General features: G+C 48.6%; 7 protein-coding genes across 11 annotated transcripts; 5 read left to right on the forward strand and 2 right to left on the reverse strand.

Moving 5' to 3' along the window:
• The first annotated feature begins 4,900 nt into the window (after positions 1-4,900).
• SLC22A7 (solute carrier family 22 member 7) lies at positions 4,901-24,831 on the forward strand. Of its 3 annotated transcripts, none has more exons than XM_071805796.1 (10): positions 4,901-5,400; positions 7,624-7,727; positions 11,640-11,794; positions 13,296-13,464; positions 17,951-18,068; positions 18,863-18,939; positions 20,373-20,482; positions 21,249-21,357; positions 22,839-23,045; positions 23,955-24,831. In XM_071805796.1, the coding sequence occupies exons 1-10, from the start codon at positions 5,023-5,025 to the stop codon at positions 24,016-24,018; spliced, it is 1,491 nt and encodes a 496-aa protein (XP_071661897.1). In that variant the 5' UTR covers positions 4,901-5,022; the 3' UTR covers positions 24,019-24,831. The 3 variants fall into 3 exon arrangements, with proteins under 3 accessions (XP_071661897.1, XP_071661896.1, XP_065691522.1); XM_071805795.1 differs by lacking the exon at positions 18,863-18,939 and adding an exon at positions 20,570-20,784 and having other exon boundaries at positions 4,907-5,400; positions 11,724-11,794; XM_065835450.2 differs by lacking the exon at positions 18,863-18,939 and adding an exon at positions 20,570-20,784 and having other exon boundaries at positions 4,908-5,400.
• A 10,608-nt stretch (positions 24,832-35,439) lies between these two features.
• On the forward strand, positions 35,440-61,501 carry TTL (tubulin tyrosine ligase). The gene is made up of 7 exons (XM_065833492.2): positions 35,440-35,803; positions 41,517-41,595; positions 45,947-46,179; positions 50,224-50,359; positions 50,455-50,724; positions 51,708-51,851; positions 57,516-61,501. Exons 1-7 carry the CDS (start codon positions 35,620-35,622, stop codon positions 57,631-57,633), a joined length of 1,164 nt encoding a protein of 387 aa, XP_065689564.1. The 5' UTR covers positions 35,440-35,619; the 3' UTR covers positions 57,634-61,501.
• Positions 61,502-62,147: 646 nt separating this feature from the next.
• POLR1B (RNA polymerase I subunit B) lies at positions 62,148-83,836 on the forward strand. The gene is made up of 15 exons (XM_065833490.2): positions 62,148-62,302; positions 62,388-62,555; positions 66,136-66,282; positions 67,267-67,399; positions 68,417-68,553; positions 70,281-70,504; positions 72,815-72,986; positions 74,597-74,768; positions 75,214-75,495; positions 76,378-76,511; positions 76,945-77,115; positions 77,711-77,867; positions 79,391-79,587; positions 79,994-80,247; positions 82,103-83,836. The coding sequence occupies exons 1-15, from the start codon at positions 62,171-62,173 to the stop codon at positions 82,983-82,985; spliced, it is 3,363 nt and encodes a 1,120-aa protein (XP_065689562.1). The 5' UTR covers positions 62,148-62,170; the 3' UTR covers positions 82,986-83,836.
• Positions 83,745-90,323, forward strand: CNPY3 (canopy FGF signaling regulator 3). Of its 3 annotated transcripts, XM_065833493.2 has the most exons (8): positions 83,745-84,356; positions 84,505-84,816; positions 85,036-85,077; positions 88,439-88,562; positions 88,741-88,837; positions 89,294-89,416; positions 89,598-89,715; positions 89,832-90,323. In XM_065833493.2, exons 1-8 carry the CDS (start codon positions 83,747-83,749, stop codon positions 90,038-90,040), a joined length of 1,635 nt encoding a protein of 544 aa, XP_065689565.2. In that variant the 5' UTR covers positions 83,745-83,746; the 3' UTR covers positions 90,041-90,323. The 3 variants fall into 3 exon arrangements, with proteins under 3 accessions (XP_065689565.2, XP_071661899.1, XP_071661898.1); XM_071805798.1 differs by lacking the exon at positions 84,505-84,816; XM_071805797.1 differs by lacking the exon at positions 89,598-89,715 and having other exon boundaries at positions 89,832-90,028.
• Positions 90,324-90,598: 275 nt separating this feature from the next.
• GNMT (glycine N-methyltransferase) lies at positions 90,599-92,902 on the forward strand. Its single transcript, XM_065833495.2, has 6 exons — positions 90,599-90,846; positions 91,008-91,135; positions 91,497-91,610; positions 92,089-92,231; positions 92,377-92,498; positions 92,595-92,902. The coding sequence occupies exons 1-6, from the start codon at positions 90,641-90,643 to the stop codon at positions 92,764-92,766; spliced, it is 885 nt and encodes a 294-aa protein (XP_065689567.1). The 5' UTR covers positions 90,599-90,640; the 3' UTR covers positions 92,767-92,902.
• Positions 92,903-94,141: 1,239 nt separating this feature from the next.
• On the reverse strand, positions 94,142-110,883 carry PEX6 (peroxisomal biogenesis factor 6). Its single transcript, XM_065834873.2, has 17 exons — positions 109,946-110,883; positions 109,688-109,848; positions 108,828-108,911; positions 107,467-107,569; positions 107,136-107,272; positions 106,940-107,051; positions 103,820-104,028; positions 103,103-103,295; positions 102,649-102,725; positions 102,422-102,554; positions 99,748-99,953; positions 99,594-99,655; positions 99,039-99,147; positions 97,562-97,678; positions 96,741-96,818; positions 95,495-95,634; positions 94,142-94,794 (listed from the first exon to the last, which is right to left on the reverse strand). The coding sequence occupies exons 1-17, from the start codon at positions 110,819-110,821 to the stop codon at positions 94,658-94,660; spliced, it is 2,934 nt and encodes a 977-aa protein (XP_065690945.1). The 5' UTR covers positions 110,822-110,883; the 3' UTR covers positions 94,142-94,657.
• Positions 110,884-116,031: 5,148 nt separating this feature from the next.
• Positions 116,032-120,163, reverse strand: VSX1 (visual system homeobox 1). Its single transcript, XM_065835070.2, has 5 exons — positions 119,797-120,163; positions 119,316-119,394; positions 118,945-119,068; positions 117,865-118,045; positions 116,032-117,265 (listed from the first exon to the last, which is right to left on the reverse strand). Exons 1-5 carry the CDS (start codon positions 120,155-120,157, stop codon positions 116,982-116,984), a joined length of 1,029 nt encoding a protein of 342 aa, XP_065691142.1. The 5' UTR covers positions 120,158-120,163; the 3' UTR covers positions 116,032-116,981.
• Between the last annotated feature and the right edge of the window lie 9,566 nt (positions 120,164-129,729).

Raw genomic sequence — 129,729 nt, forward strand, 5'->3', positions numbered from 1 at the left:
CAGGGCCTGTCAGAGCCCAACAAAACCCAACAGTGCCTGAGCAGGCCCCGCAGAGTCAGACAGAAGCAGACAAATCTCAATAGAGCCCATCACAGCCTGAAAATGCCCTAGAGAGCCTAACATAGATAGACAGAGCCTGTCACGGCCTGAAAGACCTGGACAGAGCTTGACAAGGCCCAACAGAACCCAACAGGGCATGACAAAGATTGATAGTGCCCTGCATGTCTGAAAAAAGCCTGACAAAGCCTGATATATCCCCACGGAACATGACAGAGCCTGACAAAGCCTGAAAAACCCTAACAGATCTCAACAGTTCATGACAGAACCTGACAGGGCCTGACAGAGCACAACATGGCCCAACAGGGCCTGACAGATCCTGACAGAACCCAACACAGCCCGCCAGGGGCTGACAGAGCCCACAAGAGTGTGACAGATCCCGACAAAACCCGACAGAGCCTAACAGAGCTCGACAAAGCTTGACAGAGCCCACCAGGACCTGACTGAGCATGACAGGGCCTGCCAGAGCCCAACAGAGCTTGACAGGTTTCGACAAATAATGACAGTACCTGATAGTGAACGATAGAGCCCGACAAGACCTGACAGAGGTTGACAAAGTGCGACAGAGACTGAAAGAGCTTAATAAAGCATTACAGAGCCTGACAGGGCCAGACAGAGCTTGAAAGAGCCCAACAGAACCTGACAGGAATTGACAGAGCCCAACTAAGCCTAACAATGCCGGACAAAGTCCCACGAGGCCCAACAGAGCCAGATAAAGTGCAACAGAGCCTGAAAGAGCATGACAGGGCCTGAAAGGACCCAATAGGGCATGACAGAGCACGATGGGGCCTAACAGAGCCTATCAGAAACTGAGAGAGCCCACCAGATTTCATGTGTGGAATGAACGTGTATGAAACTTTATAGATATACAGGAATAAGTATAGTACGCACAGGAGCGGGCGCCATGATGTGTAACCAGCAATGTGCATGTGCAATGATGTCAGTACATAGACATCCACACATGAGTTTTTGAGTGTGTACATCTTTCCTTTTTCTCCTCATCTCTAAACATGGTTTCCCAGCTAGTTCTTTTCCTCTTGCAGACCTGCTGCAGGAAGTAGTTTGCAACAGATTCAGAGTGGATATTCATTTCTCTGGAGACCAGGAATCCTGGAGTTTTCAGGGGAACAGGAAGTGGAGATGTTGTTGCTGAAGTGGGAGCCCATTCCCAGTGTGCAAAGAATCAGTTTTAGAAACAGTGATGAGATATTCATTTCAGAGTCACACAGATCTAGGTGCTAGAATGCCAGCATGCCAGTCATTATATACCAAATCTTATCGCTACGTTGACACTCTTGGGGCAGTCCTAAAGAGCCATTTTCTTATTAGTTCCACAATAATTTTAGTACTATGCATGTTCACTGGGGAGGGGTCTCATGTCTCATGTCACATGTCTCATGCTGGCTTGGTATCTTCAGACCTGTGGGTGTAATTTTTAGTATTACAATAAGCAAAGTTCATCTAAAGGACACCATCTTACAATATCGAGATATACCTTAAACAACTCATCGTTCATGCTTCAAGATGTCGCAGGTGAAAAGAGCACACTGACCTGAAACTGGTCAATTGCAAAGACATGCAGGTGGTAGTTTTTGTACATATCTGTATGTTTGTAGAAATGCTTCTGCTCATGTTTTGGTGTGGGACCCTATGTGTGCATGCGGACAAAGAAAAGGTAAAGCAGTAGGCTCCAACACTGATGAAGGAAGACTGTGAGTTTTCCTACACAATCTATTTCTCTCAGCATACCTTGTCCTACAAAGAAAACTGAGGATGGAAGTCTTTCGTTGCTGGCAGGAAGTAGCCAAAGTTCCTTCAGATATGGTTTTTGCCTGATAATAGGCTCTGCTCTTCTTTCGATTCCCCAGAGCATGAACCAGAGGCAAAACACCCCAGCTTGGATGGTTAGCAGTTCTCATGCTTACCATAGGAGTTGTGTTGGAGTGCCACACATCTCTGTGTGGCATGGATCAGGGTCTGGAGATTTCCTGCTTACACGCCTGCCCTTGAGTAACACAAGCATGGTTTGTTTGCTAGTGAAGTACTTCCCATCAAAGCAAGTCATGTTGGGGGTAAGAAAATCTTTTATATTTCTCATCCTTTCTAGCACAGAGGTGTTTGCTCAGTGGAGATCCTCTAGTGAGAAGATGGTTAAGTATCTATTGATAGCCTGAGCAGCACCAGTAATAGCTCTATGGTCCCTCAGCACACTTCTCTCTACTCTGTATAGTTTACTGACTTGTGACATGGTCCCACCACTATTCCATCTGCACAGACACTTACGCCCACATAAGGCCTTGAAGCGCACTTCAATCAACTTCAATTAAATTAATCTTGTGAATACAGCAAAAGTCCCTTTGTGGACACCATGAGTTTAGTTTCAAGTGAGCTTCTCCTGGCTTAACTGAAATGCGCCCATGCTCTAGCAGCTCTAGGCTAGTTTCACAAAGCATCTGGGAGTTTGCAACCACCTTTGATTCCGTCTGTTTACCAGCTGCTCACTTGCACGCAAAGGAGTGAGCTGGGCTCCTGTACAGGTCCTTTTCCCTTTCTATTGGTCACAGGTGGATGCCCATGGCCTCTCTGTGTGCTGACTCCCAAGGTTCCCTGCAGAACCCTGAATGGTGGTTTTGCCCTTCCTCAGCCTGTCGCTGTGTTCGAAGGGGCTGGGACCATGCTGATTGTAACAGCAGAGCCAGTTGGCCTTAGGACAGGTTGGCAGCATCTCCATGTGCATTGGGGTTGGTATCTTTGTGAGGCCAGAGAATAGCCCTGGTTGCAAGGCTGTGGTGAAATGTGACTCCAAGCACAGCCAGGACCCCATGAAATAACAGTGGTTTGTACACCATGTGACTCTCCTCTCTCCTGGTTCCTAATTTTACCTCCTCGAGCAAATATTGTTTTCAAAGTCACTGTGTACTCCCTGAAGGTCAGTCCCTTTCTGGCTGGGGCTTGAAGCCCTCCTGGATTTCTACAAAGGTTGAGGCAGACTTGTTCACCAACCTATGCGGCAGACCCTTTATCATGTAGGCTGGTGCTCTAGGTTATAAGGAAGAACATTATCCCTTCTATTTTTGGAGCTGCAAATGTCTGGAAAGCAGGTTTGAAGTATGTATTGATGATGTCCTCTGTCCTAAAAGGAGGAAGGGAGCTGCCACAACAAGTCCAGGGGTGGAGTTCCTGTTAGGTACCAAGGTGAGAACTCGTCTTAGCTGTTAAACTAGAGGAGGCTGCAGGGATGAGGTCTGACATGGGGTCGCTGCAAGGAGAGAGGGGTTGATGTTCACTCAGCACTTGGCTAAATGGCTGCAGGGCTGCAAGGCAGAGACTCTTGAAGTGTCACCTGCAGTTGGTAAGAGAACTTTTGCAGAACCACAGGGGTTTAGGCAAGGAGTCCTGTATGTGTGAAGCCCAGTGTCAGCGACACTGGCCTCTTCTCTGATCCAGGTTGGTTGTGTGAACCAAACTGTGTCAGCTCTGATGCAACATCTCCTTAGTTCCTGCATTTTCCAGGTATTGTTTTTATAAATTTTACAAAAATTAAGCATTTTCTCTGCTCCTTGCCACCCCGTGGTCAAAGCTTTTGCCCAGCATCTGACATACAACTGTGTGTTATACGACTTTGATGACCTTTCAGACTCTCAGATGCACGACCCATTATTCTTCTACAGTGGCTCCAGCTGGATAAAGAGCTCATTTTCTTGGTTAAGAGCATACGAAGAGTGCAAATTCACATTAAAGACCCACCTCTTCCCAGAAACCATTCTTTGAAGCAGGAAGAGGAAGAACCATGTTGCAAGGCCTGTTCAGTGGTGGCAGCAATAGCTGGAGGCCTTGTCAGGGACTGCACACTCAGTCCTTTGGCTGTCACATCAGTTCCCAGAGCACACCAGCACAGGACTGTCACCTTACAGGAGTATGACATGGCCACTCGTATAGCAGGTGCAGCCTTTCTCATCACCTTCTTGCATGTGTTCTGGGAAAGCACTTTCTCAGGTGGAGACAGGGACTACTTTGGGGGGAAATGTCACATTTTCCAGCCACTGTTGAACACTGGTAAAGCAGGTGGCTCTTGCCCACAGCCTACCCTTTCTCCCCAGAGTGCTGACCTTTCTAATTATATCCATACACAGACTCATTCCACTTCCCTTCCCTTCCCTTCCCTTCCCTTCCCTTCCCTTCCCTTCCCTTCCCTTCCCTTCCCTTCCCTTCCCTTCCCTTCCCTTCCCTTCCCTTCCCTTCCCTTCCCTTCCCTCCCCTCCCCTCCCCACCCCTCCTCTCCTCTCCTCTCCTCTCCTCTCCTCTCCTCTCCTCTCCTCTCCTCTCCTCTCCTCTCCTCTCCTCTCCTCTCCTCTCCTCTCCTCTCCTCTCCTTGGCACCCTCTTACCCTCTCCATACTCCCTGCTCCCAGGTCATGACTTGACATAAACCTTATTAAAAACAACTGAACTGATGCACAGCAACCAGGCTTTGGTATCCCTTGGAATCCCTGCACTGGGTCACAGCCACACTCCTGGGGGCCTGTTTTAGGATCCAACTGGGCTGGTTGGTGATCAGCTCACACTAGACGGAGTTTGTTGCAGCACCTGAGATGCTATATGGGACTACAAAGCTAGAAAAAACAGTGCTTTCACACAGCACTCTTCGCACAGCCTCCTTTCCTCATATGGATCTCTACCAAAACTAAAACAGGAGGAAAAGACTTTCAAAAGAGAAGGTACCTTGTACTGGGTCCACTTGAAATGGATATGTTGTGTGTGCACCAGAAAACTTCTTTGGCTTTACCCCAAATTGAGAGTTTCACTGTGACTTTTGACAATCTTTCAGCAGAGTCTCAAAGTCCAATAAAGTGGTTGTATGAAAAGTCATGGGAAGTTGAGCTTCAAGGACAAAGACCACTTTTCAAGCTCATGTTGCTGATCCTTTGTGCATAGCTGCTCTGAATGTTCAAACTCTACAGAAAAGATGAAATTTGAAGATCTCTTGTTGGAAACGGGTGGATTTGGCAGATTCCAGATTTTAATTTTGTCTATCCTCTGCCTCCCAAGAATCAACCTTCCCATGCATTTCTTGCTTCACAATTTTCTTGCAGCTACCCCCTCTCATCACTGTGCAATTCCACACCAAGAAGCATTTGTGAACCTCACCATGGAGGAAGTTCTGCTCATCAGCATCCCCCGGGAGCCTGACGGCACTTTCAGGTCCTGTGAGATGTTCTTACAGCCTCAGTTCCACTTGTTGCTCAATTCTTCTCTGCAACCAGAAAACAACTCCATTATCCAGCACTGCAAGCACGGATGGGTCTATGACAACTCGCAGTTCACCTCCACCATCTCCACACAGGTAATAGCTACTACATCTCAGTGTTTTGAGGAGCAGATGAAGAGGTGTTTGTTGGGTGCACAGAATCAGAGAGGAATCTCTACGTTTTAATTAGTGGAAATTACTTAAAGAAGATTTCCAGGATGGGGAAGTTCTCTGAAGCTCAGACTCAGCAACTAGCATTTCATTATTATTTGTAGTCATTATTACCTCGCTTTGATTGTTAAAAGCTAGCACTTCTCATTATAAGCATCTTCATTTTTCCAGGTGATTGAGAGACTGGCGGGAGCCAGAGGGAAGATACATACAGGATTTTCTCTGCTGGGGCCACATGGCATTTGCACAGGATTAAACTCTGCTAGGATTTCATAAGAGCCTGTTATTTTCTTTCTTGATTTTTCCAAACACTTTGAAACTTCTGTTTCTTTGGCCACCTCTCCTCACTGATCTCCAGCTTCCCCCTCTTCCCCTCAAGATCATAGTGCCTCTCTTCTCTTACCACCAGTGTCTCTTGCTGTCAAGGCAAATACGTTCTCCCATGGCCTCCTGCTGAGATGCAGCATGGTGGCCAGCCATAACCTTGAGACTGCCCAAGGTCCATGCCCATCAAATATTAACCACCCTCCTTCTGAAATGCTTTGCTGGGGCTGACAGTGATATCTCTGGGTGTTAATGCTTTACTTTCTGTGAGCAGTCCAAATCACAGGAGGTTATAGGGAAGGGGAAAATCTGGTCAGACGAGAGGGGCATGGTTGGGTTGGAAATGATAGTGGTGGCTGTCTCAGTGAGAGCAGGGCCAAGTTTTAACTTAGAGCTGCTGCCTGTGGGCACAGAGGTGAGGGTTAGATGTACACCAGGTATGTACCTGATTTCTGCACTGTTTCAGGGAGAAAGGTGTAAAGCACCCTAGGGGAAAAGAGAGCGGAGGTGCATGAATGCTGAGCATGAATGCTGAGCATGGAATCTCATGCATCCATGGCACTGTGGTCTCAGGACATGGTATCACAGAATCATAGAATCATTTTGGTTGGAAAAGACCCTCAAAATCATCGAATCCAACCCTTAACTCAATACTATCAATAAACTACATCCCTTAAAACCTTTTCTATGTGTCTTTTAAACACCTCCACGGGTGGTGACTCAACTACTTCAGTGGACAGCCTGTTCCAATGCCTGACAACATTTTCTGTGACTGTTTCCTAATATCCAATCTAAATCTCCCCTGGCGCAAATTAAGGCCACTTCCTCTCATCCTATTGCTGCTTGTGAGAAGAAACCAACACCCTCCATGCTACAACCTCCTTTCAGGTAGTTGTGGACAGCGATAAGGTCTCCCCTCAGCCTCCTTTTCTGCAGGCTAAACAGCCCCAGTTCCCTCAGCTGTTCTTCATAAGCCTTGTACTCCACGCCCCTCACCAGCTTCATTGCGCTTCTCTGAACTCTCTCCAGCACCTCAACGTCTTTCTTGTAGTGAAGGGGGAAAAACTGTTCAAGGGACCAGGGTTTTCTCTGGAGTCTTTTGCTCTTGCAGCAACAAAGGTTGCTCAAAGTCTGGCTGGCCTCACCACAGAGGCTGCAAGGCTGGGTTGAAGATTAAATCAAGTTTTGCCAGGTTTGCACATACAGAAAACTTACTCTGCAGCTCAGCCACAGCATTCTGTAATGATTAGCGACATTTGCACCTCCAATAAAGTAAAATGATGCCATCAGGAACAAGCATTTGGTCTGACTTCTCCTCTGCCCTCCTTCCTCCACGTGGACAACTTCAAAGGAAACTGGTCAGGGAAACGGTAACTGAATGTCAACACCGCATTCTCTAAAAAAGGTTGAGGCACATCTTACAGCTCATGGCACTGCTGCACGCTCCAAATTCCCCTGGGCAGTCCCAGGAGCATGGCAGAGTGACACAGGGGAGATGAGAACCCAGACAGGTTGAGAGCAGAACAGCAAAAAGAGGATCTGTCCATCATGAGCGGTACCCAGGAAAGCTTTCTGATGCCCAAGAAGTGTTCACAGAAAGCGGATAGATAACTGGGAGGCCTCTGAATTTTGCAAGATGCAACTTCACAATTTTCAGGACTCTGGCACTGTCCTATGGCCAGTTTAGTGCAGGATTCTACCCCTCAACCAGATTTAGTCTCTATAAATTGTAAGACACAGTGGCCAACCACCAGAGAGAGGCATTGTGAAAAGGTAGCAGAGACTGATCTGGGAACTAAGTGTGATTTTGGTCTTGTGTTTCAGTGGGACCTTGTGTGCGAGCGGCGTGGACTTAACCAGGCGACGGCAACTTTCTTCTTCATTGGCGTCACGATAGGGGCTGTGATATTCGGATACCTCTCAGACAGGTTTGATCCCTTTCAGGCTGTTCCTCCAGGGCTTCATTTTCATGATGAGACCTATACAACCCTGTGACCTGAAAAAGGCAATCAGAGGGGCAGAGAAAAAAGAAAACGCAATCAAAAAGGGAGAATCCAGCCTCCCACATGATAATTGGAATGAAGTTATATTGGGAAGCAACGCGTTGACTAAATGTTTCAACCAGTTAGCAGCCCACCAGGGGAGCAACTCTGACATTGGTTAGGAGTAAGATGCATTGCAACAGTGACCACAACAAGGAAAACTGGAAAAATCCAGCCTGTGAGACCAATTTCAGAAGAGACAACTGCCTAAAAATAGAGAAAGCTGGTTAAAACAAAGCCAAAACAAGAGGCTAAAATAGTTAACTCCTTGTAACTTATATGGAAAATGGTTAAGGATATCCAAGCGAGGGGCTCAGAGCAAATGCATGCCAGATCTGGGAAAAAAAAAAAAAAAAAAAAGGCTCCAGAAAGAAAAACTGACTCTGTCATTGCTAGAGAAGCAAGGTAAAGGAGGTTATAAGAAGCAGAGAGGGACTCCTCAAGGAGGAGCTGAGGCAATGAGGAAAACAAGAAAAAACTGCTCTCTCTGGTTACATGTCAGAATGTGATAATTTAAACCTGAAAAAAGTCTGAGTAATAACCTAGAAAGGGCATCAATTAAGAATATTTTTGCAAACAGTAGAACCAGGAAGGCCACCAGAGAATACACAGTGCAGGCATAGACCCAGGACGTGCTCTTCACTGTACACTATTCAGTATTTAATGTCTGAGTTTCTGGTGCAGCAAACTGCTTCCTGAATTCCTTTCTCTTGGAGCAAAACAAGCATTACTGTACAACAGACTACAAATTCACTGCACAGCAGAGGGGAACAAGCTTCACAGTATGAAGCACTGAAGATGGGAAATTTTATCTTTGCATATAACAGTATACTTTTACAAGGACCCAAAACACCTGGTTGATCTTCAAACTGTGTGTCTTGGTTTTGTATATAAAATTGCTTTATAGCACAGTTGAAGGCAAAGAAATTCAGAGACATGAAATGGAGCAGGACAAAATAAGGCAGAAGAGAAGATCTTTGCTAGAGCAATATGAAAAAATAACTTGTTTTTCAAATGGATTGTGAGGGCGAAGAGCCAGATCAATGTGTAAAAGGAGCATCTGGAAATAAAAAGTCTGCAGACATAAGTGAGTTTTTCTGTGCAGTGCAAGAATACGTAGGGGCAGGTGTTGGAGCTGAAGCTTTGAAATAAGATGATAGAAGAAGGCATGGAGAAATAGACCTGGGGAATGCCAGTAAACTGCCAGGAGCAGAGAAACGTCATCCTAGAGCTCTACAGGACCTTTGGGATGAAAAAAATGGAACACTATTGACATTGTGTGACCTCCACAACAGAGAACTGGGAACAAATTATGTATCATGTATTAAACCAGTTTTAAACTGGTCTGCAAAAAAGATCTTGGGAACTACATGCTAGACAGCTTGACATCCACCTGTACCAGGTGAAATAGTAAGAAGCTACTCTGACAGATTGAATCAGTGGCTGGATGGGTAGATATGGTATACTGGTGTAGAATCAGCAAGATTTTGGAAGAGATTCATGTCTTACAAACATATTGGATTTCTTTGTGCTAACAGGCATGTGAACAGAAAATATACCATGCACATTGATTTCAAGAAATTTCCTTACCAAAGGCTCCTAAAGAAACTGAGCTGCCTTAGGATAAGAAGGAAGGTCTCTGCGTAACTAGATAATAGATTAAAAGGTGTCATGCCTCCCTATCTTTCCTAAGACCTCTTAAAAGCTAACAGAGAAGAGGTCCCACTTCTTTGTGCTAACAGTAATGCAGAGATTTTACCTCTAGTGCTCCAGGGTGAAAACTATATGGTCCTGGCATTTTCCTACAGTTCGAGTTCATTTTGTTCTAAGTCTCTACAGACATTTGGCTTTTAAAACAAATTTGACAAATTTTACTCTAGTAAACCCTCCAACAACTTTCACTCTGAACATATGGATCAAATTTGAAGGAGAAGAGCTTTGACATTGGGTCCATCTATTTGAAACACCCTGTATATGCAAATATGTATTGTTTCTTTATTGTCTGCTTTTTTCCAAACACTTGTTTTATACCTTGTCCTTGTACTGAATTGGCTATATGATGCTTTGGCAGACTTCCAGACTGGAATATTTATGAAAATGGCTTTTTATTAATTTTTACACTTGGGCAGTTTGCTCCTTTTATTTTATTTTATACATTTAATCTTTCTGATGTTGTGCTTTCCAAACTTTCCCTTTGAAGATAATTTTAACAGCATTATTTCTAGCACTATTCCTGTAGCCTGCAGTTCAATCCTGACAGCTCACCTCTTGTTTCCCTAGCAGGTGGTATGAATCTGCTGAGAGAGTCTAGTAATGGGTCCATAAATACCTGCCTTGCACCCTGCAGGGAATCTTATCTCTTTTTCTTACTGTATTTTCAAGAAATATCTTAATTTTAAAAAATGTTTTTCTTTCTTAGGCAGTTACCCTATAGGAATCCAGATCCAGCTCTTGTGCATTTCTGAGTGTCTGCTGTTCTGACCCAGAGGCATTATAATGACTTTTGCAAACTGGCTCTGCTCAGATTTCAAAGCAAATCCAGCAAACTGCCTGAGCCCAAGACACAGATTGTTTTTTCTCCAGAAGATTCATTAACTAGCTGCTGCATTAAGTCATTTATGATTATTTTCAGGAATGTAATTGTGGCATTATATTTCAGTACAACACTTTTTTCCCCTGGAGCAATCATTCTTGCCACCATCCTTCTCAGGTGGCCACTAAGAGAGCCCTAATGCCAGAATCAGACCAGGATCTCAGTCCCTATAGACTGGATATTACCTGTTTACAGGGTTAATTTGCTACTCCAGTTTAAACCTAAGTTTTACTCACATGCAGGGCTGATATCAGAAGACTAACACGTTGTGCTCAATTTTGATATTTAGATTCTCATAGGTTGTGTAGAAATACATACACACATATTTCTCTCTGTACGTGTGTGTACATGTGCATTTGTGTGTAGTATATTTTCTGCATTTCTCCACACTCTCCACCTAGGACTCTACACCAGGGGTAAGATGATCCTATAACTTCCAAAACCCCTGGGGAATGACCCCCTAGCAGATTCCTCATAGACCCCTTAGGACATCAGGGCTATTTGCATGAGTGGGCTGACAATGGAAAATCCTGATATTTTCCTTTGGCATCTTTGTTTTCCCTCCAAGGATCCGGGTGAAAGTGTCATGGTTCTCTGTCCTCCTTGAGACTGGTGGCAGTGGCTGGTCCTGAGTGATCTATGGGAGGAGGATGTTCTGAGACAGGCATGGGGTTCCAGACAGAAGGGTTCCAGAGGAGGCCACAAAAATGATCAGAGGACTGGAACACCTCTCCTATGAGAACAGGTCTTTCAGTAATTAAAAGGTGTCTATAAGAAAGATGGAGACAGACTTTTTAGCAGGGCCCGTTGTGACAGGACAAGGGGTAAAAGTTTTAAACTAGAGGGGACTTCCCGTCTAGACATGAGGAAGACAATTTTTTACAATAAGGGTGGTAAAATACTGAAACAAGTTGCCCAGAGAGGTGAGAGATGCCTCATTCCTGGAGACATTCAAGACCAGGCTGGACGGGGCTCTGAGCAACATGATCTAGTTGAAGATGTCCTTGCTCATTGCAGGGGGGTTTGGACTAGATGACCAGCTATATTCAGAGGCATTTTCTCCTCTCTGGGGTTTTGTATCTTGCACTCTTTGTAGACTGGAAAATACTTTCATTTCCTTTCTTGAGCCCCTGGTTTGCTCCACTTTAAACCCTGCTCCTGGGACAGATTACTAGCCACTGTAACCCAGCCTGTACTTATGGCAGGTTTGGACGGAAAGCCATGCTTCTGCTCTCACTTCTGTGTTCTGCCGTATTTGGGACGCTGAGTGCTGCCTCCATCTCCTACAGCATGCTGGCCATCACAAGGACTCTCACCGGAGTGGCTCTGAGCGGTGTCTCTCTTATTGTATTGCCTTTGGGTAAGTATGTGAGGTGTGTGTGGGAGCCCAATTGTAGAGGGGGACTTCTGACAGGCAGTGTCTAACAGACAGGGACATGTCTACCAGACAGGACAGAGCAAGTAGGAACAGGCGTTTGGAAATCATTATGCATGCAATTTCACTACAGACATCCAGAAGAACATTCCCCTTGTGAAGATCCAAGAACTGCAGTTTTCTGTTAGTCTAATTAATGCTAATTAATGCTAATTAGTTAATGGTCTACCCTAAATATAACAACTACTTATTTTTGCTTCTGTTGCAACATTAACACTTGCAGCCCATGCTACACAATTCCTGTTAAGGATCATCAGTAGCACAATAAAAGCCACAGACCAAGGCATCTGCCTCTTTCCTCTGATACTGAGATCTCACCCTTCAAACACACTCCACTGAGAAAATTCACCAGCATTGCCATGTTCTCAGCAGGAGGAGGATGGTGTGTAATTTGCAGGGTGTTTCTACCTCCCCAGTCTTGAGTTTGCTTAGTTGTTTTTATATGTGCCCAATTTGTATTTTTAGAAGAAATGAGGGGAAAGAACCACACATACGCGCACAAAAACAAACAAACAAACAAAACAAAACAAAACAAAAACCAAACAAACAAAAACAGAGCTAGGCAAAACTGATGCTGAAAAATTTAGGAAATTATATAATCAAAACAAGCTCCAAACTTCAGTGTACCACACAGAGCTCTGAATTAGTTTTGTAGATACAGATGGGACATACTAGGCAAGGCTCATTGTACCCAAGAGCAAGTTACGGGTGCAGCAAAATTTTCCAGATTTTTGCAGATACAGCCAAAATCAAGCTAAAATGGTTTCAGTACTGGAAAAGTCCACACAAGACCTGACAAATCCCAAGGCCTGCTACGTTTTTTTGTTGTTATAAAGGTTGATGCCTGCAAGACCAAGTAGAGCTTGGGAGGGACATTTCTGATTGTTAGAGGTTGTAGGAAGATGACCAGAGCTATGGAGGAAAACTGGCTTCCATTTCATACACAAAAACAAGGAGACGACCATCTATTCTGGCTTTACATGTATCTACTCCAGGTAGATTCCACATGGATGACAATTCATCTTAAGAGATTTCTTCAATCTGGAATAATAAATGAGCAGAGGAATGGGAAACTGTGCAGGCAAGATTTTTAGAGAAAAAAATCTGTTTGATGAAGAAGACTATTTGAATGCTACTGAATAGGATTTAAAAAAAAAAAAAGTATCACCTGAGCTGTTTTTAACATTGTTTCTTACTATATGTCCAGAATTTCTTATTTAGGGCTTTATTTTAGTTGCTTACAGCTTTTCAAGAGGCTAAGTATTGCAGATGAACATTTTTAAAGTGTCAGATGTTGGTCAAAGAGTGGAATTCTCCCAGAGATGACATGGGATGTTACCTCATCTTGTTTTTGTTAAAAAGCCCTGCAGACCCTTTTCTGGAGAAGTCCTCTGTATCCCAGCTGAACACTGACTTCCTCTTGCAGGGATGGAGTGGGTGGACACACAGCACCGCACCTTCTCTGGGATCCTGACTAGCACCTTCTGGAGCATTGGGAACATGTTGCTGGCCATGGTGGCATACTTGGTGCGAGAATGGCACTGGTTATTAGTAGCCGTAACGGGACCCTGTCTTCTGAGCTTTGTCTGCCTATGGTGAGTGCAGTGACCTGCAGCCAGATGGCTGGTGGGGATGGGAGCAGGCTGGGATTTGCCTCCTCTGCTCTGAGAGCATAGCAATCGTTGCATAACTAATCACAGCATCACAGAATGGTTGAGGTTGGAAGGTACCTCTGGAGATCATCTAGTCCAACCCACCTGCTAAAGAATGTTCACCTACAGCAGATCACACAGGAATGAGTCTAGGCTGGTTTTGAATGTCTCCAGGGAAAGCAATGACACAACCTCTCTGGACAGCCCATTCCAGTGCTTCATCATCCTCAAAGTGAAGAAGTTTCTCTTTGTGTTTAGATGGAACATCCTATGTTTCAGTCTGTGCCCGTTGCCCCTCATCTTATCATCGGGCACCACTGAAAAGAGTTTGGTCCCATCCTCTTGACACTAACCCTTGAGATATTTATGAGCATGTATAAGGTCCCCTCTCAGTCTTCTCTTCTCCAGGCTGAAGAGACCCACTGTCGAGGGTTAAGATTGCGGGGTGACAATCAAACCCTGGCAGATGTACTGTTAATCTCCTCTCCCCCCCACTTCCCTCTTTTGCCCCTCCCTCTCCCCCCTCCCCACTCAGAACAGGCAATCGGGAGGGAAAGAAGGACAGAGAGAAGAGAGCTGGAAAAGTTAAAGATGTTTTACTAATGCTACTAATAAGAATAGAGAAAATAATACAAAATACACAAAACCAATCTTGTAAGTCTCAGCAACTGCAGAGCCAGCACCCAAAGTCCTGGATTAGACTCTGTAGCCAACCGGAGCTGGATTCAGTCTCTCACTAGGCCTCAGTTCGCAGGGATGACCAGCAAGGTCCTCTCCTAATGTTGGCCATAAGCAGAAGGGAAGGAAAAAAAGAAGGAAAAGGGAAAAGGGCCGAGATCCTCGTGATCTCCCACTTTTATATGAAGTATTCACGTGAATGGTCAGTCTCTCCGTCATCAGTTTTCTCGTTGCCCCTCTCGCGAGATGTCCATCCGTGCTTATCAATAAGTTTGCATTCCATTGCTAGGTTTAACCAAAACATGTGTTGGGTTCTCCAGGAAAATGCAGCTAACATGAAGGCTTTAGCTGACAGGCAAATTCACTAAAAGAGAAACTTGTTTTTAACAAAACCAGGACACCCACCTCTTTCAGTCTTTTTTCATAAGAAAGATGTTCCAGACCACTAATTATATTTGTAGGTCTCCGCTGTATTCCCTCCAGTAATTCCTTGTCCTTCTTAAACTCTGGACCCCAGAACTGGACACTACTCCAGATGTGGCCTCACCAGGGCAGAGTAGAGGGGCAGAAGAACCTCTCTCAACCTACTGGTCACGCTCTTCCTAGTACACCCCAGGACACCATTGGCCTTCATGACTATAAGGGCACACTGCTGGTTCATAGTCAACCCATTTTCCACCAGGACTCTTGAGCCCTTCTCTGCAATGCTGCTTTCCCACAGGTCCTCAGCCTAGAATCAGATCCAGCAACTCCAAGAAGAGCAGGCCTCGTCTGTGTCCCACCCTTGGATTGCCCAGGCATGGTAGCTCTTGAAAAATAGAGTGGCTTGGGTTTCATCTCCTCGCCTCCAACAAGGCCAGGAGTCAACGTCTCACCACAGCTTTGGGGACAAGGAGAAGGCAGGACTGGGGCTGAGGCCAGGCATTTGGGGGACAGGTTGCATTTCTGTCCGTACCTCATTGGGGAGGTTACCTTAGTCACCAGTTTTTCCATATGAGCCAATGACATTTGCAAAGCAGGTCAGGAGCGTTTACCTCTGCGCTTTCCATTGTCATTCTCAGCTGTGTATCCATCCTAATGGACCAAATATATTCTCTTTCTGTGGGCTATTTCCCTCCTGTAGCTGTATTTAAGAAACACCTGACAGCTCCTAAGCCTTACAGTGGGAGAGGGTTCATTTAATCAAAGAAACTGATTTTCCTTTTTTTTTTTTTTTTTTAACATGTAGTAACACAGAATAGAATATGGGATTGATTCACTGATCCAGTGACTGTAATGTGAAGTGTACTGGATCAACTTATTTGATGATCCAAAGCAGTCCTTTGTATAAGAAGCTCCATTTCCTGGATGGGCAAAAGTCCTGTGTTGCATGCAGGTATTCCCACAATTGCCTCTTTGAAAACATTCAGAAATGGGGATCTGAGGTGTCCCCTACCTTATGGTGGTGGTTTAGTGCCTCTTGGACAATGGCATGGTGCTGCACCACACTGCAAAAATCACAGATGTGATTCTCAGGTCAATGGGTAGCTCTTGCTGGAAACCATGCAGAATAAGCTCTGATTGTTAGACACACAGGCCCAAAAATCATATGCATAATTGCTGAGCATAAAGAGTGATATCTGAATGCTAAAAGTGTCTTTCAGCTGCCATCAAATAACCTTCCAGAGACTATGGTTTTCCTGCTTCCTAAGTCTGTCCATCAGCACGAAGCAGGAGGTTAAGTAGCTGCACAGATCTAGCACAAAAATCTTAAATAATACTTACGAAAAATGGGATATAAACTGATGTTGTTAATCAATGGCTCAAAAAAGATACGTGGTTTCACTGGTGATGAGGATTTTCTGGCAAAAGTAACAGCTGATATTTCACTGTACAAGTACAATACAACAAAAATATGCGTTCTGCTGACTTTTTTAGTTTTTGTTTTGCTCTTTTTCTAGGACTACAAGCCATAAAAAATGGAGTCCTGTGAAGTGCTGAAATTCACAGATACGTTTGGATCCACCTTTCCCGCAATAGCTGTTGGGTTTTTTTTCTCTTATGTTAATGCCTTTAATGGAGATTAGTTTTCCAACAAGTCATACTGTAGTTTGATCAAACTTCAAGCACCCAAGAGGTGGATAATTAGAAGTCCCTGAGGTGTGGAATCAAAATCTAATTCAGCACACTTTGTAGATATTGTTGACAAAATGTCAGAACTGACTTGAGAATTTAGACAACCAAATGACATAATATTATACTCTGGGGGTGGTGGCAATAAGTGCAAAATGTCATATTTCATTCTTTATATTTCCCAAGGTTCACTGGGTGCATTATGGGAAGGGGTCAAAAAAACTTTCCAGAAAAACAGTTCTGCAAATGTTTTTTATCTACACATCCTTTTGAGCTACTGCTTGAATAGTGACAGCAGTTGTGTGTTAGTTTTATTGTAATCTGATTTAGGGCACATTAATCACCAACAGCTTACAGGGATCTGGTCTTGGACTGCTCCAGTGGGAGACTCCAGTGAGAGATTTTGATAACTGTGTGACCTCAGTAGATATCATACCCACATTCAAGGTTGTAATCTTTCCACTGACTGAAAGTCTCCTCTCAGGGGACAGACTTGGGTAGCAGAAGGTAACCACTGTGGGAAATTTCCAATGTCTTCTAGACTCTCATCCTGACAGCTTCTGGCCTGGGAAACTCTGGGCCAAACAGGGTCATGTAGCAATGAATTGCAACCAGATGCGAGATGAGAAAGAAGTCCAAGGAGAGGGAGTGGCAGATGCTAGTTTATGACAAGTGCTGGGTCTTTTGCTGGAATAGACAGAAAAATAAAAGTCACAGAACTCCTACCCTACACAAGTCTGCTAAGCAGAGCTCTCTAGAGCTGCTACTTAGCTCTACAGCAGCTCAATGAGTAACATAGATACTTCTCTGGGGGTCACAGCCACAATGATTTAGGCCCCAGCTGATTGTCTTGTGCAGAAGGTTTTGATTATTGCGAAAACCAAACCATTTTAGCAATTAACAAAGTAAGTATAGAGTATATTAAATCCTTTCTACATAGTAATTTTTTATATCACAGAATCACGGAATGGTTTGGGATGGAAGGCACCATAAAGATCATCTAGTTCCAAGCCCCCTGCCATGGGCAGGGACATCTTTCACCAGATCAGGTTGCTCAAAGCCCCATCCAACCTGGCCTTGAACACGTCCAGGGATGGGGCATCCACAGCTTCTCTGGGCAGTCTGTTCCAGTGCCTCACCACCTTCATGGCAAATAATTTATTTCTTATATCTAATCTAAATCTACCATCTTTCAGTTTAAAGCAATTATCCCTTGTGCTGTAATTGTAATTACACATCCTTGTAAAAAGTCCCTCTCCAGCTTTCCTATAGGTACCCTTTAGGTACTGGACAAAGTTTAAAGAGTCCCAAAAAGCCTGAAACACTCTGAGGCTAATTTTAATTGAGGAGTGTCTGCAACTTCAACCTGCTCAGAAAATTCAAGCTTTGATCAAAGATGTCATGATAGAAATTTTGGCTAGACATACTTCAGTTAGCAGACTGTACTCCTTTAAGGGTAGAAGAGCATGTATTTGTAACAAGGGTGTCCCATTATTCTTATTTTCATGCACCTCATTTGCTATTTTTAGCTGGGGTAGAAGTCTCATAGAGGAGACCCTATCTCTTTGGCCAGGGCCATGCATGTGGGGTGGAAAACATGGAGCACCAATAGGAACACTGTCTTCTCTCCTCGTACCAGGTGGGTCCCTGAGTCTGCCCGGTGGCTCATTGCCAACAGCAAAGTGAAACAAGCTCACAGGCATCTGCTTAGATGTGCAAGAATGAATGGAAGGAAAGACTTCACTGTCTCACCCGAGGTGAGGAACTGAAGATACAGAGACATGTTCTTTCTCTCCCGTTTTCTTTCCCTTCACTTCTATTTGATATCTGAAGCAATGGTCACCTTGCAGTGTGAACTGTGCGGCACTGTGGTCCACAGGGTGCCATGCCCCATTTTACTCTAGAAAGCAGCTACATCCACTCCTAGAGAGAAAACAGCAGCTCAGCACCCATAGGCCAGAAATTCCCTTCATTAGGTGGAGTGTCTTTCCATTCATTATCGCCATAACAAGTGTTAAAGAAATGTTCTTGACCCTAGGTTTCCTGTAGGATAGTCTCAGATGTCTGTGCTTAAAAATTATAATTTAATAAAAAATGTAAAAAGCAAGTTACAGCAAAGAAACAGTCTGGACTGGGTGCCTCTCAACGGAAGGGACCCTGAGACAAAAGAGGCTCGGGCTTTTAAACCTGTAGCTTTCTTCCAGGATTTGATCAGGACCCAGGCTGAAACCTGTAAGCTGCCAACTCTAATGCCAGTTTGTGCTGGAAGCCCTTGGTGCCTGAGAGAAGATAGAAAAGAAGACAATCTAAGTATACAGTTTTTGAGGAACGTATCCTTGGTTTCAAACTGTCTGGGTCCATCCATTATTTCTGCCTAGGTATGGTAGCCCAAAGAGCATTTCTTAAGGTGAAGTTCCTATATCCTTGTAAGAAGCAGTTCTGATTCTCAGCAAGGCTATAGGTAGACATCTAGTCCAAGATAATCTAGTTTCTAATATTAATTTTGCCAATTGCTTCTTTAAGGTCTGGTTCATCCTTTATACTTTTCCAGGTGAAAGGGGATACCAGGGGGTGTGAAAATCCCAAGATGTCTCCAAACTGTCCATTAGTCTTTGCAGTACCCTTGAGGTAAAATGTCCCCCTTGGTCTGCGTCTGTATTTTCCACTATTCCATATCTAGGAATAATTTGTTCTAAAAATCACTTTTGCTACCACTGCCACCATGGCAATGCTCAGAGGGAAAGCTCTTAACCACCTGGTAAGGTGATCTACCAACACTAGCAAATATTTAGTTCACCCAGCTGCAGGTAATTCCATGAAATAAACTTGAATATTTTGAAAGAGTTGTACACTTGGACTCTGCCCTCCTGCAGGCTGCTTTCTAAGGCCCTCTTTATTTACTTCTTGACAAATCACAGATCTTTCACAAATTTGCTTGGCTATAGTATAAATTTCAGTACACCCATATTTTCATAACACTATATCACACATTGCTTGTGTTCCCCAATGACTCTCCTGATGTAAAATTGCTAATACCTCCCTCATGGTGTGCTTATTTAACATTTTTCTACCATCTGGGAGTACCCATTTCCCATTCTGTTCCCTGACTCCTAATTCTTGGGGGACTTATTTTTCATTTTCATTGAAAACTGGAATTTCTTGTGGGGCCAGGACCTCAGGCGTGAGACAATTTAGTTATTACTTCGGGTTTTAAGGTTGCTTCTCAGGTCATTTCATCTGCTAAGCGATTTGCCCTGACACAAAATGAGTTTCCCCCGTGATGTCCATTAACGTGTTCTACAGCGACTTCTATTGGTGACATCAGGTTATGTAACACTTGTCCAACTAGTTCTTCCTGAACCAATTATTTCCCTTTCCTATTAATGAGACCCCGTTCTTCCCAAATTTTCCCAGCTAGCTTAGGTATAGCTGACTGCATTGTAGACCTAGAGTTCTGTGAATCTCTTGCATCTCAGCTAGTGAGTAAAACTTAGCAATTCTCCTGGTACTTACCCCTAATTCAGTTGCTGAAAGACTTCGTGAATAAGCACTCTCTTCTTCCTTATGGGCAGGGCTCACTTCTCATTGTGTGACTGTTTCACATATTCTGTATTTATATAAACAGATGTGTAAGTAATCACACTTTATATAAATGCACTCAGGATAAAGCATGCAGCTCACTGTTAGCTCCTGCCTGTGACCTGACACAACAGCAGACAACCACAAGGGGAAGAGGCTGGAACTGGTCAATGTTGACTTTGCTAACATCATGATCTGCCATTTTTCTGCAACCCTTCCTGCCACATGGGTTATGTCGGTAAGGCAGGAGAAGGGGCCATGGGAAGAAAAAGAGGTCTAAAATAGTAGGCAATTTATAAAGTTGTAGGAAGACATGCCTCTGATAATGTATACCCAGAGAATGGTTCTGTAATAAGAACATATCGAAAATGCAAGGTGGAGCTGGAAATGGCAAGGGCACAGGCCTCAGCCTATCTAAGGTTTCATGTCTGTTTCCTAAATGTACAGCAGCTGAGCTATTTCCTTCTTTCCACCTCTCCCAGGCCCTCAGAAAGATGGCAACAGACAGAAAGCCAGGAGAGAGTTACTCCTACATCAGCTTGTTCAGGACACCAGTTCTGCGCAAGATCTCTCTGTGTTCTGGGTCTGTCTGGTAAGCAGTGTCATTTTGCACAGGGAAATTGTCCTGCAGTTCCCCATCTGGATTTCCCTAATCCCCATCTCCACACACTCCTTTCAGGTTTGGTGTTGCCTTCTCTTATTATGGCATGAGCACGAACCTAACTGGCTTTGGGCTCAACATGTATCTCTCCCAGTTTGTCTTTGGCATCATTGAGATTCCAGCTAAGATGATGATGTATGTGCTGGTGAATAGAGTTGGACGACGGCAGAGTCAGGCGTGGACGCTCATCCTGACTGGACTATGCATAGGAGCCAACATCATCATTCCCAAGTGTAAGCCGCTCTTCTGCTATATGCAGTAGATGCTAAAGGGGAGTTTCCATTTTGTGCAGTGCTAGAGAAGGAGAACGGTAGATCTTATCCATAGGTAACTCTGTATGGAGGTGTTCTCCTCCTAGAAGAGCAACTGTGGGACCAGGTTGCTAATGTGGGCTAACCCTAATATCTGGTAGAAACAAATAGTCTTCAGCCACTGTGTCTAGTAAAGGTCCAGTGATGGCAAGGTTGTCCAACAGGAAATGTTGGGAGTTTTTATTTCATCAGTTTAGCTCCCAGTTGCACTAATGGTTGCCAAACTTACTGAACCAGATTTTGGAGACAACAGCTCCAGGACTACGAAGCTCCTTGTTTTGTCTTTAAGAGCACTGAACCTTCTTTCTTGTAGCTGAGGTCACAAGAAGCTTCTTCCTAGAGGCTGCTTTTGACCATTGTCATAAATGTCTTTTCTTTCCTCCTAGCCTTCACCTCCTTGCGCTCTGTAATAGCCATTACGGGCAAAGGTTTATCAGAAGCTGCATTCACTGTTGTCTTCTTGTACACCTCTGAGCTCTACCCCACTGTCCTGAGGTAAGAGATGACACTTGCCTGGGTACACAACCAGAACCTCGGTGGGATGTCATCCTCAGGCCTTCCACATCCACACAGCAGGGTGTGCTGCTGAGTAGACTGCAGACTGATGCCTTCCTTGACTCTAGAAGCAGCAGGTTCTAGGGATTACACATACTCACAAGAAAGCTACACCTTTTTTACCTGAGTTTTGTGTGGTTAAGTTACATTGGTAGAAAGATGTATTGAAAAGAGAGGAATATTCCATGTGGAAAGATTTTTGAACTCTGTAAGGCATCTATGCTTAGTGAAGTCTCAGCTCCCTGTGATAATCTGCCAATAACTGTTAAAAGACCCCAAAACTAATAATTTGAAATATCAACTTTTATACAGGAGACATACTTCTATGTGTTTGAAAGTCTTCTGAACATCAAATTATAGTAAAGCAGGAATTAACTCGCTTTTCAGGAGGAAAAAGAGGGCTTATTTGAAATATCTGGGTAATTGTGACATAAAACCAGATTTACCATCAGCATAATTTGGCATATAGCTAACACTCGTGAATGCAATTGTCCCACTGTTTTGGGGTTTTTTTTGGTGGTTTTTGGAGCGGTGGGTTTTTTTTTCCTCTTTTTGTGAAAGTCTGAAAAAAACCTCTTGGATAACAGCAGGGTTTGTGGCTTACTCCATCTCTGTCCCTCCCTGCTCAGAGTACCCTTCTTTGCCATATAGTCCTTTAACTTCCACTGGTCTGTTGTATGTGGGTAATGATGCATATTTAAACTGGAGTGGGCACACTAATCTGCTCTTTTCTTCTCAGATATGTTTCTTTCTTTACATGCTCAAAGACATTGACAAGTAAACACAAAAATGTAGGTTCCTTCTGCAGTACTTTGCATATGCACAAGTAGGTCCTCGAATCCCTGTTGTCAGCGTGAAATGCTACCACCCCCTGAAAATTAGTAAGTGAAATAGGTCCCAGATCTTATTATTGGCCTCTTTGTGCTCTCACAGGCTTGCAGCTACAGCAGGATCAAAAGTATCTCTACTGCACGCCACCTGCCTAGAAGTACATAGGAAAAGGAGAGATTGAGGTTTGCTCTCAGCAGATCGGAGGACTTATTAGGTGATGGGTAGCAAATGCACTCGGGGTTTTAGACATTAAAAGCAGAAACAAGTTTAAAGCAGGTATTTTTAGTGTGTAACTGTAGATTCTTTCTTATAACAGACACAAACCTATTTCTCACAGCAGCTGTGGTTGCTGTCTGGGAAATATAAAATTGGAGAAATACATGAAGTAAACAAACAAACAAAAACAAAACCAAAATGACAACCTAGGAAAAGCCTGGTAGGGGAAAAACCTGAGAGGAAAAAGACCTCACCACTCAGAGAAAAATAAGGGTAAAAGTCAGAGGGTTTGCATTTTTTCCCAAGGTCTGATATGAAAGAAGTACCTGTCTCTCATGGTGGTCTGCATGACCATGGTATCCTACCTTTTCCAGGCAGAATGGGATGGGGTACACCTGCTTCATGGCACGTATTGGTGGGGCTTTGGCCCCCCTTGTGTTTCTGCTGGATGAGGTATGGAGATCTCTGCCCGAGGTGACCTACTGTGGTGTAGCACTGTGCTGTGGGTCAGTGGCCTTCCTGCTCCCGGAGACACTCAACATGTGCCTGCCCGAGGGCATTGAGGACATCGAGAAAACACAGTAAGTCAGCTCCATCCTACCCTGCACACATAGTCTGTCAAAAGAGGCAGGGGAACATCCTTCTCTGCTGCCTGTAATTCCTTGCCTGTGGGTGGCAGCGGAAGAGGGAGAGCCCAGTGGGTATCTGGGCTGTCAGGCTTCCTGTTCTTCTGTCCAGCAGCCCAAATGTGCCTTCTTTGCATGTCTTGTCTTGAGGAAGAGTGGCTACAAAGCTTCCTGGAAGAAAAGGAACTATGGCTGTTGGTCAACAGTAGCTGAACATGAGCCAGCAGTGTGCCCAGGTGGCCAAAAAGGCCAACAGCATCCTGGCTTGTATCAATAACAGTGTGGCCAGCAGGACTAGGAAAGCAATCATCCCCCTGTGCTTGGCACTGGTGATGCTGCACCTCGAATATCGTGTTCAGTTTTGGGACACTTGCTACAAGAAAGACATTGAAGTACTAGAGAGAGCTCAGAGGAGGGTGATGAAGGTTGTGAAGGGTCTGGAGCACAAGTCTGATGAGAAATAGTTGAGGGAACTGGGGCTGTTTAGCCTAGAGAAAAGGAGGCTGAGGGGAGACCTTATCGCTGTCTACAACTACCTGAAAGGAGGTTGTAGCATGGAGGGTGTTGGTCTCTTCTCCCAAGTAGCAAGTGATAGGATGAGAAGAAATGTCCTGAAGTTGCACTAGGGGAGGTTCAGATTGGATATTAGGGAACATTTCTTCCGGGAAAGGGTTGTCAGGTATTGGAACAGGCTGCCCAGGGAAGTGGTAGAGTCACCATTCCTGGAGCTGTTTAAAAGACGCATAGATGAGATTCTTAGGGACGTGGTTTAGTGCTAGAGTTAGGTTAACAGTTGGACTTGATGATCTTGAGGGTCTCTTCCAACCAAAATGATTCTATGATTCTATGATTCTTTTCTTCCAGAGAGAAAGGGCTTCCACAAATCAGCGCTCCTGAGGGCATGCCGCTACAGTCTCTGCTGAAGTGAGGGGACTCTATGGGACAGCCACTGTGTAGGACTGCAAAACTACGCTGTGCTCTGACCTGCCAATAAATGAACCTTTAGTGTCTTCCCAGTATCTCTGCATGGAAGTAGGGCTGAGGACATTGGAGGAAGGAGGCAGATTACAAAACCAGCTGGAAGGAGCTAACCCCATGTTGTAGCATGGCCAGGAACAAGAATGCACATGTCTAACAGAGTATGGAAATAAAGGCACCCTGGGCTAAGCTCTTGCAGTCTTTGACCTTGTTGGACTAGCAGCACCTTTCAGATCACTACACAGCTTTCCAGAAACTATAATCCATTGGTTTACATGCCACAAGAAATGCAATGCAGCAATAAAAAATACTAAGTGTGAATCACACAAAACTTTGAGTGGCGGAGGAACACGCAGGTCGACTCAATATGAGTGATAAAGCATACTTTGATTTATTAGCCTGAAGAGCATATACTTATATGGTTCACGATAATTATGCATACCTGTCACCTACTAATTGGCTTAAGCTCTAACAGTACATTTGCATGGTCCTCCTACTTGCAGCTGCTAGCTATGCTTATTCTACATTCTTGTGCTCTTGAAGGCTGTTTGTGAAATTCTGCCAAGGTCTCAGTGATCTTGCTGATTTTACTGAAACAGTCAGCGGTTCCCACTGCGGCCTAGTCTTGCTACTTATGCTAAGGCCTTCAGAACAGGCTCTGCTCGTACAACTGTCCCTTATTTTTAAGCCATTCTCCAACAAAGTGTGAATCACACAAAACCAAATAATCTCAAATAAATCTAACTGGATGGTGGATAAAACATATACTATAGCTACAAATATTTATTGATTTTGGAAATGGTCTGAAGGTTTTTCACACTGAGGCTCAAAGCCAGCAAAAAGTACATGTAGGATTCTCACTGAGAATGGGACAACTGCAAGCATTTTTCACAGTAGCACAGTATCACAGTATGTTTGGGATTGGAAGGGACCTCAAAAGATCATCTAGTCCAATCCCCCTGCTGGAGCAGGAACGCCTAGGTGAGGTCACACAGGAATGTGTCCAGGCAGGCTTTGAATGTCTCCAGGGAAGGAGACTCCACAACCTCCCTGGGTAGCCTGTTCCAGTGCTCTGTCACCCTCACTGAGAAGAAGTTCTTTCTCACATTTAAGTGGAACCTCTTGTGTTCCAGCTTGATCCCATTGCCCCTTGTCCTATCATTGTTTGCCACTGAGAAGAGCCTGACTCCATCCTCGTGGCACTCACCCTTTATATATTTATAAACATTAATAAGGTCACCCCTCAGTCTCCTCTTCTCCAAACTAAAGAGCCCCAGCTCCCTCAGCCTTTCTTCATAAGGGAGGTGCTCCACTCCCTTAATTATCTTTGTTGCCCTACGCTGGACCCTCTCCAGCAGTTCCCTGTCCTTCTTGAACTGAGGGGCCCAGAACTGGACACAATATTCCAGATGGGGTCTCACTAGGGCGGAGTAGAGGGGAAGGAGGACCTCTCTCGATCTACTGACCACCCCCCTTGTAATAGACCCAAGGATGCCATTAGCCTTCCTGGCCACAAGGGCACAGTGCTGGCTCATGGTCATCCTGTTGTCCACCAGGACCCCCAGGTCCCTTTCCCCTACACTGCTCTCTAATAGGCCATTCCCCAACCTATACTGGAACCTGGGGTTGTTCCTGCCCAGATGCACGACTCTACACTTTCCCTTGTTAAATTCCATCAGGTTATCCCCCGCCCAACTCTCCAGCCTGTCCAGGTCCCGCTGGATGGCAGCACAGCCTTCTGGCATGTCAGCCACTCCTCCCAGCTTAGTGTCATCAGCAAACTTGCTGATAGTACACTCAATTCCCTCGTCTAAATCGTTAATGAATATATTGAATAATATTGGCCCCAGTACTGACCCCTGAGGCACTCCACTAGATACTGGCCTCCAACTGGACTCCGTACCATTGACTACCACTCTCTGGCTTCTCTCTTTAAGCCAGTTTGCAACCCACCTCACTATTCTATTGTCTAGACCACACCTCCTCAATTTAGCTGTGAGGATGCTATGAGGGACTGTGTCAAAGGCTTTACTGAAGTCAAGGTAGACCACATCCACCGCTCTGTCATCATCCATCCACCTTGTTACATTCTCATAAAAGGCTATGAGGTTGGTCAAGCATGACTTCCCCTTGGTAAAACCATGCTGACTGCCCCTAATGACCCTCTTATCCCTGATATGCCTTGAGATGACACCAAGGATAAGCTGTTCCATTACATTCCCAGGGACAGAGGTGAGGTTGACCGGTCTATAATTACCCGGGTCCTCCTTCTTGCCCTTTTTGAAGACTGGAGTGACATTTGCTTTCCTCCAATCCTCGGGCACCTCTCCCGTTTCCCAAGACTTGGCAAAAATGATGGAGAGCGGTCTAGCAATGACTTCAGCCAGCTCCCTCAGCACCCGCGGATGCATCCCATCTGGACCCATGGATTTATGGATGTCCAGACTATTTAATTGTTCCCTAACCCAGTCCTCATCGACAGAAGCAAACTCCTCCATTAACCTGGCTTCATCCGGGGTCTCAGGGGTACAGGGTTCCCCAGGACAGCCTCCAGCGGAGTAGACAGAGACACAGGAGGCATTCAGCAATTCTGCCTTCTCTGTGTCTTCTGCCACCAGGGCACCCACCTCATTCATCAGTGGGCCTACATTGCCTCTGGTATTAGTTTTTTCTGCTATGTATTTGAAAAAGTTCTTCTTGCTGTCCTTGACCCCTCTCGCCAGCTGTAATTCTAAGGAGGCCTTGGCTACCCTAGCTGCCTTCCTACATCCTCTAACAGCAGCCTTATATTCCTCCCAAGTGGCCAGTCCCTGCTTCCATGACCTGTAAACTCACCTCTTCTGCTTGAGCATACCCAACAGATCCCTATTCAACCACGCAGGCCTTCTGGCTCCCTTCCTCGACTTCCTACGTGTGGGGATGCTCTGATCCTGAGCATGGAAGAAGCAATCTCTGAAATAAATCCAGCTCTCTTGGGCCCCTTTTCCTTCAAGCAGTCTTGCCCATGGGATTTCCCCCAGCAATTGCTTGAAAAGGCCGAAATTAGCCCTGCCAAAGTCCAGGGTTGCAATTCTACTTGCTATTCTGTTCCTGCCACACGAGATGCTGAACTCCACCATCTCATGGTCACTGCAACCCAGGCAGCCCTCAACCTTTACTGCTTCGACCAGACCCTCTTTGTTAGTGAGGATGAGATCCAGCAGTGTACCTCTCCTAGTCGACTCCTCCACCATCTGCATGAGGAAGTTATCATCAATGCACTGGAGGAACCTCCTGGACTGTGGCTGGCTGGCTGAATGGTCCTTCCAGCAAACATCAGGGAAGTTAAAATCACCCACAACAACCAGGGCCTGTGACTGTGAGGCCACTCTCAGCTGCGCATAGAAGGCCTCATCAACTTCCTCAGTCTGATCTGGTGGCCTGTAATAGACACCTACAACCGTATCACCCCTGCCAGCCTGTCCCTTGATCCTGATCCATACACTCTCAACTCATTCCTCATCCGCTCCTGGGCAGAATTTAGTACATTGCAGTTGCTCTCTCACATAGAGAGCAACTCCACCACCACGCCTGGCTGGCCTGTCTTTCCTGAAAAGGGCGTAGCCATCCATGACCACATTCCAGTCATGTGAACTGTCCCACCACGTTTCTGTAATTGCCACCAGATCATAATCTCCCGACCGAACATAGGATTCTAACTCCTCCTGCTTATTCCCCATGCTGCGCACATTGGTGTACAGGCATTTCAGGGAGCGAGCAGAGCACACCAATTTCTCCCTAGGGGCACAGGAGGCCACCCGGTCCTCATCTGTCTTAGAATGCTGCCCCACTGGGGCAAGCCCAACTACAACCCCATCCCCCTTCGAGCCTAGTTTAAAGCTCTCCAAATGAGCCCAGCTAATTCCTGCCCCAGCATCCTTTTGCCTCTGCGAGATAAGCCTTTCCCGCATAACACTGTCTGGACTGGAGTCTTATAAAACCAGCCATTATCAAAAAAAAAAACAAAAAAACCAAAGCCCTGCCTGTAGCACCAGTCTTGGAGCCAACCATTTAGAGATTGAATTCTCCCATTCCACCCCACATCATCACTTGAAGAGGGAAGGAGTAAAGAGAAGATCAGTTGAGCCCCTGAATCTTTCACCATCCTTCCCAAGACCTTGAAGTCATTCTTCATTCCCCTCAGACTACGGGAAGCAACTTCCTCCCCATCTGTCTGGAAGACCAGCAGTGGGTAGTAGTCTGTCGGGTGCACCAGTCTGGGGAGCTCTCTAGCAATATCCTTGATCCGGGCTCCAGGTAGACTACAGACTTCCCTAAGATGAGGGTCAACCCTGCATATTGGGCCCTCTGTTCCTTTCAGAACGGAATTTCCTATTACAATCACCCTTCTATCTTTCTTATCAGAGGTAGTCTTCAGTTGTGTAGTCAACCGCCTCTTCCTATGTGATCTTGTAGGCAGGCTTGGCACCACCTCCTCACCTACCTCTTCTTCAAGATCCAGGGCCTCAAACCTATTACGGAGGGGCACCTGGGGAGGCAAATCAGGCAGGGAGGGGGGCTGCCTGTGATGCCGAACTGGAATAAGCTTCCAACCCTCATCTTCTTTTAGGTCATTTACCTCTGCCTGACAGCGACAAGGGTGGGGCTGTCTCAGGACCTCCGCCTCTGTCCGAGAGGGCAGGAGGTCCATCTCCTTTTCAGGGGTACGTCCCTGGGGCCTTTCCGACCGGCACGTAAGGGTGTTACTCCACCAGTCGATCTCCGTTTCGCACTCCCTGATGGACCTCAGCATCTCAACCTCCTCCTTAAGCTTCACAACCATGTCGAGCAGATCTTGCACCTACTCACACCTCACACAAGTAGAGTGCTGGCCTCCCTCCTCCAGCAGCAGCAGGCTCTGGCACTCCTTGCAGCCGGAGACCTGAACAGCAACCGTTCGGGACAGAACCTCAGTCTGCGTTGCCACAGTCTTTTTGAGACATGCTCTCCTTCTGGAGGCGACCATGGTCATCAGCAGTCTGGGACGCTGGCAATAAGTCGGTGGGAATGACAAACAACAAGTGCTCTCTGCACCCCGCTGCGCTAGCTGCCACACCTGCTGCGCTAGCTAGCTGCTCCTCTCTGCACCTGGTGGGCAGTGACCAGTCTCTGCCCTCCCAAAGGTTTTTTCAAGGCAAGGGGAGGAGGTGTGGTCGCCGTCACCGTGGGAACGCCCCCCGCCACGTCAGCCGCTCTCTCGCAATGGCTACCGGGGCTTCGGGGGGATCAGGACCGCCGGGAGTCACGCTGTCCCTGTACGTTTCCCTCTGGGCTTTCTAATCTCGGCTAAACCTCGTAGTCGACTGAACCTCGCCGGCTCTGGCTGTCGCTGCGCTGGCTCCGATCAGCTGACTCAATGCTAGTCTCGAGTTTCAGCCGCTTTCCCATGCAAATAAAGAAGAAAAAAGCTTTTGTGGATTATTTAAATCAATTGTGTATGCAAGAAGTATCCTTTAAGATAAAAAAATATAACAACAACAACAAAAACTCAAACAACTAAACAAAAAATCTTGCTACAGGAACTCTTGCATGGAATATTGAATAATCTATTACTGGACTTCATTCTGCTTAATGGTCTAACACATTGATCTTAAAGTTAGGGGATGCCTTTGCCTCTTGCACTTCTGCAAACAACAGTGATGAGCCACCAAATTATTTATAAATTTGGAACCACTGACAAACAGCACTTTCCTAAACTGGGAAGAGGGAATGGCCTCAGCATCTGAGTCTCAGGCATATGATTCTGTGGGCTGTGAGGTTGTTTTAACTAAGCCATGCAAAGCCCTGTGAGGAGAACACAAACTGAGGATGCATCTGATGGCAGGTGGTGAGGTGACTCCAGATGCAGCCTCACCAGGGCAGAGTAGAGGGGGAGGATAATCTCCCTCAGCCTGCTGGTCACACTCTTCCTAATGCACCCCAGGTACAATTGGCCTTCTTGGCCACAAGGGCACATTGTTGACTCATAGTCAACCTGTTGTCAACTAGAACTCCCAGGTCCTTCTCCACAATGCTGCTGTACTGGTGTGTCACAGAGGCACCCCAAAGTTAGTTTTAGGCGGACAACAAGGTCCAAACCAGACTTTATTTTGGTTGAAAAATTGCAGCAAATCAACCAATTAGAAACGGGATTTATACAATTAGTTAGCACTCCAGTAACATAAAATAAAGGTTCGCATATCAGTTGAGGAAATTATTGGGGTATAGCAAATAAGAATAATGGAGATCCACGGTGTGCATGCACACACTCAGAAGAAACAAAGCCAGAGCTGTCTGACTCCAGGATACTACACTCACCTGAATTAGGCGAGGACCTACACTTGCTTAAGCAGCAGGGACTTACACTTGCCTAAATGCAGCAAGGAATTATTCAAGGATATATCTAGTAAGTTATCACTCACCCACACGAGGAGGTGAGGCGCTCCCAGTCCTGGGAATTTACCTTAGATGGTGTCCCAGGCTAAGGGGACGGCTCCTGGCAGCTGACCCATGGCTCCGAGAAGACCACATAAAGGAAATCCTTGGCAGACACCCCATTTTGTAGTCTGATCAGATCTGGCTGTGGGCATTCCAGAAGCTTCTCAGCTTCTCTGCACCACCCTACTCTGGCTGTGGGCACCCCAGAAGCTTCCTGGCTTCTCTGCGTCCCCCCTCCTATCCAAATAACCCTGGTTAATGGACTCGGGGGTCTCACAAAAGAAGCCATTAACTGCCACATTGAAGGAGAGGGGGATGTGTTGAAGGAGAGGGGGATGTGCATGCAACTGCCATATTGAGGGAGGGGGGGATGTGCATGCAACTGCCACATCAGTTCTCATGGGACTGGGGGAGAGAGTGCAACTGCCACATGGTGTCTGGAGATATTCCTCCCCAGGTGCAGGACCCTACATTTGCCACTGTTGAATTTCATCACGTTCTTTCCTGCTCAGTCCTCTAGCCTGTCCAGGTCTCTCTGAATGGCAACACAGTCTTCTGGTGTGTCAGCCCTTCCTCCCAGTTTGGTACCATCAGCAAATTTGCTGGGGGTGCACTCACTCTCTTCATCCAGGTCATGATGAACAGGTTGAGCAGGTCTCGACCTAAAACTGACCCCTGGTGAACCCCACTAACTACAGGTCTCCAACCAGACCCTGCACCATTGATCACAATCATCTGAGCTCTGCCATCCAGCCAGTTCATCCATCTCATCGTGCATTCATCCAGCCCACACTTCCTGAGCTTGCCTGAGGTTGTGAGGGATGGTGTCAAAAGCCTTGCTGAAGTCAAAGTAGACAATGTCCACTGCTCTTCCCTCATCTACCCAGCCAGTCATACCATCATAGAGGGCTATTGTGTTGGTCAAACACAATTTCCCTTTGGTGAATCCATGCTGACTGTAATAGACTTAATGATATATTTGTTAATCAAACCGGTCTAAATGGATATGTTATCAGTGGCTGTGAAACCTGAGCATATAACATGATATTAGTACATGCTGCCATTAAACAATGCAACCTGTATGTAGTCTTTGTAAAAAACTTGTTCCACAGATATGTGTAAAAGCCTAATTTAGTGTACCCTGCAGAACATTCAGTAAGAGACTGACAGAGATAAGGGCCCAGTTGCATCCTTGTGTGAACGAGATAATGGGGGTCTTCAGCACAAAGCGGGAGGAAAACCAGCTCAAGCTGTTGAAGCCTTGGCCAAACCCAGGGTGCTAGGCCAAAGATAAGAAGTGCACGACAAGATAGACTGCAGCCTTCATCCAAAAGACCCCCGTCCATGACCACCCGGAGACACTGCGCAGGCGCAACAGGAAAGAGCCAAAGGTGAAGGCTATAGATATAATTCCTTGGAACTCATTTTAATAAGAACGGCCTTTTTGAGGAAAAAGTTATGTATATGTACAGGCGTTCCTGGAATAACCATGAATATGTAATCCTTTACCACATTTAACCAAGCTTGCTGCTACTGGAAATGCGCGCCGTGGTGGAGTGCAGACTCCCTGGCCGCCCAGCGCTGTTTTGCCCGCTTGCTGCTTGCTGCAACAAATTCTAAGCAAATTATTCCAATGAGTGCATGCTATTTATCGTGATCGTCTATAATACTGACCACTCCTGATAACCTTCTTTTCCTCCACATACTTGGAGATGACATCCAGAATAAGTTGTTCCATCACCTTTCCAGGGATGGTAGTGAGGCTGACTGGCCTGTAGTTCTCCAAGATCTTTCAAAAATGATGAAGAGCAGCTTAGCATTAACGTCTGCCAACTCTCTCTCAGCATGGCCCATCCAGTTTATCTAAACGATCTCTAACCTGATCCTCCTCAAGCAAGGGAAAGTCTTCCTTTTGCCAGACTTTCTCTCCTGTCTCTAGGGTCTGGAATTCCTGAGGGTCGGCCTTAGCAGTAAAGACAGAAGCAAGGAAGACATTTGGTAACACTCTCTTCTTTGTACCATCTGTCACCAGGGCGCCCTCTTCATTCAGCAGTGGACCTACATTTTCCCTAACCTTCCTGTTGCTGATGATGTACTTGAAGAAACTCTTCATGTTGTGCCTGACATCTCTGGCCAGATTTACTTCAAAGTGGAGCTTGGGCTTCCTCACCACTTCCCTGAATACTCTAACAGTGTCCTTGTATTCCTCCCAGGTGGTCTGTCCCTTTTTCCACATTACATAAACACCCTTCTTCCACCTGAGTTTTGACTGGAGCTTCTTACTTATCCATGTTAGCCTTTACTCTCATTACTTCATCTCTTCCTCATAGGGATGCATTGGTCTTGAACTTGGAGGAAGTGATGTTTGAATGTTAGCCAGCTCTCTTGGACCCCCTTACCTTCTAGAGCCCCATCCCATAGGATTCTTCCAACCAGGGCCTTGAAGAGGCCGAAGTTCACCCTGCTGAAGTCCATGGTTTTAGTCCTACTTCTTGTCCTGCCTCCTCCATGCAGGATCTTGAACTCCACCATCTCATGGTCGCTCCAGTCAAGACTGCACCCAACCATGACATCTCCAAACAGTTCTTCTTGGTTTGTTAGGACAAGGTCCAGCAGTACACCTTTCTTTGTTGGCTCCTCCACCATCTGTGTCAAAAAGTCGTCACCAATGATCTGTAGGAACCTCATGGACTGCGCATGCTTAGCAGATGTCAGGGTGACTGAAGTCTCCAGTAAGAACCAGGGCATGTGATTGTGACACTACTTCCAGCTGTCTGTAGAAAGCCTCATCAACTTCCTCTTCCTGATCAGGTGGCCTGTAGTAAACACCAACAACAGTGTCCCCTTTGTTAGGTTGTATGTAGCCTTCCATGACAACATTGCAGTCCTGTGAGTTGTCCCACCACATCTCCATAAATACACATAGATGTCTAGTTATTCCTTTTTATTTCCCACGCTGCCTTTGTTGGTGTACAGACACTTCAGAGAACTACTCAGCAAGCATGCAGGTTTCTCATGAGGGATGCCGAAAGGTCTGCTGCAGCTGTGCATACCCTTGAGGTGGTTGCACTTCTGGTTTTCATCTTGGGAGGCATCTAAGGAATATTTGTCACTGATCTGATTGGTCTGGCATGTTCCCCAGTTGGATGTGATGGCGTGAGTATGACCGCTTTGGACCCTACCCCCAAGCTCATCAGTTCAGAGCCTCCTTCACCTCGCCCCTCTATGCTAGGTGTCTCATCCCACAGCATGTCATAGGTGAGCCTGATACCATCCCCCCTCCCATCATATCTAGTTTAAAGCCCTGTCAATGAGCCCTGATAGCTTGTGTGCAAGGACCCTCTTTCCCCTGTATGAAAGGTGAGACACATTCGATGCAAGCAAACCTGATGCCATGTATGCCATCCCATCATCAAAAAAGCCAAAATCGTGACAGTGACACCAAGCATGGAGCCACATATTAATAAAGCACACCCGTGTTTCTTCTAATGTCACTGCCCACAACTGGAAGAGGAGAGGAGAAAATATTCTGTGCTGCCAATTCCCTAATCAACCATCCCAAAGCCCTGAAGTTTGCCCTTGGACTATCGGTCACAACTTCATTGCCACCCACATGGAAGACCAGTAATGGGTAGTAGTCCAAGGGCTGTACCAGGCTAGGAAGCTTCCTGGTGTTGTCCACTGGCAAGACCAAGACTGTGGCTGCCAGACTCCCAACAGGCCTGCAAGCCCATGCTGCCCACAGAGCAACCAACACCTGCCTGTGCCTGCAGCTAGCAGCAGCACCTCGAGCAGGCTGTGGCCCCAGGGCATTTGTGCACAGAATCATAGAATCATTTTGGTTGGAAGGGACCCTCAAGATCATTGAATCCAACCCCTAACCCAACACTGACACAAACCCTTGTACCTAAGAACCTCATCTATATTTCATTTAAACACCTCCAGAGATGGTGAGCTCTAACACTTCCCCGGGCAGCCTGGTCCAATGCCTGACAACCCTTTCCCAGAAGAAATATTCCCTAATATCCAATATGAACCTCCCCTGGTGCAACCTGAGGACATTTCCTCTTGTACTATTTTGCTACTTGGGAGAAGAGACCAACACCCTCCATGTTACAACCTCCTTTCAGGTAGTTGTAGACAGTGATAAGGTCTCCCCTCAGCCTCCTTTTCTCCAGGCTAAACAGCCCCAGTTCCCTCAGTTGCTCCTCATAAGGCTTGTGCTCCAGATCCTTCACCAGCTTTGTTGCCCTTCTCTGAACTCCCTCCAGCACCTCAATGTCTTACCTGTAGTGAGGGGCCCAAAACCGAACACAGTATTCGAGGTGTGGCCTCACCAGTGCCGAGTACAGTAGCACAATCACTTCCCTAGTCCTGCTGGCCACATTATTCCTGATAGAAGCGAGTATGCTGTTGGCCTTTTTGGCCACCTGGGCATACTGCTGGCTCATATTCAGACAGCTGTCAATCAACACCCCCAGGTCCTTTTCTTCCAGGCAGCTTTCCAGCCACTTTTCCCTGAGCCTGTAGCGCTGCCTGTGGATGTTATGACCCAAGTGCAGGGCCAGCACTTGGCCTTGTTTAACCTCACTCAACTGGCACCCAGGGATGGCTGCTGGGTAGAGGCGGCAGCTGTAGGCCCACATTCTGTGTAGCTCTGCACCCTGCAAGGGGCTGAGCGCTAGGGAAGCACCGAAGGGCCAGCAGCAGTGCTCATACAGAGCCCGTGCGGACGCTGCGGCCCGCTGTGCACACACGGCCGCAACAGGGTGCCAGGGCCGCCCCGGCACACTGTGGGGGGTGCACACAGGAACCAACGAGGCTCCACCAACCCGGGAGCACGCTTGGAAACGAGGAAGGCACAGCTGCCCCGCCCCCGGCCGTCCTCCGTGACATCACTACCTGTCGAGGGGGTGGTTCTGCTTCCGGAAACGCCCCCTCACCGCCTTCAGGGCAGGTTCGGGCGACCGGTGTGTGGGGGCGGTGGCTCCGGCCATGCGGAGCCGGGCCGGACGGCGGCGGCTGCGCAGGGTCGTGCCTGGGCTGTGGCGGGACACCATGGGCCTGGGGCGCCCCTCGCGCTGGCGGGGGTAGGATGGGGTGTCCCCCTTTCCCCGCCGCCATGTACACCTTCGTGGTGCGGGACGAGGGCAGCAGCGTGTACGCCGAGGTGAGCCGGCTGCTCCTTGCCAGCGGGCAGTGGCGGCGCCTCCGAAGGGACAACCCCCGCTTCAACCTGATGCTGGGCGAGAGGAACCGGCTTCCCTTCGGCAGACTGGGTAAGGATCCCTCACGGTCGGCCCCGACACCCCCCACACCCACTTGCAGCCCAGGACCCGGGCTGCGGCTGTACCCTTCCCGTCTCGGGTCCTCCTGCCGCAGGGTGGGTTTCACCCGCGGCTCTCCTGCGGACACGGGGGCCGCGGGTGGGGCGTGCATCGGCGGAGTCCCCCGCAGTTTGGGACGGTGTGCCCCCGGCCTCTGTCGCCGGGCCTCCCGCTGGCAGTGACAGCTGATCGTGTGCTGGGCTCCTTGTCGCAGGGACCCGGCAGCCTCCCTAACCTGCATCGCCCAGAACAAAGGGTGGGAACCGGGGAGCTCCTTGGAAGCCGCTTCCCGGCCTCCGTCAGGGCGCTCTGCAGAAAGCGACCTGGCCCGGGGACCGGTTGTTGCTTCCGGGGACTGCTGCCACTAGCCAGGGCTTGAAGGATCCTCCTCCCGAGCTCACGGAGGGTGGTTTCACCGATGCCTCCCAAAGTACATAGTCCAGCGCGGGGGCTGCACTGTGGCACAGCAGCGGGAGCACCCAATGACCCTCCTCACATGTCGGAGACTCTCAGGATCCCAGCGCCCCCGGGTGCAGCCTCCACCTCCCAGCCTGCCTTGTCCTGCAGCAACGCACTTGGGGCTGTTTCCACTGTTGCAGGGGACTCCAGTCACCCAGCGTGGGGAACACGATAGCACCAGTGGCATCCCCGGCCTGCCACAGGGCAGTGATGTTGCAGTGCTGAGCATGCATGTTAGTTTCTGTAGTTTGGGACAGGTGGGGGGATATGTCTAAGCCAAGCACACTCAAACCCTGGCACCAGAGCTGAGTCTGGTAGGGATGTACCTCTACAGGGGTTTGGTGGGGGTAACAACATTCCTAGTCCCTGCTTGGAGCAGGGTGACATTCCAGAGGCTCTGTGTATCTATGTAGGGGTAGGACAATGCCCCACACCCCCTCACAGCTTTTTCATCTCTTCCTGATGCCCCCTATTTCGCTGTCAACACAAAGGGCCTTGAGATCTTCCCTGTGCAGGTTTGTCTCCTGGCTGTCCCACAGCAAGCAGGGCTGTAAACACAGCCATCCCAGCCCCACCAGGTGGGAATGAGCCTAAGAGCAGGGAAGCAGAGTGCCACATGCTACCTGTGAGCAGGGAGAGCCAAGCCAGGTGCTGGCAGTGCTGCAGGGCGTGGCAGGGAGCAGAGATTTACCATCATTGCCCATGGCTGGGGACAAGCTGACAGGAGCCGCAAGGCTGGCAGGTCTCCCCCCATGCATGGTATCAGCTGCTGGGCTGGCTCCTGTCACCAGGCCTGTCAGCAGTGTGTTTCTCTCCTGTGGTCCTGCAGGACAGAGGAGAGGTCCAGCCTCCCTCCCTGCCCTTGGCCCTGGTTTCTTCCATCCTAGGGTGATTTTGCAGCACTGCTGCTGGATGCAGAAATGTTGAAGCAGGAGGAGCCCCCTTGCTCTAGCAGCGGGATGGCTTTTGTAGCTCCTCTCTTGCAGTGGAGACCCAGCATTGCTGGATCACCACTGACTGCAAATCACGATCTCCACCACTTCCACCCTTGTCTCCACGTACGTTCATGAGTGGAAAGTCCCCATCACATGGCAATGCCATCTGGTCACCTCCCAGCGCTGGGGTGTCTACAGCAGGCAGGGAAACACCAGGAGAGGCTTAAGCAGCAAGGATGCTTGCATACACTATAGCCAGGTGCCGCAAGTGGACCTGTGCTTTAATGTGGCTAGCAGGCAGGATCCGTGAGCATCGGTCTTCACTGCAGAACAAGCACAGTTCTTTGATGTGAGTGGGCCTCCACAGCACGTCCAGCCATGGTGGCTTGTGGCCATCTCTTATCATCTTGTGGCCAACCCCTACCATTCTTGAAAAGAACCCGGGGTGATGGAAGGGCTTTAGTGAGCTCTTCAGCATGTGTTGCTATGCAATACCCAAAAATTCAAACCTTTTCTCACAGCCATGACATGTCTATGACCTGTGGAGAGGGACCATGCTTTGGCATGCACTTCTTTAACCCATCCTTGTATACAGTAGGAGCTGGTTGCCTGAATTCAGCAGATTCAGACCAAAAATGACATGGTTATTTTGGTACATCTTCCAAAAAGCTTTCTCTTCTCTGTTACATCTTCCTAAAGCTGTCCTGAGCAACTGTTGCATCACAGCTGACTTGGTGTGGTTTTCCTAAAGGCTCTACTCAGTGGAAGTAGACATTAATTCGGGGAACTGAAGGGATTTGCATTACTTAGGGGCTAAACTGGATCATTTAATGTGGGAGAGGGATAGAAATGGGGACTCTCAGCATGCATCACTGTTTCTTTCCAGCTGCAGGAACTTGTGTTGCTCTCATCAATACTCTGATTCTTGGGGGAATCATGCCCTTAAGCAGTGAATGTCTGCATCTTATCTAATGGAAAAGCAGTTTGTGCTAAGGGAAGGAGGAACAGGCTGCAGGGGCTTCATGGTGCGGAAGACACTGGGCTATGCTCTGCCAGCCATGGGAGGGTCACCAGTTTGTTCAGTGCCTTGGCAGCTTTTTAACCCTGCAAAATGCATGGTGCAGACCTCACAACATGCCCGAAAACCTGTTCCCCTTCGTGCTTTGTGGTCCCTCCTTGCTGATGACCAGACTCCACATTGCAGCCCACTGCTCCGTGTAGGTGTTCAGGAAAGCAGCAGAGATGTGCCTCCCTGTGGATCAGATTTATTAGGTTGGTGCAAAAGTAATTGCAGTTTCAGTCCATGAATATTATAGCCATGAATCATTATAGCTAGGCTCAAACACATCTTTAGCAATCAAAATAGAAACCGTTGCAATCAACACATTTTTGCCAATGAGAATTACCTTTTTTGGGGGCATTTGGCTTTTGGAAGTGCTTGGGAGGTTCTTCTTGATTCAGCCACTGAGCTCATCATTGCCAGTTGTCGTATGCAATCCACTCATCATCACGTGTCACAATCTGACCAAAAAAATGATTCATTGCTGTTGTGCAGAATTAGAGAAGACAACACTTCAAAACAAAGATTTTTTGGATTTTCAGTCAGCTCATGAGGCACCGACTTATTGAGCTTTTTCACCTTTCCAATTTGTGTTGAATGCCAAATGACCATAGAATGGTTGACGTTGAGATTTTCAGCAACTTCTCATGTAACTGTAAGAGGATCAGCTTTGATGATTGCTGTCAGTTGGTTGTTGTCAACTTCCAATGGCTGGCTACTACACTACTCATCTTCAAGGCTCTCGTCTCCTTTGTGAAACTTCTTGAACCACCACTGCACTGTAAGTTCATTAGCAGTTCCTGGGCTAAATGCATTGTTGATGTTGCAAGTTGTCTCTGCTGCTTTATGACCTATTTTGAACCGAAATAAGAAAATCACTTGAATTTGCTTTTTATGGAAATAAATATAAAATTAACAGCAAGTCACAGTCGCCAAAAAAACCCCATAAAGTGAGAAAAGCGAATTAAAATTGTGTATAACCTATCCACATTTATTTAACAACGTATTGCAATATCAGACTGCAAATTTCAAAAATGCAAAAACTGCAATTCCCTTTGCACCAACTGAATATCCAACAACAGTGATTTCAAAGCAGGTTTCAGCTTTCCCGTCCTCTTCTTTCACCAGCCCTATTTCTCTGTCACTGGTAACAGGGTGGAGTGACCACTGCAGGGCAGAGCCTGCCCAGAGTGGTGAGATCTCCTTCTGTACCTCAGTTCCTCCAGGGGCCAAGCAAAATCAGTAAACTGGAGACAGAAGGAAATTTGACATTTTTTCGTCATTTCTTTCAGTAAATAAGTGCCTGGCAGTGCTGGCTATACACTGAAGTGCCTGAACTTACAGATCATTTCTGGAAGATGGTTTTCAGCTATCTTATATTTAAAGATTTGTGAATAAAATAGTGATCCAGGTCAGGGCTTTGACTTGAGGACTGAAATAGTTGTTCACTTTCTGTGATCTTGCAGCTGCCTGGTCTTCAAGGTAATGTTTGCTCCAGGCCTGTTTTCCTAGGCAAACACCAGAGAGAATAACTAAAACTCTTGAATTCTTTTTCAGGGTCTAAATCACTCCCACAAGCTTTTTTTTTTAAAAAGACAAGGTGAAGGTGAAAGTAACTGCCATGCTTGGGGGGTCCCTCTAGTCCTAGATAATTTCAAACCAGAGCAGTTTTCGATCAGGTTTTTCCTATCAATGCTCTTGTCAGCTCTTTCTAACGGTGACACAGGTATCACCCCAGGCATCACTTGCCTCTTGCTCAACCACCATCAGCTGCACTGGTAGTTTGGGAGAGGCTTTATAATGTTGTCCAGATCTGAGTTACCCTTTGGACAACTGCTGATGTGCTGTGCCCCCCTGAGCAGTTCCAGCTGAGCACAAGTGTTCATGTAGTGTGAGAGGGTGAAGGAAGGCAGGCTGTGGTGTGAAGTCCAGTATTGGTAAGGAGATACCCATCTATTTGGCACTCTGTTTGGTACTTGTGAGGCTACATTTGGATACTTGGACCAGTTTGGGATTATTCTAGTACAAGAAAGGCATAGACTAGACACACTGGCGTGACTTCAGCAGGTGCCATCAGGATATTTAGGAGGACACATGATGGCAGTCAAGCACTGGGACTTGGACCTGTAGAAGCAGTAGGATCTTCATCCTTAGAGCTACTCAGACTTTGAACAAGAGGTTGGTGCAGAGAACCCGAGAGGTCCCTTCCCACCCCAACTATATAAAAGACCTTGCAGCAGACTGCCAGAAGGAAGCAAGACTCCACATCTTTTAATATTTGCCAGTGTTTTGTGATATGATATCAAGCCTGACGGGGAATATTGCTGTATATGAGAAAAAAAAAGAAAAGCAACGCCCTTTCCTAAGCTGTGATCATAGAATGATAGAATCATTTTGGTTGGGAAAGACTTGTAAAATCATTGAGTCCAACTGTTAACCCAACACTACCAAGTCCACCACTAAACCTTGTCCCTAAGAACCTCATCTACATTTCATTTAAACACCTCCAGGGATGGTGACTCCACCACTTCCCTGGTCTGCCCATTCCAATGCCTGACAACCCTTTCCCGAAAGAAATTTTTCTTAATATCCAATCTGAACCTCCCCTGGTGCAACTTGAGGCCATTTCTTCTCATCCTATCACTTCACACCTGGGAGAAGAGACCATCACCCTTCATGCTACAACCTCCTTGCAGGTAGGTCTAGACAGCAATAAGGTCTCACCTCAGCCTCCTTTTCTCCAGGTTAAGCAGCCCCAGTTCCCTCAGCCACTCTTGTTAAAACTTGTGCTCCAGGCTCCTCACCAGCTTCGTTACCCTTCTCCAAACTTGCTCCAGTAATCTTTGTATCATGATGTGCTTCCCTGCATCATCCTACTGCATGTAAGAATAACTGAAATCTTGGCTTTTAAAAACTGCTACCAGGAAATGGGAAACATTTCTGGGTGGCACTGCCAGTTCCTAGTATGAATTAGGAAATTATTATTTTCCTTTGGAAAATGGAAATGTAAGATTCAAAACAGACTTGGGCAAATACATGGTTTTTCATAACTTAAAGAAAGGAAACACGAGACAGCACGAGCTTAGAGCCTTTTTCTGTGATGCAGGGCAAGGAAACAGCCCGCTTTCGTTTCTCAGCTACATAGGACCCTTGCACCAAGCAGATTCATTAATTGAGAAGTTTGTTTGACCTCTTTGTTTCCCCTTTTTAGGCCATGAGCCTGGACTTGTGCAGCTGGTGAATTACTACAGGGGAGCAGACAAGCTGTGCCGCAAAGCATCTCTGGTGAAGTAAGAGATTCACTGAAATGTTACATGGGATTGACAGAAATTTTTCTTCTAATGGTTACTCAGTGTTGAACCTGTTCTGAGGGTATTTCACAGAACAGCTGCTCTGGGAGAGTCCGAGCATATGCTGTCTTCAGACTCCTGTGCTGGTCTCTGCAGCTATCTGTGTGCACAAAGGCCTCTTTAAAACTTCAGGGGAAATGCCATTTCAACTGAATTACATCTGCTTGAAAACATGAAGTGTATTGAATCAGATTAGAGCCAAACCAAAAGAAAAAAATCCTATCTTTTTCCTTGCAGATGTTTAATTAAAGCCTACTCCTTTTATTCTCTGTTTCATACTGAGATGGGACACTAGTATGCCTTTAGCTAATCAGATTTGTTGGTCAAACAAATGCTTGAAGACATCTCCAGGAAGAGCTCTGGGAGTTATTTTTGCTTGACCAGCTGTGGCAGGCTCTCCAGGGAAAAAAACTGATAACCTTTCATTGCAGATAAGCCTTGTCTCTGTGTAAACTCTGTGGCCATTAAGGGGATCTTCATGTCAGAGCTCTTCATCTCCTTGAAGCATTTGATTCCACATTAGTGTCTCACAGAATCACAGAATGTTAAGGGTTAGAAGGGACCTCAAAAGATCTAGTACAATCCCCCTGCCAGAGAAGGAACACCTAGATGAGGTTACACAGGAATGTGTCCAGGTGGGTTTTGAATGTCTCCAGAGAAGGACACTCCACAACCTTCCTTGGCATGTGTTCCAGTGTTCTGTCACCCTCACTGATAAGAAGTTTCTTCTCAAATTTAAGTGGAACCTCTTGTGTTCTAGTTTGAACCCATTACCCATTGTCTTACCATTGGTTGTTTACTGAGAAGAGCCTGGCTGCATCCTTGTGACACTCACCCTTTTATATATTTGTAAACATTAATAAGGTCACTCCTCAGTCTCCTCTTCTCCAAACTAAAGAGACCCAGCTCCCTCAGCGTTTCCCCATAAGGGAGGTGCTCCACTCCCTTAATCATCTTTGTTGCCCTGCGCTGGACTCTCTCCAGCAATTCCCTGTCCTTCTTGAACTGAGGGGCCCAGAACTGGACACAATATTCCAGGTGTGGTCTCACCAGGGCAGAGTAGAGGGGAAGGAGAACCTCTCTCGACCTACTAACCACCTGCCTTCTAGTACACCCCAGGATGCCATTGGCCTTCTTGGCCACAAGGACACAATGCTGGCTCATGGTCATCCTGCTGGCCACCAGTACTCCCAGGTCCCTTTCCCCTACACTACTCTCTAATAGGTCATTCCCCAACTTATACTGGAAACTGGGGTTGTTCCTACCCAAATGTAAGACTCTACATTTGCCCTTGTTATATTTCATTAAATTTTTCCCTGCCCAGCTCTCCAGCCTGTCCAGGTCTCGCTGGATGGCAGCACAGCCTTCTGGTGTGTCAGCCACTCCTCCCAGCTTGCTGTTATCAGCAAACGTGCTGATAGAACACTCTATTCCCTCATCCAAGTCATTGATGAATATTGAATAATACTGACCCCAGTACTGACCCTTGAGGCACTCCACTAGATACAGGCCTCCAACTAGACTGCCCCATTGACCACGGCTCTCTGGCTTCTTTCCTTCTGCCAGTTCAAAGTCTACCTCACTACCCGATCATCCAATCCATACTCCGTCAGTTTAGCTGTGAGGTTGCTGTGGGAGACTGTGTCAATGGCTTTACTGAAATCAAGATAGACCATATCCACTGCTTTACCATCATCTATCCACCTGGTTATGTCCTCATAAAAGGCTATGAGGTTGGTTAAGCATGACTTCCCCTTGGTGAAGCCATGTTGACTGCCCCTAATGACCTTCTTATCCTTGATATGTCTTGAGTTGGCACCAAGGATAAGTTGTTCCATCACCTCCAAGGGATGGAGGTGAGGCTGACCGGTCTATAGTTACCAGGGTCCTCCTTCTTGCCCTTTTTGAAGACTGGAGTGACATTTGCTTTCCTCCAGTCCTCAGGCACCTCTCACGTTTCCCAAGACTTGGCAAAGATGATGGAGAGTGGTCTAGCAATGACCTCAGCCAGCTCCCTCAGCACCCGCTGGTGCATCCCATCCAGACCCATGGATTTATGGATGTCCAGATTGCTTAATTGCTCCCTAACCCAGTCCTCATCAACCAAGGCAGACTCCTCCATTGTCCTGACTTCCTCTGAGGCCTCAGGGGTACAGGGCTCCTCAGGACAGCCTCCGGCAGTATTGACAGAGACGAAGGCGGCATTCAGTAACTCTACCTTCTCTGTATCTTCTGTCACCAGGGCACCCACCTCATTCATCAGTGGGTGTACATTGCCTCTAGCGTTAGTTTTATCTGCGATGTATTTGAAAAAGCTCTTTGGGTTGTCCTGGACCCTTCTAGCCAGGTTTAATTCTAAGGAGGCCTTAGCTTTCCTAGTTGCCTCCCTCCATCCTCTGACAACAGCCTTATATTCTTCCCAAGTGGCCAGCCCTTCCTTCCACGATCTGTAAACTTTCCTCTTCCACTTGAGCTTACCCAGCAGTTCCCTGTTTAATCATGCAGGTCTCCTGTCTCCCTTCCTTGACTTCCTACATGTCGGGATGCTCCGATCTTGAGCTTGGAAGAAGCAGTCCCTGAATGCTAACCAACTATCTTGGACCTCTTTAGCTTCAAGTACCCTTGCCCACAAGACTTCCCCTAGCAATTGCTTGAAAAGGCCAAAGTTGGCCCTACTGAAGTCCAGGGTTGTGATTCTGCTGAGTATTCTGTTCCTGCCACACGAGATCCTGAACTCCACCATCTCATGGCTGTTGTAGCCAAGGCAGCCCTCAACCTTTACTGCTTCAACCAGGCCCTCCTTGTTAGTGAGGATGAGATCCAGCAGTGCTCCCCTCCTAGTTGGCTCATCCACCATTTTCATCAGGAAGTTATCATCAAGGCACTGGAGGAACCTCCTGGGCTGTGGCTGGCTGGCTGAGTAGTCCTTCCAGCAAACATCAGGGAAGTTAAAATCCCCCACGACAACCAGGGCTTGTGACTGCAAGGCTGCTCTCAGCTGCCTGTAGAAGGCCTCATCAACTTCCTCACCCTGATCTGGTGGCCTGTAATAGACACCCACAACAGTATTACCCCTGCCAGCCTGCCCCTTAATTCTCACCCACAGGCTCTCAACTCACTCCTCATCTGCTCCTGGACAGTACTCAATATGTTGTAATTGCTCTCTCACGTAAAGAGCAACTCCACCACCTTGCCTTGCTGCCCTGTCTTTGCTGAAAAGGACATAGCCATCCATGACCACATTCCAGTCATGTGAGCTGTCCCACCATGTCTGTGTAATTGTAATCCCCTGCCCAAACACAGGTTTCTAACTCCTCCTACTTATTCCCCATGCTGCATGCATTGGTGTACAGGCATTTCAGGGAGTGAGCTGAGCACACTGATTTCACCCTAAGGGGATGGGAGACCTCCCGGTCTTCATCAATTTTAGAGTGCTGCCTCACTGGTGCAAGCCCAGCTACCACCCCCCTCGTACTGATGCAGTCCTCCAGAGTCTGTGTGCTGTTCTGGGGTCTTGCATTCCTCTGCAAACAATCTGGTCCCAGGTGTTTTCTTTACAGTGGTGATGGTGTTTGTCAAGAACTAGCAGAGTATTTTTTAAAACACACTCATGGCACTCCCCAGCTGTGTTTCTCTGTGGCTCATGGTCTAGAGGCAGTGCTGAAAGTGCTTTCACACCTGTTTTTCTCCGCTGAAGCTTAGCTGACCTTTCTAACTGTAGGGTTAACCATACATTGAGCTTCTTATGAACACAAGGGACTGCAAATTACATTCCTCAAGCCTCCCAGGGTGTCACTGACTGACTGACCTGTCAACAGAGAGGCACAAATGCTGAGAGAGAGTCAGCAAGTCATGAGCTCTGCTCTTGGCCTTACACGAATGAGCATTCAGACAGGCAGGCAGCAGCCTTTACTCTAAAAAACAGGCCTGGGCTCTGCTAACAGTTCACTGGCATCAGTAGACGTTACTGGTAGACGAGATGCTCTGTCATGGAAACTTCTCTACTGATTATTTCATGATACCCATAGTATCCACAAAATATTTAACAAATGCTTGCTGGTCTGGTTCAAAGAGCAGTGTTTGGCTGCAGGTTGGGCTTGCTGTGATATCTTTAGGAAAACCCTGATTTCAAGGGTCTAAGGCAAATATAATAATTTAGCACAGACTATCTGCAAGTTGGTATTCTTCACCAAGCAAAAGAGCCCGGTTATTGATGATACTTACTTATTAAATTATATCCATGCAGGTGGGGACACACTCAAGGTTAACAGCCTATCTCTCTTTTACCCAGGCTAATCAAGACAAGCCCTGAACTATCAGAGTCCTGCACGTGGTTCCCTGAGTCGTATGTGATTTACCCAACAAACTTGAAGACCCCCGTGGCTCCGGCACAGAATGGAATTCACCATCTCATAAACAACACAAGGACAGATGAGCGGGAAGTCTTCTTGGCAGCTTACAACAGGCGGCGGGAAGGCAAAGAAGGCAATGTGTGGATCGCCAAGTCCTCAGCTGGTGCCAAAGGTTCATTCTCCAGCAAAATGAGCCACCTTCTCATTATTCCTTACTCTTGATCGGTAGAGTCCTGGGGTTTAGCTGAGGCCAGCTTGTAGATAGTGTATCTATGAAGGGCTTCACCTACCAACATCATTCCAGTCAAGCCAGCACAGGGCTCTCCTTTGTCTGCTTGGTGGCATGAGGCTTCTAATAAGCACTGTAATATGCACATGTTACTTAGAACATGGTTGGCAGTGAAATTACTCCTACTTTCCTACTTACGCTGTTCAAAATAATGGGAAAGTTTGTTGCAGGGAGAAGGCAGCAGGGAGCAGCAGGTGAGGGGAATGTGGAGAGCAGGAGATAACAGGGAGCAGAACAGGATATGGGGAGGAGGACAGCAGCAAGGGCTAGGAGCCCAGCTCTCCATGCTGCAGTTAAGCTTGCTTTCACCTGGGCAGAAATATCGCTGTTTATCTTTGAACCAAACCCAGGTGTCTGGTGCCAATGGCAATGGTCGCGCTGAGAGACTGGCTGAGCAGCCATGAGCTCACTGCATCAAAATTACACCCAAGCCTCAGGGGAAGGTACCAGAGCAAAGAACAGCAATGCAGTGTCTGTATGTCCCTTTCATTTGAATAAGGCAATAAATACCTAAGTGATAATATGTCCTTCCTTGTTCCAGGGTCATTGCATTGCTCACTCTACATAAATAATGAGCTATTAGATGAGGTAGCTGGACACAGCTATAGATGTAATGCTTTGGTGCAAAAGTAATTGTGGTTTTTGCATTGTTGAAATTTGCCATTTGATATTGCAATACATTCTTAAATAAATGTGGAAATGTTATACATCATTTTAATTTGCTTTTCTCACTTTATGTTTTTTTGATACTGACTTGTTACTTGATGTTCATTTTATATTTAGACTATGCAATGTTAGACAAAAAGCAAATTCAAGTGATTTTCTTATTCAAGTTCAAAATGGGTTGTAAAGTGGCACAGACAACTCACAACATCAACGCCATCTTTGGCAAAGTTTCACAAGGAAGATGAGAGCCTTGAAGATGGAGAGCATAGAAGCCAGCCATTGGAAGTTCAAAACAACCAGTTGACAGCAACCATCGAAGCTGATCCTCTTACAATTACATTAGAAGTTGCCGAAAACCTCAGCATTAACTATTCTACAGTCATTTGGCATTTGACGCAAACTGGAAAGGTGAAGAAGCTCAATAAGTAGGAGCCTTATGACTGAAAATCCAAAAAATTGTTTTGAAGTGTTATTTTCTCTTATTCTACGCAACAGCAACGAACCATTTCTCGATCAGATTGTGATGTGTGATGATAAGTGGATCATACATGACAACCAGCAACGATGAGCTCAGTGACTGAATCAAGAAGAACCTCCCAAACACTTCCACAGCCAAACTTGCCCCTAAAAAAAGTCATGGTAACTGTCTGGTGCTCTGCTGCTGGTCTGATCCACTACAGCTTTCTGAATCCCAGCAAAGCCATTACACCTGAGAAGCATGCTCAGCAAATCAGTGAGAAGCACCAAAAACTGCAATGCCTGCAGCCAGCATTGGTCAACAGAAAGGGCCTGATTTTTCTCCACAAGGCCTGACTACTCATCCACCATTTTTGCCTGACCTCTTGCCAACTGACTATCCCTTCTTCATGCGTCTCAACAACTTTTTGCATGGAAAATGCTTCCACGACTATCAGGATGTGGAAAATGCTTTCCAAGAGTTTGTGGAATCCCAAAGCAGATTTTGATGCAATAGGAATAAACAAACTTATTTCTCATTGGCAAAAATGTGTTGATTATAATGGTTCTTATTTTGATTGATAAAGATATGTTTGAGCCTAGTTATAATGTTTTAAAATTCATGGCCCAAAACTGCAATTACTTTTGCACCAATGTAACATTTGCTGTCTTTCAGTTATGACAGTATCATGGGCACATTATCAGAAATCACTTTATGAAATCTTGCCTTGCCATGTGTGCAGACCCCAGGCTGCAGAGCCTAGCTTGGGGAAGGTCCTGATCTTTTCAAAGAGAACAAGCCCACATGTATTACTCGTATTTGCAGAGTCACTTTTGATGCAGTCTTACAAAAATCAGCAAGGAATGTGAAAGCCAGAGGTGGTTGCAGGCAGGCTGCATAATAAAACTGGCTTCCTTCACTGCTCAGCTCTCTTGGCTGTGTTAGCAAGAAGCATCCGATCAGTACACTTAATTTTCATCAGGGAGGAAGGGGAGATGAGTGCTTTGTTATGCCAGTGAGGGAATGTGTTTCTGTGTAGTATAATTGTCTGGCAAAGAATCAATCTGGGCAATTGAAAGGGCATTGCTGTGTCTTGCTGCAGGATGGGAAGGTTTAAACTCTTCACATACTTTATGCAATTGTGATGCCATCTTTTCTGCGTTAGAGCACACTAACCTTTTGTGTTCATCACTGTGCTGCAGAACTCAAGCTAAGAATTAAAGTGAAAGGAGAGCATCATGTTAATCTTCTAGAGGGAAGTTATAATGTCTAGGGATTACTTCTGATGAAGAAGCAAAGCTTGTCAACATCAACTGCTGAGGCAGATCCAGCTGAGGCACAGCCCCTGACTTGGGATAGGTCTAGTGGAGGCTTGGGTGTCCATCAGTAAAAGGAAGATGAAAGCTTTAGGATGTCCTGACTTAAAAGTTGAGAGGTTGCTCAACTGTGGCTAGGGGTTTTGATGTTTTCTTTGAGAGAAGGTACAGCTGCCCCACATAAACTGCTTTGCTACCTCCCCAGGTTGCTGACTAGGTGCACAGTTAAGCTAACCTTCCCCTTGATTCACCATCTGTCCAGTGCAGAATGAATGCCTGCTGATCTTCCCACTGCAGGGGCTTTACTGGCTTACAGAGATATTGTTTCTCTTCTCCTCCCAGTGCACAGCCCTTTGATTGTTCTAATGCAAGTTTCTGCCTGGCTCTGCTCTGATCATGGGACTAAAAATCTTGTCCCCTGCATAAAACATGGGTGAGGAAGATACTTCTGATGAAAGTATTTCCTTTCAGTGGAGGATGCTAGGAAGGATAGGGGGCCAGTGGTCCTGGAAAGCTGTGGCTCACAGGTGTGCAAAGCATGGAGCATTGAAAAAAGTATCTGCAGGGCTGTGCCAACAGCAACCTTCAGAAGTCACAACCAGGACTGTTTTCCATGGGATGACTCTATCAAACCCTGCATGTGCTCCAAACCTGTGTTCTTCCCCTGCTGCCCCCTTTTTTCTTTCCCACTTGGTGTTTCCTCAAAAAAACTTAGTACAAAATTAAGACTGAGTCATCAGCTTTTGTACAGGAAAGTAACTAAATGCCTGAAGACTGAACGTAGTGCCAGAGAAGTGTTAGATAATTTTACCTGAGCTGGTTTATCCCTCATGTGGCACTGTGCCACCTCTTAATCAAATCCCAGAAGGGATAGTTTCTCTTTTCATTGCTCTGCAACAGTGGTTTCATATCTGAACTCTTGCAATAAATGAACAGTGACAGCTTCAGCCAAAATGTGGCAGTATTTAAAAGGCACAGCTATCTTCTTTAATGAAGAGCTTCCACAGCAGGGGAAAACACAGACCACATAGATTAATGTTTTGAAACAGTTCTTTTCCTAATTCAGCAATTATTTTAACAGTAACTTAAACGAGCTCACTAAGCAGGGCAACACTGCGCAAGTGTGCATGTGTGAATGCCTTTGGCAACCAGAGGAGCTAGGCAAGGAGAGAAAGTCTGAGTCTGGGATAAAAAAAACCCAAAATCCTCTCTCCCCAAATAAAAAAGTTTTAAAAATAAGAAAAATCTCAGTTACCCTTGGTTCCCGTTTGCGTTGGCTCCAGTTACTGGGGAGCTAGAGGCCCCGTGGTGCGATAACAGGGAGAAGCCTCCACAAATTCACCACCTGACCCTGAGCAAACATGACACCACTTGGGCATGTCGCCTGGCTTTTTGGGCGAGTGAGCTATGGTCTGCTTGGGCCCTGAAAGAACTCCAGCAAAGGTAGGAGGATCCTCTGCCTAACTTGTCTTCATCTTTCTGTGCCAGGGGAAGGGATCTTGATTTCTTCAGAGGCTGCAGAGCTTCTGGACTTCATCGATGAGCAGGGGCAAGTGCATGTGATTCAGAAATACCTGGAGAAGCCTCTGCTTTTAGAGCCAGGGCATCGCAAGTTTGACATCAGGTAACCTTTTCTGGTTCTGTAGTAATATTGGTTTTCATTTTCGTGCTGTTTCTTTTTAAGCCACTGAGACTAGAGTTTGTTTTCTTGCCTCTCAGGAGCTGGGTTCTCGTGGATCATCAATATAATATCTACCTCTACAGAGAGGGTGTTCTGCGGACCTCTTCCGAACCGTATAACAATGCTAATTTCCAGGACAAAACCTGCCACTTGACCAATCACTGCATTCAGAAGGAGTATTCCAAAAACTACGGGCGTTATGAGGAAGGGAATGAAATGTTCTTTGAGGAGTTCAACCAGTATCTGATGGATGCCCTGAACACAACGCTTGAGAACAGCATCTTACTGCAAATCAAACACATAATAAGGTAGCCACTGCCTAATGTGTAGGGAAATTTAACCCTTCAGTTACAGGGAATGTTTATGGACACATATGGGAAAGCAGGCAGACCAACATGGGAAGGGTATCAGTTGCATGGATCAGGGGTTGCCACTCAGAGATAAATTTAAGATAAAGCCATAAACACTCCAATGTCATTACTCACTGAAAATGGACCCCAGTGTATGCTGTTCTTTCAAGGGTCAATGTGTTTGCATTTTGCCTGCTGTGGCTGGAGAAGGGTGGAGTGAGATCACTCAGTAAGGGAAGGTCAAAAGACAGGGCTGGGGGAGGTTGAGGTTAAAAAAAGATATAAAGTGTAAGAGGGGAAATAAAACAGGACTCAGGTCTGCAGGATCTCACTGCCTCCCCCACCATCAGCAAGCAGCAGCACATGTCATTGGTGTAGGTCGTCTTACTCAGAACACAAAGTGCCTGGTGAGAGATCTCAGAGATCACAGTGCTGCAGAGAATCCAGGTCTTGACAAAGTGATCCTTTATGATGAAATTCACTTTGCAAGTACCTTGTTGTTGTTACACCAAAAAGACATGACACATCTCTGATGGCCTCAGAGGCAGATAAGCTCTCAATGGCCATTCCTTGGGGATCTGCTGCAGCCCTTTGTGGCTCTGTCTCCTGCTCCAAGCTCTAATCGCACATCATGTTTTTCAACTTGCCTAATCCAGTAGGGGGGTGGATGCTGCTCTCCAGCTCTTTGGGAGTTAACTCAGGGGTGTCCCCACGTGTATTTTGATGGCTGCACAATCTCATTTGCAGGGATTTGGTTACCATTATGTGTATTGGATATGGCTTGTAATTTGTGGCAGTCCCAGGGCAACAGGAGACTCCTCCAGTTAACTGCACTATGCACATGCCTTCAGAAGCTGCAGTACAACAGATATGTCCACAGTGCAACAAATATATCCACAGGGCTTTTAATCTTGGGTTTCTGGGTTTTTTGCCATTCACAGAAGCTGCCTTATGTGTATAGAGCCTGCAATCAGCACAAAGCATCTTCACTACCAGAGCTTCCAGCTCTTTGGCTTTGACTTCATGGTGGATGAGGAGCTGAAGGTGTGGCTGATAGAAGTCAATGGGGCCCCAGCCTGTGCCCAGTGAGTAATCAGTTTCTGTCATACCCTTACGATCACAGAATCACAGAATGTTAGGAATTGGAAGGGACCTCGAAAGATCATCTAGTACAATCCCCCTGCCAGAGCAGGAACACCTAGATAAGGTTACACAGGAATGCGTACAGGCGGGTTTTGAATGTCTCCAGAGAAGGACACTCCACAACCTTCCTCGGCATGTGTTCCAGTGTTCTGTCGCCCTCACTGAGAAGAAGTTTCTTCTCAAATTTAAGTGGAACCTCTTGTGTTCCAGTTTGAACCCGTTACCCCTTGTCTTACCATTGGTTGTCACTGAGAAGAGCCTGGCTCCATCCTTGTGACACTCACCCTTCATATATTTGTAAACACTAATAAGTTCACCCCTCAGTGTCCTCCAAGCTAAAGAGACCCAGCTCCCTCAGCCTTTCCTCAGAAGGGAGATGCTCCACACCATCATCTTTGTTGCCCCGTGCTGGACTCTCTCCAGCAGTTCCCTGTCCTTCTTGAACTGAGGGGCCCAGAACTGGACACAATATTCCAGGTGTGGTCTCACCAGGGCAGAGTAGAGGGGAAGGAGAACCTCTCTCGACCTACTAACCACCCCCCTTCTAGTACACCCCAGGATGCCATTGGCCTTCTTGGCCACAAGGGCACAGTGCTGGCTCATGGTCATCCTGCTGGCCACCAGTACTCCCAGGTCCCTTTCCCCTACACTACTCTCTAACAGGTTGTTCCCCAACTTACACTGGAAGCTGGGGTTGTTCTTGCCCAGATGCAAGACTCTACACTTGCCCTTGTTATATTTCATTAAATTTTTCCCCGCCCAGCTCTCCAGCCTGTCCAGCTCTCGCTGGATGGCAGCACAGCCTTCTGGCGTGTCAGCCACTCCTCCCAGCTTGGTGTCATCAGCAAACTTGCTGACAGTGCACTCTATTCCCTCGGCCAAGTCGTTGATGAATATACTGAATAGTACTGGTCCCAGTACTCACCCTTGGGGCATTCCACTAGATACAGGCCTCCAACTAGACTCTGCCCCATTGACCACGACTCTCTGGCTTCTTTCCTTCAGCCAGTTCACAGTTCACCTCACTACCCGATCGTCCAGTCCATACTTCCTCAGTTTAGCAGCAAGGATGCTGTGGGAGACTGTGTCAATGGCTTTACTGAAATCAAGATAGACCACTGTCCTGGTTTTGTTAAAAACAAGACCGGTTCTCTTTTAGTGATTTTTCTTTCAGCTAAGTTCTTATAGGTGGCTGTACTTTTCTGAGTTTTAGCCTGCATATTTTTCCTAGTATGCTGTAGTTGGTGCTGATAAGAGACCAACAGAATGCTGAAGAAGCTCGTGTTTAGATTTATTACTATGGTAGCTAAGAAAGACTGATAAGTTTTCCCACGTTCTGTTGTGAGAGGGGCGTGTTTGAGGAGGGATGGATGCAACAGGTGACTAGAACTGACCAACGGAAGTATTCCATTCCATAATCGTCATACACCCTACATAAGAGGGTGATCACGAGGGTCACACTCTCTTCAACCGTGGCTGGCATCTAGAGAGGACCCTCTCTGTCTGCCTGTGATCTACAGGCCTCAGGCTCTGCATCCTGCAACCAGGTTCCAGTTTGCTGTGAAGTTCAGCCCATGACTTCCGGGGGCCTGAGCTGCACCTACTGGAGGTGCCAGCTCTGTGCACCCAGCTCCACCGCTGCTGGAGTGACGCCAATTCCACATCGGGAATTTGAGATTGGTTTTGTATATTTTGTATATATATTCTCTATTTATTAGTAGCATTAGTAAAACACTTTAAAACCTTCCAACTTGAAGTCTAAGTCTCTCTTCCTTTTCCCTGATCTTTCTTATCATCTTTCTGATCTAAAGGAAAGGGGTGGCAAGAGGTAAAGGGGATAACAGGGAGCATCTGCCACGATTTATTGCCATCTTGCCTTAAACTGTAACAACCACATCCACTGCTTTACCATTATCTATCCGCCTGGTTATGTCCTCATAAAAGCTATGAGGTTGGTTAAGCATGACTTCCCCTTGGTGAAGCCATGTTGACTGCCCCTAATGACCCTCTTATCCTTGATATGTCTTGAGTTGGCACCAAGGATAAGTTGTTCCATCACCTCCAAGAGATGGAGGTGAGGCTGACCAGTCTATAGTTACCAGGGTCCTCCTTCTTGCCCTTTTTGAAGACTGGAGTGACATTTGCTTTCCTCCAGTCCTCAGGCACCTCTCACGTTTCCCAAGACTTGGCAAAGATGATGGAGAGTGGTCTAGCAATGACCTCAGCCAGCTCCCTCAGCACCCGCTGGTGCATCCCATCCAGACCCATGGATTTATGGATGTCCAGATTGCTTAATTGCTCCCTAACCCAGTCCTCATCAACCAAGGCAGACTCCTCCATTGTCCTGACTTCCTCTGAGGCTTCAGGGGTACAGGGCTCCTCAGGACAGCCTCTGGCAGTATTGACAGAGACGAAGGCGGCATTCAGTAACTCTACCTTCTCTGTATCTTCTGTCACCAGGGCACCCACCTCATTCATCAGTGGGTGTACATTGCCTCTAGCGTTAGTTTTATCTGCGATGTATTTGAAAAAGCTCTTTGGGTTGTCCTGGACCCTTCTAGCCAGGTTTAATTCTAAGGAGGCCTTAGCTTTCCTAGTTGCCTCCCTCCATCCTCTGACAACAGCCTTATATTCTTCCCAAGTGGCCAGCCCTTCCTTCCACGATCTGTAAACTTTCCTCTTCCACTTGAGCTTACCCAGCAGTTCCCTGTTTAATCATGCAGGTCTCCTGTCTCCCTTCCTTGACTTCCTACATGTCGGGATGCTCCGATCTTGAGCTTGGAAGAAGCAGTCCCTGAATGCTAACCAACTATCTTGGACCTCTTTAGCTTCAAGTACCCTTGCCCACAAGACTTCCCCTAGCAATTGCTTGAAAAGGCCAAAGTTGGCCCTACTGAAGTCCAGGGTTGTGATTCTGCTGAGTATTCTGTTCCTGCCACACGAGATCCTGAACTCCACCATCTCATGGCTGTTGTAGCCAAGGCAGCCCTCAACCTTTACTGCTTCAACCAGGCCCTCCTTGTTAGTGAGGATGAGATCCAGCAGTGCTCCCCTCCTAGTTGGCTCATCCACCATTTTCATCAGGAAGTTATCATCAATGCACTGGAGGAACCTCCTGGACTGTGGCTGGCTGGCTGAGTAGTCCTTCCAGCAAACATCAGGGAAGTTAAAATCCCCCACGACAACCAGGGCTTGTGACTGCGAGGCTGCTCTCAGCTGCCTGTAGAAGGCCTCATCAACTTCCTCACCCTGATCTGGTGGCCTGTAATAGACACCCACAACAGTATTACCCCTGCCAGCCTGCCCCTTAATTCTCACCCACAGACTCTCAACTCACTCCTCATCTGCTCCTGGACAGTACTCAATGTACTGTAGTTGCTCTCTCACATAAAGAGCAACTCCACCACCTTGCCTTGCTGCCCTGTCTTTGCTGAAAAGGACATAGCCATCCATGACCACATTCCAGTCATGTGAGCTGTCCCACCATGTCTGTGTAATTGTAATCCCCTGCCCAAACACAGGTTTCTAACTCCTCCTGCTTATTCCCCATGCTGCATGCATTGGTGTACAGGCATTTCAGGGAGTGAGCTGAGCACACTGATTTCACCCTAAGGGGATGGGAGACCTCCCGGTCTTCATCAATTTTAGAGTGCTGCCTCACTGGTGCAAGCCCAGCTACAACCCGTTCCCCCTTTGAATCTAGTTTGAAACTCTTCTGATGAGTCCTGCTAATTCCTGTTCCATCATCCTTTTGCCCAGGATGCCACCATTCACTTGCCTCTCCCACGTGGCTGTGTCCCAGCTCCAAGCAAAAAAGGTAGAAGGAAGTGAATAGCAGGGGAGTTGGCTAGCTCATACCTGACACTGCTGTAAATGCCAGTTGATTTAGGTTCATTGCTCCTGTCCTCATGTTTGGTATACTCCAGTATTTTCCCATGTGAGATAGGGCACTAACCTCAGTTTTTGGACAAATGGGTTTGAACCTAACTTGGATCATTTTTATTGACATTATTGAGTTGAAGTTATGTTGCAGAATTAAGGCTTCGGGGGTCAGGTGGTTTCTTAATCTCTCTTATGGAGCCACTTGTGGCTGGTTTTTAACTGAACACATGATAAATGAGTAGTGTTATGGACAGCAGCTGGAAGTAAGTGACTGATTTTGCAGGCAGCAGGACCTCAGAGAACACTGTGGATGCTGAAGATACTGGATCAAAGCCCCCACCAACCCCAGGGAGGCTGGGACAAACAAACAGCCGTGGCCATGAACATCTCTGCGTAGGCACAGTGGGAGGTGCTGTATTATGTGACTGAGACAACTGCAGGAGACTAGAAATCTTTGCTAAATGGGAATCTGTATTATATACAAGCCCAGCAAAACAGAACAGGCTGTACATCACTACATTAGAATTAGATTAGATTGGATGTAGATTAAATTAAATTACATTAGGTCATCACTAACAGTTAACAAAAAAATACAGGTCAAGCCTACCAGACAGGCTGTTCAGCAGCCTTTTCAGGGCTTTGGGAGCTTTCTGTGTCCAGGATGCACTGTTCACTACATGCAACATGCTGTGATACTGCTTTGCATGTCCTTGTGTTGCCATATGGGTAGAATTTAACTGTTGCTGGATGGATTTGGGTTGCAGCAATGCCCTGTTTGCTTTGTGCTCTGTGGGCACTTGGAAGCCATCAAAAGCAGCTGAGGTAGATTTTGGTTTTTTGTGGCTTCTCCTCCTCAGGGTTATTCTAATTTAGAGCATCCATACCACACAGTTCTCATTTTAGAGACAAAAATTGGCTGCTGAAAGCAGTAACATTCCCAGGAGATGAAAAAGCACGTTACTTGTCATGTAGACCCAACTACAAAAGGTGAAAGACAATCCTAGTATCGACTATGTTGATAGTAAAAATGTCCCAGATGCCAGCATGATCACGGAGGTGACAGGCGTATTTCCTTTAGCAGAAAGTGAAGCTATTGTTAACTCATTTCTCAAACACCTTGTCTCTCTTCTCCCTAATCCTGCTTTATCTGAGTGTGCCATGGAGAAACACATCCCCCACTGCTGGAGGGTCCTGTGAAGTATCTGTGCCTGGTCACAAGCTCATGTGCACAGCTGCACCTCAGCGCAGCATTTCAACAAATTGTGAACACATCAGAGCAGTCCCTCTGGGGCACGTCCCCACATGAAGAGGGTTCGGTGTGATAATCATGACTCCCAGAGTTGGAAGGCCGGTACAGGGGGTGCTCAACTGTTGTCTGCCCCTGTGCATCTTGCCATGACTCAGTTCTGGGGCCTGAGAGTGTGGAGACTTTCCTCAGGAACCTGTTCTGACAGTAAGCTTAGATAATGGGTTTTGTGGTCCTGTCCTGCAGAGAGCAATATTGGGAATGGGAGTACTGTTTAAAAAGAAGATGGTTGCTTGGGTAGGTGGAGAGGAGATGGAAGAGAAGCCACCTTCCTCCTGTTTGCCACTCTGGAGCTACCTGTAATGGGAGCAGGATCTTGTAGATCCTTCTGGGAAAATGCATGTCTATGTAAAAATGGTTTGGGGGCCAGCTGGTTTGTCCTGCCTGGGCATCTGATTCTCTCTCTCTCTTCTCTTAGGAAGCTGTATGCAGAGCTCTGCCAAGGAATTGTGGATGTAGCCATCTCTAGCGTTTTCCCCCTCAGTGACACTGGGCAGAAGACAAACCAGCCATCATCGATCTTCATCAAGCTGTGATGACAACAAGAATGCCTCTGCTGTGCACAGGGAGAGACTGCACCCCTGGGGTCAGCACAGTTCAGTGGCTTCTCTCAGTATCATGCCAAAAAGTGGGACAGGCGTCTTATTTTCTGGAAAATCATGGGGAAAAAATCAACAAAACAGGTATCCACACAGAGCTGCAATGATCCAGAGCTGCTCAAACTCTGCCTGCATTCACTAAAATTCACTTCAGAAACAGCTCGTGTGACTTTGGTATCTGAAACAAATCTCTCTGGGAGAACAACAAAATAACCCTAAAATGAAGCCCCAACAGGGATACTATAATACTGTATTAGCTCCTCCTTTTCTATAGAGATAACATTGGGCTTTTAAGGAAATTGAGCAAAAAGTACAGTGATCTTCTGGGGCATCATGGCTGGGAAGTTCTCCTCCTGCTGTGTTTCTTCTTTCCTCACCTACTCCATCATTAGTGCCTTAGCTCAGCTCCTAATAGGTGACTCCTTTCCTTTGTTCTTGCTTTGTTACATATAATAGAAAGGAGCAAGCTCTCTTGCATCGCAGGATGCCTAAAACCAGGAACACTGAGAATCCAGTTTCCTTAGGTCATTTTCCAAGTTGGTTGGCTGAACACCCAGGCAATGGCTGGCAAAAGGGTGCTGAACTGCAGGCAGCGAATTAACTCAAACAAGGAAGGCAATTTTGTTTATATATAGCTATCCCTTTTCCTAATGAGATTTGAGTCAGTGTCCATCCCAGTCTGATGCAGTTGGTTTCTGTTTAAAGGAGATAGAGACACCCCCTTGGGACTCACTGGCAGGCTACAGGATTTCTAGCATCACTTCTGTGCTGTGTTTCAAATAGCAGAACTTTCATCTCCTCAGTTTCTTCTGAGACACTGCAGCAAATTTACGCTCTTCTCTCAGCTTTTACCTTCATGCATTTGAGGCTTGAACCTGAAACCTTTCAACCCAAATTTTTATCCCATTTGATCCAGCCAATTTTATCCTCCTCATTTGACAAACACTGAAATTTTCTGCCCTGAACACAGTCGACAGCTCGGTCCCAGCTGGGAGGGAGGTGGGTGAGGTTTTGGAAACCAGGTGTGCCACACAGCTGGGAAGGCAGGTGTTTGTTGAGGGAGGGGAGGTTAAATTCGTTGAGGTCCCTGAATTTCAGAGCTAACATCTACTCTGAGTATAACCTAAATCGCTGGCATATTGGCCAGCCTGTGAAGTGTATCTGCATTTTCAGTATGAGCCCAGAAAATCCCTCCTAAGCTAGAACTCTTTGGAGGGCACAGTGGCGCTTGTAACAGCAGTGAGTTTTGGGCGGGTGGGAGGGGCCCTGCTGCCTCTGGTGGAGAGATATGTTTGTCACCTAAATAAACTGGTTCCTGTTACCCAAAACAAGCAATCAAGAAGAGATTGTGGAGATTACAAGCTTCTGGCTGCCTGTGTGTAATGGAAAGTGAATCAAGCAGTGGGATTTCTGCATCCCTTAGAAGATCCTAGCGCTTTGGTGTATTCATCTCTGCTTGTGATGGAGATTTCAAAGGCCTTCATGCCAGCAGATAATCCTGACACCTTTCTGTAGGCAGGACTGAAGTGCCTAGGCATCCTTGGAGTAATTAATTTTGATTGTGCAGTCATGGGATGAACATTCATTTTTACATGCTGTGAATCCACAAGTGGCACCATTTCACAGTGGGCCACTAAAATCCAGGAGTGATCAGAGTGCTTAGTAAAACCACGTGGGAGCATTGCAGAGAGGGCACATCCCAAAGAACCGCACAAGCACCTCTGAAGTTTTCAGTGCCCCAAAAGGCAGCATGAATCTGTCTGTGGGGGATGTGGTGGGTGCAGGGTGCACTGGTGCGTGCTGAGAAATGACAGGGAGCAGGAGCTGTGAGAAAACAGGACTCTGGCTTTGTTCCATTGTGCTGCAAGTGCTGGCGGGTGGCTTCATTTCCAGTGAGACTGTGAATACCAGGTCTGGTCTGGGGATCTGGGCCTTGTGGGTGTTCAGAAGAGAGACCATGAACGCATCAGTTTGTGAGATTGGAAGCACTGGGCGATAAGCTAGGAGACAGGTGTGGAGGAAGGACTGTTTGGGTATTTTAACCTTATGATAGCACACAGGTATCAAAATTTCACTGCAGGCCAGGTAAAGCATAATGGTAACACTCCAAGGCAAAAAGTACGTTGTAATGATTGTTACTCAACTTGCACCATGTCTCCTTTGGCATTTTCACATGTTAGGTCATGTCAGCTTATTTTTACACCTTTTTGCCCAGCAAAGGGAAGATCTAATAGCAACTGCCCTGAGGTGACAGAGGAGACGTTGGGCTCTCACAAGCTCTAGGGCAGATGAGAACAGAGCGCAAAGTGAAAAGAGAAAATTTTCCCCCATCATAATGAAATGAGAAGTTCTTATGTTCTGGGGTGCCAGACCCATCCTTCTTTTCCCCCTCAAAAGGGAAATTAAACTGAATCACCCCCTTACTGCACAGTAATGTGAGATTCCTGATGATGTAGTGGGATAAGGGCAAGAAAGCTGTCTGGATGCAGGCAAAAGCAGTGGGCCTGATTGGAGGACCTGGTACCACTGGAAGGAGCAGTGACTTGGGAACCTCTGCCTGACTCCGAGGCCTTTTCATCCCCTTTTGCGACTATGCAATCAGGGGTGAAAAATCAGCAGCTGGCCGTTTTTGCTGCTCAGCTGAAAGTGGGGCTTCAACTTGATGGCAGAGCCATGACCACAGACAATGCAGTTATTCATACCCTGCCTTTTCAGCTGGGCTTAGGGGAGATAGTGATTCAGGGATGTTTTAATTATTGGTTTGTTTGCTGAATTATTCAGAAATAAGCAATGTCCTCTGGAGGAAAACAGCACGTATTGTGTGTATTTAGCATGTGCTCTTGAAGTGCTTCCCAAGGTAAAGCACAGGAGGTAGATGGTGAAGGACAGACAGCACAGTGCCTAAGGTCTTGCTCAAAATATTAGCTATGAGGTGAAGATGAGGATGTGTGTATGCCTGAGGCCTAAGCATTGCAGCTGTGAGTGTACCTTGCAAGTGATGCTCACAAGGTCTTATGAAACTTTTTTTTTTTTTTAGGAATACACAACAATAAATGTTTTCTAGCTTACTTCAGCTAAAAGGACAATAGAAAAGGTCTTGCTCTCTTTCCTGAGCTTTCACAAAGGATGGTGCTGTGTTTCCAGATGACACCTAGCATATTGCAGAATGTCTCTAGTCTTAGTTGTATCCCTTCATGTCAGCCATGAAAAATTTCAGGCCCAGGTGCTCTGGCAGCATTTTCCAGCAGGGTGTGGTCCCGCTGGGCTGTAGGTTTCAGGTAATTCCCATGTGGCTTGTCATATACCAGGTTAGTTGTGATTATCATGCAACAGCTATTGTGCTCCTGCCAAAATCCAGTGGCTGGCCACAGCCCACAGAAAATGCTGGAGAAGTCTAAGAAAGGGTCAAAAGCTGCTTCATGCAGGTGGCCTGGCTTCTCAGCCCTGCTGTGACCAGCATCCTTCAGAACTGCTTGCATGTCACTGCTCCCAGCATTTCTTGTTCTGCACAAGCAGCTCTCCCCCGACAAGAGCAACAGTGTGCCATACATAGGTTCATAATCGTGTCTTGGAGTCCGTTATGGCAGCCCTCAGAAAACCTTGGTGTTGAGAGGACAGTGGTTATGTATGGTGCTGCCAAGCTGGGAGCCTGACAGGCTCTGTATTGTGTCCCCAACTCTGGATTGTGTCACCAGCTGCCTTCACGTCAGCATGTACGTGTGGGCCATCAGGTGCCCGAGCTAGTGGATCTCTGGTGACCCTATCCACATCTCTCCTAAACCACCATTAAAACATGCAAACCCCACAGCCTGCAGTGTTTCCTTGGGGCAGCGGGCCCCCGGGGTGGCAGGTCACCCAGAAAACCTACCTGTGGGTACCTGTCGTGAGTGTTGTCCCCGTTGCCCCGTGGGACTGCGGGAGCTGCCCAGCCAAACAGAGGTGGTTTCCTCACCTTCAGATGACAAATGCAAAATGACATGGCACAAGGGGCACCAGCCTCACATTCCGGTGGTGTCCCAGCACTGGTGGGAGCTGGGGAGTGGGGAGACTGTTTTGGAGCCTAGAGGCGTGGAGGTGGCAGGGAGTGATATGGGGTGGGGAACTGTCAAATCTTCCCTGTCCCTGCTGGGGTGCATGTCTCTTCGGAGGGGTTGGGCCCTGGCAAACACGGGTGCAGATGGCTGGGGACACGGCGCTGGGAGTCCCTGCTTGGGGGAGCACAGCTCTGGGGAGCATAGCTGGAGGTGGCTGTGGGGCACAAGGCGATCACAGGTCTGGGGGAGGCCGTGGGTCACAGTCCGAGGGGTGGCACTGAGGCGGCTCCTTGGCGGCCCTGCACACACATGCTCTCTGCACATGGCAGCGAGCGCTGCAGCGCCTCCCTCCGGCGGCGCGGCGAGCTCTGCACGCGGTCCGGCGCCTCGTGGCCCCGCCGCTTCCCGTGAGGCGGTGCGCGGTGCGGCGCGGGGCTGACATGGCGGGGCGCGGCGGGGATCCGCACCGGCTGGGGCCGCCGGGGCGCGGCGGGGCCCGGCGGGATCTGACCGCCGCCCACATCGAGTCCTTCAACTACGCCGTCAGCGAGGGTGTCTACCGCGCCGTGCAGGTTTGGGGGGCGAAACGAGGGGGGGTAGCGGTGGCGAGGCCGGTTTCCGCCATCTCCCCGTGCTGTTTCTTGCGTGCCGTTGCAGGATCTCTCCCCGGTGGAGTTCATGCTGAAGGACAGCCGGGTGACTTTGGCAGTGGCGGGGGTGTCCATCGCTCCCCCCGCCGTGCCGGCGGGGACGGTGTGCCAGGAGAGGAGGGTGTTCCCAGCCGAGTGCCGCGGCCTCCGTAGCACCTACCGCGGCCGGATCGCTGTAAGTGGCCCCCACGCTGCTGCACCTGTGGGGAACGGAGCCAGCTGAGTCCCTCCCGCATTTTTCTGTGCGCTTTGGTTAAAAACCCCGTCCCGGTTTCATCTGCCGTGGGGTGGTTTCTGAGAGGTCTGTCCTTCGTGGAATGTGTGGTGTCGGTGAAGGATGAGCTCACTGTGGAAACTTACTTTCAAACCGAGTTCCCTACAGCTCCCACCTCTGCTGCCCTCCTTTTTCACGGGACCACAGCTGTGTTATTTGCTCTGCTGTCAGACTTGCCTTGCAGTCAGCCAGCCAGCTCTGAAGACCTTGGAAACATACCTGTATCATCCCAGAGACCATGACTTGATGGTCCTTGTGGGTTCCTTCCAACACAGGACATTCTGTGACTCTATGAAATCTTGTTTCTGCAGGAATCCAGGTTTCAAAAGCAATGTTGCTCCAGTACAGAATTCCAGAATTATAAATCCCTCCTGTTCACATCATATGTTCATCATTTTTCGGAATTGCTCTTAAATTTGCCTAGAGAAGAAGCAGCATCCCAAGCAAATATTTTCCTTTGCACTGTGACAGGATTGCGCAGCCATTGCTGTTTTCTGTTCAAATGGTGTAATTGTGTCTGAACTGTACATTTGTTTGAGGCACCAGGTGTGAGGGAATGCTTGCTTGCAGTTTCAACTTTTTTTTTCTTTGTCCAAAGCATTACAACTAACAGTGATAAAAGCGACTGTAAGTGCTGTATCTTACCTGAACATGAAAGTGGGGCAGTTGCAGATTCTTCACAGCTGTTTTCCCAGTGGCTCTTGGTTTATCCTGAGCTAGAAATGCTTTTATTTTTCATCCTTGAATTATTTCCCATCTTTTTTCCAGCATTTGTTTGCTTATGTATTTTTTGAACCTGTGTAAATGTCGGGAACAAAACATTTTTCTCTGCCTTGTGTGAGAAGGTGTTGCCTTGTGCTTGGGACAGATTGGTTGGTGTCTCCCACTCCCCGCCCTTGCACAGCAGCATGTAATAATTCTGTTTCCACTGTGCTGCATTTACCCACGTACCCCTCCCTCAGATTCTTGCTGCAGGTCTTGCTTAATCAGAGTGAGAGGTGAGCCCTGGTCTGCTGAGCAGCTGCTCCTACAGGAGCCACTTTGTACCTTTAGTCATTGCTGAAGCTGGAGACCAAGAATCACAGAATGTCAGGGATTTGAAGGGACCACAAAAGATCATCTAGTCCAATCCCCCTGCCAGAGAAGGAACACCAAGATGAGGTTACACAGGAATGTGTCCAGGTGGGTTCTGAATGTCTCCAGAGCAGGAGATGCCACAACCCCCGTGGGCAGCCTGTTCCACTGCTCTGTCACCCTCACTGAGAAGAAGTTTATCCTCATATTTAAGTGGAACCTCTTGTGTTCCAGTTTATACCCATTGCCCCTTGTCTTATCATTGGTTGTCACCGAGAAGAGCCTGGCTCCATCCTTGTGAGACTCACCCTTTACGTATTTATAAACATTAATGAGGTCACCCCTCAGTCTCCTCTTCTCCAAGCTAAAGAGACCCAGCTCCCTCAGCCTTTCCTCAGAAGGGAGATGCTCCACTCCCTTAATAATCTTCGTGGCTCTGTGCTGGATTCTCTCCAGCAGTTCCCTGTCCTTCTTGAACTGAGGGGCCCAGAACTGGACACAATATTCCAGGTGTGGTCTCACCAGGGCAGAGTAGAGGGGAAGGAGAACCTCTCTCGACCTACTAACCACCCCCCTTCTAGTACACCCCAGGATGCCATTGGCCTTCTTGGCCACAAGGGCACAGTGCTGGCTCATGGTCATCCTGCTGGCCACCAGTACTCCCAGGTCCCTTTCCCTACACTGCTCTCTAATAGGTCATTCCCCAACTTATACTGGAACCTGTGGTTGTTCCTGCCCAGATGCAAGACTCTACACTTGCCCTTGTTATATTTCATTAAATTTTTCCCCGCCCAGCTCTCTAGCCTGTCCAGGTCTCGCTGGATGGCAGCACAGCCTTCTAGCGTGTCAGCCACTCCTCCCAGCTTGCTGACAGTGCACTCTATTCCCTCGGCCAAGTCGTTGATGAATATACTGAATAGTATCGATCCCAGTACTCACCCTTGAGGTACTCCACTAGATACAGGCCTCCAACCACAACTCTCTGGCTTCTTTCCTTGTCACTACCCGATCATCCAGACCACACTCCCTCAGTTTAGCGGTAAAGATGCTGTGGGAGACTGTGTCAGTGGCTGTACTGAAGTCAAGATAGACCACATCCACTGCTTTATCATCATCTATCCACCTCCTTATGTCCTCATAAAAGGCTATGAGGTTGGTTAAGCATGACTTCCCCTTGGTGAAGCCATGTTGACTGCCCCTAATGACTGTTTTATCCTTGATATGTCTTGAGTTGGCACCAAGGATAAGTTGTTCCATCACCTTCCCAGGGATGGAGGTGAGGCTGACCAGTCTACTGTTACCCGGGTCCTCCTGGTGCATCCCTTCCAGACCCATGGATTTATGGATGTCTCTATTGCTTAATTGCTCCCTAACCCAGTCCTCATCAACCAAGGCAGACTCCTCCATTGTCCTGACTTCCTCTGGGGCCTCAGGCGTACAGGGCTCCTCAGGACAGCCTCCAGCAGTATAGACAGAGACGAAAGCGGCATTCAGTAACTCTACCTTCTCTGTATCTTCTGTCACCAGGGCACCCACCTCATTCATCAGTGGGCGTACATTGCCTCTAGTGTTAGTTTTATCTGCCATGTGTTTGAAAAAGCTCTTTCTTTTGTCCTTGACCATGCAGAGGTCTTGGTGTAAGGCTGTACCATGGATCTAGAAGGTCACAGTAACATACACCTCTTCGAGTAGTTCCTAAGACTTGATTTTCTTTTTTATCTGTTGCCAGGTGTTGAACTGATGTCTTTGTATTGCAATGCTCGTGTTTCTTTCCTGCATGGCAGCAGCTCTTTTAAAGCCAGTAATTTTGCATTTAAAGTTGCAGTTGTTTGCTCCCACATTTTATCACCTTGTTTCTTACAGTCAGGGGGTCCTTCTGTAGACCCACTGCTAGATCTTGTTTTGTAGATAAATTATTTTCTTTCACACACACTTTTCCTTCTCACTTTTTGGATCAGTTGTGAATGTGGTAGGTGAACAAGTCTTTTGAAAGGTCTCTGCAGGCTTGTAGTGTGAATGTCCTTGCATTGAGCAGTTTCTGTTTTCTTCAACTTTTTCATTTAGTTGTTTGTTAACTTCTGAGGTTTCCTTTCATATCCTGTGGCTGCCTTTTTTACTTTAGGCTGCTCTGTTGAAAGGTCTGGAAGGCAAAGTAGACTCTACTAGCAGCTTCTTTACCTAGTTCTAGACTTGTATGATTTTATTCTGTAAACCCACGTTGACTGTTTTCTGTGGAGTAATCTTTATGCATGTATCTGCTAGTTCTGCTTTTTATTATCATTATTACCATTTTGCAGTGATAGCATTTTGTTAAACAGATTGTGGTTATATTAAATGTATGGTTAATATAGCAGGAAAGATTAAAAGGGCAATTTAATGTGCTCACTGTTTGCGTTGTGTCGTTTAGGCTGATGTCAGCTGGCTGGTGAATGGTGTGCCCCAAGGGACTATTAAACAGCCTCTGGGATATATTCCAATCATGGTGAAGTCCAAGTTGTGCAACCTCTATAATCTTTCTCCACAAGACCTCATACAGCATCATGAGGAGGAAGAGGTAACAGGGATTTTGTGGGTCAGGAAAATCTACATTTTACATGAGCAGTATCTCAGGCCAGCTTGTCTTTACATAACCAGAGCATTTATATTTTGTTTCAAGTTTAACTTGTTATTTTCTCTGACTGTACCCTATTTATGGTGGCTCCATACAGCACCTTGAAAAGTTTGCAGTCACAGCTATCTTTGGATACAGGGATCTGTTTGGTGCCGGTACCGGCAGTTCCAGTATACGACTTCTCAACTGCTAACCAGCAGCTGAGGCTATGCAGCTATGAGTGTGCCTCTGTGGAGAGAAAAGTTTGGAGAACAGGCACTGAAAGAGGCGTTTTCATTCTTGGTTGTCTCCTGCAACTTTTTCCTCTTTTCCCCAGTAGCGTCAGCTGTGGGGATTTGAATACAGATTTATTTAGTGCTGTATTTTGCACTCACAGAAAGAGTGAGCAAACTATAAAAGAAGAATATACAATGGCATACTATTGCTGTCCCCCTAGTGTCCCACTTGTACCTTCATTCATAGTATTACTTGCTGTTGAAACACTTTTTTGTCTAATGGCATACAGTTTAGGGAGCTATAAATTTGTGTTAAGCTTGTATGTCACTAGAAAGAGGTTTTCTGCACTGAAGAACCCTCTGGTTTATAAACTCAAAATGAGAACTTCAAAGTATTTATTAAAAAAATAGTTATTGAGAGCTTATCAGAGCCATTCAGTCAATCACAAAGGGTTGTTTGTTTTGTTTTTTTTCTTTATATTGTGGAACATGCATCCCTTCCCTTGCACTGTATGTTACATTTAGACTTAATAATCACTGGCAAGAACTGCAGCCTTCCCAAATGCAGTACTGAAGCATATGTCTTGCTATGGGTTTCATAGTTAAAACATTAAATACTTGTTAACATAAAATACAGGCATTTTTGTTTTTTACTTAAAATGCTGGCTTACTAATTTCTAAGCATGTTATTTTTTTTCCCTCCTTCTGCCAGGAAATGGGAGGCTACTTTATAATCAATGGCTTAGAAAAAGTTGTTAGGATGCTGATTATGCCCAGGCGAAATATCCCTCTTGCAATGGAGAGACACAAATGGAAAAACAGAGGCCCTGGTTTCACAGAGTATGGTAAGCTGAACAGTTTCCTGTGGCATCCTGCTAGTAACTACTTGAGGACAAACAGGAGTGAACATCTATAGCTGACTTTTGGTAGTTTGTTTTGATGTAGATCTTATATAATGTTTATATATTTTACTACATATAAAAATGAAGGGTCAGCACCACCGGAACAGTACAAGCGTCAGGCTGGTGCTGGCATTGTGGGAGCTGCCTGAGCTGCCCAGGGTGAGTGACGAGATTGTATTCCAGGCCTTGCAGTATGTCACCTTATGTTATGTGGAAGGTGTAACAAAAAACCCTACTTTCAGTACAAGTCAGTGTAAACTGCTGAACTTGTTTAATTGGATTTGTTTATCCATACTTCATATTGGCAGATTGAATTTACATGAAGCAGATTAACTAGATTCCTGGCTGTCCTTGTCATGTATACTGAGTAAAATGAGTGTAAAACTGAGCAGAAAAGTTGCAGTTTTAAACTTCAGTGTTACCAACTGCTGATTTGACTGGACTGTGGTGCTTGAGCACACACTGTAATTCCGCATTAATTTAGAAGCAGTGCCAGTTTAAACAGTCTCATTTGATTTATTTTTTGTTGACCTGCAGTGGATAGCACAGGACAGGACCGGAAAACACTGCTTCAGCAGTTACCACCCAAACACAGATATGTGAAAACTTGACCTAGAGTGCTATTAGGAAGAGTACTTGTGTGTTGCTGTATCTTACGACCTAAGATTACAGACAAGATAGTTAAAGTTTGGGGCTTTCCTTTTCTTAAAATCTGTATGCATCTTCCAAGCCTCCCAGCAAGTGTGCTGAGACATTTGTCCACTAAGAAATGCATTAAGCTGGTGTATTTATTTCAAATGGGAGATCGATGCAGAAACCAGTGATCTGCTTCGTGTTGAGACAGGAAATACTGAAGTTTCTCTCGTGAATTGTCTCAGACCTGCTTGGACACATTACAGCAATGCACCCAGTTGGTTTTGTAGGGCTCATGTTGGTCTTGGCTTGTCTTAATTTTTGCAGGAGTAGTGATGCACTGCGTTAAGGATGAGCACACTGCAATAAACATGAACCTTCACTACCTGGAAAATGGTTGTGTCATGGTGAACTTCATTTTTCAGAAAGAGTTATTCTTCCTTCCCTTGGGATTTGCTCTGAAGGTAAACAACTTACGCTCATGCTTTCTGAATGAAATAATTACAAAAGTTTTGCTAAGCATTTTTATTTAAGTCATGAAAGAAAGCTTATTCCATATTTTCAGTCATTTTTATACTGGCTGAAGAACTGTAGTCCAAACCAAGCCTTTGCCTGTAATGTAGCACTTGACTGCAGCAGAGGATGTGTGTGCAGGGTCAAGAAAGGTGGGAAGAGTTACTCAGTGGTTTCATTGGTTTTGCTATTGAATGCTCTGGATGTATAGCTCTTAGAGGCTGTAAGAGTTTGTCACCTAATGTGAAAGATGTCGTGAATCTTTTTAAAATAGAATGATACTTGAGTGTTCAGTGAGTAAACAACATTAATTGTTACCATCAGTTGTCCTATCTGAAAGTAAACCAGTGAACTGGCTTTTTTTTTTTTAAGGAGAAAAATAAAATGTTGTTTCTGATTGGAACGGGAAGCAATGAAGATCTGGAAGGATCTATGTGAGCACATTTGATGATCGTAAACTTTGGATAGCAGGCTAAAGTTTTACTTGAGCCAAGACTTAAAATTCTCCTCTAAAATCACGCTTTCTCCAGTAGCAGAGCCTGAGTACTTCAGCTGTGTATTTTACCTGCAGCAGCTAAGTGTTGGAGCAGGTTGGAGGCCCGTGACACTACATGGTGGAAACATGATATATATCAGCCTCAGTAAATTTGTATCTTCTTTCAGCCTGCTGTATTCACATTGCTGTTGCACAACGCGTTTCACTTTTTCTTCAACAGTTTCAACAAAGCAGTTAGCAAAAGCAGCTGATTACCTGTTTGTTTAATATGACTTTCTGGTAGCTCATGAGATCTCAGGATAAGCAGGCCGTGTTGTATGAAGTTCAAGTTCTTCCGTAAGTTGTCACTCTCTGTGGTTTTACATCCCCTCTTGCATCAATCAGGCTTCTGTTCTGGCTGTAATTCTGGTTTCTTCTTGCTGTGTAATCATCCCAGTGCTCTCCTCTGTCAGACAAGGGGCAGGACATGTGCTGGCTCCTTCCAAATTGTATATATCATGATTACCAAGCATTACATTGCCTCCCATAAATAAATCTTCCTTAGCATCTTTTTCATGCAGCCTTCAATTTTTCCTGAACTTTTTGGAGGCTACTTAGATGTGATGAACAAATAATTCACTTAAAGATGAGGCACATTTGTCAGTAAATACACAAGTAATTGGTGGACAACATATTTGCTTGACCCCAACTTAAACAGCTAGAAAACCATTATAACACCGAGAGTTAAGAATATTGGATTCAAGTGTGAGCTTTAGTATATGAAGCGCTGAAACTAAAGTGAATTTGTTCTAATAGCTTTCATCAAAAGGCTAAATTGCCTTTTGGTTTGCATGAGCAGCTTGAGACAATGGTGAATTAAATTCATGTGTCTAAGTGAGCTCATTCTGTAAATATATTAGTAAATACAAGAGAAGCCTGTTAGTTTAGAGGGTGCAAGTTTGTTTTTTTCCAAGAGTTTCATTGGATTGGTAGTACTTGTGATCATCATCAGGGTATAAACATCCCCTGCGTTACTCTCTGAACACCTCAACCCCACAGTATTTTTCAGTTTGCATGGTGGAAGGGTATTTCCAGAGCACTGAAAACCTAAATCACCAGGGTGCCCTAGATATTTTGATGTATTTTATGGACAGATATTACTATGACTTTGTTTTTCTGATCTCATACATTTCTGTATTTCAGGCATTAGTGAATTTCCCAGACTACCAGATTGTTGAAGAGTTGGTCAAAGGAAAGGAAGGTGATACCTTTTACATGAACTGTGTTACTGAGATGATGAGAGCAGTAGTGGATGCAGGCTGTTTGACACAGGAAAATGTCCTCGAATACCTGGGAAAGAGCTTCAGAATAAAACTTAACCTTCCTGAGTGGTACAGTGATGAACAGGCTGCAGATTTCATTTTGAAGTATGTATGCATACGTGTAGGAGTGTCTGATTCGGTGTAATTGTGTTGGAATTATAGGCAGAATTAAGAGTACTCAGCACATTACATCACACTTTGTTATGGTTTTCACATGCATTTATGAAAAGATAGCCAGTGTCTAGTTTTTGATGGGAACCTAGGATATTATGATAATCAGTATTTGTGGTGTTGCGGAATATGTATTTTAATGGATTGACGGAAGTATCCCCAAAATGGTTTCAGGAGAGGGTATTAGTTGTTATTTAGATGTGATTTTCTGACATATTTGCTAAATATTAAAGATTAAGGAAGAGAAGGTTAAAGCTAGGTCTGTGACTGCTCAAGGTTTTATTTGTTGAGCAGAAATACTGCCGTTTGTGGAATTTCATCAGTTCCACACAGTTGTTGGCAATTATGATGGGAATTACATTTATCTTTCAAAATGGTAGAAACTAGATGTTTTTAAATATTTTTTTATTCCATGGAATAAGTTAGAAAGGAATGGAAGAGCTGGCTTTGAGACTCTCAGTGTGACAGCATCTATGTGAATAATTTATTTTGCTGGTAAAGTATGTGTTTGCTATTTGAGAGGTTTTCTTAGCACATGAAAAGGATCCTTTGGGATGCCCAAGTCCTTGAGTACTTGTAAATAGGGGGTGGTCTGACTGGAAACATAAAGGCGGGTTCCTCAGAGGGGCACTTGAAAGTCGACGTACAGAGCTTTCTACTGAGAAGTATGAATGGATAATTTCAAGTTGGAATTACTCTGATTTGCTTATTTCTACATATTCTGATGGGCAGTTTGGTTGGTTTCCTCTGTTATGTTCTGTACACCTTATTTTCCTCAACTGAGGAGACAGAAGAGGAGGAACACTGAAAACATTAATTGGGACATACCCTGTATGTAAGAGTGCTGGAACTGTAATTTTTCTGGACAGAACTTGCCTTCAGAGTTTTGTCTTGCGTTGCAGTGAAGTTGTGAAGCTTCAGTAGGGTGTGATGTAGAGCAAAAGTTGAAAGCTGGAAATACCCTTGAGTGCTGATCGAGATGTTTGTGCTTCTGTCTTGGAGACTAAGTGATCTCAAGTCTCTTGGAAAGCAGTTGATCAGCTTTAGTGGAAATTAGGTGTGGCTTTCCCTTTTATTGTGCTACACTGTTGTTCAGCCCACAGTCTTCCGCAGGTGTTGGTAGCAGTGGAGATTTGGACTTTCTGTGGCAGGACACTGAGAGTGTTAACACAATTGTTTCATGGTTTGCTCCTAGCTTCCAGCTCAGATTTTGGGTGAGGTGCATGTATGTGGATATGTGTGTGTATATGATTGGAGTCATAGCTACTGTAAAATAACATGCAACGCTCATCTGTTGACTGGTCCTGACTCAAATATCTGTTTACCTAAACTGTATACTTATAGAGACATCTAACATGGGAGTCTGTAAAATCAATCTTTCAAAGTTTTCACCTTAATCTAATCAGCCAGGTATATCCTTGTACTGGTTTTGGCTGAGGTAGGGTTAATTTTCTTCATAGTAGCTGGTATGGGGCTGTTTTGAATTTGTGCTGAAAACAGTGTTGATAACACAGGGATGTTTTTGTTATTGCTGAGCAGGGCTCACACAGAATCAAGGACTTTTCTGCTCCTCACACCACCCCACCAGCGAATGGGCTGTGGGTACAGAAGGAGTTGGGAGGAGACACAGCCAGGACAGCTGACCCCAACTGACCAAAGGGATATTTGAGACCATATGACACCATGCTGAGCTTATAAAGCTTGTGGAAGAAGGAGGAAGGAGGGGATGTCTGGATTGATGGTGTTTGTCTTCCCAAGTAACAATTTTGTGTGTTAGAACCCTGCTTTCCTGGAGATGGCTGAACACCTGCCTGTCCATGGGAAACCGTGAATGAATTCCTTGTTTTGTCTTGCTTGTGTCCACAGCTTTTGCTTTACCATGTCTTTATCTCAGCCCACAAGTTTTCTCACTTTTACCCTTCCAGTTCTCTCCCCAATCCCACCAGGGGGGCTGAGTGAGCAGCTCTGTGGTGCTGAGTTGCTGGCTGCGGTTAAACCACCACAGTCCTTTACAAAACTAGCCCCTTAAGATGACGAGTTGATTGTTTTTTCAGATTAGTCTCTGGGGTTTTTTTATTATTATTTGTTGGAATTATCATGTAATACTAAGGGCAGCTGGAAAAGCTTGTGCCTTGTCAGGCTTTTTAGCCAAAAAAATTGGTCTGCGATTATTTGGGAGAAACTTTAAGAACAGCTAGCATGAAAAGATGGTGTTATTTGTCCACCTTCTTTCTCTTCCTTCAGCAAGTGTATCTGCATCCACCTGACGAAGAGAACTGAGAAGTTCTACCTGCTGTGTATGATGACCCGCAAGCTGTATGCTTTTGCCAAAGGGGAGTGCATGGAGGATAATCCAGACAGCCTGATGAATCAAGAAGTGCTTACCCCAGGACAGCTTTTCCTTATGTTCTTAAAGGTAAAGTCTTAAGGGGTTTAGGCTCATGAGTGTAGTGGTCCTCCAGTCAAGACCGCACAGTGATCATGGGGATGAAAGAAGAGCAGGAGCCAGGCTGAAGAGTGGTGAGCCTGGATATGCTATGAAGGCTGAGAGAGTGCTGGATGTAGTGTAACCAGGCAGTGTAGTTGAGGAAGGCTTGGCTATCTCAGTATAATGTACTAAATATGTTGCAGAAAAGCCTGTACAAAACCTAGAATAGAACCTTTCATAGGCATCCAGAGAAAATGGAAGTGCCCCGATGAGGGTGGGAATCTGAGGAAGTAGGAATACTGATCCTTCTGGTGTTTGAAGAGGGATTTGAAGAAGCATTCTTCTGTTGGATCAGTTGATACAGGAGTGGTAAATATCTGCCTTGTGATGTTGCTGCTGTTTCCAAGTGTACAAGAAAACAACTGCCCTCTCCATCTTCCAAAAGTGAAGATTCATGATGTTGTCATCACTCTCCCATCTTTAAATTCCTTTATGGATCAGGAAGTTTATAGCATGCTTCTGACTTAAGCAGTTAATTTATTACTGGTGAGGAAAATAATGCAGTTCCCTAATCTATTCAAATTCAATATGAATTCCATTTATTTATAGGGATTCCTCATTTTAGGATTCTGAGAGAAAATTATTCCTGTTCAGAATCTTGACTATCCCATTAAAATCACTGTGGAATAGTAGTTCCTATCCCCAAGTAAAGATACTGCCCTGAGTTACTGGATAACTATTTTTTAACCTTTCTTTTCCATTTTAGACAAAATTTTCTATAGCATTGTTTTGTTGAAAGACTACTAAAACCTCTCTACTACTTGAGTGGTTTCAGTACATTTATAAAAAAAGTAAAATAAAAAGTGAGTTCTGTGAAGCATTTTAGTACTATGTGGAACTGCCACCAGGCACCATAAGAGGTTGCTTTCCTGCCTGTCCCTGTCAGATCACCAGAGAAATGAGTTAATAGTGCCTTTTTTTCAATGCAAAGATCCCAAATAGCCTAGAGTATACAGTAAACATAGTGTGGCTGCACACAGTGGATTTTTACTAAGAGTTCAAAGTGTTGTTGGGGATCTTATGTCCTTTTCCTTTTTTTTTTTTTTTTTTTAATGTGTGTAGTATCTTAAGATCAGGGCAGTGATAAAATTACAGTTATAATGAAAATCCAGTCCACTATCTCAGATTGTCTCAGCAACATTTAAATAACGTGTGTCCATGGCCTTCAAGCTTTGCTATGTAAACTTCATAATGTGGCTTTACTTTGTCAAATCAGTGGAGTTATTCTTGGGTTTTGTTTGTTCTTTATGAAGTTCTGTTGTACTTAATTTGCCAGACTCCTCACCAGTCTGGGTGGAAGTGATTACTAAGCTGTTGAATCGGTATTTTCCTTGCAGGTCTGTGTTGAGTGTTACTGTCAGCGTTTTGATAAAATGAAGTCAGTGTGGGAAATATGGCTGGAAAACTGTCAGTTAACTAGAAGCTGTTTATCCTGCTGATTTCAGAGGATTTCTGTAGTACATGCAACTGATGTGAATTTCTAATTTGAGGCCCTATTTTCCTGTTTTAAATTTAAATCTCTTGCTTTTAAACTGTAGGAGAGGCTTGAAAGCTGGTTGCAATCTGTTAAGTTCGTTTTGGAGAAAAGAGCAGAAAAGGCAGATATCAGCATAAATGCAGACGGCTTGGTGAAGGCATTCAGCCTGGCAGCAGACCTTACCAAGCCATTTGAATATCTTCTTGCAACTGGTAACCTGCGATCTAAAACCGGTAAATCTTCAGCCTTTTTTTTTTCCTGCTAAATAGAATAAGAAGTAACATAAAACTTAGCTCTTAGCTGAAAACAACTGCTTGTATGCAGGCATTGTACACTGTAATTGAATTTATGAAAGTGGTTTGAGGAAAAAGGCACAGAATTTCAGTAAAAAGTACCAGCTGCAAATCCCCAAGTCACTTCACTGAGAATGACTTCCATGTGTTTCTAAAAGGAGTTTGATTTTAAGCAATATTTTGGAATTTAAAGTGTCTATGCATCTTACAGATCACCAAGTTGCCTGTGCACATGCAACAGCACATTTGCCTTCTGTTATTGGGATCCTATGTGAGCATCTTTAGGGCCTGTCAGTGGAAAAAATAGGAAGCTGCCTTGTAACATCATCCTTTATTTGTTAAAGCTGGATGACATCCTGACATAAGTCTCCATTTTGTTCCCAAGGGCTGGGCATGTTACAGGACAGTGGTCTGTGTGTGGTGGGAGACAAGCTGAATTTCATTCGCTACCTTTCCCACTTTCGCTGCATACATAGAGGAGCAGCATTTTCCCAGATGAGAACAACAACTGTCCGCAAACTACTACCTGAATCCTGGGGATTCCTGTGCCCTGTGGACACCCCAGATGGAGAACCCTGCGGTCTGATGAACCACATGACAGCTGTGTGTGAAATAGTGACAGAGATGGTGCCCATGACAGACATTCCACCTTTGTTATGTTCCTTAGGTATGTTTTACTGGCTATTTAACTTAATGAAGCAATTCCTTTTACCTTTCTGCCCTGCAAACCCATATCTGGGAAAGGTTCTCCAGATACCATCACTGTACACCGTTGAGAAGGTAAAATCGAGTTAAACTTGTACTTACTGTGCTTCTGCATAGTGTTAAGCAGCACATTGCTTATACAGGCTTGTCAACATTTTGGAGAGTGTGAAGTTCCATGTGAATGTCTTTTAGCTTTGTGCTCTAGAGTGAAGATGTTCAGTTAAGCAAAAGAAATTGCACAGTACAGGCTCTAAGAAATTGGACCAAGCCATGACCTTCTAATGCTGCTGGTGACTTCAATTAAACTGTAGCTCACTTGTGGTTACAACAATAATCACAGAATGTTAGGGATTGGAAGGGATCTCTGGAGATCGTCTAGTCCAGTCCCCCCTGCCAGAGCAGAAACACCTGATCAGGTTATACAGGAATGTGTCGAGCCGGGTCTTGAATGACTTCACAACCTCCCTGGGCAGCCTGTTCCAGTGCTCTGGCACCCTCACCGTGAAGGAGTTTCTTCTCATATTTAAGTGGAACCTCCTATGTTCCAGTTTGCACCTATTGCCCCTTGTCTTATCATTGGTTGTCACTGAAAAGAGCCTGGCTCCATCCTCCTGATGATAAAAGTGGGAATCCTTATTTCAATGTGAAAAATGGGCAGGGGAATGGCATTCTTAGTTGTGCAGGTTTTATATTTTCCATTAAGTAATCTACACTTTTGCCCTGTAGGCCTGAATTTTGATGTCTTAGAAAGCTTTTTGTTGTGGATTGAGGCTTTCTGCAGAAATAACTGGTGTGCTTTGTATGCTTTTTTGACTGTTCTTCAACTAACTCCCTCTTCTCACAGGTGTCACCCCCATTAATGTGACTCCAAGCAAGCCTTACGCCGAGTGTTACAGAGTTCTACTGGACGGCTCCGTGGTGGGCTGGGTAGAGTGGGACCTGGCTCCTGAGATCGCAGAAACCCTCCGCCGTTTCAAGGTTGCCTTGTTTAAAATGCTTCTTAGCTAAACATCTTCAATATGCAGTGGTCAAAAACATGCATGTTTGGAACTTTCTTAAACTTCCATTTATTTTTTTTTTAATCTGACCTAGTAAATTTTCTGTGGCTGTACATTAGTATTAGAGTACGCTTTTCTGTTTTTTCTTATTTATATCCGTATATTGGGTCTGTTGATTTATGAAGTCATCATTGTTCAAATAACTTTTTTTTCTTGAAAAAGGTAAGATAGCCATATTCTGTCCTTTTCCTGGTTGAGATTTTTTGAGAAGTATTTTAAAAATATATTCTCCACCATTTTGTATTAGTAAGTACATATGTGGTTGGCATTTTTGTTGTCTAAACTGTTGGATGCATCTTAACTAAACCAGTGTTGGTTTGTGTTTCTAAATTGATATTTCTTTGCACAAACAGATAACACAAGAGAAGAGGTTTCCGGCACGGGCAGAAGTTGTCCTTATCCCAATGACAGGAAAACCCAGCCTGTATCCTGGGTTGTTCATTTTTACTACCCCTTGCCGGATGGTGCGGCCTGTCAGAAACCTGTTCTATGGAAGGAAAGAATGGATTGGTACACTGGAACAGGTGGGGTTTGCATCTTTCCTTTATAAAGTGCTGACTATTACAGAGGTACCCAGCATCAAAACCAGTGCTTTGGAAAATATTTGTGACAGGATCTGAGGATAGGACATAGGGGTGGCTTGTGTTGAAGAGCTACAGTAAGTGGCAAAAGGACGTTCTACTTGTTTTTGGGGTAAATGGATTGTAGGGATCTTTTTGAGATATTGAAATCTGCTTTCAGTATTAATTTAGTGAAGCTTTTGAGGCAAGTCCTCTGTGTACTGTCTCATGTTCCATTGAGTTCTCCAGACTGCCCATGGGCAGCAAAGAAGTGGATTGCCAGGGAACTTGATCATTTAGAAAAACTAAAATGGGAGACAGAAAGGAGGACGTGGTACTGCAGTTTTGTATTTCCAGACTTGCTTTCCTTGCAGTTGGTCTGTGATTGTGGTAGGTAGTTTAACAGCTGTCTGTTATTTTTCTTGTCTGCTAATACACTAAGGTACAGTCACCACAGCTAAAACTGAAATGGATAAGAAGACACCAGAGGTGGCTTGTTTTGCTTCCTTCCCTTTAAAAGAAGGGAGCAAATGAGAATTGTCCAATTTGATTCTTGCAGGTGTTCATGAATGTGGCCTCACTGGAGTCAGAGGTGGTGCCTGAAATGACCACTCACCAGGAGCTCTTCCCTCACAGCATTCTCAGTGTGGTGGCCAACCTCATCCCTTTCTCTGACCACAACCAAAGTCCACGAAACATGTACCAGTGCCAGATGGGTAAGTGCTATAGTACCTAATACTGCAAGGGAGAGGGGAAAAAAAATCTCTCAGATGTGTATTCCAGTGTGTATTCCCACATTCCCAAGTAAGAGCTCTTCCCAGACATTGTTTCAACATTGAGGTTGATTAACAGCCATTCTTTGTTTTTTCCCTCCCCAGAATTTCCCATAGTGAGGCCAAAAAGCACTTGCTTTTGATCATTTAGAAAAAATAAAATGGGAGACAGGAAGGAGGATGTGTTACTGCAGTTTTGTATTTCCAGACTTGCTTTCCTTGCAGCTGGTCTGTGATTGTGATAAGTAGTTTAACAGCTGTCTGTTATTTTTCTTGTCTGCTCATACACTAAGGTACAGACAACCACCACAGCTAAAACTGAAATGGATAAGAAGACACCAGAGGTGGCTTGTTTTGCTTCCTTCCCTTTAAAAGAGGGGAGCAAACAAGAATTGTCCAATTTGATGCTTGCAGGTGTTCATGAATGTGGCCTCACTGGAGTAAGAGGTGGTGCCTGAAATGACCACTCACCAGGAACCTGCCAAAGTGTGCTGCACCAGCTGTTTGTGATGTTAGTCTCTGACAGCTGTGCTGCCAACAGTGCCCTCATCCGCACAACAGACAAAGGTTAACCTGGTTCTGACTGGTAGCTATGGGAGATGCTCTGCAGTAGTTCGTGTGAGGTTTCTTTGCCACCTGTTTTCATTGACTGCTGTCTTAACACTGAAGCTGTTGAGAGGACACTTGCTAAGCACCTGTTGCAAGATAGTAATACAGCACTGTGACAGCAGTTTTGGCTTTTTTTAATGACAACTATTTAACAAAGATTTAAATTGATTTATTTAGTTAGTTATCTGAAAGAAGTTGGAATGGAGTATGTACATGAGGTTTCAATCAGCTGAGGTGTAAGTGATATGCAAGAACTTTATATTGAATAAAAACATTCTAAGAGAAAGTGTGTGAGTAGGAACTTGAAGAGAGCAAGTCTCTTTACCTCAATATCATCACTAGTATAATTGAAATTCGGTCCATCTTTTTGAAACACCCTGTATTTATGACAATCAGTTTTCACCAGAAAGATGACCTTAAAATGCTACCACTTTTTCATACTTTTCTGAAAGTACAAATGTGACTGTGTTCAAAACTTGTTCATCTTGCCAATATATTTAGATTGCAGAAGCAAGCACTTTTTGGCCTCACTCTGGGAAATTCTGGGGAGGGAAAAAACAAACAAACCAAAACAGAATAAAATAAAACCCCAAAACACACTATACCAGCCTTATTGGATAGCTTGAAATTGCAGAAAAGACACAAAATTACAAACAATCCTTATGAACTACTATGAAAGGAATTGAGTGTTGTGGTTCACAGAAACTTTTGTAGAATTATTACATTCCAAGAGTTTTAAGATTGATAATCTCACTAAATTGTAAGTATTTCCAACTTTCTTCTTAACAAAATAAATGAGGATGAAACACATTAACTTTGAATTGATCCTGAATAAATCCAACTTTTTTTCTTTATAGGAAAGCAAACCATGGGATTCCCAGTTTATAACTACAAGGATCGCTCAGATAACAAGCTGTACCACCTTCATACTCCCCAGAGCCCTCTGGTGCGGCCCAGCATGTATGACTATTATGGTATGGACAGCTATCCAGTTGGCACCAATTCGATTGTGGCTGTCATCTCCTACAGCGGCTATGACATGGAAGATGCAATGGTAAGCCACCAAAAGGAGGAATCCTGTAAGGGAATTTGGTGTGGGGGACTGAGAAGAAGGGTGGTACCCAGCTGAGAAGAGCCCGTTTTCTGCTTCTGCTAGTCCACAGACTCTGCTAGGGCAGATATAGGGGTACAGCAGTTACATGTTGTTACCACAGGTAATGCTGGAGGAACTGAGCATAACTCTGGAGGTACTGAGCATAAAGCTGAGCTCCCTTGCACAAAGCAGCGGGCTTTCAGCATTGAAAAACATGGGGGTTGCAGGAGGTTTGGACTTTTTAGAATGGTGGGAAGCTTCATTTAGGAAGGCAATGTTAGAAGTTAAGAATCAGATTGGAATGGAAGTGCTTTCTTTGTTGAAGTTATTGGCAAGTCTTTAACAGGCCTTCATTTCTTCTTTATAGATTGTCAACAAATCTTCCTGGCAGAGAGGGTTTGCCTATGGAAGTGTTATCAAGATGGAGAGCATTGACCTTTCCCTTAAAGCCAGCAGGGCAGGCGACAATTTGGTATTTGGCATCAGGCCTGGTGATCTGAATATTACAGCGAAGTTGGATGCTGATGGACTGCCTTTTGTTGGCTCTATGCTACAGCCTGGGGACCCGTTCTACAGCTTTATGAACCTCAACACAGGGGAAACCTTCACTGTCTACTATCCGTAAGTTCGGCTTGTCCCTCCTGTCTCCACACACCCAGTGGTGAGCACTCAGATCAGTTAGCCTTGAGGAGCTGCAGTATCTTTTCCTCAAGGTGTTCTCTTTTCTCCTCCTGTGATAGTGTCCATGTCTTGACAGAGAGAGCATGAAGTTCACATTAGAGGTGACTCTCATGCACATATCATGTTTTTTCTCAAAGCCAGTGTATGCTGCAAAGCCTGACTTACCCCAGGAGGAGAATCTCAGGCCAGTAAAAAGAAAGAGCTTGCAGAAATGTTTTGCTGTCTCCCAAGAACTGTTCCTCTGCCCATCCACTGCCCACGTTTTCTGTAGTTTTTTGTTAATTGACTTGCATAACGTGTTCTGTCTAAAAATCCCGAAGAAACCATAACAAAGTGTGTGGTCCCAGAGACTTGCCAGAAAACCTTGCAAGCAAAGTTGTTACAGGATTAGGGATTCAAAGAGCGTTTTTGTTAGCATTGCAGCTTCCAAACTGCTAGAATATAAAAATGTGTCAGCTACACCCCTCCTTCCCCCTGGCATATTTTGAGGATAAGTTTTGTAAGATTTTTGAACTTCAGTTGAAAAAGAAAAGGCTTGCTGAGGCTTCCATTAAAATCTTCTTAGTTATTTCATGAAAGGGAAATAAAAACATTGACAAAACCTGATAACATTTATGTGCATCCTGCACTTCCAGCTGTCCGTACAACTTCAGGCCTTACCTGTGTCTCTCTACATCATTGACATAGTGAGTACAGTCCTGTGTAGTTATTCACATTGTGGTTTGTGAAGCACTTGGGTAACAGTAACCAGCATCACTGGGGAAGCTATTTTTTATTACTCTATAACAGATGGTGCCTTAGGTGCACTGAGAGACTGCTGTGGACTCATAGAATTAGTCATCCTGTTTGTAGAGCAGGGCTAAGAGATACGGCATGTGGTAGTGAGGATCTGTCAGATCACCCTTGTCCTTGCAGTCGTGGAGCCCTCTCTGACCCTCTCACCCGGCACTCCTCCCCAGCTCTCTCATGCCAGCCTGGCCTTCGTTTAGGCTCCTTATCCAAGTAGACATTTTACCTCTGTCTCATTCAGCTTTTGTTCATTCTTGGTCCAAATCAGGTAATTATTTAGTTTCCTACAGAGCAATGAGGTTCCCAGCTCTCAGTGTTGGCTCCTGCCCTGTTTGCCCCAGAGACCCAGGACCCTTCTGAGGGAATTCTGCCTACTGTCCTAAATCCTGCATGCACTGCTAGAGCTTATGCATGGCTTGGAAGAGCCGGGGGGATGGAAGCTTTGACTTCAAAGTTTGAACAAGCTTGGAAGAGGCTTATGAAGCACAGTTTTCTCTCTCTTGGCACACACTGTGCCTTCCCTTTCTGCTCTGAGCTTTCCTCTCTGCTTTGCACTAAACCTAATTCTTTATTTTGGTGTCCCACCCAGATGGTGTGAATTTTTGAGGGTAGCAAGAAAGACTGCTACCTTAAAACAAATGGCACTGGGATACAGTTTGTCAGATAAAGTGTGATATAGATGAACCAGGTTTAAATTATTTTAAACCATTGGTGGCACATTACCTGATCACCTGAAAGTTGTAGCTGTGCTTCTAGTATTAGAAAAAGTAAATGAATGGCACTTGTGTGATGCCATTGTAATGCTTCCTTGCCCTAATTCGTAAGCAGTCTGATTTCCCTCACTACTGAATGATATTTTTCCAAGAACAGTGTTGTTCCCCAGCTGTCCCAAGGCATTTTATGAGACTTATGAATTGATTTCGTTTTTTCCTTTGTTTCCCTTTCCTAGCTAAAAATCATTAGCACACCTAATGCCTTTGCTGTGATTGTTTTTCCACTTACACAGGAATAAGGAAGTTGGTATTGTTGACAACATCAGGTTATGCAGCAATGACCGTGGCACTGGGAAATTCAAGAAGGCTTGCATCACTGTGAGGGTTCCCCGAAATCCAACTGTCGGAGACAAATTTGCCAGCCGTCATGGACAGAAAGGCATCCTAAGCCAGCTCTGGCCAGTTGAGGATATGCCATTCACAGAGAATGGGATGGTTCCAGACATACTTTTCAACCCTCACGGCTTTCCCTCCCGTATGACCATCGGGATGTTAATTGAGAGCATGGCGGGGAAGTCAGCAGCGCTGCATGGTGTCTCCTATGATGCCACTCCCTTCACCTTCACAGAGAAGAACTCCGCTTTGAAATACTTCGGTGAGACTTTGGTGAGCGCGGGTTATAACTTCTTTGGGACAGAAAAAATGTACAGTGGCATCAGCGGCCTGGAGCTGGAGGCGGAGATCTTTGTGGGAGTGGTGTATTATCAGCGCTTGCGCCACATGGTCTCAGACAAGTTCCAGGTGAGGACAACAGGGCCTCGAGACTCTGTCACCAACCAGCCTGTCAAGGGGAGGAATGTGGAAGGTGGGATTCGCTTCGGTGAGATGGAGCGTGATGCTTTGCTGGCTCATGGCACATCTTTCTTGCTGCAAGACCGCCTGTTCAATTGCTCCGATGGCTCCGTAGCTTATGTCTGCATGAGCTGTGGCAGCATGACATCTCCTGTGCTGGAGAAACCACTGCACTCCTCCGCTGTGGCAAGCAACAGGAGATACTCCTGCTCTGTCTGCAGTGAGGTGGACAAGATCGAGGTTGTCCCTGTGCCACATGTCTTCCGTTACTTTGTGGCAGAGCTGGCAGCCATGAACATAAAAACAAAGCTGAACGTGGAGTAGCTCTGTCTTCGGGCCTGGCGATGCTGCTGCTGGGGGGGAGGAAGCACATGTCGGTTCTGCCTTTGCCCCCAGCAGGTTTCAAGCGTTAAGTCAGTTCTCAGGTTCTTCAAAAGTTTGCAAGATTAATTTGATGTTCGTATTGAGACAGGACAGTCGCCAAGCTGTACGGTGAGGAAATGCGGCTCTGTTGAAGTTTGTTTGCACTTCCTAAAGGATCACTAGCTATTGAGATGTGGTGTACGGAAATCAAGCAATATCACTGCTCCCATAGGGCTGCAGGGTTGAGAGCACTGGGGGTTATTCATTCTCCAAGTGCTGGCTGTGGCTGCAAAGATGAAGAGGTCATAAAACAGCATGAAATGAATACTGGAAATGACCAAAAAAAAATTTTTTTGCAAGAAAAATCCTTGCAAAACATAGGCCTTAATGATGGGTACATGTCAAAGTGATTGGACACCTTTGTTTTATTTCAATACATATTCCTTGAAACTTATGAAGAAGGAGGCACGAAGTTCTAATTGCAAGAGACTAAGGGGACTGAGCCACGCCTGTCCTGGGAGCGCCTGGTGCTCATCCCACAGCGGTGGGGTTTTTCGGTGCGTTTGCCTGAAGCAGCAGTAACCAGCGGGCGTTCCGGCACTGATCCCGCCCTGCACTCAGCTTCCTGCAGCGCCGTAAAGTGCGGACGTCGTGGTGCGGAGCTCGCCGTGTCCCGGTCACTGCATCTACCCGGTTCCCTGCAGCGGAACCCCCGTCGGTGCATGCTCGTTCCCTCCCGCGGGACCCCGCGGCGGCCCGACCAAGCAGCAGCCTTACGCTTCTTGTTAAGAGTTCTTTTGTACGTTTCTACATTACCTGTCTCCAGAGCCGTGCTGGGCGCGGGGGGACTCTGGCAAGGGCTGGCCGGGGCAACTTTCCCAGGGCTTGGCGGGAGGCGGGAGGCGGGAGGCGGTGGGGCTGGCCCCCGTGGGCGACGCGAAGGGCTGCCGCACGCCCGGCGGTTCTCGCCCGCTCCGCACCAGCTGCAGCACTTCGGCGAAGGAGGGAGCGGGTTGCGGCGGGGCCGGTGCCGACTCCATGGCGCGGCCGGGGCGGGAGCACCAGGAAGGCGGAGCGGGACGGGCCGTACCATTGGAGGGGAGACAGGCGGTTCCACAGCTGCGGGAGGGGAAGGCGGAGGACACCAGAGACACTGCCGGTGTCAGGCCCGTCCTCTCAGCCCCTGGGGCCGCCCCCCCGTGACGCTAGGTGCTGGGCGACGCAGCTGGCGGCGGCAGTTGGGGGCTGAGCTCCCACCAGCTCCAGGAGCTATGGCTGACACGGAGCTTCCCTGGCTGCTGCTGGCTGCTGCTGCGCTCTTGCTCCTGCCCTGTGAGTACTCCCGGGAGGGACAGGGACAACCCCGAGGGGTGGGAGGGCTGGGTGCCATCCAGCCTGGGTGCAAAGGCTGAGCTGGCAGCTGTGATGGGTGCAACATCCAGGGGACACAGTGCCTCTAACCCCTGTTCCCCCTCCCCAGCTAGCAGGCCTGCCGAGCCACTGCCCACCCTGGCCCCACCGCTGAGCATGGTGGTGGCCGGGCAGCTCCGGCAGCTGGTGGTCTGTGTGGTGAGCGACCTGGCCCCCAGCTCCAGCCATGCTGTCTGGATCTCCGATGAGAACGGCAGCGCCCTGCAGTCCTTTGCCTATGGGACATCCCAGGAAGATGGTGGCACCGTCTGCGCCATCTGTCTCCTCCCCGATGAGCCCCTGGCTGAAGGGAATTTCGCTTGCCATGTGGGGCCCAACAGGACCTCCCCAGCCCACAGCTCCAGCCCCATCCACATCATGGGTATGGCCTCACTGCCACCCGCTGCCTTGCCTGCTGCTGCCCAGCCTGGTGGCCCTTGAGGTTGTGGGGGCTCTGGAGCCAGCGGGGAGCAGGTGTGAAGCCCTGTGAGTCAACATTGATGCCTCAACTAGCAGGCACAGGAAGGGGTTTGTGGCTGGCCCTGCCATACACCTGGCACCGGGCTGCTGCTGCCTCCCCAGCTGCTCTTTCATCCCACAGGCAATGAAGAGACAGCAGAGCTGTGTCCCAGCAGTATGGCTGGTGAGTCTCTGGGCCCTGCCGTGCTGGGAATGGTATTTGCCAGGGAGCAAACTGTGCTGGGCTCCTGGTAGGGCCCCTGCTGGGGGTGTATTGTGGTTGGCATGTGTCTTCACAGTGTCAAGGGCATGAAGATCTGTCTCTGCAGGGAGGATGGGGAAAGGTGGGTCAGAGCTAGCCTGCTCTCAGGGATAGCATTGAGGATGACATGAGGTGTCTGGGAATGTGTGAGGTTGACAGACACCCACAGTGGGACCCAGGGAGCCTGTTGGGCCTGAAGTCTTGGGGACAGTCCCCTCAACGTGGCCCCACCTGGAAGGGACGTGAGGGCAGAAGGGTGCCTGTGGCAGGCATCACCCTGTCCCCTCTGTTGCAGTGCAACCGGCCCATGCCTCAGCAGCTCTGCTCGTGGCCATGCGGGTGGTGCTGCTGAAGGCTGCACTCTCTGATGCTCTGCTCACCGCCATCCTCCTCGCCCAGAGCTGAATGCCGAGGTGCATGCACAGCCCCAAGGGGTGAGTCCTCCTGGTTTGCCCTGGGAGTGCAGAGGGCACCTAAATTACTCTGAAGGTGGGGGAGACCCCCAAACACAGGATGGAGGGAGAGACTCAGTGTTGTTTGGGAATGCAGGGGGGAACCCCGTGTGGGTGGAGAAGAAAGAGGGGCTGCTATGTTTTTGTGGGTGGAAGGGACCAGGAATTATCTGAGGGGTGGGAAAAGACCCCAAGTTATCCAGGAGTAGGGAGGAGACCCCGAATTATCTGGGGGGTAAGGGCAGGGCCCCAGATTTCCAGAGCAGGGAGGGGCCCTGGAAGGTTCTGTGGGCGGTCGGTGATCGCGGAAGGGACGCCGGGGGGCGGGGACACGGACCGCACGCCCCCGCCTCTCAGCACCGAGGCCACGTGCGCGACCGCCGCTGTCACGTGGGGGTTCATTGAGACGACCCGGAGGTGATTGTACGGCAGCCGGGCAGGACCGCTCGGGTTGGCTGGGCGAGCCACGCGCGCCGCGGGGATTAGCCGGCGCCGCGCGGTTGCTATGGTTACCCGGCGGGGGGGCGGGCGCTCCCGGAAGCGCGGGGCGGAAGCGGAGCCATGGCGTCGGTAACGCTGCTGCTGGTGGCGGCGGCGGCGGTGATGGCGGGAGACGACGACTCGGACTGGGTGCGGCTGCCCAGCAAGTGCGAGGGTGAGTGAGGCCGGGAGTGGGTGGGCTGGAGGGGCCCCGCTGGAGCGGCTGGGCCCGAGTCCCCGGGCGAAACTGTGGTGATGGCCGCCGCCTGCTGGCTGCTCAGGCCGGGGGCTTACTGGTGCGGAGGCTGCGGCCGCAGCCCGAGACATAGAAACACAGAATGACCTGAGTTGGAAGGGACCCACAAGGATCATCGAGTCCAGCTCCTGTTCCTGCATAGGACAACCAGACAGTTCACACCATGTGTCTGAGAGTGTCGTCCAGTCTCTTCTTGAACACTGTCAGGCTTGGGGTCGTGATGCCTCCCTGGGGAGCCTGTTCCAGTGCTCAGACACCCTCTGGTGGAGCATGACTGTGCCCCTGCGGGCTTCCCCTCTGCCTGCTGCTGCCTGACTTCATGGCCCCACGGGAGTGCTTTCCTGTGTGCCTGCAGTGGAGTGGAGCCTCCCCGGCGTGTCCCTGTTTGCGGCCGCCTTCCGTCCTTCCATAGGTGAAAGGTTTAGGGGTGCTCTGGCAGTCACTGCTGTCTCCGGTAGGCACTAATCGCCTGGTGGTTCATTGCTGGGTCTGGTCATCTCTGCTGCTCACAGTTCAGCCTCGGTGATGCTTCCTCCCTGAGCAGCCCCTTGATTAACAAGCAATCATAGGCTTCACAGGCAGTCCAGGGCTGGTCATGATACACCTTTGCTGTCTGCTGTAGTTTCCTCTATCTTTGCTGCGCAGGGACATGTGGAGCTTGACAGCAAAGAGAAAAGGATGAACTGAAACTCCAGACCTCTCTGCAAAGCTTTTCCTGCCAGGGAAGCAGCTCTGGAGACACTGATGTCCAAGCTGTGCTGTGCCACCTGCATAACCTCAGAGAAGCATCATAGTGAGCACTGACCACATGCTGCTCCTCATGCCCAGGCTTGGAACCTGTGTCAGCATGCAGTGATAGCCATGGACAGCATCTGGATAACTGGACCTGGCAGTGAGTGCACCTGGCATGTGCGGGGGATGCTGCAGCAGGTGTTGTGTGGAGAGGGAAGTCCTCAAGGCCCGAATCCAGAGGGGCTGCAGGAGGAAGCACTTGTCCCACCTGAGAAGTAGCTGCAGTCACCTCGAGCCCCTGGTGCCAGCAGAGGAAGGAAAGTGCAGGATGTGTGCACAGGCTTCTTGGCATGTGCATGCCAGCCCTAGACAAGCCACCTCACTCTTCTGCTTGTGGTACATCTCTGCTCATGTCATTGCCTGGGAGAAGATGTGGTGGCTTATCACTGTCCAACCATTCCTGTTGGGGCTTGGACCTTCTCCCAAAGCAGGGTTTGAAGAAAAGGTGGCAAACAGGAGCCTGCAGCACAGGACAAAGTCCGCCAGCCTCTCAGGACCCTGGCTTTTTGGGAGGAAGGACCACATCATGCCTGGCTTCCATCCTTCCATATTTCCACATATTTAGTCCCTGAGATATTTCTCTTCTGCTCTATGTTTTTACAGCTCTGTAAGACTGTTACAGAAGAAATAAAGCTTTTATTTACTTTTGTTTCCCTGTGGGTTTTTTTAGTTCTATAAAAGAAAACGTGTTCTGTTATAAAGCTGTTGGTACTGTCATCTCTGCTGCAGGCAGTGCCCCACACAGTGTTCCTGGAGCTGAGAGCCCCTCATGCAGTGGCACAGTCCGTAGCCAGCATCTTTTCCCACCACCCAGCTGCTCCATCTCCAACACAGCCTCCATATCTCCAGAGCACTGGAGGAATTGTTACCGGGTGGGATATGCTGGTGTCATGAGGAGGAGCTGTGACCTGTATTACAAAGAGACCCCATCCTCTTCCAGGAGGAACCGAGTAGCTGGTGGTGCGGAGGCAGAGGTTTCAGTGGCTGTGAAGCGGTGCTGTGGGGAAACGTGCAGGTAAAACTGGCGCCGTCTGCCTTCCTAGCTGTGCCATAGCAGCTGGCTGAGTGCACATACAGACAGCTAAGCATTGATTTAGGTGTTCCTGCATCAAGGCATCTCCAGTGGAAACAGTTGAGCCATTCCTGGTTATTTGAATGGCCGAGGTTTCTGTTTTCTGCTCACAGCAGCTCCAGCGTGCCCAAATCCCTGTGTTTGTGCTGCCTTCCAGTCCCCTGGTGCTGTATCATGCTTCCCATCAGAGCGGAAAAACCCCCTCACCTGCCTCTGCTTTCTTTCCTGCAGTGTGCAAGTATGTGGCAGTGGAGCTGAAATCTGCTTTTGAGGAGACCAGCAAGACCAAGGAGGTGATTGACACCAAGTACGGCTTCCTGGACGGGAAGGGCTCTGCTGTCAAGTACACACAGTCGTAAGTGAGAGGGCTCGTGGGGTGACCAGAGCAGCCGGGGTGTGCTCCTTCTGTTTGGGGGAGTCTGAGAACTGCAGAGCACTCCCCCATGGTGGCAGCTGGGCTGAGGCCTCACTCTGTGCCCTGGCTGTTCTTGGGTGGCAGTGCTGAACCCGAGCCCTCCCTCCTCTCCATGTAGGGACATACGATTAATCGAGGTGACGGAGAACATCTGCAAGCGGCTTTTGGATTACAACCTGCACAAGGAGCGGACTGGCAGTAACAGATTTGCAAAGGTGAAGGCTGTCCTCCAGTCCCCTGCTTCCCGGCATCCCTCACTCACCCCTGCACTGCCAGGGCACTGAACTGGAGTTCATTCTTCCCATCACCTGCTAGTGCCCAGCTTGCAAGGCGTGCTGCCCCCAAGTCAGGTGTGTGGCACCATCCTTGGGGGTGGGCAGGTCCCTGCAGGTGTGTGGCACCATCCTTGGGGGTGGGCAGGTCCCTGCCCTTGCCTGCACAGATGGATGCCTGGCACACATCTTCCTGTTGTTTTTGAGAGCAGGTTTGCAGAGGGGAACTCTCTGCCACTTGAACTCCTTCATAGTAACCTTGATGCCCCAGGAACCCTGATTTTGGCTGACTTGCATGTACCTGCATCCCTGGGCAGGGTTGTGGGGCCAGTGTTGGGAGGGGAAAGCAGGAGCCCAGCGGGAAGAGCACTGTTTCAGCAGACGGCACTGCTTCCCCAGGGCATGTCGGAGACATTCGAGACCCTGCACAACCTGGTGCACAAGGGAGTCAAGGTGGTGATGGACATCCCCTATGAGCTGTGGAACGAGACCTCTGCTGAGGTGGCTGACCTCAAAAAGCAGGTACTTGGCCTGGTGGGACTGGCACTTGGCAGTGGCCATGGCCTTGTGGCCTGGAGCACAGGGGGAGAGAGGGTCTGGAGGTGCACTGCCAGGAACAGGCGCGTCAGTAGATCCTGCTGCCCTGTTCTTGGTCATGCCCTGACGGCATGCAGCTGGAGCTGGGCTATCCTCTCTATGCTAGTGTGATGTGCTGGTGGAAGAGTATGAAGATGTGATCGAAGACTGGTACAGGCACCACCAGACAGAAGATCTCTCCCAGTTTCTCTGTGCTAACCATGTGCTAAAAGGGAAGGACACAAGTAAGTCCTGGCTACAGCCAGGGGCAGCACAGGCAAGCTGGGGTGGGTGGGGGAGCCCTGCCAGGGCACCGAGAGCATTGCCTCTCCCTCAGGGCCCCCTCTACCTTTCTCCCCAGGCTGCCTGGCAGAGAAGTGGACTGGCAAGAAGGGTGACTTGGCAAGCGTGAGGGAGAAGCAGAGCAAGAAAAAGAACAGGAAGAAGAAGAAGGGCCAGAAGGATGAGAGCAAGGGAGCTGCTGTCCTCCCAGCTGCTGGGGAGGCCCTGGAGGAGAGTGGGATCCAGGAGGAGGCTCCGCTCACCCACAGCCGGGTCGATGAGCTGTAGGCATGCCAGCCGCAGCCTCTGGGGCCACCCGCTTGGGGGTTCTCACCCTGCCATGTCTTGCAGGTACCAAAGGAAAAGGGACTTGTGTCACAGCATGAGCGACCCTGGGGAGGCCAGAGCAGCCAGCTCAGACTTGCGAGCGATCTTGCGAGCAGGGGGTGGCACGGAACTGCCGACCCAACAGCTCCAGGAGGCCGCGGGTGCTGCCCCACTGCCAGCTCTTCGTCCTGCCCCTGCTGCCCACACCCTGACAGGACTGTAAATAAAGATGTTTTCCCCAGAACCGTTGCCGCTGCCGGCCCTCCTTCACCGGCGGTGCGGGGGCAGGCGCGGCTCCGGCCCCGCCCCACCGGGGAAGCTGATGCGCTTCCATCGGCCTGGGGCGCTGCGGTCGGGCGGGCAGGCCCCGCCCCTTTGCGGCCCCGGCCCCGCCGCCACGTAGGGGCGTGGAAGGAGGGGGCTGTGGAAGCGGAGATTGGTGGGTCTTTAGGGGGCGGAGGAGGCGCGGATTGGTGGGGTGGCTGGCGGGGGCGGGGCTTGGAGGCGGGGTGGTGGCGCGGCGCGGTGGGGCCGGAGTGGGGCCGGGGTCGTGTCGGCGAGATGGTGGACAGCGTCTACCGGACGCGGTCGCTGGGGGTGGCGGCGGAGGGGTTACCGGACCAGTACGCGGATGGGCGGGCGGCCCGTGTGTGGCAGCTGTACATTGGGGACACGCGCGGCCGCACGGCCGAGTACCGCAGCTGGCTCCTGGCGCTGCTCCGCCAGCACCGCTGCCGCTCTGTCCTCGACGTGGCCTGCGGCACTGGGTGAGGCACCGCACTCCGCGCCCACCCGCCTCCCAGGTTCTCCCGACGCCGGGGCTAACCTGAGTCCTACTGCCCTTCGCCGTCTCCGGCACCCCCTTCCCCGCCACAAGCACCACGGGCCCCTTGCCTGCCCTCGGCTCCACTGACAGCTGTTTCCCCAGGGTGGATTCCATCATGCTGCTCGAGGAAGGCTTCCAGGTGACCAGCGTCGACGCCAGCGACAAGATGCTAAAGTATGCGCTGAAGGAGCGCTGGGAGCGGCGCAAGGAGGAGCCCTTCGACCGATGGGGTGCGGGGGTTGTGGGGGCTGGGAGGGACGTAGACACCAGCCCTCGGCACTGGGGACCTCTGCCCTGAACCCCTCCCGCGGCCCCCCCCGCCCCGGGTGTCCTGTCCCCGACCTCATGCTGTACTCAGGCCCCTGGCATGGGTGTCACTGGCCAGGCGGCTGTGCTGCAGGGACAGGGATGGAGTTGCTGGTAGCAGCTGCTCGGCAAGCCTAAGCTGTGGCCCTCACTTGCCTGCTGGCCCCAGGCTGGATCCACCACCTCCAGAGGCCAAGTTAGGGCTGAGTGATGCTGGAGTGGGGTCCTACATGCAGGGGAGGCTGTTAGGGTGTCCCTGCCCTGATCCACTCCCCTGTGCTACAGTCATCGAGGAGGCCAACTGGCTCACCTTGGAAAAAGACCTGGAGAAGCCAGGGGACGGGTTTGATGCAGTCATCTGCCTGGGCAACTCCTTTGCACACCTGCCTGACTTCAAAGGTGAGCTGGGGGGGGTTGGTGAAGGGGATGTGGATACCTGTTACACAGTCTTCCAGCAGGCTGAGAATGTGCCCTAACTCATGACGTAAGTAGGGCAGTGGATTACTCCTGGTGGAGTTGCTGTGTCATGGCATGTCTCCAGGGAGCCTGAGAACATGCCCTAGTTCGTGGCATGAGTGGGGCCATTAGATCATGGGGTGATGGAGCTGTGTGCATCTATGTCATATCTCTGGCAAAGCTGGAGACACACCCAGACTTGTGCTTCAAGTGGATTGATGGGTTCCTCATGTGGCATACTATGCCTCAGTAAGGCTGAGAACATGCCTGAGCTCATATCATGGGTGGGGCTGTGGGTTCACCAAGCTGAGACTGGGGTTGAAGGTGGTGGGGGCAGCTGTGTGTATGGGTGAGATGGGGCCTCGTTGGCTGTGCCATGTGGTACAGCCAGTGCCTGGAGACACCATGGTTTCCTGTCCAGGGGACCAGAGTGACCACAAGCTGGCCCTGAGGAATATTGCCAGCATGGTGCGGCCCGGGGGTGTCCTGGTCATTGACCACCGCAACTATGATCACATTCTGGCCACAGGCTGTGCGCCGCCTGGCAAGAACATCTACTATAAGGTGGGTGGCTGGCAGACCCAGCACCATCTCACACCCCTTTGCCCCAACCCCTGGCCACAAGCAAGGCCAGATGGAGCAGGGCTGTGCCCAGGCTGGGGCCCACCCCGTCTCCGCAGGACACAGACATCCCTCTTGCGGTCTCCAGAGCGACTTAACCAAGGACATCACCACCTCAGTGCTGCTGGTAAACAACAAGGCACACATGGTGACCCTGGACTACACGGTGCAGGTCCCCCCTACTGAAGCAGGGGCAGCCCCAGAGCTGAGGTGAGAGGGGCCGCAGGGGTGGCTCACAGCATGGGGTGAGGTGCCTGGCGCTGTATCCTGCTGTTCCCCTGCCTCACCATTGTTGCCTTCTTGCAGCACATTTCGGCTCTCGTACTACCCGCACCGGCTGGAGGCCTTCACAGCCCTGCTAAAATGCGCCTTCCAGGGGAAGTGCCAGCATAGCGTCCTGGGTGACTTCCAGCCTTACATCCCAGGACAAGCCCATGTTCCCTGCTACTTCATCCACGTTGTGAAGAAGACAGCCTGAGGGGGCTGTGGAGATGGGACTGTGGTGGCTGAGAGCTATAAGCAGCTCTGGGGACAAGCAGGGAGCTGGGGACATTGCTGGGAGGTGCCTGGAAGCCCCCTCCCCTTAATGAAGAGCACTCGTGAGAGTTACTGGAGCCTGTGGTCCATGTGTCCATGTCTGGGCAGGGAATAGGGTGAGGGGGATGGCTGCAGCTACCTCAGGACTCCCAGGAAAGGCAATGCCCAGCCTGGGGGGAGCATGGGATGGGTGCAGGCACAGTTTCACCTCCAAGCCCCTAGCTGCAGGTGCCAGTCATTCCTGTGGGGTGGGGCTTGGGCAAAGGGGGGCTGGCTGCTGGGTGATTGCACATCCCTGCTGAGCACCCTGCAGCACCACTCACAGGAGTGTACTGCAAACAGTGTTCTGGCTTGCACCCCACCCCCCAACAGGTGCTGACACTTTGACACCCCTCAGCACCCCCAGCAGGGCTCCCAGGGTGGGAAGGCTCCACACATCCCTCCTCAGTGCTTTTGCTGCACCTTCCTCCTTGCCTGCTCTGGGGAAGAGGTGGGGGGCCAGCTGCAGCTGGAAGAGCAGGGTGGGAAACACGCATCAGCTACGGCTTTATGCTTCCAGTGCCTGCAGCTGCCGAAGCTGTCCACGACAGCCACAGTTGACTCAGGGATGCAGCTGCCAGTAGCTGTGGTGCAGGCAGTAGCAGGGCAAAGCACTGACCTGACAGGCTAGGGCACACACAGACTGCCCATAAGCCACATCAGCAGCTGCAGGGACTGGGCAGAGGCAGCTGCTGGCCAGCTGGCTGCCACACATGGCTCAGTAGTAGATCTTATTTGTCATCCTTGGCAAAGGCTGGGAATCAGGTCAGATGTGACTGTGCTGGCAGCTGGTGTGAGGTTGCAGAGGGAGCTGAGACAGGACTTCAGGGGGTCTGGGCCAACGCATAGTTGGTCCAGATGGCAGCTCTGGGCTGCTTCAGCCAAGAGTTGAGTATTTCTGGGCCTGAAGCACTCCCTCTCCCTGTAACAGGTCTTTCACAGTATCTGATGGGAATGTCCTTTGCTGCCACTTGTCTGCATTGCCTCTTGTCCTGTCACCCAGTGCCTCGAGGAAGAACTGGGCTCCCTCTGCAGAGGCAGCTCAGCTCCCAACTGAACAAACCCCACTCGCTTGGCCTTTCCTCATCTGCCATGGGCTCCAGCCTTTCTGGCAACCTTTGCTGGACAAGGGTGGCCCTAGTGCTCTTCACAGGTGTGCTCCCCCATCTATCCGCAGGTTGCTAGTTTCTTTGCAACACCCAGCATGTGCAGGGGCTTACAGGGACCTTCCCAAACACACAGACACCATCAGCAAGCACAGACTGGAGGCCAGGAAGTGAATACCTAGTGCCAAAAACCTGTATTTATTCAGAAAGACCATGTCAAGCTAAGGCCAGGTGCAGCAGCTGTATCCTGCTGCCCTCTGGCCAATACCCCTTACTGGGGCCTGACCACCTCAACAAGCAACTGCCTCCAGCCCACCTCTTTTTACCAAACTAGATGCAGTTTGGGCCTTGCTCCTCCACCAATGTTCTGTCACGCATGGAGACACTTCTACATTGCCCACAATCATGAGGCTCGGCTTCCTCCCTGTGGGGAAGTCATCCCAGGATGCTCGCAAGAGCTAGAAAGGGCTCTCCAAGATGTGGACCATTACAGAAGGCACCATCAACTTGGCTAAGCATCCACCAGGCTTTGGCTCAATAAACTACACAGCCATTTCTTCATCCAAGCTCAAAAGAATGGGGCCCAGAAGACATCAGAGAAGAGCAGGTGAGTGCCGTTTGTGCTTGGTCTCTTGCACCCCTGACACATCTTCCCCATCATTCCTCCACTCCCAGCTCTGCTGACCATTAGCAGGCAGCAAACTTCTGCTGGATGAGTCTGTACTTGGCCAGCTCCAGCTCAGAGACTGACGGCTGCAACCTGGCAGCAGCCTGCAGGAAATCTTCCATGGTCAGGATCAGCACAGAGCTCTCGGTATCCAGCCCTGCAGGAGAGAACACAGGAAAGGGCTGAGAGCCAAGTGCAGGGATGGCTGGCGAGATCAAACAGCCCCCTCTCCAGAAACCTGTGACTGGAAGAAAAACCTGTCTCTCTCCTTCCCCCTGAGGCCACGCATTGGAGGTGAAGATGATCACATCTGCAGAACCTGCCAGCCTGCCAGTAACCCAGCAGTCAGACACGGAATCATATTAATAGAATAGTTTGGGTCAGAAAGGACCTTCAAAGCTCATCTAGTCCATTCCCCTGCAATGAGCAGAGACATCTTCAATTAGATCAGGTTGCTCAGAGCACCCTCCAGCCTGGCCTTGAATGTTTCCATGGATGGGGCATCTACCACCTTTCTGGGCAACCTGTGCCACGGTTTCACCACCCTCACTGGAAAAAAATTCTTCCTTGTGTCTAGCCTGAAACTCCACTCCTTTAGTTTAAAACCATTACCCCTTGTTGTCCTATCACAACAGGCCCTGCTAAAAAGCCTGTCCCTATCTTTCTTGTAGGCTCTTTTGAAGTACTGAAAGGCCACAATAACGTTTCCCTGGAGCCTTCTCTTATCCAGGCTGACATGGTCCCAAAGCCACTGAGGCTTCTTTCACAAAGTTCAGTTACACGCAGTGGTAATTCTCCTTCCTGCCCCTGTTCTGGGCTGCCCTAACACACAGGACAAGTAGGGGCTGGGCTCCTACCTTCCTCGATCCATTCTACTTTGCGTTTGACAGCGCACATCATGGCATCTGAGCACAGGGCGTAGATGTCTGCTCCTGTCAGCTGAGCTGGGCATTTTTCTAGGATGGTGGTGAGATTCACAGAAGGATCCAGTTTAAACCTGCCAAGAGAGAAAAAAATCAAATGGTTTGGTTCATTTGGATTTATTTCAACGCAGTCACTTCTCTTCAAAACATCCCGACAGCAAATGTGTTCTTCTGCTAAGAAGGATCAAAGGCAACTTCAAGTTCTCGGAGAAATTATGTGTTCCACATGCCTGGGAACAGCCTACAGCCCGGGCTGGCTAATAACATGTTTAATTACAGAGAATACAAACCACTGTAACACCAAACCATCTCATCAGAGCCATGCTGCAGACAGTGAGCCTCCCTCAGGCTGGATGGGGCTTTGAACCTGATCTAGGGGGGTTGGACTAGATGACCTTTGATGGTCCTTTCTAACCCAAACTATCCTATGATTCAGCACAAACAGCAGCATGGTGCTGGAGAACATGACTGCCAAGGCACATGGAATGAAAAGATACTCACAGCCAGCCTGCTACCTTATCAAAGGCAGCAGCAATCACAGCTATCCATGACAGAAAGTCCCTGCATAGGCAGAGTCACAGCTGCTCACCCAGATGTGGTGGGTGGTACCTCTGCATGTGAATTGCAGGGCTCACTTTTCTCCCTCCCTCAGGAGCTCAGAGCAGCTGAGGAAACAGCCAAACCCTGCTGCTTGGTGATCCCACACAAGCAGTGCTCAGAAAGACATACAGAACACAGGCTAAACAACCCTGTGGCATCGCAGGAGAGGCAGTGAGGCAAATGGTCCTGCAAACAGTAGGAGATACACTAGGGGAGCTCCTGCAGGAAGGAAGTGGGAGCCTCCTGCCATATTGGTGCACTGCAGTTTCACCACACTGTTAAGATCTGGCTGAGCTCCTCAAGGAGAGCATGTGAGCACAGTGACTGGAAAACTCGACCAACCCCTCCACCTGGACAGACAGGTGAGCCGCCCCTATCTTGTCAGAAAACGAGCCCCAGTTCTGCTTCTGGAAGTTGCCCCATCCTCTTCCCTGACCTGCTGACTGCGGGTCAGTGACTCAGGTGCTCCCCAGGGCTGAGACATAAAGCCAAGCTGGAGCACATTATGCATCAAGCCCAGGAAGGCTGCAACCCACTGGAGGGTGGTGGAAGGCTGTTGCAAGAGCACAGGGTCACTCACCTCCTGGTGATGGCACCCAGCACCTGCAGCTGCGACTCTCGGTCTTCGTTTATACCCACATAGACCAGCTTGTCAAACCTGTCAGCAGAGAGAATCACAGAATGGTTAGGGTGGGAAGTGACCTCTGGAGATCATCTAGTCCAATCCACCTGCTGAAGCAGGTTCACTCAGAGTAGATTGCATAGGAATGTGTCCAGGCGCGTCTTGAGTGTCTCCAGAGAAGGAGACTCCACAACCTCAGTTGAGAACAGGTCAAGACAAACTTGGCAGCGGTGCTCAGCTCTGCGTACCTCAGACTGAAGGGCGGCCCTGGGGCAACTCCTTTTGCTGCCAAGTTTGTGGGTGATACAAAGCTTCAAACAGTCAATGTGCTGGAGACCAGGGCTGCTCCTCAGAGGGACTGTGGAAGGCTGGAGAAACGGGCTCACGGGAACCATGTGAGGTCCAACAGCAGCAGATACAAAGTCCTGCCCCAGGATAAGCAAGGCCCAGGCAAGAGGATAGGCTGGGGGCCAGCTCCGCAGAACAGGCCCTGGGGGTCCAACTCCTCCCACCAGTTTAGTGCCAAGGCAGGTCCCTTATTGCCCTGCTCCTCTGCTGCGGCAACAACCAGAGCAATGGGGGATAACAAGCAGTGGTATCTTGTGCTGCTGCTACAGCCATAAGCACTGGCCTCTTGGCTTCCTATCTCCCCTGCAAGCCAGAGGGTTTCAGGAAAAGTCTCTGTGGAGGGAACTTGGTGGGGACACAGTCCAGGTCATCAGTGCCTGAGGAGCTCCAGGGAACCACCCTGGAGCAAGGCAGGGTAGGACACAACATACCTGCCTGGCCGAAGCAGAGCTGGGTCCAGGAGGTCAGGCCTGTTTGTAGCTCCAATGACAAACACCTCCCTGGTGGAATGAAGGCCATCAAGCTCAGCCAGAAGCTGTGAGACAACTCTGCAAGAAGCAAGACAGGATGCTCACAACTAGGCCTTGGCAAGTCACCCACTGTCACCCTCAGCCACCACACAAAAAGAGGAATAAGCAAAGCCACAAGCAGATCGGTGTCTTGGACTTCAGCTCATATTTCTCTTCCCTGAAGAGCCCTGACTGGGTTCTGGAATCACCTGAAGTGACCAACAAGTACCAAACCCAGTCCCTTCCAGAGCTGCTGGTTTGTGTGTGTGAAAATGTATGCTGGGGGCATATGGTGTCACTGGAAGACTCTGCAGAACCCCTCACAGATGGAAAGGAAGACTGGATTGTCACTATCATTTTAGCAGAAGAGGTCTGGGGGAAATGTGCACTTGCAGCTTACAGCCCAGAAGGCAAATCGTATCTTGGGCTGCATCAAAAGGAGTGTGGCCAGCAAGTCAAGGGAGGTGATTCTGCTCCTCTGCTCTGCTCTGGTGAGACCCCACCTGGAGTCCTGCGTCCAGCTCTGGAGCCCTCAGTACAGGAAAGACAGGGACCTGCTGGAGAGGGGCCAGAGGAGGCCACAGAAATGATCAGAGGGCTGGAACAGCTCTGCCGTGAGGACAGGCTGAGGGAGTTGGGGTTGTTCAGCCTGGAGAAGAGAAGGCTCCGGGGAAACGTCATTGTGGCCTTTCAGTACTTGAAAGGAGCCAGTAAGAAAGATGGGGAGAGGCTTTTCAGTAGGGCCTGCTGTGATACAACAAGGGGTAATGGTTTTAAAATAAAGGAGGGGAGATTCAAGCTAGACATAAGTGTGGGTGGTGAAACACTGGCCACAGGATGCCCAGAGAGGTGGTAGATGCCCCATCCCTAGAAACATTCAAGGCTAGGCTGGAGGGGGCTCTGAGCAACCTGATCTGGTTGAAGATGTCCCTGCTCATGACAGAGCCTTGGACTAGATGAGCTTTGGAAGTCCATTCCAACCCAAACTACTCCATGATTCTATGATTCCAAATAATCCTGGGTTTGGGTATTTCCAATCTGTAGATATTTCTACCAGAGGCAGCTGACGGGTTTCCCATGGCAAAGAAACAGCAGCTAACAGGAAGAGAGCATGGCAGGGGTGTGACAGATGATCTTGGAGAGGCCAAAGGGAGGAGCTGTCATGTCTTAACCAAATGTTTGCACAACAAGCTTGGGCAATCGGCTATCTGTGGCAATGCAAACAGCAGTACTGATGTCCAGAGAGAGGAGACAGGCCATGGAAAAACGCTGAAGAGAGCAGGGAGAGAAAAAGTAAAGAAAGAGTTGGGATGTGGACTCTGCCTTGCAGGGCAATGTGGGCATCCCCCCAGCTAAAGCACGTATGCTGCTCTCCCAAGGACACGTGGTGCTCACTCACCTGTCTGTGATGCCCCCTGAATCTCCACTCCGCCCACGACTGGGGGCCAGGGAATCCAGTTCATCAAAGAAGATAATGCAGGGAACAGCTGCTCTGGCTTTGGCGAAGACTGGGAGGAGACAACACAACAGATGAGAAAGACCTAGAGGAGCAGTCAACAGCAACAGGACCTGCTATATCACCAGTGGGGAAGAGCTCAGAATGGAAACCAGCTGCTGATTGCCTCACTACCATTAACTGCTCTTGCCTGAGGGCCTCAGTGGAAACAGGGACAGGTAGCATTCAGCACAATGGGCCCTGAGGCTCATCTGTGTCTCTGAAGGGCTGCTGTCCCATCAGGAACACCAGAGAGAACGGTGACAGGACCAGAGAGAGCACAAGGGGAAGCTGCAGCAAGGCAGGGAATAGACTGGGCATAGGAGGGTTGGGTTCATGTCCCTGTTGGCAGCTGTGGGTCAGAGTTGGGAAGAAGGGTTTAAGCACTTCCCTCCTTCCCTCCAGCACCACAGAAAAGCCCCATCTTTCCCCACACAGCAGCAGGATGCATCTGCTCACCATTACGCACATTCTCCTCGCTTTGCCCGACATACATGTTGATGAGCTCTGGCCCTTTGACGCTGTGGGGCAGAGGGAAGAAGAAGCCAGTTAGAGCATGGCTATCCACTACCAGGAGAAGGTCAGTCCTACTGCATGACCCCGTATTCCTCACCTAAGGAATGTCATGGCGCATGTGGTTGCCACAGCTTTTGCCAGCAAGGTCTTCCCTGTCCCCGGAGGCCCGTACAGCAGCAGACCAGAGCGGCACAGACCCAGTGAGAGCAGCTCTGGGTGCTCCAGGGGCAACTGGATAGTGTCCAGGATATCCTTCTTCACCTCTTGGAGCCCACCAACATCCTGCCAGGACACAGAGGGGATCTACCAAGAGAGGGAGAGTCCCTGTCAGCACTTGTTCCTGAGCCCCAAGCAGGCCTGGCCAGCTCTTGCTCCAGTGATGACCAGCCCCTTATGCCATCAGCTGTGTCTGGCTACGGAGGAAATCAGCCCAGCCATCCCTGCTATGGGATCCCCCAGCATCCACATTTCTCCTCTCTTGAGCTCTGCAGCTGGGAAAACCAACTGCACATGTCCCCAGGCAAGCTGCACTCCCAGCATGCCATCTCATCTCCAGTCCACCATTGCACATTATATCACCTGTCAGCAAAAATACCCTGAAGAAAAGATCTGCCAGAGTTGCCTGCAGCTTTGTGGGGAGAGAGCCCTGCTCCAAAAAGCCCTTGGGAAACATGAGGTAAGGTAAAAAATTTTTAAAAAGGGAAAAAAGAAAAAAAAAAAGGAAAAAAAGGCGGGGGGCGGTGGGAGAAGGGGAGAAAAATGAAAAAAAGAGAAACACATTCCTAGCAATTATGAGCTACTTGTGTTCAGGGCACCTTGTCTCCCAGGGCAGTGAGACCATGCAAGAGCTTCACATCAGACTGACAAAACCTGGGTTACTGGGAACCTCTGTCAGATGAAGCAGAATGTGAGAGAGAGACATTCTAGAGGACACTTCACAGAAAACCATCTGCTTTTGAAAGAGGAGATATAAGAACAAAGTCCATGGATGCTTTCAAGAAATAGACAGGGATGGGGTCAACTGCAAATATGCAAGGGATCATTATGAAGAGAAGACAGCAAACTTGAGAGGGGTGAACCATGCCACTTTTGTTATTTTCTGCTGAGCAAAACAATCTTGGAGGATGCTGCTGCTCTGCTCACAGCTTTAGAAATAGCAGCAATGCCAGTGTCTGCATGACAGATCCTCCTGGGAGTAAGAGCTGCCCTCCCGGGAATGACCAGACAGCAAAGCCCCAAAACACTTCCCTGTCACTACTGGCTGCATGGGGAACAGGTGCCACCAAAACAGGGAGTTTAAAAATAGGACAGAGCAAAATTCTTTCCCCCTCAGGCAATTTGGCTTTGCTACTTGAGATGATGTTATCTCATGATACTTTTCCAGCTGTCCAGCAAGTCCACCAGGAAAATCAGGTCAGACAAGACATGGATTTCCATTAAAAAAAAAAAAAAAATCTTTCAAAGCAAAAGACTCTTCCTTCAGTGTCCATGAACGGAAGAGTTACCGTCTCCCCTGCACTCTTGCTTATATTGCCTCCCTAGAAAAAACTCTACAGACAACAGCACGGGAGCTGGAAAAGTGCAGCAAGGTTGTTTTCAGGGTTGTCTTCATTGTTAAGTCTAGGATGTGTTGCAGACACTGCTTAGAAACTGAAGGTTTCAAATTAGTTCTCTCTAGGAGGCTCAAGCTGTAACTGCAAAAATCGTGTGGCTAACCAGAGAATGCAAACAGGGAAGGAACTGAAAGATTTGTATGTTGAGAGTACCCAGGTCTGCTAATAGGCTTTCTGAACTGCCAGCCAACTACTAAAAAATTGATAAAGGACTGTAAAATACAAACAAAATTAGCTCTCATACACACAGCTTGCTGCCAAGCATGCTCTATGGTTGTCTTAGCAAATGTGGCATACACACCTCAAATCAGAGCTCATTTCAGTCTCTAGTAAATTTATGAATAAGGTGCCAGAGTAGCTCCTGGATGATGACACCAGCAGGGTATAACCCTGCTAGAGCAGGACTGCAAGTGGGTGGCTGGGGAAGGCACCAGAATAATTGCTCCAAGGTCAATGTTTCTCATCCTGTGCTAAACTCAGTCATTCGCACTCAAGGGAGTGAAGAAGAGGCTCTGATCACTTCATTCGGTCCTAATGCATTACCCAGCAAAAACAGTCACTCCAGATTCTGCTTCCCTGGGTGCTAAGCTGCCACAGGCAGATCAAGCCCCTCCTAAGATGCTGACTCTGCTGTTTTTTTCTGACACCCCATGTCCCCTTCCCTGAAAAAAACACAGCTCTTCAAACTGCTTGGCTGTCAGAAAAGCCTGTGCCAGCTCAAGCAGTATCCAAGGCCATGGATCAAGTATAAGGCTTCTCACACACGTGGGGAAAATTTCTCACCAGCTTGTGCCCCTCTGTTCCCATACACCAGGAGGCTGGAGAGATCTCAGACATGCAGCCAGCCTGTAGTTGCCTTTGCATCTTGAAAGGCTGAGCTACGCAGCTGGTACCCCTCGGGCACTCATCCACTGAGTCATCTCCAATTAGAGAGCAGCAAGGGTTTCCCTGACTGAATTCAAAGCCAAGAAGGTGAAAAGCACTCATGGGGGAGAGCCCACAGCGGGACTGTTTCCCACCCAAGGCTGGGGGAACACGTGGAAGGACACAGGAGGAAGTGACATTCAAGAGCACAGCACCAACTCAGATCTGCGACAGCTGTCTTGAGCCATACAACTTTAGAGAACCAATTCCCTCTCCTCTTCCCCAGTGTCCTACCTTCGGGGCTCCCACTGCCTGTGAATGGGTGTTGTGCAGCTGGTCCAACGCAAAACTAAAATCCTCCTCAAGCACTGGGAACCCAGCAGTGCAAAAATCTCTCTCCGCTTCCTCACTCAGTCCACCTGGAAAACTGGCAAGGAAAGAGAAGGGAAGGACTCAGGCTCTGCCCTGCTTCTGGCATTATCAGGCTGGCTGCAGTCCCTGCCCTCCCCCACCAGCACTACCTCATGGTCTGAATGCGGGTACAAGCAGCCCGGCTGCTGTGGGACAACAAGGCACAGAAATCTCCCAGCACAAACCCCTGTGAATATGGAAAAAAACAGCATAAGTTTGGTCCCTGACCATAGCTCCAGCTAGGCCATAAAAGGAATATGGGGAACAATTCCTCACAGAGCTGTTCTTTGAGCTTCTGTGACCTGGTTAAAGCCTTTAGCTTTTTTTGTTTTTTCTATCAACTTTGTCTTCTAGCAGAGCTGAGCATCAGCCAACACCTCTGCAAAACCTGTGCAGTACTTAAGCACTAGAAAGGTGAGTGATCTGCAGTTAAAGCTGATGTTAAGCACTGAAGAAGTTGATTGGGCTGTGGGAATTACTCCCTTTCTCCATGGTCAGGTAGGAGAGGTTGGCTTGGCACTCCCAGCCTGCTCAATCTCCACCTGCAACTGTGTTTTCACTCACCGCAGTCTTCCGGGCCAGCTTGGATAGGCTCACATCTTTGCCCAGTGGCAGATCGACAGTGAGCATACTCAGCATTGACCTCCTCTGCTCTTCTGAAGGGGCTCCGATGTTCACCTCGTGAAGGAAAGCAGTTTGCACATCTGTGGGAACATCCTGGGGCTTGCAGGTTGTACCAATCACCAGAGCAGGGCGGCTGTTGATAAAAAGGGGCAGTGCATGGCCTCAGCTCTATGGCCTTTCCTCTGAGAAATGCACACATATTGGCCAAGGTGTCCTGCAGCCACTCTTCTTTAGCTTGCCCTTGAACTGCTTTGTGAGCTCTGTCTACAAGCTAAGGCCCTTCAAATGACATCTTATTTCTTCACTTGATGTCTCCCTCCCTGTGCCCTGGTACTTGTCACCAGCTTCGGGATTCTCCTGGGGTCCAGCTCCCTTCCGGGGTCCTTGTGACCCTTTGCATGCCTCACAGCCAACACGCCAGGTTTGCTCATCTGAATAGCTCAGAAACCACCTTCCCAACTCCCTCTGACACTAAGCTGGAAGAACAAGGGCCCTCTGAAGTAAACAAAGCAAGTCAAGGAGAGATTCCACCAGATTACAAATAAAACAGGGCATGTTAGCAATCAGTCACCTTGATGTAACAGTGACTACTGCCCTAGGAATGGCAGAAGCAAACAATCACCTCAGATTCCCACAGCAAAGGTGCAGGGTCCATACCTCAGCACTGGGTCTCTGTCCAGGAGCAGCTGTCTCAGAGTAGCAATGACACCGGCGTCCTCTCCCAGCCTGTCCCAGTCTCTGCCAAGCACCTCGATGTCTTTCAGCACGAGCACACAGGGATGATACTGCTGAGACTGGATGAAGGCCATCTGTACTTTCTCCTCTGTGGCTCCACTGGTGTCACCGCACAAACTAACACAATCAACCTGCAAAACAGACCACATGACACAAAGGTTGCAGCAGCTGCAGCATCCTGGGGGACCCAGGACAATGTTCACTTTGCACAAAGCTTTCCACAGGTAATTCATAGTTGAAATGAGATCTAAGTGAATGTTTCCCAAAGACATAAAATAGACACATTCAGGACATATTAAAAATAGACATATTCAGGACTTTCTGGCATGGAAAAATGGCTGCTTGTTGCTTTTCCGCAGGAGGTGAGGGGGGCAGGAGATTCTTGTCTGAAAGAGGTGAGGCCACAGGACCAGAGAAGTCAATACAGTGGATGTCACGGCTCAACAGCCTAAGCTGGAAGGGATGGGAAGGCTGTGGAAGAGGCCAAGATGGGGAGAACAAAGTGCCTTGGAGGAACAGTGCAAAGGGAGGCTCAGGAGACTGGTCAACCCAGTGCCAAGCAAACTCCAAGTGTGAGAGGAAGCCAGAAGGAAAGGGGGGGGGGGGGGGGGGGGGCGGAAAGAGAAGAAAAGTTAGAGGTGGCAAGAAGCTCAGACACTGTTTATAAAGCAAACAAAGTCATCCAAAGAGAGAGAGGTGACTGGTGAACCTTTGAACAGCAGCTTGAACACTGCTGGAAAGAGGCAGTGCTGCTTCCTGGTGCTGTGAGGTTGCTCAGGGAGAGCCAAACCATTTCTGGAGTTTCCTGGGCCACATCCTCAGAAACCTTGGATCAGGGAGAATGCCACAGCCGCAACAGCTGATATGAGGGGTAAGGATGAGGATACAGAGCAAAAGAATTCCTGTGCTCCATGTGCTATAGACAAAAACAGAAGTTAGGGCCATGGCAGGCACAGCCAAATGGCAGCAGTATCTGTATGCAAAGGCAGAAGGGCAGAGAGAAAGGACAAAAAAACTGTAGATCATCCAGTGGTGAAAATTACAGTGTGGAAGGATTACTGCGTCCTGGTAGGAGACCAGGCAGAACAGTCAGAGGAAGAGAAGTTAAAACAGTAATGTAAGCATTGCAGTGAGAAAAGGAGGGGAGACTGTAAAAGCTGGGATAGAAGAATACAATAGGAAATACCTCTGGCTCCAACAGTAAGAGTGTTAGTCTTTAAAAGCAGTACACAAGGCCAAAAACACAGCTATAGACTTGCACATCACACTAAAAACCACCTGCCAGGCCATGGCAGTGCCACAGTGCTCCCAAACATCCTATGGATCTGAAGGTACTGGGAAGTCTCTGCAGTCTTGTACTGGATCCCAAGAGCTATGGCACATCTGCACAAGAGCTCAGTACCACTAAGGTCATGTCCAGAAGATGAGCTGCACAGCAGCTGGCCAAGGTTGTATCCACCTCCCCCACTGACACACTGTTATGCCTTTACTTGGGTAGATAAGAACAGTTAAAGAGATTAACGTCAACTGAACAAGACCCAACTTCTAAGCAGAAGAAGACAATGCAAATATCCAAAACACTTAGCTTTTTTTCTGAGTTTACGCTAAAAATACTCACAAAATAGGAGCAAGACTATGTTTCCCTTCCACAAAAAAGGAACCATCCATCTCTCTTCTTTCTAACTTTCTTTTTTCAAATTCTTTCAGAGTTTCAGAAACTCTCCTTGAAAAGTCACAATATGACTCCAAATCCCCTCGCTTTTGCAAACGTAACTCTAGAGAATCAAAGAGGTTAAAGTATTTGCGGGATACACCCAGACTGTCAAAATGAACAAAAGAGGTTTGCAGAAGGAAAACAGTATTTTTAACAAGTCAGTGAAGACCGCCTTGGTGCCTAGAACCTCTGGTGCTAGACAGAAACAGGGGTTACTTGACAAGTAGTGAAGTCATCCCAGCCTGTGTTAACTCTGTCCTTCACTCTAACCTGCTACAGGTTTGTGCCACTTGAACAATGCCTCATTTTCAGTGACTGCCCTTTTCCTTGCTGTTCATCTGGTTTGTCTTCCACTTATTTTTCTCAAGCCCATCCCAATATGATCTATGCAGTAGCCTCGTATTGTGGCACAGTGACCCCTCATCCACTTCCACAGCAGAAGTAACACTTCTTATCTTCCTATCCAATTTTGACGTTGTTCCCCTTTCAAAAGCCAAACACTGCTATGGAAGATTTGAGGGCTTTTTTTACTCTTGACAGGGGGTGAGTGGTTAATGTGAACACAGTTACACAGCAGCTCTTCTACAGGCTACAAGATTTAGAACCAGATCTGGCACACATGCTGGCATCAAACCAAGGGCTGCATTTTTTTCCTCAGCTTCCTACCCAACTAGAGAAGACCCATAACCATCTCTGTCTCCCTTTCCAATATGCCTTCTTCCCAGCATATGCGGGGACAATTGAAAACACCCAATGCCACTGCAATTTCTGCCCTCATCACCTCTCTAGTTTTTCTCAGTATATTTTAGTTACTGTCACTCTCTGGGGTATAGCGTCAACTCAGTGCCCTACCAAATGACAGGAAGTTAGTCTGCTGAAATACAACTGTGTATTGCAGTATCTGTAAAGTATTGATACATCATACTGACAGCAGTAATGGCAAACATGGGTAAATAAAGGTATAAATGCACCCCCTCCCAGGCCAAGAGACCTCTAAATTACTGAGTCCAGAACACTGGAGGGTACATGTCAGAGGAAACATCTCTTCATGCTTATGCCCTCTTCCCGAGCGCCTGTTACTGGCCAGTCTCAGACACAGACCTTTAGGCTGATCCAAATGGTTACTCTGAGGTTCTGCCCACCAGCAGTCATAATCTGTGCCAGAGTGAGCTACTAAGTTCAGCGTACACAAACTCTTTTTGTCTGCATGTGCAGGTGGGGACAGCTTCTGGTTGCAGCAGGGGCATTGGCAGAGCTAACTTAAAGAACATTTCTGTAATCCTCTGTATATTATAAATCCACCAATCAGGTGACCATGGAGGAATTACCTTGAAGAGGTGGAGGCTGAGGCAGCTACACACAGCTCTGATAGCCATCAGTTTCCCACTGCCGCTTGGCCCTGAGAGGAGAATGCTGCCAGCCCCACTCAGTGCACTTGCCCTGTAACACAGACGTAGTTCTCCCAGTGATCAGGGAGCAGGGTCCCAGCTCTCCCAGGGCTTGTTAGAAGGAATTTTAACTCACTGACTGTTGAGGTGAGGCTGAAGAGCATCACAGAGCTGCTTGACAGTATCAGAAAGTCCAGCAGGAGACAAACTGCTCCAGAACTCATGACTGTTATAGGCTGGGGCAAATGGGACAGCACTGTTGGTTGATCCCACCTGTAAGGAAGGGAAAATAGCACTCTGTAGAACACCACTGCAGAAAAGACAGGTACCAAGTGACAAAGTCTGTCCTGAAATGCCATTTTTCAATAGCAGGAGACACAAGCCTCTACAGGCACCTTTGTCATCCATAGTGGAACCTCAGTCTCAGATCTCCTGTGCACCCCCCCTGCTCTCCACTGACATCTTACCAAATAGAGAGAAGTGTTCTGGGTGTCCACCAGGTAACCCTCAGACCGCTTGCCTTCCACCATGCCTAAAATCTTCCTGACTTTGAAGTAAAGCTCTGGCCACCTAAGGGAAAAAATATGCAGTCCAAATTCCTGGATCAAGATGTTGAAGTCAGGAACAATACAGTTGTCAACAAGAAGACAGCTGGAAGGCACAGGTAAGCAAATATATTCTTGCCCTCTCCCAGGACCCACATAGATCCTTTATGGACCTCGCTGTGCTGTCTGGCCAGACAGACCAATAGGACTGTCAACAGTTACAGCTTCTACTGGTGGCTTCAGTCCACAAGTATGGCTATACTAATATTACATAAGAACTCAAGACATTCTCTCTTCTGGCATCATTTCCTTCTCTACAACTCTGCAGAGATTCACCTACAGTGTATAAAACCTTACAATCCCCTAGGCTGCAGACTAGGACTCACCCAAATACCATGAGAGCCTTACAAGCATCCTGCTCTGGACACCCCACAGGAAAAACACTTCTTCCTACTGGCACAGTTCCAAGCTCTTTACGTCCCATGAATTCTGCTGTCTTCTCTGGCTTGCCACATGGCTAAAATATAAGTCCACAAATGAAAGACTTGTGCCTCCTGCCTCTCTCCAAGAAACAGTCTAGAAAATACTCATTGTAGCAGTGTTATAAAACTGTTAAATTTTAAAATACATAGCAGAGTTGAGCAGTGTTACATGTCACTGGTACATCCTGCATGAATGACTCAAGGCAATTCTTCGCACTGCACGCCTTGGTTACCTGTGGCAGTTCCCTCAGCGACAGAGCTGAAGCATTTATATTAAAACCAGCCAAAACCCACTCGAAACACCTCTGCACTCATACAAAGGTGACCTTCATTTAGCACAGAACTGTTTCAAAACCATATGATCAAAAACAAGGGAGGCAGAATTGGTGGCCAAGGAGAAACTTATTCTAACATGAAATGTAAGGGCTTAAATTCACACTTTGTCACACATTGACAAGCCCAACTGCCACTTTGCTTTTCCTTATGTGGCACTCGCTGTCCTCATGCCACCCCTTCCTCCTCTTCATTCTTTTCTCCCATTAGTTTCTCTCTTTTTCCTTTCTTCCCTCCATGACTATTTTAGGGAGCTAAGGGAGTCCTCCCTCTTAGCTGCAGCCCTCCGTAATAAAAAAAAAAAAATAAAATTCCCTCTTCCCCTTAAAATAAGAGCCAGATAAACTCTCAACTACAGGGACAGATCAGAATGGAATCAGCTGTTTTGTTTCAAGAGAGTCAGTGGTGGAAAAGTATATTTTCTCCTGCAGTATCCATGCAATAGAGCCATAATTTGTTGCCACCTACCTTACAAATTTGTCTGCATTTACATCTAAAAACTCAGCATATCCAAATGTGGGAACACAGAGGATGTCTCCCTCCTGGACAAGCCTACAAAAAAAAAATCAACAACAAACAAACAAAACCCACCAAAACAAAACAGAAAATTACAACAAAAAAAACAAGCAACAGGGAGTTTCAACACTTGAAAGAGAGTAAATCATTCTGGTCATGTGTCCCCCCCAACTCCATAACACAGGTATTGTTATGGAAAAGAACGTAGCTGTTCACACTGACTCACTCCTTTCCTGTAAATAAAACTACAAATAGATTTGGCATGGACTAGATGTGAGAAGGTGCATCCAGACTACTAAGGGGAACCTTCTGGGAATGGTATAGAAGCTAAATGCCATTAAAGAGCATTTCTTCCAGACAAAATAGCCTTCTATCTCTGGAACAGCTGAGAACAGAAAGTATTCATAGGGAAATTAAAAAGGCTTGGGGGCAGGTGGTCATAAGGTGGCAACACATCTGTTTTCCTGATGGATTGCTCAATTTCACTGAAAGCTGAAAACTTGGGTTATCAACACAGCCCAAAATGGAAGTTTGCAGGCAGCACTTGGGAGCCCTCAGCATTGGATGGTAAGTGAACAAGAGGACTTGAAGATTATTGCCAAAGGACAGGATAAGAGGTGACGTGTGCAGGTGTGCTTCGCTCGTAAGAAGACAGTACAAATGGATACTTTACAACTGCTTGGTGTCTGCACTAAGGTGTTGATTATGCACATCATCAGTGTGTATCTGATCTGGGTGCAACAGACAGTGAGGGAGCATCTGACGAATACATCCCATGAAAAGAAAGGCGCTGCCTGCCCCACAGAGCTCACCGGGGCGTTTCAAAATGCCTGTAGAGCACACGGTCATAGCCTCCTCGAGCGCTGTAGGCCGGCGAGCAGACAATCTCCAGGCTCAGCTCTTTGGCGAAGGGGGGCACGGACAGCACCGACCGGCTGCTTTTCCCATCCGCAGCGCCGGACCGTTCGTACCTCTGTGGAGGGGAAAGGGCGCACCGTGAGACCCCAGGGCTTTCATTCCCCTGGTCCAGAGGCCTCGGCGTCCCCCAGCGGTGCCCGGCCCCGGCTCACCCGCAGGCGCAGGTGTGCGGCGGCGGCGGGGTCGCAGCCCAGGTTGAAGGCCAGGGCGGGGGCCAGCAGAACGGCGCCGTCTGCCGCGCCGTGGCGGGCGGCCCGCGGGTACTCCCAAGGCTGCGGCCGTGCCAACAGCGCCGCCAGGTGCTCGCGAGCCGCCCCCTCGGCGCCCACCCTCACCCACTCCCCGTGGAAGAGCCCTAGCGCCAGTAGCCCGCGTCGGCTCACCCACACCTCCGCCCCGCCGCCGCCCGCCCCGCTGGCGAGAGCCACTCGGAGCAGCGGCGCCGCCGCGACCTCCCCGCCGGGCCTGTCCACGGCAAAGCGAGAAACCACGGGCGGCGCGGCGGGGCGCCGGCAGGGGGCGCCGCCGGCCGCGGGCTCGCGCGGCGGCGGGGGGTGAGCGAAGGCGGTGTGCGTGCCATTGCCCAGCAACCCCTGGAGCGCCGGCCGCGCTTCCAGCACCACCGGCCCCGGGCTCGGCCCCGGCAGAGCCTCCCCACGCCGTACCAGCACCGCACCGTCCGCCGGCTGCCCCGGCCGCCCCGCTGCCCCCAGCAGCACCCACGCCAGCGCCGGCGGCCGGCGCACCGGCCACACAGCCACCCGCCGGCCGGCCACCAGCCCCAGCCGCCGCAGCAAAGGTCCGCGCAGCCACAGCTCCGCGCCCCGCCGGCCGCCCGCCTCCAGTGCCACGGCGCTCAGCAGCACGGCCTGCGCCCCGCCGCGCCCCACCGGCCGCACCGCTAGCACCAGCCCGCCACCCCGCCCGCGCAGCGCCGCACATAGCGGTGGCGGCGCCAGCAGCAGCGCGGTGGCCGGCGCCAGGTCCGCCGGCAGGGCGTCAAGCGGCCGCAGCACGGCCACCGCCATACGGCTTCCCGGCCACCGCAGGGTCGAGCAGCTCTAGAGGACGCGGTGCGCAGGCGCGGGGCAGCCCGCCGTGCCTCCTCACGCTCAGCCAAGGCCATCGAGTGGCGGTGCAGAGCGGTCACATCGGGCCAGGGACCATAGAGTGGGCGCCGAGCGGCTGCTTTCCTTCAGCAGCGCCCCGGCTCGGTCTCGCTGCGGGAGGCGCTGGCGGCGGCCTCATCCCGAGCAGCCCCGGTCCCCGCTGCAGTGGCACCTAGCCTCAGGGCCGGGCCTCCGTCAGGCCTCGCTCCCTGGCCCAGCTGCCGCGACCTGGGCGCAGAGCAGAGTGGTGGCATCGGCCCCGTCCTCCTCGGGCTCCAGCGGGACCGCAACCAGAGACCGCGGAAGGCGGGAAAGAGTGTGATTGGGGCCAAAATGGTGGGTGAGATGAAACGGAGAAATACACTTAACAGCAGAGTCAGTTATACTGTTAAGCAGCATTCTTTATTTTATCAGTGCTGGGGAGCGTGGGGGGATCATCCTACATAAGTGCTCCATGAACTGGATACTCTTGCGTTGCTTATATTCACATAATTATTAAATATGCATTACAGTTTTTGAAAATTTTGACATACATCTATACTAATACATAATTGATTATGTTAGTTATAATTGTTTTGTTTCTTACTTACAATACATCTATTAATTATTTGTTAAATATAAACTAAGGACTCTGTTTCTAAACAATATATCACTTAATCTTTTGTCTCCCTCTTGTCGTGCAGAAGGATCTAAAACTTGAAAAATATCCCCTTGTTTTGCAGGTGATCAGAAAGCATTTCTCTCATGTCAATTGTCTAATGATGGCTACGTCTTTTATAACTTAATCACAGTATACATTAATTTAGCAGCTTCTCTTCCGAGGCAACAAAGATGAGTAAGTGTGGAGCACCTCCCTTATGAAGAAAGGCTGAGAGAGCTGGGTCTCTTTAGTTTGGAGAAGAGGAGACTGAGGGGTGACCTTATTAATGTTTATAAATATATAAAGGGTGAGTGCCACAAGGATGGAGCCAGGCTCTTCTTGGTGGCAGACAATGATAGGACAAGGGGTAATGGGATCAAGCTGAAACACAAGAGGTTCCACTTAAATTTGAGAAAGAACTTCTTCTCAGTGAGGGTGACAGACACTGGAACAGGCTGCCCAGGGAGGTTGTGGAGTCTCCTTCACTGGAGACATTCAAAACCCACCTGGACATGTTCCTGTGCAACCTCACCTAGGCGTTCCTGCTCCAGCAGGGGGATTGGACTAGATGATCTTTTGAGGTCCCTTCCAATCCCAAACGTACTGTGATACTTTGCTGACCTGCCCTCCCCGAGCCTCACACCAGCAGAGTGGAGAATAAGAGGGAAAGGGCATGCACCCAGAGCAGAACAGGTTGCCTGCAGCAGTGCCAGCCTGCTGAGATTTTGTGAGCTGAATATGTGCACTTGGTTCATAAAGATGTGCTTGTATTGGTGTTAGTGCTCACCTAACCTTGGAGAGGAGCAGTCTAGGGGAAGTCTCTAATCAGCACCTGTGCCCAGTGCCAGAACCTACCTTGCTCTGGGGAAGGGACTGCTTGTTGTACCGAGTGCCTGTTCATGCTCCAAGAAGTGAGTAATGAAAAACAAGCTCCCAAAGGATTCTTTAATTCTGCATCCAAACACCCCTACCTGTTGCCCCACGGGTGGACTGGGGTGTGTTGGCCTGAGGGGAATGAGTTTAGTCTGGAGAAAAGGAGGCTGAGGAGAGACCTTATTGCTGTCTACAACTACCTGAAAGGAGGCTGCAGCATGGAGGGTGTTGGTCTATTCTGCCAAGTAGCCACGTGATAGGACAAGAGGAAATGCCGTCAAGTTGTACCAGGGGAGGTTTAGATTGGATATTAGAGAACATTTCTTCGTGGAAAGGATTGTCAGGTGTTGGAACAGGCTGCCCAGGGAAGTGGTGGAGTCACCATCCCTGGAGGTGTTTAAAAGGCATTTAGACGAGGTTCTTAGCGATATGGTTTAATGCTAGAGTTGGATTATGTTATGGTTGGACTCAATGATCCTGAGGGTGTCTTCCAACCAAAATGATTCTATGGTTGCCTCTAGCACTCCAGCCAGCTTTTTCTTTTCCTGGGCTGCACTCTGTGTCCCATCACCCAGCTCCACACGAGGGAGCACTTAGAAAACGTTTGTGTCCCTTCATAACCTCCCAGTCTGAAAATCAAACCAGTGGCTTGAGAGGAGCAGCTGAGACAAAATACCAGTTAGAAATGAGTATTACTAAGCTGTGCAGAAATGGCACCGTGAAGTTGCTTCTGCAAATGCAGCTTTGCGACCTTCTCCATTCTGGCCTGCTTTGGACCCATCACTGAGACAGCACCACCACCTCCTTGCAACCCTCAGACAGGCATGCCTGACAGTCAGCCTCCAATCCCATAAAAGTTGAGAGACATGCCAAAATAATCCAATTTTATTCTCTTTCCTTTTCTCTTCTATGATTGGTTTAGCAGATCGCTTAAGTCCCTGGCTAGCGCTTTATATATGGCACTATGTAAACATCTGGTGTGCCAGAGCAACTGGTAGCCCAGATGAACTGAAGTGAGCCTGTGGCAGCTCTGGCTGCTGAAGATTGGCTTTGATGGTACCAACTGCTCTTGGCCAAGCCTCATTGAAGGGATCTTCCGCCTGAGCAAACTCAGCCTTTGTGGCTGAGGGACCCACAGGGCCCCTCACAGAGGGAAGATCATGCCAGACAGGCACTGGTGTAATCACTGAGATGACTGCTGCATCTGACATGGGCAGCCCCACTGCAGCAGTGGAGATGTGAGCAAGTGGCAGCCATTGCCTCAAGTCAGGGTTTCTTCTGTTGCAACCAGCCTTGGCCTGAACCAGCACTGACAGGAGCCACGGCTGTGTTTGGCTACCACAAATCTCATGATGGATCAAATCCGAAGCAACAAGAAGAAGAATGTGCTGCCCTACTCTTACTGCTGCTACAACAACAGTGACATATGGAAGACAACAAATACTTCCCTACTAGGCTTAGGGCAGGCAACCAAAGAGGCAAGTGACTGTCCCTGCTCCCAGGATTGCTCCACCAGATCATGCCACCAACTCCTGGTGGCAACAAGGAGCTGAGCCTTGGGCAGTGGCTGTCATCCATCAGCACCTCCCTTTGCTTGAACCTCTCTGGGCTCCCACCCTGTGAGCAGAGCAATAGGAGTACATATGAACCCCAGCTTGCCTTGCTGCATGCCAGTTACTTCCTGGTACACAAAAAGTGCCTCAGGGCAGCAGCCCTCCCTGGATCTCCTCCATCGCAGTGTGAGGTGAGAGCTGGGAGCCCATCAGGCACTAACAGGAGAGTTGTCTGTGGGAGTGGCAGGACATGTGGTTCTAGCCACCTGGATGATAAAGGAAGATCAATACTAACATGACCATCTGGACAAATAATACTAACATGATTAAATCACGGCAATTAGTCAAAACATAAAGGGCCTTGGACAGGGTATACAGAAGTATGCTTTTTATGAGCATAAGGAGTGATAGCCCAGGCCAGTGAGAATGATATCTCGGGTTGGAAGACCGCCCCCATATATATGACATGTGAATGTTGGGCCTGGGCCTGTGTGTCTGGAATAACATTTTTTGAAAAAACATCCTGTCTAACCTCTTGGTCCAGGCCTGTATCTGTAAAGCTATAAACTGAGAACTGTTAATTAAAGAGAGCTCAGCTAGGTTAATCTCTGCCTGGCTCTGCTCTCACTGCTAACAAGAACTCTATGTGTGTGCATCTCTGTCTGTGTCTCCATGTGTGTCATCTGCACCCCGCATGGGTCTGGGCCTGTGGTGTTTCCCCTTGTATCAGTTGTGGCAGAGACGTGCTTGCTTTTGCAGCACTGCACCCAGCACAAGGCAAAGAGCCAGGCCATCTGCACACAGGCAGGATGAAGAAAAAAAAAAAAAATTGCAGGCATCCAATTCCAGCATGGCACAGACCAAATAAAAGGTTTGCAGATGCTGCTCAGGCAGGATTAGGCCTCCAATGTGCTAAATCTCGGCTCTCGGTGAGCCTAATTGCTGCTGCAATAAGTCCTGGCTGGTTCTTTCCTGAACTGTGTTCCCCATGCCCCCCCGTCAACCATTTTTTTTTTCTGCAAAGCTTGTATTTGCTATGCATATGTTCCCACCAGCCCAGTAGGGCCTGGCTGAGTGGAGGAGGGGAAAGGCAGAAAATCTGCAGATGACACTTCCATTGCTCTGCTTTTCCCAGCCAGCATCCCACCTCTCTCCTGCTGCCCAGCATGGGCTGTGGCTCCCTGTTTGCAAGGAGCCAGGCCCAGAAGCAGAGACAGGGACAGGTGACAGCATCCTTACATGGCCACACACCCCCTGAGCTGTATTAGGAACTTTTTGATCATTTTCCTTTATGCTTTGGCCAGTAGATTAAACTGGAGGTATCCAAGGAGAGCTGTCGCAGTGTGTGTGGGGGCCAGTTTAGCCCAGCCATGAGATGATGACCCATCGCAGCCAGGACTTTTGAAGTTGGATGGCCACAATATCCTTGTGCCTCACTGGGGGTGCTTGTGCAGTTAGGACCCCACAGCTGCTGTGTGTGCCTCCCTGGGAGGCAAAAGGTACCCGCAAATGTACCTCCCACTTTGTGTTCAACTGGCCCAAGTGAGCAGCTGCTCCTTATATTTAACCACAAGAGACATGGGGGCACAAGGCCCAACTCTGCACCTTCCAAAGCAGCAGGATCAGCAGGAGGAGGAGAGCACTGCATAGACAGTTGAGAGGCAGAGCACCTTTCCCACTGTCAGGGCAGAAGACATTTCAGTGAAGAACCTCCCACTTGAGCAGTACTGAAGAGGATTTTCAGCCACCCTTGGGAGAATGGAGCCACTTTCTCCCCATGACTTCACTCAGGAACTGGCTGAGTGCTCTGGTTTGGACCATCTTCTAACCCATCAGCCATGGTCTGGCTCTTTGGCTGGCATGAATCAATCACCTGCTGGCAGGTGTAGGCCACTGGATTCATTTCTTCATTTCTGGGGCTTCACTTTGCTCCCCTGGAACAACCACACTGCCTCAGCAGAGCTCTCCAGCCCAGTTTAGGCATGAGTCTGCAAAGGATCTGCTCAAAGCTAGCAGCTGCCACAAGATGTGCCAACCTAAGGTACAAACTGCAATGCAGAGCATGAAAACCAAAGATACACCACAGTTTTATTTATGGATGTGTAATAAATAAATGGTGGACAAAACAGGAAGAGCCACATTCAATAATCCAGATCACTAAAGTGCTTTTAGACATAAATATAAGATGACCAAGAAATAGCTCTGACATTAACACTTTTTATAGACAATTACAAAACATCTTATCTCAATTCACAAAATTGTTTCATTGCTCCAGGGTACTATGGCTTTGTTTTCCAAAAGGTCTGTTTGTTATGCATAGTGTGGCAGATAACATTCAAGAGTGTACAAAATCTTTGCATGAACAAAAATGTCTTTACCCCATTCTGCCCAATTCGAGTTAAGGAAGCCACACAGTGTAAATAAGGCTGCATTGGCAGGACCACATCCTCAGGAAGTATAAACTGGTGCATCTTTTAGGTTACACCAGCTTGAGAATGAACCCCACCGTCTTTAAAAACTCTGCTGCTCCTTGAGGTGGAAGAACTGTGTGTTCAAAGCAGAGGGCCTTGTCCCACGGGTGCTGTGCAGGGGTGGAAGTGCTCGGAGAAGGCGTCTGTAAACTCCTGCACTGTCTTTGCACCCACATGTTTGAGAAGGGAGTGACTCCTCTTGCATTGCTGTGCTTTGTGCTCCTGCCTGCTCAGGAAAGCATTTGCAGCCCTGAGGGGAAGGGTGGCTCCTCCCCAGCAGCTGGATGTGATGACCACAATGCTGGTTCATGTTGGTGCTGCTCTTGACCCTGCTGAGACACCTCTCCCACCCTCCACCCTGGCTCTGCTGAGAAATGAAGAGCTTGAAAGTGAGGGGACAAAGGGATGTGTGTGCTCCGTTTTACAATGCCTCAAATTAAGATAAAAGTTCGATTATTTAAGAAAAAATATATATGTATCAATAAATATTATTAGCTTGCCAGGAAGCTGTGATGTCTGGCCTTCTCTGAGGCAGCTCAAACTCAGTGGTCCCTGTCCTTCTGCTCCGTGGGTGAGTCCCCGTTGACACACTGCCTCAGTATGCCCCTCTTCTCGTGCTTGGCTGTCCTGGAGAGGTCAATGGCTGTGTCCTCTGAATCTTTTGCAGGGCCAAGCGTGTCGGAGCCCCTCTGGGAACTGGCCTGCTTCCCAGTGAGCTCCTCCTTCTCCTCCTCCTTCTCCTCCTCCTGCTCCACTTGCCAGCCATCTGCCAGCTTCTCTTGGCTCTCTGCCTTCCTGCTCACCTCCATGGACTTTTTGTGCATGCCTTGCAGAGGGGAGAGAGCAAAGCCAAGGGCACTGGTTGCTTGTTTCTGCCCAGGACCACCTGCTGCCCTCCTGCTGCTTCCCTCAGCTCTCACTTGCATCCTGAGGAAGACTTATGCTAGTTATGAGCCTTTCCTGAGCCAGAGCCCTGCCACCTGCTCTCTGCTGCCTGAGAGAATTGGTCTGTACCTTCCGTGCACCAGGGAAGAGTTACAGGGAGAGGAGTGCTGCCATGGCACATCCCAGCCTGGATTCTGAGTGCCACTTCAGTGTAGGACCATGTATGAGGTAGCATCTTCAGTTTGGGGCAGCGGGAGAGTGATGACTTCCTAGACACCCTGCAGCTCCCACAGTGGCTGCTAGCAACTATAGAGTGATACTTAACCACAGGTATGCACCTGTATTACACCGCAGTAAAAGGTGTTTCCCCTTCCCAGCTGCTGTTTACAAGGCGGGAGTGGAAAAGCCAGGGCTCTTGGCAGCCTGTATGCAGCTTAAGGCTGAGACTCCATTCTTTTCTGAGAAAAGCCATACAAAAGAGGAGGGGCCACTTGCTCTGCAGCTGTTCCCTGACCCCTCCAGCCCCAAGCTCCCACTTACCCAGCAGCCATGGGGCACAGGATCCCACTAGCCCGCTCTTGGCAGAGTTGATGATGGACTCAGGCAGAGGGATGGAATGCCTCACCATGGCCCCATAGAGTCCATACTCAGCCATCACACTGCTCCGGCCCCAGCACTTCTCCCGCTTCCGCCACTTGGCTCTTCGGTTCTGAAACCAAACCTTCAGGAGTAACAGCCAGGAGAGCACAGAGGGGTGGGATTGTCGAGGAGACGGCCCCCGTGGCAAGGCATCCAGGACCCGTTGGGCACAGGGAAGTGTGTGTCCAAGGCAAAGGGGCAGCCGCAGGGGTGCATGGAGGGGTTTGAGTGTGTGAGCGCAAGGTGTGGACATGCAGGTGGTATTAGGAGGGTGACCAGGGCAGTACGTGGGGAAGTGGGTTGAAGGAGGGTACACACATGGGTGTCAAGTGAAAGAGGGGAGGAAGGGGGCGAGAGGGACCACACGTTACACGAGGCTGATCATGATACTGGAGCCAGAAGTCACCCTGAGCTCTGCCTGCCCACAGAGCCTCTCTGCTGCCTTTGTACAGAGCACCAGCTTGTCCAGAAAAAAGGGTCCATCATGCAGCTACTGATGATGACAGAGGGTGCTCAGGTCCATCTCCCCACTCCCTTCCTGCATTCTAAGGGGTGTAGGTACAACCTGGCTGCTGCCTCAACTGCCGCCTCATTCTTAAACTGTTCCACAGTGGGCCAGGATCAGGCCCTGAAGTACCATGTGTCCCTCAAAGAAACAAGCTAGTGAATAAGCTAGTGGATCACAGCTTGACCCAGCAGCTCCTGAATTGCCCTCAGCTCCTGCCTGAGTTGGCTCTCTGGGAGACAGAGCCAAGCTATATGCAGCAAGCAGCTGCCAGAGCCAGATCAGTCCCCTGTTTCTGCATTTCCATCTGTTCAGTGCCAGGGGGATGGAAGCTGAGCCACTCCCTGCAACTGCCCTGCAGCATCTCAGTGCCACCACATTTCCACCACCAGCACTCACTGGGCATAGGGCAAGGGACAGCCAGGTGCTGGCAGCCAGCAGATGCCACGGGAGAGAGGACCGTTGCAGCCACCTACCTGTATTCTGTCCTCTGGCAGCTCTGTCTTCATGGCCAGCATCTCCCGGGCATAGACGTCAGGGTAGTGAGCTTCATTGAAAGCCTTCTCCAGCTCCTCCAGCTGGTGAGCTGTGAACACCGTCCTGCCGAGAGGAGAAAGCATCCTGTGACACAGTCCAGACCTTTATGGCAAGCAGTGGGGCTGGAAGCCCACTCCTCGCTGAAGTTTTCCTCCTGAAAATCCTCCCCCAACCCCTAGCTGCAGCCCTTCTCTTTCTTTACTCCCTTGAGGACATCGAATGCCACAGCCTAGGGACTAGAGGGACAGCGGGAGTCTGGTGGCAGCAGCGAGGATGTGACAATGGGGACAGCTCCAGTCTCGGGCTTTACCTGTGCCGGCGTTTCTTCCTCTTGGTCTGGGAGGTGGACATCTTCAGGTCGCTGGCGTCCCCAGACAGGCTGTCCTCATCTGGCAACAGCATGCAGGAGGGGAAAAGTCACGCTCCCGTTGGGAGCCGGCGGACCAAACCCAACTCCCAAAACCACGGCTCCAGCTGCCCGCGGGGAGCGGGCCCGGGGAAGGGGTCCCTTCCCGTAGGAACCGGCGGCATAGGGACGGCGGCTGAGCCCGGAGCACCGCAGCAGTAACGCCATCCCGGGGCAGGGGGTCGGAGCCCACCCTTCCCAGGATGTCGGAGGAATGGCAGCCCGGAAGGACAGGGAGCGCGGCGCCGATCCCGGGCCGGCGGGAGGATGCTCGCCGCCGCCGCCGTGTGCCTGGGGCTGCAGGTACGAGGCAGCCCCTGCAGCGGCTCCGGCCGGGGATCCCCGTGCACAGGTGAGCGGCCACCCCTGGCGCGGCCCCGCTCACCGGAGATGTTCTCCTTGTGGCGGCGGGCAGCAGGCGGTGGCCCGGGGGGCGGGCGGGGGCCGCGGGCAGGCAACAGCGGCAGCGGGGAGGGCAGCAGGCACGGGGCGCCCGGCCCCCCCAGGCCGCACAGCAGCCCCAGTCCCAGCGCCCCGCCGCCCTCGTAGCCGCCGGCGGCCGCGGCGGGGGGGCCAGGAAGTGGCTGCAGCTCGGCCTCCAGCCCCAGCAGGTCGGTGATGGCGAAGCCCTTGGCCCGCAGCCCCGCGCCGCCCGGCCGCACCGTCGCCCCGGGTGCCACCGGTACTGGCACCGCCACCGGCCCCGCCGCCGTGCGTCCCCCCGACGGCTCCGCCCGGCCCGGCATCGCCGCCGCCACCTGGCCCGGCCCGGAGCCGGCACCGCGGTCCACTGCCTTTTTTATCGTCCCGCCGCCGGCCCCGGCTCCAATCACACCCCAGGTCGCCCGGGGGGCGCTCCCAATCCCTGGATTAACGGCCACTGGCCCCCCCGCCGCACCGGACCCGCGCCCCTCCCCTGTCTCCCCCCGGTGCCCCCTCCTGCTGTCCCTCCCTCCCCTCCCCTCGGCCCCCGCCCCTCGATCCTGCCCATCAGCTGGCCGGGTCCTCTGCGATCCCCACGGGCCCCTTCCTCGGCTCCCCTTTGGTCTTTCTCAGTCCCTACCCAGGACCCTCTCAGCCCTCCCTGCCCCTGGTCGCGGCCATCCCCCATAAACCCCCCTCACATATCCGTGGATTCCCACCCCGGCTCTTCTCCCAGGACCCCACTGCTATTGTCCTCATGTCACTTCCCCGTGTCTCATCTTCCAGGGCCCTGCAGTGCCCACTCCAGCTCCCCTCCCCAGTATCCCCATCCCACCTCATGGCCTGTCAGCCCCATGTCCCAGACAGGGCATCCCATTGGGCTGCTCTGTTCCTCTGCTTAGCACCTTGGGGATGGGGACGGCCAGGGGTTGTGGAGCAGGACCTTCCCTCACCCCAGGTGTCCTGCTGCCAGGGCTGGGGCCACCTTGAGGTGTTTGGCTTCTGTGTTCCCTTTCGCTCCCAGATTCTTGCATCTGGGCTGCAATCTTTTTCCCTCTTCCCTTCATCTGTTGATGGAAACGATTTACAACCAGCTTACACAGGCGGCCTGATCTGGGCCCTCGCTGGACGGTCAGATTAACCAAGGGTCCTTCTGATAAAGATAATTACAAGGGGACTCCGCATTAACTTTGCATTATTAAAGAAAGACCCAAATCTCCCCTCGCAAGCTGTTCCAGGATTAGCAGAACAATAACTTTCATTTAGGATAATTGCCATGGCTGGCACTGGAGGCTTGTGGTGGGGGACCCTCTTTACCATCATGTTTTGCAACACGAAAGGCAGACACATGCAAGGGGAGCAGAAGGCGGGGGCATGGTTGCACTCCCAAAGCCACCAAGCAATTCAGGTCTCCATATGCATGGAATGCAGGGATGCTTAGCACATCTCCACCCAGGGCTGCATCCCGTCCAGGGCCAGGGCTTCCCGGGGTCCCCTTGCGCACCTTCTCCAACTTCTCCAGAGTGGTTTTGCTGCATTTTTGCTGGAATTGGAGACTTTCACTGCTAGGCAGGAAGGATCTGCCACAGTAATTAGACGCCATAATCCGGTCACCACCCACAACAAATTTCCTGTCCGAGCAGATATTAGTGGATAAAACCCTAATTTTTGACGTTGTCCCAGAATCAGCTTGATTTCAGCAGTTTACATTCAGGCTGAGCTGTTGGAAGAGATGATGAAGCCTTAAATATGCATATGGCCTAGGCATTTGGAAACTTTGGGGATAAAGCACATATAATTGTTCCTAATCAGTTTATGAAACATAAAAGCTCAAACCCAAGAGAAAGCCGATAGATGCAGAAATGGAAATAGCGATTAAATCTCCCTACGCTGGCGAGGTGGCCTGGATACAGTGCTGCTGCCCAGGGCAGAGGGTGGCTGTGGCAGTGCCATGGGGGATGGGGAATGTGGTCACTCCTGGGATGGGGCTGCAGGACAGGGTTAGGGGATACATGGGCTGCCACCACCAGCTCCCCAAGTTGTGCTGGAGAGGGGCATCTCCTCCAGTCCTTTGGACAATAAATCAGTTAAGGGATATGTTGATATATGCTCATCAGATAGGATTAGCTGGGATTAGACTAATCAGTAAATGTTTCTCTGCTCATTATTTTCCAGGGAAGATTTTCAGCTGATTCTCCGACGCTGAAAGATTATTAATCGCTTAAAGAGCGGAACATCAAACATCGCCCCTTGCTCTAATTTCCCCAGGGTTTGCCAGCCGCCCCCACCCCTCATGGGCAGGACACCTGCATTAGCCAGCCCAGCAGCCCCAGGGTGCCCCAGCACCCAGCCCTTCCAGGAGGGCTCTGGTCAGGGCAGACAGAGGCCACAGTACACTGGCCCCCATGCAGACCTGTGTCCCAGGTGTGGGTGCAGCCGACAGCCAATACTGGTGCACTCCTGTCCCCTGCACTCTGCTCCCCGCTACACTTTACAGGACTGGGTGGCACAGAGAGGTGGGACAGTCCCAAAGATATCCCTTCCTCCCTGTGGCTGCTCTAGCACTATGTCATGTACCCACCATGCCCTGTAGCACCCTGTGGGATGGCATCGTGAGGTCACACAGGATGGGCCAGATGCCTGGGGCTGTCTCCTTCAGACACCAGGGGCATGTCTTGCAAGTCCTTGAGAAATTACAGATACATGCAACATTTTGGCAGACTCTCCTCAGCCAGTGATGGTCCCAAGCCAGCAGCTGGAGGGTTTTTGAGGCCTTGTCTTTGCAGGGATGTGAGACTTAGGGAAATGCCAGAAGGATGTTCACTTATCTTGCAATGACCTGCTGTAGTGATGAGGAGGGGGAGGCAAGGAGAAGGTGTTGAAGGGCCTGGTTTAGGGGATTAGTAATGGGATAAGACAGCTTTCACCTCCCTGGTTTAGATATGAATCAGGTCAATAATAAAGGGCCATCTGACAGTTTCAGGCATCTCAGGGTGGAAGAGACTGTGGTGCTCCAGCATGGATGGAGAACCTCTTTCTGAAAGCCCAGTTCCTGCAGCACACCCACTCGTTGGACTCACACTAGCAGTCACAGCGTGGTGCTCCCTGCTAACTCCCTGCCACACATCCGCATCATCTCTTGGCAACCTGGTGCAGGAGCAAGACTGGAGTCTGATCCCCAGGGATGATGTCAAAACCACAGCCCTTGGGTGCCTGCTCTGCAGGGCAAGCTCAAGTGGTTGTCTAGTGGCCATGGTGGACCTTGCATGGGTATGAGGTGGCCCAGGAGTGGAGTGCATTGGGGAGAGCAATCAGCCAAAAGCAACTCAGGCAAATTGGCAAGGGTGGAAGACCAAGGTGAAGGTTCCTGCCTCAATAAGTGTGGAGAGAAGAAAAAGGGATTTTCTTCTGCCACCTCTGTGTCCTGCTGGGAGCACAAGGAAGTGGTGGCTGTTGTGAAAACGTTGCCTCTGACACACAGGTAGAAAGGATCAAGAAACAGCACATTGGTGGAGAGACAGCAGCAAAGACAGGGGTGTTGCAGTGAGACACATCTGTATTTCAAAAAACTGAATCCCCACCTCTGAGTCACAGGTGGGCTTCCTCCTTGCGATGTGGTTCATGAGACTTTCATCAGCCTGGGGCCAGGGCTGAGTGGTGGGTTATGTGTGTGGTCCTGGCCATTTAGGAGTAGATATATGTAATGGCCAAATATCCTCCATTTGGGCATGATGGACGTTGTCTACCTTGACTTCAGCAAGGCTTTTGACACCGTTCCTCACAACCTCCTCGTAGGAAAGGTCAGGAAGTGTGGGCTGGATGAATGCATGGTGAGATGGATCATGAACTGGCTGGATGGAAGAGCTCAGAGGGTTGTGACCAATGATGAGGAATCTGGTTGGAGGCCTGTAGTTAATGGTGTTCCCCAAGGGTCAGTATTAGGTTGTCCTGTTCAACCTGTTCATCAATGACCTGAATGAAGAGACTGAGTACACCCTCAGCAAGTTTGCTGATGATACCAAACTGGGAGGAAGGGCTGGCACACCAGAAGGCTGTGCTGCTGTTCAGCGTGGCCTGGACAGGCTGGAAGACTGGGCAGGGAAGAAGCTGATGAAATTAAACAAGGGCAAGTGTAGGGTCCTGCACCTGGGGAGGAATAACCCCAGGCACCAGTACAGGTTAGGGGCGGACCTGCTGGAAAGCAGCTCTGCAGAGAAGGACTTTTGGGAGCTCTGGTTGACAATCAGTCAACAATGTGCCCCTGTGGCCAAGAAGGCCAACTGTATCCTGCAATGCATTAGGAAGAGTGTGACCAAAAGGTTAAGGGAGGTTATCCTCCCCCTCTACTCTGCCCTGGTGAGGTCCATCTGGAGTACTACATCCAGCTCTGGGCTCCCCAGTTTAAGAAGGACAAGGAATTACTGGAGAGAGTCCAGTGATGGGCTACAAATATGACGAGGGGCCTGAAGCATCTTTCTTACAAAAAGAGAGTGAGAGAGCTGAGTCTGTTGAACCTGGAGAAGAGAAGGCTGAGAGGGGATCTCATAGACATTTATAAATATCTCAAGTGTGGATGTCAAGAGGATGGGACCAGACTCCTTTAGTGGTGCCCAACAATAGGATGAGGGGCAATGGGCACAGACTGAAGCACATGAGAGTCCATCTGAATATGAGGAGAGACTTATTTACTTCGAGGGTAACAGAGCACTGGAACAGACTGCCCAGAGAGGTCGTGGAGTCTCCTTCTCTGGAGGCATTCAAAACCCGCCTGGACATGATTCTATGCAATCTGCTCTGGGTGTACGTGCTTTAGCAGGTGGGTTGGACTAGATGATCTCCAGAGGTCCCTTCCAACCTTAACTATTCTGCGATTCTGTGATTTGCAGGGACAGGTGGCATAGCTGGATTAAACAAATGGCAAAATCTGTGCTCCCAGCACTGCCAGGGTGCAAAAAGTTATTTGATTCTAGCTCAAGTTTATGTGGGTGAAGTAAAGTGTTTGCAGGATTAGTGCAGCCACAGCCGGCCATGCATGCCACCTGCTCCATGCTGTAGCATTGGCAGAAGAGCTTACTACAAGCGCATTGGCAGCCCTAATTTGGCACCAAAGGGGTGGTCCCTTTCCAAGTCCCACTCTGCTCCACATGCCCCAGAGACATCCCTACTAATTCCTCTGCACAGATTTCTTTCTTAAAGTGTTTGCCTTTGATTAAAACCAGAAGAGCAGTCACAGTTTAAGTGGAGTTAAGTGGAGCAAACCATGTGCTGATGCACAGGGCTCTCACATCTGGAGTGTCACAGATTTAATCAAACTGCTGGAAGGTGCTGCACACAGACAGCTCTCACAGCAGCTTGGAGCCCATCTCCTAATTAATTTCTAGCCAAGCACAGGGCAAACAAATGATCATCAAGGTGCTATATCTACAACTGTGACTAGAGGCATGACTGGCAATTGGTTAGCAAACAGAGCTCATCCCGTGTATCTCCAAGAGCTATAGGTGATGTAGCCTATGGAAAGCCCTGTGCTTGCTCATAGGGAGGGGACTGGGGCTTCTCCCAGAGGTATTAAACCCTGAGGTGATATATGGGAACATGAGGGACACGATGTTCAGGAAGAAACCCAGGTGAAGCAGGCACAACAGCTGTAGCTCTGAATTCTGGCTGCTCCTTTGGCTGGTGCTTTTTGCTTCCACTCCACTTTGTTGTTGTTTTCTAGTTCCATTTACCTGCCCATCTCACACCACCTCTCGATAACCCTCTCCTGTCCTATACAGGGTGTGTGAGGTGGGACACAGCCCTCCCTGGGGATGCTTTGCCTGGTGGTACCCAGGGCCTCATGTCTGCCATAGGTCCTGGGCAAACTCCACTTGCTTCTGCAGACTTCTGCAAAATCTAGGCAACAGCAAAGCAGAGCAGGTCCAGATTCAGTTCCCCTTGGTGTTCATTCACAGCTTATTAAAGCTAAACGAAATTACTACTGGAGCTGGGTCTATGTGGGTGCTTGGAAGTCCTGGGCACATGGCACAGCTAGGCTGGGAATATCCAACTGTGAGGAGCCCCACACTAGTTGATGGACTGTACACCCCAATTAGCCCCACAAAGGAGCTATTATTCCTCCGCACTATGCTTGTCTGACTATCTTATTATTTTTTGATCATTCCTCCAAAATGTGCTAATTAAACAGAAATCATCGAGTCAATTAGAGAAACAATCATTAAAGCAGAAAAGAAAATAAAATATCAGCAGAAGAAAAGCAGCTGTGAGGCTCCCAAGCACGCACAATAGCTGCCACATTCATTAAATCAGCATCTCCCAAGAGAGGGGTTGACATTGTCCTGCTCTGGTACGTGCCCTGGAAATGAAACTTCCCAAGTGATGGAGTCATTCCAAAACAGTTGAGTCAGATATATATCTATATCTATCTATCTATCTATCTATCCATCTAGATAGATAGATAGATAGATGGATGTTTTTTGTTTGTTTGTTTGTTTTTTAATGGAAAAACAGCATTTCACCACCACTTCAGGTTTCTTTCACATTTGAGATAGCAGAGAATTTTTTGGTCCCAAGAAGATCCAGACCCAAGGACAATGAAAACGCGCTGGAAGATTTTTAATGACGTTAGTGTTTTGAACTGAACCTAGATTCTTAACTTCCAATCTGGAAGACTGTCAGCCAGTTTCTTCATTCAGATGTTTGGCCTTCAATCAGATAATGGGATGAAATGAAAATAAGTTAAAATAAATTAAAGGCTAGCAAGGTCTTTCAGAATATCTTCACTGACATACACAGTTTTAGCATTTGCCACCTAGATATGGAGGCTTGGGGGAGCTCACCATGCTTTAGCCTGGAGGATCATAGAATGATAGAACAGAATCATGGAATCATAGAATAGTTTGGGTTGGAAAGGACCTTCAAAGCTCATCTAGTCCAAGCCCCTGCAATGAGCAGGGACATCAACTCTGTCAGGTTGCTCAGAGCCCCCTCCAGCCTGGCCTTGAATGTTTCCAGGGATGAGGCATCTACCACCTCTCTGGGCAACCTGCGCCAGTGTTTCACCACACTCAGTGTAAAAAAATTCTTCCTCATGTCTAGCCTGAATCTCCCCTCCTTTAGTTTAAAACCATCACCCCTTGTCCTATTGCAACAGGTCCTGCTAAAAAGCCTGTCCCCATCTTTCTTACAGGACCCTTTGAAGTACTGAAAGGCCACAATAAGGTGTTTCTAGAGCCCTCTCTTCTCCAGGCTGAACAGCCCCAACTCTCTCAGCCTGTCGTCACAGCAGAGCTGTTCCATCCCTCTGATCATTTTTGTGTCCCTCCTCTGGCCCCTCTCCAACAGGTCCATGTCTTTCCTGTACTGAGGGCTCCAGAGCTGGACGCAGGACTCCAGGTGGGGTCTCACCAGAGCAGAGCAGAGGGGTAGAATCACCTCCCTTGACTTGCTGGCCACACTCCTTTTGATGCAGCCCAAGATATGATTGCCCTTCTGGGCTGGAAGTGCACATTGCCGGCTCATGTACAATCTTTCATCCACCAGTATCGCCAAGTCCTTCTCTGCAGAGCTGCTCTCAATCCCTTCATCTCCCAGCCTGCATTGACACCAGGGGTTGCCCCAGCTCAGTTGCAGGACCTTGCACTTGGCCTTCTTGAAACTCATGAGGCAGTGATGGGCAGATGCTCTGTGAGCTATGTGGAACAAGCAGGGGGAAGGGATCTACCCATGGCCAGGCAGCACAACAGGCAAATCTGGGAGCCAAATTTTGCTGGATCCTAGTGCAGGCATCTTATCCAGGTGCCATGGGCAGTACTGCAGCTCTGCATTCCCTTTGGGTGTAACATCATAAAATATCCCAGCCTGTGGCAGACTCATTGGTTGCTTCCATGGGACATCTAGGCTTGCCTCCAGAACTCCAGTCTCCTGATGTGGCTGGCCTTCAGATACCAAACAACATGCTGGGGAATAGGGCATGTCTCACCTCGCCACCAGCAAGAAGTGTTAGAAAAGCTCAGGAACAACCAGGTTGATTTAGAAGCCACTAGTCCCCAGAGGTAAAGGAGCAATGGAGAGGTGCCTGGGCTGCAAATCACAGAATCACAGAATAGTTAAGGTTGGAAGGGACTTCTGAAGGGCAGTCTGTTCCAGTGCTCTGTTACCCTCGAAGTAAATAAGTTTCTCCTTATATTCAGATGGACCCTCGTGTGCTTCAGTCTGTGCCCATTGCCCCTCATCCTATTGTTGGGCACCACTAAAGGAGTCTGGTCCCATCCTCTTGACATCCACACTTGAGATATTTATAAATGTCGATGAGATCCCCTCTCAGCCTTCTCTTCTCCAGGTTCAACAGACCCAGCTCTCTCACTCTCTTTTTGTAAGAAAGATGCTTCAGGCCCCTCGTCATATTTGTAGCCCACCACTGGACTCCCTCCAGTAATTCCTTGTCCTTCTTAAACTGGGGAGCCCAGAGCAGGATGCAGTACTCCAGATGGGCCTCACCAGGGCAGAGTAGAGGGGGAGGATAACCTCCCTTAACCTTTTGGTCACACTCTTCCTAATGCATTGCAGGATACAGTTGGCCTTCTTGGCCACAGGGGCACATTGTTGACTGATTGTCAACCTGTTGTTGACCAGAACTCCTAAGTCCTTCTCTGCAGAGCTGCTTTCCAGCAGGTCCGCCCCTAACCTGTACTGGTGCCTGGGGTTATTCCTCCCCAGGTGCAGGACCCTACACTTGCCCTTGTTTAATTTCATCAGCTTCTTCCCTGCCCAGTCTTCCAGCCTGTCCAGGCCACACTGAACAGCAGCACAGCCTTCTGGTGTGCCAGCCCTTCCTCCCAGTTTGGTATCATCAGCAAACTTGCTGAGGGTGTACTCAATCTCTTCATTCAGGTCATTGATGAACAGGTTGAGCAGGACAACCTAATACAGACCCTTGGGAAACACCATTAACTACAGGCCTCCAACCAGAGTCTGCACCGTTGATCACAACCCTCTGAGCTCTTCCATCCAGCCAGTTCATCACATAATCAAAGAATGTTTGGGATTGGAAGGGACCTCAAAAGATCATCTAGTACAATCCCCCTGTCAGAGGTGTCCTGGCAGGTTTTGAATGTCTCCAGAGTAGGAGACTCCACAACCACCTTGGGGAGCCTGTCCCAGTGTTCTATTACCCTCACTGAGAAGAAGTTTATTCTCAAATTTAAGTGGAACCTCTTGTGTTCCAGTTTGAACCCATTTCCTTGTTCTGCCACTAGTTGTCACCGAGAAGAGCCTGGCTCCATCCTCATGACACTCACCCTTTACATATTTATATACATTAATGAGGTCACCCCTCAGTCTCCTCTTCTCCAAGCTAAAGAACCCCAGCACCCTCAGCCTTTCCTCATAAGGGAGATGCTCCACTCCCTTAATCATCTTTGTTGCCCTGCGCTGGACTCTCTCCAGCAGTTTCCTGTCCTTCTTGAACTGAAGGGCTCAGAACTGGACACAATATTCCAGGTATGGTCTCACCAAGGCAGAATAGAGGGGAAGGAGAAACTCTCTTGACCTACTAACCACCCCCCTTCTAATACACCCCAGGATGATCCATCTCACCATGCATTCATCCAGCCCTCACTTCCCGAGCTTGCCTATGAGAAGGTTGTGAGAGATGGTGTCAAAAGCTTTGCTGAAGTCAAGGTAGACAACACCCACTGCTCTTCCCTCATCTACCCAGCCAGTCATACCATCATCAAAGGCTATCAGCTTGGTCAAATATTATTTCTCTTTGTTTAACCCATGCTGACTACTCCTGATAACCGTCATTTCCTCCACATGCTTGGAGATGACATCCAGAATGAGCTATTTCATCACCTTTCCAGGGATGGAGGTGAGACTGACTGGCGTGTAGTTTCCT

This window comes from Patagioenas fasciata, chromosome 3 (genome assembly GCF_037038585.1).
Source record: "Patagioenas fasciata isolate bPatFas1 chromosome 3, bPatFas1.hap1, whole genome shotgun sequence".
NCBI classification, from domain to species: Eukaryota; Metazoa; Chordata; class Aves; order Columbiformes; family Columbidae; genus Patagioenas; species Patagioenas fasciata.

Coding starts and splice junctions, on each gene's coding strand:
- SLC22A7 (XM_065835450.2), top strand. CDS start 5,023: ATGAAATTTGAAGATCTCTTGTTGGAAACGGGTGGATTTGGCAGATTC. Junction 5,401..7,623: donor CCTCCACCATCTCCACACAG/GTAATAGCTACT, acceptor CTTGTGTTTCAG/TGGGACCTTGTGTGCGAGCG. Junction 11,795..13,295: donor TCTTATTGTATTGCCTTTGG/GTAAGTATGTGA, acceptor TTCCTCTTGCAG/GGATGGAGTGGGTGGACACA.
- TTL (XM_065833492.2), top strand. CDS start 35,620: ATGGGGTGTCCCCCTTTCCCCGCCGCCATGTACACCTTCGTGGTGCGG. Junction 41,596..45,946: donor CGCAAAGCATCTCTGGTGAA/GTAAGAGATTCA, acceptor TCTTTTACCCAG/GCTAATCAAGACAAGCCCTG. Junction 46,180..50,223: donor GTCCTCAGCTGGTGCCAAAG/GTTCATTCTCCA, acceptor TTTCTGTGCCAG/GGGAAGGGATCTTGATTTCT.
- POLR1B (XM_065833490.2), top strand. CDS start 62,171: ATGGCGGGGCGCGGCGGGGATCCGCACCGGCTGGGGCCGCCGGGGCGC. Junction 74,769..75,213: donor TAACCTGCGATCTAAAACCG/GTAAATCTTCAG, acceptor TTTGTTCCCAAG/GGCTGGGCATGTTACAGGAC. Junction 79,588..79,993: donor ATGACATGGAAGATGCAATG/GTAAGCCACCAA, acceptor TCTTCTTTATAG/ATTGTCAACAAATCTTCCTG.
- CNPY3 (XM_065833493.2), top strand. CDS start 83,747: ATGCTCGTTCCCTCCCGCGGGACCCCGCGGCGGCCCGACCAAGCAGCA. Junction 84,357..84,504: donor TGCGCTCTTGCTCCTGCCCT/GTGAGTACTCCC, acceptor CCCCCTCCCCAG/CTAGCAGGCCTGCCGAGCCA. Junction 85,078..88,438: donor GTGTCCCAGCAGTATGGCTG/GTGAGTCTCTGG, acceptor TCTTTCCTGCAG/TGTGCAAGTATGTGGCAGTG.
- GNMT (XM_065833495.2), top strand. CDS start 90,641: ATGGTGGACAGCGTCTACCGGACGCGGTCGCTGGGGGTGGCGGCGGAG. Junction 90,847..91,007: donor GACGTGGCCTGCGGCACTGG/GTGAGGCACCGC, acceptor CTGTTTCCCCAG/GGTGGATTCCATCATGCTGC. Junction 91,611..92,088: donor ACACCTGCCTGACTTCAAAG/GTGAGCTGGGGG, acceptor TTTCCTGTCCAG/GGGACCAGAGTGACCACAAG.
- PEX6 (XM_065834873.2), bottom strand. CDS start 110,821: ATGGCGGTGGCCGTGCTGCGGCCGCTTGACGCCCTGCCGGCGGACCTG. Junction 109,849..109,945: donor CCGCACACCTGCGCCTGCGG/GTGAGCCGGGGC, acceptor TCCCCTCCACAG/AGGTACGAACGGTCCGGCGC. Junction 108,912..109,687: donor AGGCATTTTGAAACGCCCCG/GTGAGCTCTGTG, acceptor TTTTTTTTGTAG/GCTTGTCCAGGAGGGAGACA.
- VSX1 (XM_065835070.2), bottom strand. CDS start 120,157: ATGCCGGGCCGGGCGGAGCCGTCGGGGGGACGCACGGCGGCGGGGCCG. Junction 118,046..118,944: donor TGCCAGAGGACAGAATACAG/GTAGGTGGCTGC, acceptor TTACTCCTGAAG/GTTTGGTTTCAGAACCGAAG. Junction 117,266..117,864: donor CTGTGCCCCATGGCTGCTGG/GTAAGTGGGAGC, acceptor CCCCTCTGCAAG/GCATGCACAAAAAGTCCATG.